The following is a 144,179-nucleotide window of genomic DNA, read 5'->3' as shown; positions in this document are numbered from 1 at the left end:
TGCTGTTCCTCAATGTCATGTGCTTCCTCCCCTGCTCATGGCTGCATCCTGCCTGGAATTCTTAGGCATGGTCCCCTACCAAAAAGGCTCCTCTACTTGTACCGGTGGAGGAGTGAATGTGGGGCAGGCCACGCTTTGTTTATCATATACTCCCTTTACTTTCTAAGATACCATTACATGAGCCTGTATGGTTAATCAGACTCTGGCTTTGGGGGTGGGAGGAAAGAGAGGGTGCATTGCAATTGAGGTGGAAATTATTATAATACGGGATGGTGGAGGAAGGAGACTTACACTGAGGGTCTAATACGATTTTCCCAAAGTACATGTAGGAGGTTCGGTTATTCATAGGGAGCTCCTTGTGGGCACACCTGGTCACTAACATCACTCCTTATCCTGGTATCTTTCTTCTAACCATCTAACCCCTCCTCTCTGGATTCCTCTCCTGAACCTCCCAGAGAAATGTTGTTCCCTGTCCACATGGTCAGTCTTGCCCCCAGAATTATTTTGTTACCTCTAGTGTTAAACTTTCCTTAGCAGAGTGAAGTGAAAGAGGAGCTCCAGCAGTACACCAATGGAACAATCTTGCCTTTGCAAAAGTCCCCCAGAACTGTGTGCGGAGGTACTCCAAACCCCATGGAAGAGTCTAGGATGGGCAGCCCGAGTCTAGTCCCTTTTGAAGAAGCTCGACCTGCAGAAGCTGCAGACCCTTTTGCATTTTTCCCATTCTCGAATGTATTCATTTTGGTTCTCGATCTCCTGTTTTCCGATTGTGTCCCTTCAGGCTTCACAGAGTAAAAAATGGACCATAAAGGACCACTCCTTTAGCCATACAACCCCACAGCAGCTTTGAAAGCACCTTTTGTGAAAAGATGGGGTTTCATTTTTAACCAGGGGCTACGCTTACCCTCAGTTTGGGGGAAAAGGAGGGAGGAAGTCTTGGCTACATGTCTTAGGGAGAGGAAGGCAGATGGGAGACAAAACAAAGAGGTCCATTTCACTCTGTCTCCTTAAAGGACGACAGGCCCAACAGTCAGATTCTAACAGTTGTTACTACAACAATTGAACGGGACACTTTGGAACACAGAAGCTCCCTGTCCTGGGAAGTATGTGATTAATGGGATGTCATAGAAAGGATAACCTGTCTTTTAAGAGCAAACACAAAGTCTTTCTCTTTACCTGACCTTTTAAATCAGTTGTTTACTATTTAAGGATATAAATGTAAAGTCAGAATTGGACTCGGCTGACTGTTCATGAGGGAAGAATGTCAAAGGAAAGGGGGATGGGATCCGGGCATGGGTTAGACAGGTAAAACAGGCTGTCTTACATTGTTGAAAGGAGAAGATATCAGTGTGTGTGTGTGTGTGTGTGTGTGTGTGTGTGTGTGTGTCTGTGTGTGTGTTGCATAAAGCTAGATGCTGGTAGGCTGAGCTGGGCTAACAGATTCATGAAGAGGTAATTAGCTGGACAGAGGCTTCCCTAGACTCTTGGAACACAATCCACCGCATCCCCAGGTGTTATCTGCCTCTCTTCGCATTGCCCTGTGGGAGCTGGGGCTTGGGACACTGACACAAGTACTGATATTTGGATACTCCTACTGCTATAATGAGGTCCTTTGTCTATGATCCAAGAGTCTTCTGTTTTCTCCCAATATCCATGAAACTGTGGCAGGCTAACTCAGATTATAGGATGGTAAAATCTCAGACTCTTCGCAGTTCTTGACAGTCTTGGTACCAAGAGGGGATGTAGACAAAGAGGCTAATTAGCAGATCTTCGAGGGAAGTCTCTGGGAATTGGCAGTGAACATGTTGACCAAGTTTTTGATCAATGAGGCACGGTTCTCCATGTTTTTGCCAATTATAAGGAGGAATTGAAGCAAGCTGAGGACTAGGAGGTAGGTTCCAAGTTAGCTGTGTGAAGTGGGGCTTGGAGCATTGCTAATTCATCTTGGTGTAGGGAGACCCTCACCGGTTTGGCAGGCAGCTTCAGGTCTGCCCTGCTGTAACAACTAGTGCTAATATTAATCCTGGATGAGCAGGAGTTTTGGGCCTTTTTTAAAAAAAAATTATTTTAACGTTTATTCATTTTTGAGAGATGGAGACAGAGTGCGAGTGGGGGGAGGGGCAGAGAGAGTGGGAGACACAAAATCTGAAGCAGACTCCAGGCTCTGAGCTGTCAGCACAGGGCCCTACATGGGGCTCGAACTCACAGACCGTGAGATCATGACATGAGCCGAAGTCGGACACTTAACCGACTGAGCCACCCAGGTGTCCCGGGCCTTTTTCTAGAAGAATGGCAACAACTGGATCATTAGTCCCTCCTATGGTCTATCATTCCACCCTCAGATTCGTTCAGACAAGAGCAAAGGGTCTCAGCGGCTTTGCAGTGGGTCCCAGCCATTATCATGGTTCTTTGGGGGAGATATCCCTGAGACAGCTTCCATGGGAAGCCACAGAAGAAATCTAATATTTGAACTCGTAAGAGTTCCTGGGATTGGATTTACAATGCCGCTGCAGGTGATCCGCTGGAGAATGAGAAACTGACCTGAAGAATTCTACATAAACTCTTACGGTCAGTTCTCACCCCGCCAAAACTTACACTGGAGCTAGATGAAGTCTCAAGAGATGTTATTTTGATAATGGGCAGCAAATGCCCCAGATTGAGGTAGATTCCTTTAAAAAAAAAAAAGTTGCTGCCGTGTGAGCCATGCCCAAGTCAGCAAAAAGGTGCAAACCCAGTAACACCAGCCAGAATATAAAGTGGCATGGCTACTGAGTCCAGGGGTTCCTAAGGCTGAAATGGGTGGTATTAGCCATGAGGATTTTCACCCAATTTAAATTGTTGAACCAGCCAAAAGCACTGCAAGCTCATTTGGTTGAGCCATGAGCAGACACCATAATGTTTGAAAGTAAAAGTAAATATAAAGCCTTACTGGCCTGGAGAAGCTCTTTCGTCCTGTGTCCCCCTGAACCCTTCCTCTTCCCTCTACCGTTGCCTCAGCTGATGTTAGTATGGATGTTTTATGGACCTTCCAGGATCCATAATGTCCACAGGCATCTGGCATCGACCTTCAAAATTTCTGATTCTGCTCCCATCCCCTTATCCTAGTCCACGCACATAAGTAAATCAGGTTTGGTCACCGAATACAGCTGTCCTCGGAAAGGGATCATTTCCTCCTAGCTGCTTTCTGGGTAATGATCAGGACACAAGGGATGAGGTGATAGGGACTTATTTTGAAAATCTGAGGTTTCTCCATGACCATTCCTGGGCATGGTATGTCTTTCTCTCCCCTAACAGTGACTCCAGGCCAGCATGGTTGGCACGTCCTCCAGATGGCAGCCCCATCAAAATGGGGCCTAGGAGATTCAGACTTAACTCTGGTTCAGCCACCTGGATTCTCTGGCTGGACTGACACGGTCCCAGATCATAAGGATAGTTGCCATTTGGTTGAGGACACCATCATCAATCCCCTATCACAGGCCAATGTGGAGGCCGCAATGGGTCTGTGTAACTTTTGTTAAAATGTCCAAATTACTTTTTTTTTTCTGAATAAAAGGTCTGAGTATGATTAGGGAATGATTGAAGCAAAGGTGAAATGATCAACGCCGAAAGTGGATGCAGAAATTTGAGGCAATGGAGGACAGGCAGCAGTAGCACCTGGGATGGGAGCATCTCAGACCCTGAGACACATGATAGACAGAGAGAGAGAGAGAGAGAGAGAGAGATCTGAATGATCTTTGTTTTTCCAAATCACCTCTGGAGTCTTCCTCATGAAGGAAAACCTCTGGTGAGATTCTCCCAAAACCATTGCAAGGACTTTTTTCCCCCCAAGGGCTTTTGATTTGACTGACTGCCTGATTTTGTCATCATCTGCCTGATGACTCTGATTGTGATTTGACCACTAGTCACCTTACCTTTACAGGGGAGTCAATCAGAAGAGGCAGAGGATGGTCCCAGCTCCTGTACCTCCCACAAAGATAATACCTGTTAACACATCCAGATGTCTTCACCCCTATTCTTACAACCGTCAATAATAGATAATAGATATCTATTATAGATAAATGCCCCCCAACTGCCCTCAGGCAGTCCTTCTATAAAGAAAGACTAAACTCAATTATTTAAACTCGGCCAGGGAAGTTCAAGGTTTACCAGCTGGCCAAGAGGTAATGTTGGATGTTCTGTCAATGTCTCCCTTTAAATGATATAGGTCCTACTTAGCAACCCCCACAACTATAAACAACACTTTCATTTCATGGTCATGATGTACATATGCCCTCGGGACTATACTTGCTTTGTGGAACTAGGACATTAAGCTCCCTGCCTTCTGAAAACACAATGATTTGCAGCTTTGCCATGGTCATAAGAAATCTTCAAGTGGTTAGGGAAGCAACACTAGTAAATCACGAAGCCCTCACAACTAAGAGATCTCTCCCAAAAGATGCCACCCTTGGTTCTCAGGAGAGATTCCCCAAGAGATAACTGACTTGTTATTTATGCGCACCCTGTGTATACCTATCCCTATATCAGGACTCATCCGATTAGAAAAAGTGGTACAAAAAATTAGTCTCTGACTGTGGTTGAGGTGATCAGTGCTAGTGCCTCATCCCCGGGAAGCATTCAAGTGGGCCTCAACTCAGCAGGTAAGGTTGCTACAGATGAGAGAATTGCCCTAAACTTCCTCCTGGAGGACCAAGCAGAGCCGGTGCCATCACAGATACATCCTGTAGTACCTGAATTAATGTCTCAGGCCAAGTGGAAACACCAATACAGAAATATAAGGAGAAAATCCCCTGACTTTCTAAGGTAGAACCTGATGATATATGGGATTTGTTCAACTGCCTGGATCTGGAACCCTGGGAGGCATGGTTGGGGTGAATTCTACAGGTTGGTTTCAGCCTACTGGTTTGAGTCCTACTGATAGTAGACTAATTAGATGTTGTACTGTACAAATTGAACAGATTTGGTCTCAGCCTCTGTTGGTCAGATTCATTAGAGTAGCCAATGGAGTGGTAGACCCATCAGAAAAGTTTCCAGAGTATAAGAGAGTGTAGATAGATGTGCTTATCTTCTAATATAATAAAGATAAAGTTTACTTTCAGAGCAAAGAGCCGGCAGGGTAACTTTTTTTTTATTATGAAATATTTGGTTTCTCTAAGCTCAGGGCTCCTTCCCTTTATATGTACACGTGTCAGCTGGCCCTTTCTGCATCACCCTGTGGGAATTGGAGCACAAATACTCATGCTTTGGTATTTACTTTGCGAGTAAGAAAGTCCTCAGCCTTTGATCCTGGAGTCTCAGATCTTCTGCCAGGATCCATGAAATTGTAGCAGGCTAACTTCTTAACTTGTGAGTAGGGTAAAATACCACTCTTCACAGTTTTCGACATTAATCTGTCCTATTTGTTTTGTACCTAATGGATTAAAGCTTTCCATCAAGTAAATCTAGGATAATCCTGTTCCTCTCCACCCACAAAGGAAGAACTAATGAAGGACTAGGGTGATGTTTGGTGTCCTTCACAGCTTTCTCCCCACTTGTGGGTTACCCGTGCTCTTTAAACAGCCCTCTCCCAGGGGTAAAATGACCTCAATGGATTGCTCCAGGCTCTGCCTCTTGCTCTCTCTTGTGCCATCCTATCTCACCCCTGCAGCCCATTTCTTCTCTTTGTCCATGTTAGTTATAGTGGCCATTGTTGGTTGGCTCTCTAGTATCCATTGTCTATCATTCCCCCATCCTTTCAGTTGGAGCTCCTGTGGGAGCCCAATACCATTCAGACATACTTCAAAGCATCCAGGGGAAGCGAACCCTGTCCCCAGCTTCAGACGTGGAATTGAGTGGTGTAACAGCAACACATTCATTCTCTTTGCCAGGAGATCTATTCTGGCCAGTGAGATCTTAGAGGAAATCTGAGGAAGAGCTTCTCAGAAAGTTACCTTTCTCTATTAAAAGATAGCCACAGAAAGAAGCACATCCTATTTCCAGTCGGGAGGTTTGGAGCTTCTGTAGCCATTTGATCCCAGCTTGCAAATAAGGCACCATTCAGGATGGCAGAACAGAGAGACGACCATAATGTCGTGATGTTCAATCAACTGTGAATCCCACTCTCCCTTGGGAGATAATGCATTTCCTAAATGTTTAAGTCTTCTTGAGTATGCGATTCTATTACTTGTTAGCATACAGTGAACTAAGTTCTGGGCACTCTTCTAAGTACCTTGAATGAACGTGTGTAGTTAAGGCTTATAACAAACCTATGTGTTTATTATTTTCTTCACTTGGAAGACAAGGAAACCTAGATACAGACAGCGTAAATATCCTGCCCAGGTCACACAGCTACTTAAATGACAAAGCTAGGATTTGAACCCAGATCTGGCTCAGAAGCTACAGATAGAACCACTAAGCTAGCACTTCTCACTATGCTGTTACTTGCAGTCTAAAGCATTTCAACTGATACTAACTGTTCTTTGCTTCTCAAGGCTACCTCAACTGACACTTAGGCTTTGGACCCCTTTGACCTCCAAGCTCACAGCTGCAAGCCAGTTTCATCCTCCCATGTCCACCTTCAGGGCCCACTGCTTGCCCAGAAGAAGAGATTCAACATTAATATCTAACTTCATCTCTTATTTGAACACCTAGGAAGGCAGCCCAAAGTTAATACATGAGTTCTTATTTAACAGTTTTAAGCACCTTGATATGACCAACGTGTTCAAAGGGCATCTGCAGTATTGACCAAATAATGCCAATTACTGACTGGCAGTAACTGGGAGCTCTTATATTTGCCCTACTCCCTTCGAGGAAACAGACAAGCAGCTTCTCAAGCCTGTCTCAGGGATATACACACACACATATACACACACACACACACACACACACGCACACATATATCTACACACATGCACACAACACAGTTACTCACCATGTATGACATGGGGCAATTACCAGATAGCAATTACCTTTGCTCCCCTTCCTTTTGTCTTGGAAGTCCCTTCTCCTCTCCTCATTGACTGTTCTGGCTACTGGTCACATTCTTCCCAGCCTGTGATTAAGGGGAAATCTAGACTTTGCACTGGACGCTTCTGCAGCCCACTGTCCCTGCCCCACCTCTCTCCATCACTATTATCGGTAATGTTTCAGATAAATTGCCAAAATAAATTTTTTTTTAAATCACTGGAGAAATGAGGGCAAAAGTGAAAGGTGTTCTAAGGCTGGGGACAGAGGGTATCAGTGGGTGGATCTGTTTGATTAAATCAGGAGTGCTCTATTGCTTAACATTTTTACAATAGAAATGTTGAGTAACTCATTTCCACATTTTCTCCAAACCACAAGGGGTGTGCCCTTGAGGGAAATGGAGATAGGAAGAGTTCACCTTTGAGAGATTCTTAAATGTTACAAGATTTCCTTAGAGCTACATGTGGAGAACTTGGCTTTTTTCCCCTAAAAGCTTTTGTATTATAAACATCCGAAGCCTCCTTTAAAAAAGATCTTAAATGTAGCAGATGGTTCAAACTGATCTGAATTTGGAGCTCAAAAAACTAGAAAGTCTCTTTTGTAATTCACACTGGACTTTGAAGATAAAGGTCAGAGTCTTGAGAGGTCTCCTTTTCACATGGATAGTTGAAGAAGAGAATGCTAATAGAGGGTTGGGATTTTTCAATGTGCGAAGAAAGTATTTATTTTATATTTTAAAAATCCAAGTACTCTTTTCTCTAGACCAGAGAGAGAGAGAGAGAGAGAGAGAGAAATGATCATAGGTATCAGAAAAAAAGACGGAGAACAACGATGAAAGGCTGTGCATTCTATTAGACTTAGTCCCTAAGACAACTCTATGAACCTAAATGCTTAACAAGAACTGAATGCTGAATACATTATGGAATACTCACACAATGAAATACTACATAATGATGTGAGTGAGCAATTTACAATTACGTGCAATAGATCAATCTCAGGATATTGGGTTTCGGAAAGATACCAGATGCAAAATAGTACATTCTGCATGACTCATTGACAAGAAGTACAAAGCAGAGAAAGCTAATCTATGCCATTAGACATCAGGATGGTAAGTACTTTGGGGCATCATGACGGAAAGGGAGCACCAGGAGGATGTCAAACGTCAGTGAAATGTTCTGTTTTACAACCGAGGGGCTGGTTAACATGGGTGTGTTAAGTTTGTGAAAATTCAGTGTAGCTTCAAAATTGCAACAAGTCTATGAGAATATAGTTATTACCATTTCCATTTGCACATGGGGAGTCTGTGGTTCTGAGAGGCTGATGACCTGGTCAAGGTTGCACATTTCTTAAGTGCTAGAGTCAGGATTTGATCTAGGCTGCCTGCTTCCAGGGCCCAGGTACATAACCATTCTGAGGAGTTTCTGTTGCTGCATATCCTGGCAACATTTGATGTCAGTTTTTTGGATTTGGGCCACTCTAATAGGTGTATAGAGGTATCTCGTTGTTGGAATTTGTAGCTCCCTAAGGATATGTTGTACATATTTTCATGTCCTTATTTGCCAACCGTATATCTTATTTGGTGGAGGGTGTCTGTGCGGATCTTTTGCCCATTTTTTTAACTGGATTGTTCATTCTCTTATTGTTGAGTTTTAAGTGTTCTTTCTATATTTTAGATAACAGTCCCCATCAGATATATCTTTTGCAAATATTTTCTCCTGCTCTAGGCCTTTGTCTTCTCATTCTCTTGACAGTGTCTTTTGCAGAACAGAAGCTTTTAATCTTAGTGAAGTCCAGCTTATCAATTATTTATTTGATGGTTCAGGACTTTGGTCTAAAATAGTCATTGCCAAATTCAAGATCACCTAGATTTTCTCCCATGTTATCTTCTAGGTGTTTTATAGCGTTGCATTTTATATTCAAGTGTGTGCTCCACTTTCAGTTAACTTTTTCTTGGGTATAAGGTCTGTGTGTAGATACATTTGTTGCTTTGTATGTGGATGTTCAGTTTTTCCAGCGTTAATTCTGAAAAACTATCTTATCCCCATTGTATTGCCATGCCTCATTTTTCAAGAGTTGATTGGCTATATTTATGTGGGTCTATTTCTGAACTCTCTATTTTGTTTCATTTACCTTACTTTTTTTTTTCTCCAGCACTACCCTGTCTTGATTACTGTTACTTTATAGTAAGTCTAGAAGTTGGATAATTTTGTTATTATCCTTTAATATTGTATTGACTCTTCTAGGTCATTCACCTCTTTATATAAATTTCAGAATCAGTTTGTTGAGATCCACAAAATAACTTGCTGGAAATTTCATTAGGATTTCATTAAATCTACAGATGAAGTAGAGAAGAATTGACATCTTGACAATATTGAGTCTTCTTACCCATGAGTATGGAATATCTCTCCGTTTATTTAGTTTTTTTAAAATTTCTTTCATGAGAGTTTTTTAGTTTACTTCATATAGATCATGTACATATTTTGTTATATTTATACCTAAATATTTAAAAAATTGGTTCTGGGGAGCCTGGGAGGCTCAGTGAGTTGAGCATCAGACTCTTGATTTCAGTTCAGGTCATGATCCCAGGGTCTTGGGATTGAGCTCTGCATTGGGCTCCATGCTGAATGTGGAGCCTGCTTAGGATTCTCTGTCTCTCCCTCTGCCTCTCTCCCCCACTTGCATTCTCTGTCTCTAAAATTAAAAAAAAAATTTAAGAAATATATAAATATCTCCTAACAATTTTTTTTATTCTAATGTAAATGATCTTTGTGCTTTTAATTGTAAATTCCATTTGTTTGTTGTTGGTGTATAGGAAAGCAACTGACTTTTATATATTAACTTTGCATCCTGTAACCTTGCTGTAATTATTTATTAGTTCCAGGAGATTTTTATTGATCCTTTCAGATTTTCTGCATGGATAATCATATCATAAATGAAAAAAAAACAGTTTTATTTTTTCCTTTCCAATATGTATACCCTTTATTTTATCTTCTTGTCCTATTGCATTAGCCAGGACTTAAAGTGTGATATTGAAAAGAAATGGTGAGAGGGGACATCTTTACCTTATTCCTTATCTTAGTAAGAAAGTTTCTAGTTTTTACTTGTAGGTTTTTTTGTAGATTAAAAAAAAATCAACTTGAAAAAGTTCTCTTTTCCTGGTGTGTGAGAGTTTTTATCATGAATAGATGTTGGGTTTTGTCAAATGCTTTCTTTGTGTCTATTTGACAAGATAATGTGATTTTTTTTCTTCTTTAGTCCTTGATGTAATGGGTTATGTTAACTGAGTTTTGAATGTTGGATCAGCTTTGCATCCCTGGAAGAAACCCCACTTATTGCAATTGGTCATGCTGTGTAATTCTTTGCTGAATTCAGTTCGCTGATACTTTATTAAACTTTTTGTATCCATATTTAAGAGAGATGTTAGTCTTTGTTTCTCCTTTTTTGTACCATTTTAATTTGGTTTTGGTATCAGGACAATGTTGTCTTTATAAAATGAATTAGAAAATACTCTCTCCTCTTCTATTTTCTGAAAGTGATTATATAGAATGAGTGTTAATTGTTCTTTAAATGCTGGGTAGAGTTATCTAGTGAAACCATATAGACTTAGAGATTTCATTTGGGGAGGTTTCAAGATTACAAAGCCAATTTCCTTAATAGTTATGAGCTATTCAAATGGTCTATTTCATATTGACTAATTTATGGTTGTTTGAGCTTTTTGAGGAATTGGTCCATTTCATCTAAGTTGTCAAATTTATGTCTGTAGAGTTGTTCATGATATTTTCTTATTATCCCTTTGATGTCTGTAGGGTCTCTAATGATATCTCCTGTTTCATTCTTGATATTGGTAATTTATGTCTTTCTTTCTTTCTTTCTTTCTTTCTTTCTTTTCAGTGTTGCTTGAGGTATGTCAATTTTACTGATCTTTTCAAAGAACCAGCTCTTTGTTTTATTTATTTTGTCTATTGTTTTTCTGTTTTCAATTTCATTGATTTCTGCTTTTACCCTTATTATTTATTTTATTCTACTTGCTTTGGGTTTATTTTGCTCTTTCATCTCTAGGTTCTCGAGGTGGAAGCTTAGATAATTAATATAAGACTTTTCCTTTTTTCTAATGTATGGTTTTGGTGCTATATATTTCCTTCTCAGCACTGTTTGAGCCATGTACCCAAATTTTGATATGCTGTATTTCCATTTTCATTCAGTTCAATCAATGTATTTTTGTTTCTCTTGCGACTTCTTCTTTGACTTGTGTCTTACCTAAGTGTGTTGTTTGGTTTTCAAGTGTTTGGAAATTTTCTTGTCATCTTTATTGATTTCTAGTTTGACTCCATTGTTTTTGGAGAGACACTTTGTGTGATTTCAGTTTAGATTTGTCTTATAGCCTAGGATACAGTCTATCTTGGCATATGTTTCACAAGTACTTGTCAAAAATGTGTTCTACTCTTGTTGAGCGGAGTGTCGTATCAATGTCTCTTAGATCTTATTGGCTGATGCTCTTGTTGAGTTCTTCTGTATCCTTACTAATTTTCTGTCTAGTTGTTCTATTAATTGTTAAGAAGGGGGTCTTGGGACACCTGGGTGGCTCAGTCGGTTGAGCATCCGACTTTGGCTTAGGTCATGATCTCATGGTTCATGAATTCGAGCCCCACATTGGGCTCTGTGCTGACAGCTTAGAGCCTGGAGCCTGCTTCGGATTCTGTGTCTCCTTCTCTCTCTCTACCCCTCCCCCACTCACATTCTGTCTCTCTCTCTCTCTCTCTCTCTCAAAAATAAACATTAAAAAAAAAAGAAAGGAACCTTGAAATTTCCATCTGTAACTGTAAACCTGTCTATTTCTCCTTGCAGTTCTATCAATTTTTTTCTTACATATTCTGGAGCACTGACATTGGTACATATGTTTGTTTTAATACACAGACTGTGAGGAAAGACTTAGCTAAAACAAGGACATGAACTTTGTCCCATAGAGTGACAGGCTGACATGACTATGCCAGGCACCTGAGAAGGACTAGCATTTAAGGTACAAAGGGCAAGTTCTTACTTCACTGGACAAACCATCACTTACCAGATGCCTCTCGATATTGCTATTTTCTGACTGAAATCTCTGAAATGAATCTCAGGATAGAAGTCTCCAAATTCTCCAATGCCACTTATGATTATCTTAAAATGGAGTCAACCCCACGGTTCTTAATAAGGGCTCTTAAAAATGAGTTTTTAAATGTGAACTGATTTATTTAACTCAACTAGGCATTATGATTTCCATTTTTCAAATAAGGATACTGATGCCCAGAACATTTAATAATTTGCCAGTGGTCACCCCACCAAGGTGACTGGGTCCAGTCCAGGAGCCTGTTTCCTCTTCACTCCAAAGCAGTCCCTGCCGTTTGGTTCCCTGCTGTTCAGGAGACTGTATTTGCAAAGTCTGGGTGACTACTTTGTGCTAGGCTCCGAGGAGGATAGAGGAAAACAAGACAGGGGTTTTTGCTCTCAAGCACCTCACGATCTTAAAGCCTCAAGTGCTACCATTTAAACAGTAGTTTAATTCTTCAACGTTTATTTATTTTTGGGACAGAGAGAGACAGAGCATGAACGGGGGAGGGGCAGAGAGAGAGGGAGACACAGAATCGGAAGCAGGCTCCAGGCTCCGAGCCATCAGCCCAGAGCCCGACGCCGGGCTCGAACTCACGGACCGCGAGATCGTGACCTGGCTGAAGTCGGACGCTTAACCGACTGCGCCACCCAGGCGCCAACAGTAGTTTAATTCTTAACTGCTCACGTTTCTTGTTGTCTTCACCTATTCACCCTCAGCAGAGGAGGTAAAGCTGTGAAGAGATGGATTGTCTTTCCACGGTGTTGATGAATGACTTGGTGGAGTATAACGTGAGAAAACAGTCTGTACTCCACATTGCTTTAACAAGAAATGACATGTTTCTTTAAATAGCCGATCCTTCTCGGTCACTTAAGGTATCATTTGATTTAACAAGTTTAACGTGCTACAGGTTTTGGGGGGAAACATACATTCGGTTTTAACCTTTAATCCGATGGCCGAGTTGAAGGAAGCTCAGTCCTGACAAGACTGTGTCCTGTGGCACAGGCTATGGGGAACTGATTGGGTCGCTGTTGGCCTTAACTTTCGCGACAGGTGTTTTGCTTGGCACACGACCTCCCTGGAAAACGTCTGGTCCAACAGGCCCTCACATAACCATTCCCCTCAAAGCAAATCCTGTCCCTGCCCTTTTACGCCTCGGTTCTCGCAGCCCACAGTTTATTTAAATCTTTCATTTCCTTTGAGGGTCAGAGCCAGAGCCACAGCTGCCGCGAAGCCCTCCTATCCCAATCCAGCCTGTGGGGGTTTCCTCCCCCGTAGTACAGAATGGAACTTCCTGTACCCTCACTCAAAAACATAGGAAGAGCACAGCATAACGGTTAAGACTTCAGGCTGTTGCTTAGGCTTCTGGATTCAAGTTCATCACTTACTGGGTAAGTTATCTCAGCCTCAGTTTCTTCATCTGAAAATGGAGATAGACCCCACAGGTTAAATTAACTCCTAGGAAAGTGCTTGAGCAACCAAACGCCCGCCAAAAGCTGAATAGACAAACAGAATGTCATAGATACATACAAAGGAATATTATTCAGCCCTTCAAAAGAACAAAATTCTGTCACATGCTGCAATGTGGATGAACCTTGAGACATTATGCTAAATGAAAGAAACCAGACACAAAAGGACAAATACTGTGTGATTCCACTTAAACGAGGTAACTAGAATAGTCCAATACATGGAGACAGAAAGTAGAATAGTAGCTACCAGGAGCTGGAGGAAGGAGAGAAAGGGGGTTATTTTTTGTGGGGTACAGAGTTTCAGTTTGGGATGAGGAGAAAGTTCTGGAGATGGATAGTGGTGATGACTGCATAGCAATGTGAATATACTTAATGCCACTGAACTGTGCACTTAAAAATGACTAAAATGGCAAGTTTTAACAAAAAAAGTGCCTGATGGCACAAAGGCATTCTGGATTCTATTTTCCTGGCCATGGAAAATATTTATAATAATCTTCCAAAACCATTATATTTCAGCACCACTATGTGTAAGTTATGAATCTTGGAGCAATCATTACCCACAAGTTGAGAAATGTCACCCTAGTCCAACTTCAGGAGACATTTACCTATGTTGCTAAGCATTTATCTGAAAATTTTCATAAACAGTGGGGAAATACACACACACACACCCACACACACAGATTCCAATAGCATTTATAGTGCATAATCACAATTAAGAAAAAAGTTCTGGGGCACCTGGGTGGCTCAGTCGTTTAAGCATCCGACTCCTGATGTCAGCTCAGGTCTTGATGTCCAGTTTGTGCACTCAAACCCCATGTTGGGCTCCATGACGGGTGTGGAGACTACTTAAAAAAAGACGAAGAAAAAGAAAAAATGAAGAAAGAAAAAAAGAAAAAAATTTCAGGAAAAAAAGGACTGGAAGGATATTCACCAAAATGACAGAAGCTATATTCATTTTCTCTTCACATTTAATATATATCTGTAGTTTTCAAATTGTAAGAAAGTGAGGAATTTTTAGAAGTGCAGAAGTTACTTTTACAATCAATCTCTTTCCCCTCACCCAGGCCTCCCCCTGCCTCTCTCTGCAGGAGGTCCTTCTCCTTTCCAAGCAGAATACCTCCCTGTGGGCCAGAGCCTGGGTAGAAATCTTTGTGGGATTGGCGATGGCCATCTATGACTTAAATGATGGCCTTGAAGTCCATGGTGGGCAATGAGTTCCTCAGGACAAAGGTGCGATATCAATTCAAGAGATCCTAAACTATATTTTAATTTGATAATAGAAACAATAAAAGCCTAAAAGTTTCATAAACACAGGTTTATCCTTTTCAAAGCAAATGTTAAATTACTAAGACATCTTAGATTTTATTCTCTTCTATTATATGTAACTAGCCCTGGGAAGACTGTCGATTCAATTCAGCGCATACTCATCACTTACTATAGATGAGGCAGTTTGAAGGAATGCAAAGCTGAACTTCAAACCACTGGAAGAGAAAATGTAAGTACACAAATAATAATATCACAGTTTGGAATATGGTCAACTCAGCAAAGGCAGTCAAATTCTGTAGGATGTCCATAATAATATTTTATACATTTAATACTTTGGAGTCATGATAAAGATTATAAATATAACTATTTGGGTTTTCTAAGTAGCCAATCAAATCTTTAACCATTAAAGAAATTCACTGGAACAAGTAAGGTTTTCAGTGAGTAACATTTCCATTTGATTTAATTTTCAGAGTTAAGCATCTCAGTCTGTAATGATTATTCTGAGCTGCTATAGAAGTGTAACTCATTCTTTGATTGTCTAACATTTTCTTCTCAGTAGATGTGCTCAGATAAATTATTTGCCTTTGCTTCTATATTCCAAAACCTTTTTCTATGTGAAACTTACTCTGTTAAGATAAGATTAAATCTCCATTTCACAATTTAAGGAAAGTCTGATGCCCTCCCAAATGTGTCTGTCAAGCCCTTGGGTAAGACAGTGTGGGCATGCTACTGATGCGACCGCTTACCACTGTCACCTTGGATGGGTCACTTACTTCATTTTTCTGAGCCTTTATTTAACAATAGGCCTTGAGTGGTTGTGATAGTGTATGTCATCTACTACTCACTGTTGGTTTGCCAGAGACTAGAAGAGGTGGTCTGCAAAAAAAAAAAAAAAAAAAAAAAGACACTGAAAGTTAGTCATTTCTGTTCTTATAAGTTCTTGGAGCCTCCGTTCCACCAAGCATGACACCAGGTTCTTATCTTGTCTCTCTTGCATTCTTGCTCCTCCCAGCTCTCCCTTTCACTCCACCCCTTCCCTTCAGGGTTCCCTGAAGATTTCCAAACTTTACTATTATGAAGAACAATTCCATTTCTTGAACCCTTTTCACAAACTCAGTTTTTGGTTTACTTTTGCAAAGCCTTACCAATTAAGATACTCAATTCACAATGCAAATATAGGATCAGGTATTCATCAAACGTTACAGGAGAAAATAGCAACTTGTATTTTGCATGGATGAAGGTGTCAGCTGGACATTGTCAAAGGTATGTGATATTCACTTTTTGTAGATAATCCATGTTCATACAAAGGTAGCTGCAAAATAATTTGTAAGCAATTTATTCTGGGTGTATGCTAAGTTTTTCTAAAGATGTTTTGCATTTTAAAATAATTTTTAGGGAAGAACTTATTAGTAAAATACTGATTTGTGAAGTATATGTTGGCATATTATATTTTTTACAAGATCTTCCTCAGATGTTTATGAAAAAAGAATGTGTGGAATGACTTTAACTTTCCCTCTTACAGCTCATCATACTTTTTTTTTTAAGATTTATTTATTTATTTTGAGAGAGAGAGAGTGGGAGCATTAACGGGGGAGGGGCAGAGAGAGGCAGAGAGAATCCCCAGCAGGCTCCGTGCTATCAGCTCACATGGGACTTGATCTCATGAACTGTGAGGTCATGACCTGAGCCAAAATCAAGAGGCAGATGCTTAACCAACTGAGCCACTTAGGCACCTCATCACCACGATTATTTGAAAGTACAGTCCATGTACAGAGCAAGAATTTGATCTCAGGTGTTTACACAATCTACATTTCCTCATTTGATGATCTGGGGTTATTTATTCTAGTCCCACAGTTTCGATTATATCTTCCACCTGAATCATGCACAAGTAGGTATTTCTGATTTATCCCCTAAGGGCAGCATCTGCTGGCTTCCTGCTGAACATCTTCCCTTGGTGTACATGCATCTCCAAACCAAACCATCCAGAGCAGAAGTCATCTTTTGACCCCAGACACCCCCACCTAGCATTCCTATTCTACTCTGCCTCCTGTGGCCATCACCTTGAGTAAGTACCATCCTCTCAGTCAATCAAACTTGAAATCTGTGTAATCTCCAGGTTTCTCTAAAATTTCTTGTCAACTTGTTGATTCCATCTCCAAAATGCCTTTTGAATTTTTTCCCTTCTTTCTACTCTTAACCACTATAGCAACTACCCTCACGCAGGCCTCATGCATAGATCTCCTTTCACCTTTGGTCCTCTCCTACACATGGTGCCTAGGAAAGTGTTTCCATAGATTCCACATTATGGTTGTTCTCTTTGCAATCCTCATATGACTTCCTATCCCATATAGAATGAAGTTCAAACCTTGTATTCAAAGCCCTTTAAATCTTGACCTCAGCCATGTTTTCAGACTCATCTTCAATTTATTCAAAAATATTAAGTCCACTATGTGCAAGGTGCTCTGCTGGGCCCTAATGGTGAGCAACACCAGACATAATTGCTGGCCTCACTGGGCTTCTTCGGGAATATGTTCCCCTGCATCTCTGAATTCAGTAGCCCCAAATCACTCATCGCTAGCCAGGTATGCTTTAGGCTTTCCTCTCTATAGGCTTGTCCTCCACCTGGAATGTCTTTTCCTTCCCCATAGTCACCTGTTGAATTCTTCAAGGACCTAAATCTTGCTTCTTCCAAAATGCTTCCCGGATTTCCTCTTCTGTTTATTCATTATGGTACAGAGTAAAAACTACAAACCTTGTAGCCAAAAAACAGTAGGTTCAAGGCCTGTTTCTGCTACTTATTGACCATGTAGACTGGAGCAGATGACATAGTTCTGCAAAGCCTGTTTCTGCATCTGTAAAATGGAGGCAACAGTATCTATCTCACATGGTTGTTCTATAGATTAAGTAATACAGATAAAGTAATATAATGGCAGAAAAGATGGTCTCAGTCTATCTTTTATGTTATACATGTGTAGAAATGAATGGTTATCCTATCCCCGTAGAGGTGTTAATAATAAACAGTCCAGATAGATCACAGTTTTTCACCATGGCAGTATCACTTTACCTGTTTTTTGAGTTGAATATTGTTATCATATATTTAATCCTTACTCTGACCCAGTCATTGTATGGAATCTCATTTAATTATCGCCAATCCTATGAAGTATGCATTATCCCCTGTGTTTGATATTGCTTATTAGCAAAACAGCATCTATTTCCACCCTCTTCTGTGCTTTCCCTGGCATTAAAGGGCCTGGAGGTTAGGAACTACATTTCTGGATGCAATTTAAATTCTGCCAATAAGATACACTCAAGATAATTTGGAAACGGTAGAGAAGGTTGAGGGAATTCACCCAAAAGAGAGGCAGATACGATGGCTTGGGCAAATGTGAGTTTTTGCAGATCTGGTCAGACTCTCTGTTCTACCAGTAGTGCCCAGCCTTGGAGGCTATTTTTTCCAATAGCTCCACATAAAGAAAATTTGGAGAAGCACTCTACTTGGCTCATTTTGTGTGTCTTAACTAACTACTTTGTTTATCCCATAACCGACCACTGTGGCCAAGGAAACAAAGCTCCCTAAGAATATGCAGCTCCATTTGGATCAAGTGGCCATAGAAGATAGAGGTACAGTTCCTCTAAATAAGTGGAGTAACACAGATACTGCCACTGAAGAATCATCTTGGCCTGAGTTTCTGAAAAAGCAGTCTTGCAAGCAGGTTGTTTGTTTAAGAAGGGATCCTAAGTAGTAGGAGTGAGAGTCTGGAGGAATAAGACAGGGAAGGGAAAAAAAATAACCCTAAAATTCCATGACGCATTATTGATTTGGCAATCACTGTGGGTAACTGGTACTCAATTCTGCCAGCATGTATTATTACTTTGATTTGTTAACTTGGCTGAAGGAAGAAACCTAGAGATTCTTACTTCACAGGTTGGGGGACCAATGTGAAGGCACTGTCAGCTACTAACTATATGTGTCCCAACAATACTCTCATAAATGAGAGAAATAACCGCAGGGTGGGTCCAACAGATCTACTGAACCCATAGTGAGACATATTTGAGCTAGGACTCCATTTATCACTTGGCCTCCCTATGACCCCATTTTAAGCAGAGAATAACAAAGGTACTTCAGGTCTCTTGATTCAGTATGAACACATAGCCCTGGTCCCTATATTCAACAGTTCTTAAAAAGTCTGACAATTCCTTTTTGCCAGTGCATATTTACCCGATGAACAGTCTTATATCCCTCTGGGAAAGGATCATGGTAGTGTTTATCATATATACTTGCAGTAGCATTGCATTGTCTTTCCTCAAAGGGATCTACCTCTCCCTCAATGAATGGGCTTTGGGTCTGGGAAGTGACATACTTAGAAACTGGGTAAAGGGCTCTTTTTCTCTAAAGTAAGAGCTGGTGAAGATTTCTGTTCTCCAGCTCTCGATTTTTCTGTTTTATTATACAAGTCAAGTAACATTCCGGTTGGCTCTCCATCTGGCTCACCCCTAGGAACACCATGGTTTGTTGGCTAATTCCTGAGGGTCAAAGCATACTGAGTACTACTTACTATAGCCTTGCTGCCCATTAGGACGTATGCCCCCTTTATTCTAACAGGTAAACACTGCCATTGGTGTCTGCCATTCCAGAATCCTACCATTTCCTCGATAGTAGGAATCTCAGTTTCATGGCAACATCTTCTGTCAACCCCAGCCTATACAAGACAGCTGCCACAGAGCTTCTCAAATTAACTGGTATCCCTTAGCAATGCGTTCCTCACCGCGTTAGTGAGAGAAGGGTCCTCTGGTTCCTCCTGGGGAACGCTGTCAAGTATCGGTTTCTCTGATCACAGATAATAACCTCATTCTAATATTCTTATATCCCCCAATCTTCAGACCCCTTCCTCAGCACTATGCCAAGTCAGTTTCAGCACCTCCATCTCATTTATCCTAGGCTATCAGAGTGTGCAAGCTTCAAAGAGCCTTCTCAGCAGCATGTTGAACACATTACTGGTGTCCTTGACAGAACACCGAGCTCCAAGTCATGGAGAAGTACTCCCAATGTCAATAAACTATACTCCACCCAGCTTTCTATTCCTGCCTCCCACCACCATCCTCAATCCAGTATGCTCAAGATCCCTGCACATGTGTCCCCCAGATTCCTAAAATATTCCTATTAAGTAGGTCCTGCAATTTTGGGGCTCATAAGCCCTTCTTCTTAGCACAAGAACGGTATTTCTGCTCAGGGGGCTATGAAGTCTTACTGTAGTAGTCAGCCTGAGGAAGAAAAGTATTATCTAGAGAAAAACCTGCCTCAGGTGTGATCTTTCAAATGTCTCCAGACCGGGAGAAGTTGCTCTCTTCTACAAAGGTCAAGAGCTAGTGAATAGAGAGCTGGCCTCAGTTGCCACTATGGAAAAAGGTAGTCCACTTCATTTATTGTAGATCTGTGAGAAGCTAGCTCTCCTCCAATGGACTGACATTGGCAGGGATGGTCTATATACCTTCTGGCCAGGTTTGTGCCATGTGGGAAGTTCATAAAAGGATATAAAATCCTGGGGCACATGGCTGGCTCAGTTGGTGAAGTGTGTGACTCGATCTTGGAGTAGTTGTGAGTTCCAGCCCACAACTACTGTGGGTGTAGAGATTACTTTAAAAAATAAAATCTTAGGGGAAAAAGAGAATATAAAATTCTAACATAAGAACAAAGGAAATATTTATATTCAAGTTTATTAAATACTCCCCCCAAAAAAGAGGATACCAAACTTATAGGACTAAGTACACCTTGAAGCAGAGTTCATACTGGTCACATTTTATTCAGAACATGTAGCCTGAAGACAGGACACAATACAGGGAGATAAGGAGAAGGCCTTGAGTAAGCAGAGGAGCTTAGATGCATTGTTTTAGATTTTGGCTAAGGAAAAAAGAAAACTTAGATGGATCTTTAGTGCTTTTCATTGAAATGATAGTCACAGTTGCCTTGCCTCCACTGTAGCACTGAAAAAGTCCTCCAACCTGTGGTAATTCCCAACCATGTGCAGATGCTGTGATTGGTCTGTGTATGTGAACAGGTGAGCGGCTATGAAAAAAATTTAGTGAATTTAGAATTCTGTGTGTGTGATGATTTTTTTGAAATCTTCTTATTTAAAACCTAGCTTAGGGAAGAAAACCATCATTTGTATTTTAATTGAAAATATTCAGGACTGAGGAATTTGCGGAATTTGCCCCAAAATATTCTTTTCAATTATTTAGTTGTTAAACTGCAAGCAGTTTAAGCAAAGCTATTTGGATTTACTGTTTTGAAAACAGTTAGGCCCTCTACAGAAAGAATCCAGTAATTGTGACACCATCTTAAGCATTTTCCTGATGAGAGGGAATCAGATCCCTAAGGCTTGACCCTGGGCGAGAACTTACCCAGGTAGTTAAACTCTTTGCTTGGAATAGGGATGGGGTGAAATAACCCTTACCTTAAGAAATTTGGAACAGGGGCGCCTGGGTGGCTCAGTCGGTTAAGCGTCAGACTTCGGCTCAGGTCACGATCTCGATCTCGCAGTCCGTGAGTTTGAGCCCCGCGTCGGGCTCTGTGCTGACAACTCAGAGCCTGGAGCCTGCTTCCGGTTCTGTGTCTCCCTCTCTCTCTGCCCCACCTCCGTTCATGCTCTGTCTCTCTCTGTCTCAAAAATAAATAAACGTTAAAAAAAAAAAAAATTAAAAAAAAAAAAAGAAATTTGAAACAAAGAGGGGACTGACACAGTATCTGGAACAAAGGTGGGCCTAAGATTCAAAGGAAAGACGTAAGTGTAATTACAGGGTAATATATAGTACAAAGTAAATATTGTTTTCTATTTTTGTGAAAGCAGTTTAATAGGCGACCAATCATGGATCTAATCACTGGCATCTGCAAAGGGTGAGGAGTTCAAAGATAATCAGCATTTGCCTTATAATCTTGCGTATTTTTGTAATATGTTTTATATGCATTTTTCATGGTTCACAAATGTGAGGCCAGACACCTGCTTTCTTGACCTGCTTTGAAAACATAAGCAGAACTATAGTTGTATTAGTTGCATTATTAACTTAGCTCCACACACCATTTTGTTCCCAACTTATCTAGTATCTGATCTTATCAGGCCCCAAATTGCCTCATTGTCCAGAAGAATGCATACTTCCAGATTGTTTGAGGCCCTCCTTCTAAGGTTTCAAGAAGACCTCTCTTGTGGATAAGCTGTCCTTAAGCACAACAAAGCAAAGCAGCTTTGGCAATGATCCCCTGTCTTCTTGTTGGGCTGCCTTTCTGATAATAAAGCTTCCTTTGGCTTCAAAACCAGTGTCTCAGCCATTGGCTTACTGCACATTGAGTGCCTGGACAAGTTTAAATTAGGCAACATACTCACAACGTTTTTCTCAGCTAAAAGGTAAGTCCTTCCAACAGGAGGCCGAAGTACTAATTATTCAATAAATAACACAATGTCAATTACTATATCTTACAAAACAGTCAATGACTAAATGTTTTCCATAATTCAGAATACCATAACAATGTTCTAGTTTTGTTTTTAAAGTTGATCCCGTCTCTAAGAATTTTAACAGATTCTCTATGTTGAAATTAGTTTGTTTTATGTATTAGAAAGTGTGCCTTAACTTTGGAGCAGACAGATCCTGGTACTCTTATTAGGCATGTAAATTCAACCTCTATAAGATCATCTTACTCTGGAGGATGATCATGACTATTCAGTGAGTTGAATTTTGATTATCAAGCACTTATTAAATGCCTATTATGTACTAATATTATCATGCTGGCCACTGGGGCTAGAATGAAGCAAATATTTTATAAGGCAATTCATGTTCCACAGTACAGGGATTTAGGACCCTTGTACCTCATGTGGCCTAAAGAATTTTGGAACTTAGAGGAAATGAAAAAGATCATCTTGATCAATATCTTCACTTCTCAGATGACTACACAAGGCCAAGGGAGGTTAAATGAATAAAACAAAATCCCAAACCAGTTAGCTGTAGAGTCAGAATTACAAACTAGGTCTCCTTGTTCTTGGCCCTCTGTTTGTCCTGCTATACCTGACAGAGGATGTCCTCTCCCTGGGGATAAAAGATGGATGCTTTTCCAGAAATAAAGGCAGAGCTTGAAAATAGCATTTCCTCCATACTTTCTGCACTATTCTTTTCTTTTTTTTTTAAGTTTATTTATTTATTTTGAGAGAGAGAAGGAGAGAGAGAGAGAGAGAGAGAGAGAGAGAGAAAGTGGCAGAGCACACAAGTGAGGGAAGAGCAGAGAGAATCTTAAGCAGGCTCTGCACAGCCAGCACAGAACCCAACACGGGCTCAAAACCCACAAACTGAGATCATGACCTGAGCCGAGATCAAGAGTCAGATGCTTAACTGACTGAGCAACCCATGCACCCCTTATTTATTTTACATTTAAAAATAAAAAAGGGGCACCTGGCTGGCTCAGTCAGAGGAGCATGTGAAACTTTTTTAAATAAATAAATAAAAGCTGTGGAGTTTTAAAATTCATCAAAATACAGCCAGTCTAACATTAAAAAAAATTTTTTTTAATGTTCATTCATCCTTGAGAGAGAAAGAGAGCACAAGTGGGGGAGGGGCAGAGAGAGAGGGAGACACAGAACCCGAAGCAGGCTCCAGGCTCCGAGCTGTCAACACAGAGCCCGATGTGGGGCTCGAACTCACAAACCGTGAGATCATGACCTGAGCTTAAGTCAGATGCCCAACCAACTGAGCCACCCAGGCACCCCCAGACAGTCTAACATTTTATCTATTTCTTTTGTCCCTGACCACTGATATATGTATCAACATAAATGCAATTGTATGTATTAATTTTTTCACTAAAAAATCATAAGCATCTTTTCTAAGTTATTATAGTCTCATAAACATACTTTACACAATTAAGTTTATTGGTGGTTTTCATTATAAAAGATGCTACTTGATCACTCTAGGAAATTCACAAGTCAGAAAAGTAAAAAATTGGAAGAAAAGAAAAAAGCACCTATAGTTTCACTGTGTATAAATTCACCCCCTATGTGTATTTTGGAACCATCATTATAATATTTAATGACTGAATAATTTTTAATATTTTTTTCCAACATCTACAATCAATTTTATTCTAATATAATCTAAACACATACCATTTAGGAAATACCAAGAAAAATTTATGTACAAGAGTTGACGCTATTTCATTTGGATAAAGCTGACAAATTCTTGCTATGAGTATAGTCCAGGAAACATCTCCGAGGAAACCTAAAATGTTGGAATAGATGCTGTGGCTCTCAGATGCTGATAGCTCTCAGAGACAAGTTGTCAATGTTTGGTACTAGATGTAAAATTTCATTGGTTACCCTGCAACTGTTAAGGCTTCTTATGCATCCTATATCTAAATTCTTAAGCAGATTGTCGTCTCATAGATCCAAGTCTTCTGGAATAGCCTGCAGTGCTAAACCTGCAAACCAAATACAAATCTCTATTCCATCAAAACACAGTTTGATGCTTCTTCAACAGCCTTTTGTATGTACTCAACTTGTGAGATCCCAATGTAACAATTTTTCCTCCAACATTTTCAATTACAGATTGTGGAAGATTCTTGCTTTCACTGATTCCTCGGATCCACCCTTTTACCAGATTATTTAATTTTCACAAATTAAAATCCTGCGCTGCAGTTCCTTTTCCTCTTCAAAAACCCCAAAGGGCTTCACAGTCTCAATTAATTTCTGAGTAAGTTGGCAGTCAGTCTCTTTGGGGGCTGCTAAGAGGTGATGTCATGGCGCCTCTGTGGCCCCTGTGTTTGCTGTGATTCCTGAGGTTTTACCTGGAAGCAGCACGCGGTCCAGCGGCCGCAGCGCCGAGTCACTTCTCCGCCCCACCCCGCCCCTCACCTCGCCCCGCCCCGCACCACCTCCCACCGCACCGCCCGCCGCCGCCGCCGCCCAACTCAGGATCCCCCAGCTCCCAGGAGAGAGGGAGGTAGGGACGCCACAGGTCTGGGTCCAACCTCACTCCCGCACGGCCCCCGCCGCTTTAAGTGCTTCTCCTTCCTCCCCCTTGTCCTAACACGGCAACGCGAGTAATGTTTTATCTTGACAGAAATATTTTTTATTATATTTAGGTGATTGCGTTCAGAATCCTGGAGGGAAGTAGGGGCTGAATGGGTTGTTGAGTTGGTTTGTTATGTTGTGTAGTGCTGTTGTACAATATTTCTCCTTGAAAGCATATGGCAGAATTCTATTTCTCCACCCTCTTGAAGTCAACCATAGCTTTAACCAATGGGACAGGAGTGGAAATGACTTGTGTTTATTGCAAGTGGAAGCCTTTAAAAGTCAGTGCACGGTTGGCTATGCCTCTTCCCTCCTGCCGCAGTGACATGCAAAGTACCAGGTGGTGGAAGTTACATCAGCCTGAGTCTTTGTGTAAGGAGAACAGTGCCCACAGCAGGACAAAAAAAAAAAAAAAAAAAACAAAAAAAAAAACAAAAAAAACAAAAAAAACCCACAAACAACAACAACAACAACAAAAACAAAAAAACAGGACCTCAGCAAGAAATTATATTTGTTATTTTGAGACAGTGAGATCTTATTACTGCAGTCTATCCAGTTTAATGTTTTGCTTTAATCTCAGAAGCATTCTATCCATCTCACATTGAAAAGACTGCTGGTTTGTCGTGTGATTGGACTTTGACATCTGCAACTCCCCTGATCACCTCATGTGATTGTACCTTCCCTCTGTTCCTGTTCCATATATATCTTTCCCAAAGACAAGATAATCTCAGATAGAAGAGGACCACTTTTTAATTGTGATAAAAATAGTTGCACTCTGGCCTAAAACCTGAAAACAAAGCAAATTTGGTTTTTATAAAGAGAATTGTGCTGCTTTGAGAAAAGAATCTGTCTCTAAGAGTCCAGATGGTTGTCATAATTCTTTGACTAAAGAACTTGAAGACTAGGAGCACCTGGGTCACTCAGTTGGCTGGGCAACCAACTCTTGATTTTGGCTCAGGTCATGATCTTAGGGTTTGTGGAATCAAGCCCCACCTCTGGGCTCGCACTGACAGCTCAGAGCCTGTGTAGGATTCTCTCTCTCTCTCTTTCTGCCCCTCCTCTGCTTGCTCTCTCTCAAAATAAATAAATAAACTTTTTTTAAAAAAAGAACTTAAAGACTAGAATGCCTAGCACAATCTGATAGATGTTCAATATATACTTATTTGGAAAGACAGTCAAGTGAAAGAGAAAGAAGGAAGAGTATGTGGAGTTTTAAAATTCATAAAGTGGGGGCGCCTAGGTGGCGCAGTCGGTTAAGCGTCCGACTTCAGCCAGGTCACGATCTCGCGGTTCGTGAGTTTGAGCCCCGCGTCGGGCTCTGGGCTGATGGCTCAGAGCCTGGAGCCTGTTTCCGATTCTGTGTCTCCCTCTCTCTCTGCCCCTCCCCCGTTCATGCTCTGTCGCTCTCTGTCCCAAAAATAAATAAACGTTGAAAAAAATTAAAAAAAAAAATAAATAAAATAAATAAAATAAAATTCATAAAGTGTATTGACTATATATATATATATATATAATCAGAATAGTTTAATTTGCAGAAAGAAAGTGTATCTATCTTAACCAGGAGGCTCCTTACAACATCCATCTGATAGAGACATTTCCAACACCGTTGGGCCTATGAGATCATAAGGTCCAAGTAGCCTGAAGCTAATGCGGAGCCTTTTCTTGATCTGGATGCCACTCAGGACTGGATGCCTCATGTGCTACTACTAAAAGAGTCAGAAAACCATGCTTAAATATGGTATGTCCAAAAAGGTCTTGTCCTTGTGGTGGGACATTCCAGGTACAACTTGTCTATAACATTTTGAGGTGATATCTTAACATTGGACCCACAGACACTCACTGGTGTGCCAGAGCCCTGAACTCTCAGAATTTAGCTCCATCTTTAGCACCCATGTTTTTCATTAAAGCATCTATCTGTGATGCTTTATTTTTCTAATGCTTTCTTTTTCCCACTCACCAGGCACAATTAGCACAATGTAACCAATGTAATGGACCGATGTGATAATGTGTGAGATATTAAGATTGAAATTTTACTGATAGCGAATGAATAAAAGCATTTTCTAGGTCAGTATCTGCATAGTAGAGCCAGACTGCAAATGACATCATTACCTAATTAAGGCTTGCAAAATTCCACTGTTATTCTCCGAGACTTACTTGGGTTTTGCCACCAACTAGATGGACAGTGAGTGGGAAACTGAAGCCATTGGTAGGTTTTTATGCAGGGGGAATCTGGTTCCCTTGGAGCAAGGGGAGGTGATGTTGCTGCTGGCAGTGAAAACTCAGAGGCTGTGGGGATTTGAAGTTCTCAGCCCCATCTCTTCTGCTTAAAAGTCTTAGGTTCCTACTCCTTTCCTATTAGTGTCTTAACTGAGCATAAGAGCCTTAATGGTATTGTGCATTTAACGGACACTGAAACTCTGCAACTTTTACAGTTAGGTTCTGTGTTTAATTCTCAGCTGCATCTGCCCCGTGCCTATAGGATCCAAGGGATTACTTTAAAAATGTGATGCTTTCTGATTATCCACCCATGCCCTGCATTGGGCTTTAAATGCCTTAAATTTTACCCTTTTTTTCTATATATGCTCTCCAGGGTTGTAAGACATGGCCATCCCAATCCACACAATCTTTGTACCTACCATTGCCACTAAATGCCATTCCCACTTGGTCTTCTAGTGCCTCGCTTTTAACCTTTCCATCCCATGCTATGAGTGATCTGTGTCCCCATTTCTCCCTAGCAGGAGGGTTATTTATGTGTTCCATTTCCTGGAGCCATCCCACTCCCCTTTAATTGCTTGATCAGTCAGGGGCCTGGCAGGAAAGAGATGGAACCCTCAAAAAGATGACTAAAGAAAATTTAATGACATTACTACTTACAATGTGTGACAAGATATAGGGAAACTATACAGGCTGGAGGACTTCTACAGGACTGGCAACAGCAGGAAGCCTACGGTCTCTAAACTGGGGAAAGCAAGAAGAGGGAGGGATGGCTGAAACCAGTGAGAATGCAGTAGTAGCAGGGAGCGAGGGAGCTGTGGCCTCAGGTGTAGGAATGCATAACCTGTCACTTCACAAACAGGCAGTCAAGGGAATCGACCCATCACACTTTCGCTGCCCTCTCATTTTCTGGTCTCCGGCCCGTCCCAGTTGGAAATCTGGTTAATGCTGTTGATAAAAGTCAGGGGCACAGAGCAGAGTGTGAAAAGATGGTGAATAGATATGAAAGAGCAAATAAAGACTCTGCCCTCAGTCAACCCTCTTCCCTTTTCCCCATCAGCATCCACCATTAGTCTTTTTTTTTCTCCCCTAGGTGAAAAATTCATTTCCCCCAAACAGGGTGCATACCCAGAGTCCCATCAGCTAGTATAGCATTCCTGGGTGTTAACAATGCAGTCATATTCTCACCCGAAACCTAAGACATTGGCCACCACCAGCCATCGGTGCTCTTCATATAAAACTGTAGATCTTTTAGGGCACTTGGGTGGCTCAGTCGGTTGAGTGTCTGACTTTGGCTTGGGTCACGATCTCAAGGTTGGTGAGTTTGAGCCCTGCGCGTTGGGCTCTGTGCTGACAGTTCGGAGTCTGAAGCCTGCTTCAGATTCGGTCTTCATCTCTCTCTGCCCCCTCCCTGCTTACATTCTGTCTCTCTCAAAAATAAATAAACATTAAAAAAATTCGGGGCGCCTGGGTGGCGCAGTCGGTTGAGCGTCCGACTTCAGCCAGGTCACGATCTCGCGGTCTGTGAGTTCGAGCCCCGCATCAGGCTCTGGGCTGATGGCTTGGAACCTGGAGCCTGTTTCCGATTCTGTGTCTCCCTCTCTCTCTGCCCCTCCCCCGTTCATGCTCTGCCTCTCTCTGTCCCAAAAATAAATAAACTTTGAAAAAAAAAATTAAAAAAAAAAATTAAAAAATTTATTTTTTTTGTAAATTTTTAAAAATGTTTTTATTTACTTCTGAGACAGAAAGAGACAGAGCATGAGAGGGGGAGGGGCAGAGAGGGAGGGAGACACAGAATCCCAAGCAGGCTCCAGGCTCTGAGCCGTCAGCACAGAGCCCGACGCAGGGCTCGAACTCACAAACCGTGAGATCATGACCTGAGCCGAAGTTGGACACTCAACCGAGCCACCCGGGCGCCCCCAAAATTAAAATATTTAATAAAAAAACCCTGTAGATCTTTTAAAAAGAAGAGAAATAATCAATTAGCATAGAACATTGTTGCTACCATCTAACATGGACAATATCCAGCACAGTATGGTCCTCTGGCCCCTTAACATCTATGTGACTCATAACATGTGTGCTCTAAGAGGCAGTTGGAGCTCCTTGGAGGAAAATGGTTCTCAGGTAAGAGACAATTTGATACCAGGGTAGCAAGGGCAGAAGGACAAATCAAGAGCTTCTGAGCTGTTTTCATCATCAGGATCCAATTATCAGTCTTGATCAGCATGCTTTGATCACCATTTTTAGAGGAAAGCAGGATCCAGGTTCAGAGAAGGGACTTAGTAGAAAAGTAGTGAGGTGGTGGTAAGAACTTCAACCTGTTAGGCCGGTGTTCAGGACTGGGTACTACTTCTATCTGGTAACAGTACAGAAGGTGAAGGAGATGAGCCTCTTCCAGCCAATGGTTAGATAGACAGAAAGCAGCCCAATGCTCATGTAGCACACTGTCAATCCACAAATACTGAGCGTTACCATGTGTCAAGTATTGTCTTGAAAACTGGAGGTATGATGTTTGAAAAAAAGAAAAAAAAAATCCCTGTCTTTACGGAGCTTGGGTAGAAGCGAGGAAGGCAGAGGTCAGATACATTAATTCAAATGGTTAATTAGTTAGGGGCACCTGGGTGGCTCGGTAGGCTAAGCATCCAACTCTTGATCTCTGCTCAGGTCATGATCTTATGGTTAGCGAGATAGAGCCCCAGGTGGGGCTCTGTGCTGACAGTGTGGAGCCTGCTTGGGATTCTCTCTCCCTTGCTCTCTGCCCCTGCCCCACTCGCATGCATGCTCTCTCTCAAAATAAATAAATAAAAAGGGGCGCCTGGGTGGCTCAGTTGGTCAGGCATCCGAATTCGGCTCAGGTCATGATCTCATGGTTCCCGAGTTCAAGCCCTGTGTCAGGCTCTGTGCTAACAGTTCAGAGCCTGGAGCCTGTATCAGATTCTGTGTCTCCCTCTCTGTCTCTGCCCCTCCCCAGCTCACGCTCTTCTCTCTCTCTCAAAAATAAACATTAAAAAAATAAATAAATAAACTTAAAAAAAGAAAAACCAAACGGTTAATTAATTAATACAGTGAAATGTGCCATGGAGAACTCTTTGGCAATATCAGAGCACATACCAGGGCCCTACCTAATCTGGAGAGTCGGGGAAGACTTCTCAGGGAAACAAATGTATCTCACGATCATTAGTGAGCAGGTGTGAGGGCAGCAGACCACTTCCAGATACCACACCTGTGAAAGGGCACCTAATCACTAGCCCACCAGCCTTGACTCTGCCGAGTTCTAGGCCCACACAGGATAGAGCTAGATGGAAAACTGGCCCCAGAAGAGTCCAGAAGAGACATAGCTGTGAGTGGTCACATGTAGTGGCTCAAATTCCATTTCCTCCGTGAGTCTAATATTTCTCTTTGTGTGGGTGTATATGACAGAGAGAGAGAGAGAGAGAGGGACAGAGAGAGGGAGAGAGAACACTTTCATGTCTTTGTCTCCATTGCTATTTCCTTGTTTGCTCCATTGTTGGGTCTTTAAACCTGGAAACCGACCCCAGCAACCATTAAAAGTGACTCTCAGATACTTGAGGTAAATGCTAAACTTTCTCACATTATTCCTGCCTTTCTTTCTCTCTGTGGTTCCTGCGTCTGCTCAGATTTTACTCTTTCTGTGTTGTGGCTAAGAACTCTGAAGTCCTATAAACCTGGGTCCCAATGCTGGCTTTGCCAGTCACCAGCTGTGAGACCTGGGACAAGTTCCTTAGTGTCCCTTAACTTCAATTTCCCCAGTTAGACTCGGAGGCTAGTAACAGTACCTCCCTCACAGAGCTCGTGTGAGAATATAACGGGATATGCCACTGTAGGTGGAAGCTCTAGTTGTTAATTCAGTTTTTCCTTTTTCACCACTTGGACCTGACAGCAAAGTCTCGACACCGAACTTTGACACTCATCCTCCACTGGGACGCCGACTGCAGTTACTCTCAGGTGCTTCTCATGCTGGGCCACTTCCCATGAACCCCTCATCCGGCCTCGTGCTCTAGGATGCCATGACAGGTTTAGCCATGAAGTCAATGGCCCCGCAGGGGTATCAGGCAGCTCCTCCTCATCTCGCTTCTCAACTTCAACCTCTCTCATTCCTTAAACTGTTCCTAATGAGGAAACAAGTTTCTGTGGATTTTTCCCATATTTATGGAACAATTTTCCGTAAATTCTTAATTTTAAAGTCACACAAATATAATGATACACATTTCGCTATATGAAAAAAACTCCCAACAACTGAAATGGCATGAAGTTGCTTTGTACTAATGCTGTTTTCTATGTGTCTGTGAGCCTGGATGGGGATGAAATGGTTCCCCAGCCCAGGACTAGATGATCTCTTGAGGTTCTTTTAGAGATATGAACAGGAAACTAATGACGAAATAATGAGTTCTAGTCTTACATGATGTGCAAGGTGTATGCCCGGGCTTTGTTGATAGGTTCAAGATGTTGTTGGCCGGTATTTCAAGAAAAAAAGAGTGTTGTGGTCTATAATTCTCTATTTACATTTTTTAAAAAGAGTTATTTATTTATACTAGTTTCTTACTTGATCTCTGGATGCAACAATAAGGCTCCTGACTGGGCAAATATATTTTTAACTGCAACACTAAATGTATTTAAAAAAATACATTTTTAATGTTTATTTATTTTTGAGAGAGAGACAGAGAGAGAGTGGGGAGGGGCAGAGAGAAAGGGGGACACAGAATCCAAAGCAGGCCCCAGGCTCTGTGCTGGGGCTCTGTTCTGTCTGCACAGAGCCTGATGCGGGGCTTGAACTCAGGAACTCCAAGATCATGACTCGAGGCGAAGTCAGACATTTAACTGACTGAGCCACCCAGGTGCCCCAACACTGAATGCATTTTATCCTAACATTTTTCTAAACTCTTTTTTCTTTTAAACAATTTAGATTTACAGATGTTTCAAAGATACTACACTGTGCACTATTTGGGCACCTGGGTGGCTCAGTCGGTTGAGTATCCAAATCTTGACTTTGGCTTAGGTTATGATCTCATGGTTCCCAGGATCAAGCCCATGCTGGGCTCTGCACTGATGGAGTGGAGCCTGCCTGGGATTCTCTCTCTGCCTTTCTCTCTGCCTCTCCCTCCTCACGTCTGTGCACATGCTTTTTTTCTCTCTCTCAAAATAAACATTAAAAAAAAGATAGTACAAAGATAAGTTAGAAAGATAGCACAGAGATGGGTTACAAAGATAGTTTAGAGAATTAATTCTTATATGTACATTTCTTGGAGATCCTGAGGGTTTGGTTCTGGATCTACCAAAATAAAGTGAATATCACAGTAAAGCAAGTCAAATGAATGTTTTGGTTTCCCAGTGCATGTAAAAGCTATGTTTATACTGTACTGCAGTCTATTAAGTGTATAATAGCATTACATCTAAAAAAAAAAGAATGTATATACCTTGATTAAAAAATATAGCTAAAAAATGCTAACCAATCATCAGAGCTACCAGTGAGTTGTAATCTTCTTGCTGGTGGAGGGTCTTGCCTCGATGTTGATGGCTGCTGACTGATCAGGGCAGTGGTTGCTGAATGGTAGGTGGCAGTGGTAATCTCTTAAAATACAACAGTGGGGCAACTGGGTGGCTCAGTCAGTTAAGCATCAAAGTCTTGAGATTGAGCCCCACCTTGAGCATTGGGCTTCGTGCTGGGAGTGGAGCCTGCTTAAGATTCTGTCTCCCCATCTCCTTCTGCCCCTCCCCCACTCATTAGCACGCACACATAATCCCCCCCCTCAAAAAAAGAGACAACAATGAAGTTTATTGCACCAGTCAACTCCTCCTTTCACAATTTCTCTGTAGCATGCAGTGCTGTTTGATAACACTTTACTGAAAGTAGAACTTCTTTCAAAATTTGAATCAATCATCTCAAACCTTGCCTTTGCTTAATCAGCTAAGTTGATATAACATTCTAAATCCTTTGTTATCGTTTAAACTTCAAAAAGGTCTTCACAGCATCTTTGCCAGGAGTAGGTGCCATCACAGGAAACTACTGTTTGCTCATCCATAAGAAACAACTCCTCATCCGTGAAAGTTTTATCATGAGATTGCAGCCGTTCAGTCACACATTCAGGCTTCACTTCTAGTTCTCTTGCTATTCCCACCACACCTGCAGTTACTTCCTCCACTGCAGTCCTGAGCCCCTCCAAGTCATCCACGAGGATGGGAATCAGCTTCTTCCAAACTCCTGCACATGTTGATATCATGACCTCTTCCCATGAATATGAGTGTTCTTAATTGCATCTAGAATGGTGAATCCTTCCCAGAGGGTTTTCAATGAACTTTGCCCAGATCCATTAGAGGAATCACTATCTATGATTCCTCTATCTATAAGCTATAGCCTTATGAAATGTATTTCTTACATAGTAAGACTTGAAAGTCAAAGTTACTCCTTGAACCATAGGCTGCAGAATGGATGTTGTGTTAGCAGACATTAGTGACATTAATCTTGTTGTGCATTTCCATCAGACCTCTTGGGTGACAGATTCATTGTCAATGTGCAGCAATATTTAACAAAGAATATTTTTTGTGAGAAGTGGTTCTTAACAGTGGGTTTAAAATATTCAGTAAACCGTGTTGTAAACAGATGTATGTCATTCAGGCTTTATTGTTCCATCTACAGAGCACAGGAAGACCAAATTTAGCAAAATTCTTGAGGCCCTAGGACTTTCAGAATGGTAAGTGAGCAATGGCTTCAACTTAAAGTTAGCAGCTGCGTCAGACCCTGACAAGAGAGTCAGCCTATCTTTTGAAGCTTTGAGGCCAGGCGTTGACATCTCCTCTCTGGTGATGAAAGTCCTACATGGCAGCTTCTTCCAATAGACAGCTGTTTCATGTACATTGAAAATATGTTGTGTAGTGTAGCCACCTTTATGCATTCTCTTAGCTGGATCTTCTGGATAACTTGCTTTAGCTTCTATATCAGCACTTGCTGCTTCACCTTGCACTTCTATGTTATGGAAATGGCTTCTTTCCTTAAGCCTCATGACACAACCTCTACTAGCTTCAAATTCTTCTTCTGCACCTTCCTCACCTCTCTCAGACTTCATTGAATTGAGGAGTTAGGGCCTTGCTCTAGATTAGGCTTTGGCTTAAGCGAATATTGTGGCTGGTTTGCTCTTCCATCCAGACCACTAAAACTGTCTCCAAATCAGTAATAAGGCTGTTTTGTTTTCTTATATTCGTGTGTTCGCTGGAGTAGCACTTTCAGTTTCCTTCAAGAACTTTTCTTTTGCATTCAAACTTTGGCTACCAGTTTGGTGCAAGAGGCCTAGCTTTTGGCCTGTCTCAGCTTTTGACGTGCCTTCCTCACTAAGCTTAGTCATCGTTAGCTTTTGATTTAAAGTGAGAGATGTGTAACTCTTTCCTTCACTTGAACACTTGGAGGCCACTGTAGGGTTATTAATTGGCCTAATTTCAATATTGTTGTGTCTTAGGGAATAGGGAGGCCTGAGGAGGGGAAGAAAGATGGGGAAATGGTCCATCGGTGGAGCAGTGAGAACACACACAAAATTTATCACTTAAATCTGCTATCTTATATGGGTGCGGTTTGTGGCAGCCTGGAACAATTACAATAGTAACAGATCATTGCTTTGTTCTTCAGAGATCATTGATCACAGATCACCATAACAAATGGAATAATAATGAAAAGTTTGAAATATTGTAAGAATTACCAAAATGTGACAAAGAGACATGAAGTGAACAAATGCAGTTTGAAAAATGGTGCCAGCAGGTTTGTTTAAAACAGGGTTGCCACGAGCCTTCAATTTGTAAAAACAAAAACAAAAGCAAAAACGCAAGATCTGTGAAGTATAAGAAAGTTAGATATACCTAGATAGTTTTCATGCAGCTTCTTTTAATGTTATTATTATTTTTTTTAACAATTTTAAGGAGATTGTGCTTTCAACGTTTATTTATTTTTGGGACAGAGAGAGACAGAGCATGAACGGGGGAGGGGCAGAGAGAGAGGGAGACACAGAATCGGAAACAGGCTCCAGGCTCTGAGCCATCAGCCCAGAGCCTGACGCGGGGCTCGAACTCACGGACCGTGAGATCGTGACCTGGCTGAGGACCGTGAGATCGTGACCTGGCTGAAGTCGGACGCTTAACCGACTGCACCACCCAGGCGCCCCGCTTCTTTTAATGTTATTACATTGCATGTAAGTAGGTACCTTTATCAAACCTAAGGAATCAACATTGGTACAGCACTATTAACTAAACTTCAGACTTCATTGAACTTTCACCAGTCTTTCACTTACTTTTTTTTTCTGCTCCAGGGTTCAGTAGGTTACCACATTGCATTTGATTTCCATATCTCTCTTGTCTCCTCCAAACTGGGACAGTTTCTCAGTCTTTCCTTGTTTTTCACGAACTTGACACATTTGAGGAGCACTAGCCAGATATTTTGTAGAACGTCCCTCAATTTGGGTTTGTCTGATGTATTGTAATGACCAGATTGGAGTTTATGGGTGTTTTAGAATGTCACAGAGATGAAATGCCTTTCTCATTTCATCATATGAGGGATATATGATATCAACATGTGCTAATCAACTTATTACAGTGCTGTAAACCTTGACCACTTGGTTAAGATGGTATGTGTCTGTCAGTTTTCTCTACTGTAATATTACTGGGTTCCCCCCTCCCCCTTTTAATAGTCTGTCCATTAGAAGTCACTTACTAAATCCAGTTAACACTCAAGAACCGGGAAAATAAATGACTCCTCCTAGAGGTAGGATTATCAAAACATTTGTGAACATACATTAAAAACACCAAAACATTTCATAAATGTTTTGGGGGAGATGCTTTGAGGCTATGCAACTATTCGGTTCCTCTTTAAAGTTTCACCCACTAATTTTAGCATTCATCCCAAATCTTGTTCACAATAATTATTGCCGTGGTGCTCAACTGGTAACTTTTCTATTGCCCTCGTTCCTTCTATATTTATTATTCAGAACTTTGGAATTTTTCTGTAAGGAAGGATTTTGCTTCTCCCCCATTTATTTGTTTCATCATTTGTTTATATCAATTAAGGACTAATAGATACTTATTCTATTCTTGGGTCATAATCAAATACTATTGTCATTACTTTTTGTTGTTCAAATTGGTCCGAGTTTGGCCAATGAAAACTCCTTATTATTTCTGTACCATCCATCTATCTACATGGGTTCATACTGATATCTTTGACTCATTCAACTCCACAGGGTTCTTTCTAGCCTTCCTGTCTTTACTTGTTTGTAATTTACTCTCCCTGACAGCAAGACATATGACTTCCATCATCTGTAATTTATTTACGTATTTGTTCAACCCTGGTATCCTTGTAAAGCAGTTATCAGAATTGCTAACCTGTCCTCTCGTGTGAAACATGGTTGCTAAGTAGACTACAGTGTTTTCTGTCCATTCTTTTTGTCTTTAGTCTTATAGTTTCCAATAAAAATTACTTGGGTCAACTCTTCCTCCCCACTCCCATGCAGTTATGTCATACTTTCTCATATAGTTAGATTCATTTGTTGTGGTTGGTCTTCATTCTATCTTGGGATTCCCCAACAATCCTGAGTTAGCTTTTCAAATTGCATGTAGTAAAAGAGTAAAAAAGTTTACTCTTTGTGGTATATAGTTCAGTGGGTTTTACCAAACACAGAGGGTCATGTATTCACCACCACAGTACCACATAGAATAGTCTTGTCATCATAAAATTCCCTTGTGCTGCTCCTTGTACCGAACTCCTTTCCCCTGCCCTAACACCCTATGATAGTGTTTTCAAAAATAAGCATTTTTAAGTGATAAAGAATGTTAGGAAGCAACTTGTCCTAAACTTTTCCATTTTATAATTTTTGGTATTTAAAAAAGTTATGAAAGTACTGTATACACATTTCTGTTTACAGGTAGAGAAAGCCACAATATAAAAAACAATCCTCCTTCAGTAGTTAGCATGTGTGAAGATGCAAGAGCTTGTCTATTGGTATGTTTTTGGCACAGTCTTGGACCTTTAAATCTGAAGTCTTTCATGGTAGTAATAGTTCCAAGCCCCAATCTCAGAAGTAACCAGTGTGAAGCCCTTTATTTCCCATATGAGAAAGTTGAGAACCAGAAATTAAGGTCATGCAGTTATTTATGACAACACATGAGGTGGAACTCACACTCAAGGCTCCCAGTCCATTGTTCTTTCCACATCCTGGTGTTTTTTCAAGGCATGAGCTCGGATCAACCTGCCACCCAAATGCAGATGAATGTGAATCGGATAACTTGAAAACACCCATGAGGTAGTAAGTAGGCGGCTTTGACGTCAGTTGCTGCTGCTGTAGACAAAGGGACACTTGTGTGTGTGTCTAAATCCAGATGATTTTTATTTTCTAAGTTATGCCATGGAGGACTATAAAAAAATCTTTCCACTCTGGCCACAGCAGGTATGTGATAGGGATTTGTAGAGAAGCTCATAGACAGAAGGCATCAGCAAAGATTCTCTTATGGAAGTCCCTGTTTTGCAAAGATTTAAGCAGTAGCAATTAGAAGCACAGATTCTAGAACAATAAAAGAATCATTGATAAAATCTGTGCCCTTGAAACTGGACGTGGAGAAACTGAAGAGAATGAGAAACTCTGGAATATGTATAACTGTGAAAACGGAAGCACACCCCTCCCCCACCCACCCCACCAAAGGACCAATGTGGCACTCTGGAGCGAAAGGAGTCAAGGAGTGAATGAGCAGAACCAACCTGACCAAAAACATAGAGCTGCTTGCCACAGGACTGGCACAGGACGTCAGTCACCCTAGTGCTACCTGGCTGAAGGCTCCACCAGCATCTAGAGCACGGGAGCTGTGCAACACTAAAATTATACTGTGATTATAATACATGTACTTGAAATATGGCACAGCTATCTCAACTTACATTATTTCCATTGTGTAATTTAGTTGCCTTGAACTAATCCTTCTATTGCTTGAGTAAAGAGAACTCCTTAAAAAAAAAAGAGAGAACTCCTTTATTCTGTTAAAGATAGATGTCTTTAAGATAGAGTTCCACTGGGTGGAACTCACTAACGTGTGCTTACAGCCCTGATTGTTGCCCAGCGTCGGCAGACCAGGACAACATCCCCAGGAGAGGATGGTGCCCAAACAGGCCCCAGTTCCATGGAGATATGCCACTTCTTACATATATGAAACAAAAGCTCCACGCAGCAAAATCCAGAAATCCTTCCAAGTGTAGAAATATATACATTTTTTAGGATTACAAACTTACTATTTTATGTGTGAAATTAACTGTACATCTCACAGGGCATTCTTAAATATTCTAAAGGTTATCTGAGTGAATGGCAAGATAAATTATTTCCCTTGAATGTTTTTAAGTACCCTAGGTCTTCATAAAATAAATTATGTCCCATTCATATTTTTAGATATTCCACGTCTTTCTCAGGACACGACAGCTTTAACACTGGAACAAATTCCAAGGACATTTAAGTGGATGCAACTTCTCTTTCAACCTGAATTTACCTTTAGATATCTCCTTTAAAAAAATAGCTTGTTTGTTTATTCATCATTTAATTGGAGTTACAATTTAAGGCACAGATCTAAAATGTTCAGTTTGATGAGTTTTGGCATTTGTAAATATCCATGAAACCACCACCCCAAACAAAATATGGAACATTTTCATCATCAGAAATTTCCCTTATGCTATCTTCCAGTCAGTTTTACCCCACTTCTAAATCCAACCACTTTCTGACTTCCATCATAAATTTATTTTGCCTGTTCTTACATTTCATATTCATTCAATCAAGTAGTGTGTTGTGTGTGTGTGTGTGTGTGTGTGTGTGTATTCTTTCATTCAGTGTTTTTGAGATTCATCCATGTTGCTGTACTTACCAGAAGTTCTTCCTTTTTACTGCTGAATGGTGTCCCATCATGTGGCTATGCCATAATCTGTTTACACATTCTGTTGTTGACACTGGAGTTTTCCAGTTTAAGGCTGTTATGGGAAAGGCTGCTATAGATATTCTTGAATTAGTCTTTCTTTTTTCCTTTTTCTTTTTTAAGAGTTTATTTTTTAAAGTTTATTTATTTTGAGAGAGAGAGAAAGAGAGAGGAAGTGTGTGTGTGTGTGTGTGTGTGTGTGAGAGAGAGAGAGAGAGAGAGACAGAGAGAGTGTGGGGGAGGGGCACAGAGAGAGGGAGAGAGAATCCCAAGCAGGCTCTGAGCTGTCAGCAGAGAGACCGATGTGGGGCTCAAACTCATGAACTGTGAGATCGTGACCTGAGTTGAAGTCAGAAGCTTAGCCAACTGAGCCACCCAGGAGCCCCTATATTTTTCTTTTTTTAAAAGTCTTATTTTGAAATAATTTCAAAATTATTCAAATAATTTCATAATTTCAAAAATTATTTTTGCAGCTACCAAAGTTACAAAAATTAAAATGGCACAAAATCACACATATACCCTTTATCCAGATTTATTGATTGTAAATATCTAACTTTTGTTTTATCATTTGTGTGTGTGCTATTTTGTGTGTGTGTGTGTGTGTGTGTGTGTGGTGTGTGTGTGTGTGTGTTCTGGAATCATGTGAAGGCCCTTTACCCCAAAATGATGGCCCTTTACTCCTACAAAGTTCAGAATTATGGATATTCTCTAATATAATCACAGTACAGATCTTCCTTGACTTATAATGGGGTTACATTCTGATAAGCCCATCAGAAGTTGAAAATATTGTAGGGGCATCTGGGTGGCTCAGTCGGTTAAGCGTCTGACTTCACCTCAGGTCATGATCTCATGGTTCGTGAGTTGGAGCCCCACGTCGGGGTCTGTGCTGACAGCTCAGAGCCTGGAGCCTGCTTCGGATTCTGTGTCTCCCTCTCTCTCTGCCCCTCTCCCACTCCTGCTAGCTCTCTCTTTCATAAATAAATAAATCAAAAAAATTAAAAAAACAAAAAAGAAGTTGAAAATATTGTAAATTGAAAATGCATTTAATACCCCATGACCTACTGAACACTATAGCTTAGCCTAGCCTACCTTGATCATGCTTAGAACACTCACATTAGCCCACAGCTGAGCAACATCATCTCACACACAAAGCCTATTTTATAATAAAGTGTTGAAAATCTTACGTAATTTATCGAGTACTGTACTGAAAGTGAAAACCAAAATGGTTGTATGGTTACAGAATGGTTGTCAGTGTATCTGTCGTTGCCCTTGTGATCGCATGGCTGATGAAACCTTGGTGGCCACTGCCCAGCCTCCCAAGAGAGGATTGTACCGCATATCACTAGCCTAGGAGAAGATCAAAATTCAAAACTCAAAGAACAGTTTCTACTGAATGTGTACTGCTTTTACATCATAAAGTTGAAGAATTGTAAGTCAAACCATCATAACTCAGGGACCATTTACATAGTTAGCAATTTCAGTGAATTTTACATTGATATAATACTCTAAGCCATCAATCATATTCCAATTTTATCAGTTACTGACCCAATTATTGACCCAATAACATCTTTAAGGAAATCCTCTGCTGTCCCTCATCCCACAAACAACAAAATCCAGTTTAGGGTTAGCTACTGCTTTAATTGTCACCTCTTTTTAGCCTCCTTTAATCTGGAATGTTTTTAAAGCCTTTCTTTTTATGACACTGACATTTTTCACAACAACAGTACCCCTCTCTTGTTTAAAAAATGTTCTTCATTTTGGGTTGTTCTGATGTATCTTCCTGGTTAGACTCACATTATGCATTCTAGACCAAAATACTGCATAGGGGATGTTGTATCTTCAGAATAGCACATTTAGAGGCATAAGATATCCATCTGTCCCACCCTGGTGTTGTTGATTTGAATTGCTTAGTCAAGATGTTGTCCAATTTATTCACTAAAATCACCATTTTTTACTGTTGTAATTAATAGATGGTCTATGGGAAGATAATTTAGGATTATGAAAATCTCCTGTTCCTTATCAAAATTTCCTCCTGGATTTAGCGTCCATTGGTGGTTTTTGCCTGATTCAATCTTTACTATGATTATTGCAAAATGGTAATCTTTCAACTTGTGTACTCCTCCACATTTACCAGTTTGTCCTCAGCATTGAACTATAATTAAGAGCTCTCTCCTCTGCTTCCTTATTTATTTATTATAGATATGAACTCATTAATTTCTGTTTCTCCATTGGCTTATAATTCGTTACTGTGCTTATTTTGGTGCCCCAATTATCCCAGATTTGGCCAAGAGGAGTCTCTTCTAGAGGGCTCTTGTGTTTTTGTGACATGCTTCATCTTTTTTTTTAACCACTTCTTATTTTCTGGCATAAGTAGCGCTTTCAGACTTGTACTCACTTTGTTCCATGCCTAGAATTAGCTATGTCTTTGAGGGGCCCTCGTTCATTTTAGTGAAGAATGATATTAAAGACCAAGATCTTTAATAGGTACTAGGCATGATCATTGCTACCAGCATCTTTGCTTCTTGGTCCTTTCAGTGGACAGAATTAAGAAATACACAAATGTATACACATATATACGAATGTACACCTGCAAAAACATACACATACATGTTGCGACCAGCGCAACAAACACGGAGCTCAGGGTCCTGAGGGTAGGGGAATGTAAGAAAGAAAAGAAGAGAAGCCAGTTTGGGAACAGGAGGGTCCCCTGGGCTGATGGCCCAAGTGACGGCTTTATTGTTGCTGTACACAATCTTTTATATCAAGACTCTTATGGATCAGGTCATTCTAAGAATAAACAGGTTTCACATGATCGCTGCCAGCCAAAACATTTAGTTCTGTGTACCTTGAACTTTCTAAACGGGTCACAACAAGACCTTGTTGATAGATTGCTAGCCAAACACAGTTCCCCTGTTTGTTTCTCTTTCACCCGGGGTAGAAAAAGGGGGTAATATTACTGCCAACACCCACAGACCACAGGCTTCAGGAATTAGCTTTCTCAGCCTTGACAAGGCTTTCGTATGCCTTTGCAAGTGGGGGAATGGGAGGGGGAACCACCGGATTGGCTGAGTCAACAGGGAGCCGTTGCTCGACCCGGTCTCAGCCTGGCACCGGGGTCCGGCCTCCCACACATACATACTTATACACACACACCATATACATATTTTAGAAGTCATAAATTCATGCCTGGATCTCCAATTCCAATCCATCCCCTCAGCATCCTTTTCTCATTTTCTTCCATTCCTTATTTGTATGCTCCCTCTCTCCACAAGATATCTAGCTCCCAACAACATCTGTATGTTGCTCAGTCCTGTAATACACTCTAACGTAACTTAGAATCACTTTGCTGACACTACTATAATAAACGAATCTCTAAAATGAGTCCAAGATTCACTTGTAATTCTTTTCTACTCCCCACCTTGCCCAAGACTAAGGGTGTACAGTCAAACATTTATCTGTAAGTTACTTGGCTTCTTTCCATCTTTCCTTCCTTGGTTCTTTTCTTCCTTAATCTTTTTCCTTCCAGTATGGTTCTGGTATTCGTTTGAAATACGGTTAGGTTCGTGTCTTTTCTTTTGCTTAGAGTTTTTTATTTTCCTCCCATTCTTAGCGTTTGAATTTAATTTTTGAATGTGTAGGACATAAATATGCTTTCAAGATCCAAAATTTTGCAAAAAGATATTCTCAGAAAAGTGATACTCCCTTCACATCCCTTCCCATCCTCTTTCTTCCCACCCTTTGTATGCCACCAATTTCATTGTTATCTGGTTTGCTGGTTAGCGTTTCTTTTTGTAAAGATAAGCAAATATATGTATATATCCCATTTTCTCTTCTTTTGTATGTAAAAGGTAGGACCTGTTTAAGCTCTTATGCTTTATTTTTTTTTAAGCTTATTTATTTATTTTGGGGTGGGAGGGGCAGAGAGAGGGAGAGAGAGAGAGAATTCCAAGCCGACTCCGCACTGTCCACATGGAGCCCAATGTGGGGCTCAAACCCATGAGCCATGCAATCATAACCCAAAACAAAACCAAGGGCTGCAATCATAACCCAATACAAAACCAAGGGCTGGATGCTTAACTGACTGAGCCACCTAGGCTCCTCTCTTATGCTTTTTTAAAATCTTAAGGGTACCTCCTGAAATAACTTCCTTGCAGTTTTTAGAGATCTGCTCTGTTATTTTTTACAGCTGCATAGAATTCATTGTGTGTCTGTGCCAAAGATTTTTCAATCCATATCCTATATTTAAGTCTTTGATTAGTTTCCATTATTTCATAACATCAAATCATGCTTCAAGAAGAAGTAATCCTGTGCCTATATGTTTTTTTGTTTTGTTTTGTTTTGTTTTGTTTAAATTTCTGGAGTGTACCTACTTCCTTGTGTATCTAAATTCCTAGAAGTAAGATTGCTGGGTTGAGGCATATATGCATGTATGGTTTTATATTTGTTTCCATATTGCCAAATTCCCCATACTTTTTTCATTCTCACAGTGATGTATGAGGGTGTCTGTTTTCCCCATGGTCTTCTCACAGAGTAACATTGTCAAGCTTTTCAATTTTTGCCGATGTTACAGGTAAGAAATGTATATCAGTAGAGTTTATTTTTCATTTCTCTTATGAGTGAAGTTGAACATCTTTCAATATATCTAAAGGCCATTTTTTTATATCTCTTTTTGTGAATTGTCTTTTTTGTCATTTGTCCATTTTTCTTTGTTTTTCCCCCAAGTTTTATAAATTCTTTATAAATTCGGGAGATTAGCCCATTATCTGCAAAACAGTTTGCAAATATGTTCTTCTAGTTTGTCATTTATCTTTTGACATTGCTTACACTGTTTTTTGACATATCAAAGCTTAAAAATTTTCATTACTTATATTTTTTATTTTTTTTCTTTTACTGCATCAGGATTTGTTAGTCATAGTTAGAACACCTTTTCTGATACATAGGTTATAGAAGAATTCACCCACCTTTTCCTATAGATTCCCCATACACGTGTAGCAGGATAATTTCTTAAGATATCAGTTTTGTTTTCTCTCATCAGTTTTCCCATTCCCTTCTCCTACTCAGGGAGCAAGTTCTATGCATCATTACCTCAGCTGGGCTCTGTACGAGGGCTGCATGACTTTTGATCATCAAAGCTTAAAGGGAGCCTGGGGTTTGAGGAGAATGAAAAGGTCCTGCCAGAGAATGCAGGAGACAGGGGTTCTTTAACTGTGTAGAGTACCAGCTCCAGCTGGAGGCTAGGTCAGAACACCTAGCCTCATCCAAGATCTCCTGACTTGAAGGGAAATGTGCAGGCTGAGACAATGACACTCCAGTCACAGTGAGTGCAGAGGACTGATAGATGGAGGGGCCTCTACAAAGCCTTTGTGAAGTGTTAGACTCCAGAACTTTGACACCCTCCATCCCAAAAGGAAAAAAGACTAAGTTTATCTATTTGTTTTATATTTCAATTTCATTTTAAATATATAACAGTTTCAAAATAGTTCTGGGATAAATGGAGATCCACATGCAAATGAGACAAATGAAATGAGAATGAAATTAGACAAATACTTCACATCATATGCAAAAATTAACTGTAGGGGTGCCTGGGTGGCTCATTCAGTTAAGCGTCTGCCTTTGGCTCAGGTCATGATCTCAAGGTTTGTGACTTTGAGCCCCTCATCAGGCTCTGTGCTGACAGCTCAGAGCCTAGAGCCTGCTTCGGATTCGGTGTCTCCCTCTCTCTATGCTCCACACTCCTGCTCGTGTTCTGTCTGTCTCTCAAAAATAAACAAAGGGGTGACTGGGTGGCTCAGTCGGTTGACTTCTGGCTTTGGCTCATGTCATGATGTTGTGGTTCATGGGTTCGAGCCCTGCATCAGACTCTGTGCTGACAGCTCAGAGCCTGGATCCCATTTTGGATTCTGTGTCTCCCTCTCTCTCTGTCCCTCCCTCGCACTTAGTCTGTCTCTCTCTCTTAAAAATAAACATTAAAACAATTTTTTTAATTAAAAAAATTAAAAAAACATTAACTCCAAATGGATCAAAGATCCAAATGTAAGAGCTAAAACTATAAAACACTTAGGAAGAAACACAGGGAATACATTTTCATAACCTTAGATTTGGCAGTGGATCCTTTGATATGTCATTAAAAGTACAAGCAACAAAGGAAAAAATAGATAAATTTGACTTGAACAAAATTAAAAAGTTTTGTGCATTAAGGGACATTATCAAGAAAGTGAAAAGACAGCCTAAAGAATGGAAAAAACTATATGCAAATCATGTATCTGATAAGGATCTAATGACCAGAATACATAAAGAACTTTACTTGACTTGAAAAGACATTTCTCCAGAGAAGGTGCGCAAATGACCAGCAAGCACATGAAAAGATACTCAGCATCGTAGGTCATTAGGGAGATGCAAATCATTACCACAATTCACATTCACTAAGATTGCTATAATAAAAACAAACAAACAAATAATAGGTGTTGATGAGAACAGGGAGAAGTTGAAACCCTCATTCACTGTTGGTGGGAATATAAAATAATTCAGTTGATGTGAAAAGGAGTTTGGTGGCTCCTCAAAAAATTTAACATAGATAGGACATCTAGCTGGCTCAGTCAGTAGACTCTTGATCTCAGGGTTGTGAGTTCAAGACTCACGTTACATGAAAGGCTTATGTAAAAAAAAAAAATTGTCATAGAATTACCATATGTCCAAGTAATTATATTTCTAGGTATATATCCCAAAGAATTGAAAACAGGTGTTCAAGCAAATACTTCAACATATCTGTTCATAGCAGCACTATTAACAATATCCAAATGTCCATTAGCTGATGAGTGGGTAAATAAAAAAAGTGGCTGGGGCGCCTGGGTGGCGCAGTCGGTTAAGCGTCCGACTTCAGCCAGGTCACGATCTCGCGGTCCGTGAGTTCGAGCCCCGCGTCGGGCTCTGGGCTGATGGCTCGGGAGCCTGGGGCCTGTTTCCGATTCTGTGTCTCCCACTCTCTCTGCCCCTCCCCCTCTCTCTCTGCCCCTCCCCCTCTCTCTCTGCCCCTCCCCCATTCATGCTCTGTCTCTCTCTGTCCCAAAAATAAATAAAAAACAAAACAAAACAAACAAAAAAAAAAGTTGAAAAAAAAAGTGGCTGATTCATAACATAGACTATTATTCAGCCATAAAAAGATTGAAGTACTAATAAATGCTACAATGTGGATAAACCTTGAAAACATTATGCTATGTAAAATAATCCAGACACAAAATGTCACACAATGGATGATTTCGTTTATTTGAAATATCTGGAATAGATAAATCCATAGAGATGGAGAGCAGATTGGTAGTTGCTGGGGCTGGGATCAAGGGAGAGTGGGGAGCAACTGCTTACTAGGTATGGGGTTTTCTTTTGGAACGATGAAAATATTTTAGATCTAGGCAGAGGTGGTAGTTGCATAATCTTGTGAGTGTTCTAAATGCCGCTGAATTGTTGACTTTAAAAGACTTAATTTTAGGGGTGCTTGGGTGGCTCAGTTGGTTAAGTATCCGCCTTTGGCTCAGGTCATGATGTTCAAGCCCGGTGTTGGGATCTATGCTGACAGCTCAGAGCCTGGAGCCTGTTTTTGGATTCTGTGTCTCCCTCTTTCTCTGGCCCTTCCCTGCTTGAGCTCTCTCTCTCTTGTTCTCTCTCTTTCTCAAAAATAAACATTAAAAAAGTTTTTTAAAAGATTAAAATATTTAATTTTGTTATGTGAACTTCACCTCATTAGAAATTTTCTTAAATGTAATATATGATGTATTTACATGGTTAAAAACTTAAAGATACCAATTTATTCAGTGTAAATATTTCTTTCTGCATCTTACCCCCACTCAGTTACCTTTCCTACAGTCAATATTATCAACCTCATGAATATCCTTCTAAAGATATTATATTTGCCCATCAGCAAATAAGTATATGTTATTTCCTTTCTACTCTTTTTATGAATGGTAACATTTAACATACTATTCTGCTCCTGGCTCTTTCTTCTGCTTAATGTTATATTTTGAGATCATTTCATATTAGTACATATAATCAATATTCCATCACATTCATCTAACCTGTCCTCCACTTGTGGGACTTAAAGAATGTTCCTAATTCTTTGCTTTTACAAAGGTACCTTATATCTATGATATTTCACTGCCTGAGAGTACATTTAAAGAGTCAATTCCCTGAAGTAATTTACTGAGTCATAGGATGTGTGCATTTCTAACTATTTTTAAGCTATTGATCAATTGTTCTACAATTTGTACTAATTTACATACCTCCCAGAAATGTTAATAAAAAATTACATAATGTGTTATCAAACTTTGGATCTTTGCCATTTTGATAGGTGAGAGTAGTATCTAAGTGAGGCTTTATTTTCTCTATGTGTGAGAAAAACATCTTTTCCTATTAATTTTAATATTTTATTATATGAACTATATTTCTCATATTATTTACCCATTTTTAAAATTCAGATTATGGCCTTTTTCTTACAGATTTGAAGGTACTTTTAGGAAAATAACCAGTGGTCTATGAAATGAAGTACAATTTTTTTTTTTCCTACAGTTTTCTTTCTGCTCTGTTTGCAGTGGTTTTTGTCATGAAAAAAACTTTTTTAAAGTAGGCTTCATGCCAAGCATGGAGCCCAATGTGGGGCTGAACTCATGACCCTGAGATCAAGAGATGGACACTTAACCAACTGAGACACTCAGGTACCTCAAGAAATTATTTTTAAGAGGCCAAATTTATTAATTTTTTTCTTTGATAGCTTCTGGATTTTAATATTTGTGAAGGTCTTCCCCATACCAAGATTATAAGATAATTATTTCATGAAGAATTCTTTCCTCTCTTTTTTTCTCATAGTTTTGTGGTTTCTTTAATTGTTTTTTCTTTTTGTTCATTCTTTGAGCAATTTGGAAATTATTCTGTTTGGAGAATGAAGTATGTATGGATCATAGTCATTTTTCAGATGATTCGGGATTAGACAAAAAATAAGACTTGGTTTCTTCCCTTGTGATGATTCCTTCCATTTAAATAAATAAGCATTATAGAAGCTGTGACAGAAATCTGAACAGAGTGCTTTGGGGACACCAAGGGAAGGAAAACAGAGTCCAGAAAAGGCTTCATAAAGAAATAGATATCCAATACTTACTGACAATCTCAATCACCATTCCTATACCCTTCTGGAAACTCTTCCATCGTGACTTCTGTGATCCTCATGACTCCAGATTCCCATATTGCCTCTTTAATTATTCTCACTGTCCTGGATTGTTTTCTTTCCTCCATTGATCAAATATATGTGTTCTACAGGATTATATTTCACTTCCCAACTGCCCATTCTTCTTTCTAATTCTTTTTCAGTTCCAAATATTCTCTTTTTTGTATATGAAGACCTCTAAGTCCATATACATTTTTTTCTGAGTGTATAACTAAAACTGTTTATTATATCTGGGATTTTATATTTATGAGTATTTGATTAGTATGTGTTCCCCTACTAGACTGTTCTGCATGAAGACTGTTTTGTTTTTATCACCACTGGTCCCAGTTCCTGGCATATAGTAAGTCGTTAATAAATATTTTCATATAAATAAATGTTTAGTACTGATCTTTTTTCCTAAAAACTAGTTCTTAATTTTTTGATTACTTGCTGAGCATTTCCACCAGGTATTCCTTTTAGCTCCTCGAAATCAATTTGCTCAGTTTAACAAACACTTACTGAGATTCTGGCTAACACTGTATAGGACCTGAGGATATATTTACTCTAAATAACAGAAAACACAATAGTAAGTGCATATGGTTTTAATCCGTATGACTTAGGGCAGCACTCTGCCGTAAGTTAAGTCCTATTTTTAACTTTTTGTTGAAACTCCACACTGTTTTCCACAGTGGCTGCACCAGTTTGCATTCCTACAAACAATGCAACTTACCAACAAGTGATTCTTTTTTAAGCAAAGATGAAAATGATGAATTTTTCCTGGTGACTTGAGGTGTTTACCATGTTAGAGAAATGAATGCTAGTTTCTCTTTAAAAACATGCAACTAGGGGCGCCTGGGTGGCGCAGTCGGTTGGGCGTCCGACTTCAGCCAGGTCACGATCTCGCGGTCCGTGAGTTCGAGCCCCGCGTTGGGCTCTGGGCTGATGGCTCAGAGCCTGGAGCTGTTTCCGATTCTGTGTCTCCCTCTCTCTCTGCCCCTCCCCCGTTCATGCTCTGTCTCTCTCTGTCCCAAAAATAAATAAACGTTGAAAAAAAAAATTAAAAAAAAAAAACATGCAACTATTCATTAATAGAATTACATATGAGACAGAGGTAGCACAAAGGGAATGATTAACTTGGCAGGAGGTGGGGAGTTGGGAAATGTGGTCAGAAAAGACAGTTTGCAGGAGGAGACCATCAAAGCTTTATTTTAAAGGATGAACTGAGTGGGGAGTGAGGATATTAGGGGAGAAAGGGGTTGGTATTTCAGGTAGAAGGAATAGAATATTCTAGGGAAGACCACAGAGGGGGAATATCAGTGTGTATTTATCTCCTAGGGCAGAGGTGGAATATGTCTTTTCCAGGAGAGGAGTGCCAGGGTAGGAATTCAGAGAGGTAGGCAGGGCTTATGTCATAACTAGCTTTGTGTAAGGTGCTTCAAGGCGGATTTGGAATTTACCTTGGTGATTAGGAACTAGCGAGGAATCAGTCATCTGCATTATCTTCCCTGGCAAGAATGTTCCACTTCTGTGCTCCTGACTTCAGGTAACTAATGTCATCCTCTCAGGCACTCAACCAGGAAATCTCAAAGTAAATTGAAAACTTTCCTTTCCATTAAATAACAATCTCACCAACCCCATCCAATTTGAACCCACAAAGTGTTTTCCTTCCTGTTTGCTCTGTGCTGCCTGACTCAGGTACTTACAACCTTTCACCTAGATTATTTCAAGAGTGTTCAGACTGGATTCTCTGCTTGGTATTTCTTCCTGCAATCCATCCTACACGCTGCCACTGGCATGGTCTTTTTAAATAAAAGCTGAGATCATAACTCTTCCCCCAAACCTGGACTCCTCCCTCTTACATGCAGAATAAAATTCTACCTGGTTGAATGGGTGTTTTAGATCTTTCACCTTGACCTCCATTAAACATTTCAAGCTTTTTTCTTATTTCACACCCTTTCATGAACCTCCACTCAACACCAGACTTAATCATCTTGCTTTGTGCCTTCTTGTCTTTGTATCTTTGCTTCTGTTATATCTTCTCCTTTTTAAAAAAGTTTATTTATTTTGAGAGAGAGAGACGTAAGAGGGGCAGACAGAGAAGGAGAGAGAGAGAATCCCAAGCAGGCACTGTGCCATCAACGCAAGAGCCTGAGGCAAGGCTCAAACTTACAAACTGTGAAGTCATGACCTGAGCTGAAACCAAGAGTCGGACGCTTAATCCACTGAGCCACCCAGGCAGTTCTTCTCTTAAAGCCCCTTCCTTCCATCTGTTTTTCAAGGCTTGGCCCCAATCACATCAGCTGCATGACAAATTACCCCCAAACTTAGTGGCATAAAACAATGGTAAACATTTATTGTCTCTCACAGTTTTTATGGGTTATTTTGGAGAATCTTGGTGGAGCGTTCTGGCTCTGGATCGTTCATAAGGCTGCATTCACCCGTGCAGGTGGAAGATTCTGCTTCCAAGGCTGGTAAGCAGGTACTGGCTCTTGGTGGGAATCCATAATTCTTCTCTAGAGTTGTTTGAGTGTGCTTCGTAGTTTCCCTGAGAGCAAGCAATCCAAGAGACCAAGGTGGAAGCCACATTGCCTTTTATGATCTGGTCTCAGGAGTCACATGCTGTCACCTTCACATTCTTTCTGTCACAAAGACTAATCCTGATGTGAGGGAGATTACACAAGGGCATGAATACTGGAAAGCAAGGATCATTGGGGAGGATAATGGAGTATGGCTAACATAACAACTCTTCAAGAGGCTTTCCAGATTCTCTAACTCCCTGTGCCCTTTTCTCTGTCCGCTATCCTGTGCATACCAAATTGCCTGATTGTTAACGGAGATGTAAAAATCAGAGCTCTTGGATAGCTTCCAATAAAATCACATTTTTCTTAATTATTAACTATTATAAAGTGTGGACCTGAAAAATTGCTTTGGTTAATTATCAGAGGGCATGTACTGAGGAAATTTGTTCTCTAAAATCTTAAGTTGTCAGAAACTCTGTTGTTTCAAACTCATATTAGTGAGAGAGAGGGAGATGTAAACCATCGAAGTAAGTCACTTTGACTTGGAGAAGCTGCCTCTGAGTTTCAGAAAAGGGGTTTTTGGACACAACATTCTACATTGCTCTTAAATTTAAGTTACTAAGGGAATAGAACCCAGAGTAGACTTCTCAACTCAGGTCTGATTATTAACTCTTTATATACAGATCTGATTTGCTGAGTCTATTAAATACTGTTTCATTTAGATTTTATCTAAACTCCCTTCTTCTAATAGTATAATGACCCCCATTTCTTCCTTTTTTTTTGGAGACACACCCGTAATTCCTCTGCTGTGTGGCATCCTCTCTGTAGCAAGTTAATAAACTTAACTTTGTTGGGTTACAGGTTTGTCCTTTGTGGTTTTACCTGATGGGCTTTATGAACAGCTAAAATTATTTGAACACACATGAACTGATTTCATTTTTTTAGAATCGCTTATGCTTTTTGAACAAGGGTACCTTTTAGAATATCTTGCCCAATGAGTCATTTTTATCTTTCCTCTGATCTGTAGTCTATTTCCTAAATATATCTTTCCTCTAAACTTGCATGCCCTTCCTTCATTGCTACAAACTTCAAGATAATATGTGACTTTCTCTTATGGTTCCTAACACTTTTATGTTACTATGCAATTTATTGGTGAATTAGTAATATTCCCTCTTGTCCTCTTGCATGGCTCTTTCTCTGTCCTTTAGGATTCAGCTACAAAATCATTTTCTGTCAAGCCCTAATTGAAAGTCCTTGTCAAAACTAAACATTTTCTTTTTTCATGCTGTCATAGTGCTTTGTCCATACCTTTAATGTGACACTTACATATTTATAATTTTTTTCAGGGGCACCTGGTGTCTCAGTCGGTTAAGCATCCAACATCAGCTCAGGTCATGATCTCACCGTTTGTGGGTTTGAACCCCACGTCAGGCTCTGTGCTGACAGCTGAGGGTCTAGAGCCTGCTTCCGATTCTGTCTCCAATGCTGTCTGCCCTCTCCTGTTCACACTCTGTCTCTCTCTCTCTCAAAAATAAATAAAACATTAAAAAAGATTTAAAAAAATATTTTTTTTTTCATATTTTTTCCTCCTCTACCAGCCTTTGGAGAACAGGGATTGTGATCTGTTTATCTTTGTAACCTCTGTGCGTACCAAATTGCCTAATTGTTGAATGAGGTAATGAAAATGTCTACATGCCAAATGGAGAATTTAGTAGAAAGCTCCACCTTCGAAAAATGTAAACAGTTAAGCCCCCACCCCCTTTGTGATTCTTGTAATCTGTATTAGGTTATCTCCCAGTTTATACTGGGAAAACACCTAGGAAAAGTTTTGTGGGCTGCTTTAATATGGGCTACTTTAACACGTAGGCTACTTCAATATGTTTTTATTATGCAAGGTTTTATGCATTTATTTTCTGACTCCAGCTTCTTTAACCGAAGACAAGGATTCACTAAGTTACTGTACATATGCCAGTCTAAATGCTAGGGATAATGATTTCTGCAGCATAGTGCCAGCCAGAAGAATGCTGTAATCTGTAATGCCCTTCTGATTCTGGGAGTAAGGCCAACACTCCCACAACGCACGATTGTTATTTCTGAATGTCCCTTTGCAAAGAACAGTGTTTCTCAAGCTTTTTGTTTGATCAGACCCACATTAAAGAAATACACTTTATCACTGCTTGGGACACATGGATACAAGACTGGAATAAAAATTTCTCAAAACAACTCGTTTACATGTGATGCACTATGAGATTTTTCTGTCGTCTATCCTTACCGATCTCTCTCTCCAACACACATAGACACACAGATGGTCTCAATCTACCAAACTGATTCCACAGTCCCCTAGAGATTATAACCCTTGGCTTAGAAAAACTGGCTTGCAAAAAGGTTCTCGATTTGTAGTCATTCTTCCCACATTTTCCTATATCTCTTCGGAGTTTCCGAATTTTCGTCTGAATAATTACGGTGCCTTCGGTTTTGTGTAAATGTTCTGTGATGAGGCCATTCCCCTTCTTCCTGCGCTCCTTTAAGAGGGTGGTAACGGCCCTTCACCGTGCAGGGGGGGAAAAGGGGAGGTGGAGTGGCAGGTCCCACCAGGTCCGGTGCAGGGCAGGCTCGCTTTTCCAGTTCTTGGGAAGGGTCGGTGTGCGCGGAGGTGGGAGTAGAGGTGAGGCAAGGGAAGCAACCAGGCCGGGGAGAAGTAACGAGCACCAGACCAAAGACCCACAGCATCTCAGCGCCGGCAATCCCGGCGACCCTGCGGGGGTCCGCGCGTGCGCAGAAAGCATCCCAGGACTGTTCCGGCCTCCGTGGCGCCCGCGCGCGCTCCCGCCGAGCTGAAGTCGGTGGTGGGCTCCAGCGCGCGGGCGACGCGGCGGCGCGCGCTAGGGGGCGGTCCTGCGCGGCCGGCACCACCCTCCATCCGCGCGCCCCTCTCCTCCCAGTCTGCCCCGCGCTTCCTGCACTAGGGTGTCCGCTGCCGCCGCCGTCGCTGCCGCCGCGTCCCCGTTCCCGTCTCGCTTGCACTGGCGGTGCTATGGCGGCCTTCAGCAAGTACTTGACGGCGCGAAACTCCACGCTGGCCGGGGCCGCGCTCCTGTTGCTCTGCCTGCTTCACAAGAGGCGCCGCGCCCTCGGCCTGCACGGGTAAGAAGGCCCCTGGCCGCGCCGCCTTCCCGGGCCCGAGCGGGCGCGCCCCGCGCGCTCTCCCTTCTCTCCTGGCGCCGGGTGGCGGGTCCCTTTGCCCGGCGGGGTCAAGCGTAGAGGCCGGCCACGGCTACTGCCAGGTTCCAATGTCAGGGTGTCTGGATTTCCCTGCGGCGCCGTTGTCCCCAGTGTTCCCTGCGCCCCGCACTCTGCCCCCGGGATGTGACTCCCCACACCCTCTAGCAAACCTGTGCCTCTGCCCCGGGGCCTCGTTTCCAGTGCTCTCTGTGCCTTTTCACTGCCTCCAGGAGTGTGAATCTTTCTCCAGCGCCCGCTGGCATTCTTGTGCCCTGGCCGCGAGGCTGTTGCCCCCAGCCCACCTGCTGTGCCAACTTTCTGGGTATGTTCTAGTTTTGTCATCTCATTTCCTGAGAGACCGTGGGTTTGCCTTGTGGACGTGTATGTATGATTTGAGACTGAGAATTGTACTCGCCAGGCTGGAGGCTGTTGTCTCAGTCACTTGGCTGGGGTTTGACACGATTCCCTAGTAGTTGCTGTTGAAAGTCGTGATGATGGTTCCTGCCAACTATCCTGGGTCCATTTGGCAAGATTGCTTTTGTAAAGTGGTTTCCCCATGGAGGTGGGTCAGTGAACTCCCTAGCATTTCATCCGGAAAGGCTCAAGTGGTTCCGTAGTATTTGGAAAGCAAGTTTCCCTCCCCTGGCTCTTGAGGTGGAAGGTCAAAGTGTGATTTAGCTGGGGGATCAAGATCCTTTTTGATTATGTTCCGCTGCTTTCTCCTCGAGAGAATCTTAAGGTTTAGCTTTAACTTTGGGCGATTGTAAGATAAGAGGAAGGAAAAGAGTATTGAGTTACTGTTGTGGGGTTACAGACATAATTTTTTATTAGCTGGGAGACACTTGGCTTCAGCAAATGAATGAGGAAAGGTTACTTCCCAAGCTTTCTTGCCATTCATTGGATATTCCATGTTAAATCTTGGCATACCGCTCTCATGTATTTTATTTCATTCATCTCCCTGGGCAGGTACTGTTTCCTCTTGTTTTTGTTTTGCTTAAAATGTCTGACTAGTAGTAGACTTAGGACTAAATCACTAAGAAGTGACCTTCCTTTCATGAAGTGTTTACTAACGTTCTCCTAGAAGTCTTCCCTATCTTACTAAGGTTTGAAGTGATGGTCTTTCTTTTCCTTTCTAAATTTGATTAACAAAGTTGAAAATGATCTGCATCTTTGTCCAGACAATACAGCCCCAATTTACTTTTCTTCTATTCAATTTGCTTTTAAAATGATTTATTCTGGAAAATATAAACAGTTTTTTTTCTATTGGATTGTATGCTTTCTGAGCTCCCAGTTGGAAATGGAAGTTGTTATCTGGAATATGTCAAAATGTTAAATGCTATAAAATAGCGTTGAATTTTATTAGAGAAATGTTTCAGTGCATAGAACAGGTATTTTAGTGTCAGGTAGGGGATTTGAGGACAGCTCTAACAGATCTGGCTTACTTTGTTTTATCAGAGTATTACATGTGTAATGTGTTTGTCTGTAATATAGAAAAGTACCCATAAGTGGAGAGCTTCAAGATTTTTACAGATAGAACTCACTCATGTAATCAGCCTTCAGATCTGTACCCAGATAAGAATATTATCAGCATCTCAGCATCTCTTCATGTCCTTTACAGTTACAGTTTAGGTGGCTCCTGATTTATAAGACCATAGATCATTGAGTAAGGAAAGTTTTATTTTATTTTATGTTATGTTATTTTATTTTACATTTACTTATTTTTTGAGAGAGAGAGAGAGAGAGAGAGACAGAGGGAGACACAGAATCAGAAACAGGCTCCAGGCTCTGAGCTGTCAGCACAGAGCCTGAAGCGGGGCTTGAGCCCACGTGCAGTGAGATCATGACCTGAGCCGAAGTCGGACAATTAACAGACTGAGACACCCAGGGGCCCCGAGTAAGGAAAGTTTTAAATATAATCTCCTGGGAAATAGTAGCAAAACAATACAATAGAAATGGTTTTACTGAATTTTAGGTGTTTTTATCATTTACATTTTATTGTAAAATGCGTTAAAACTATCTTTTTTGAGAAACTTAGTAAACTTTTTGGGGGATTAAATTATGCAACAGTTAATTTACTGAACAGAAGATTGTTAACCTTGTGTATTGGCATGAGTAAGGAAAATCTTTATTTTCCACATTAAATATTTTGTGGGAGGAGAATGCAAATTAAGAGCCGATAAGCATGATGTTTAAATTACTGAGATAAAGTAAGTGAATTACTTTAAAACCATTAAGAATGGCATTGAGTCTATTTTTGTAGATGTTATATTTCCAGAAACTTTTGGAGATCTTTCAGATGCTATCTTTGGCTGCACAGTTTGAAGATTAGAAGATTAGAAAATTCTGCCTTTATATTTTACTGGCTTTTCGGGCATCGTTTGTAACAGGGCTAATTAATTTTCCTATCTGGTGCTTAATTAAGGAACCTGTGGCTGCTTGACCTTTTTTCATCTGTGCTTTTATTTTTTTTTTATTTAAAAAAAAATTTTTTTTTTAAAATTTATTTATTTTTGAGACAGAGAGAGACAGAGCATGAGCAGAGGAGGGTCAGAGAGAGAGGGAGACACAGAATCCGAAACAGGTTCCAGGCTCCGAGCTGTCAGCCCAGAGCCCGATGCGGGGCTCGAACTCAGGGACCACGAGGTCATGACCTGAGCGGAAGTCGGACGCCCAACCGACTGAGCCACCCAGGCGCCCCTCATCTGTGCTTTTAATAATAAGTTTGTCTTAGAAGATATCCCTTAGAATCAAATAGGTAATAGAGCTAGAAAAGCCACTTTAAAAGTTATAATGTCACATTATTCCAAGCATTAGGAGAACAAGTAATTTAACTTCCTGAGTTATTTTTTAGTTTTGTTAATGCAGTTTTTTCAAAGTAGGCAGAATAACTACCTATATATACACTTCACTGAAGAAGTACCATCAACATTCTGCCATTCATGTTTCATCTATAGCCCCTTGCCTCCCACTCCTTATTTTTACAGATTTTTAGGTAAATATATATATTGAACAGTATAAATCTTGCTTATACATTTTTTACGTAAATGCAGTACAGCAGTGTAACATACCCCTATCATAAATGAGAACATTTTCGTCTTCCTAGAAAGTTGCCTTGTGTTCATTCCTCACTACAGTATACTTTTTTCACCTTAATTTTGCTTAGTCATACATTTTATTTTATTTATTATTTATGGGGAATAGTGGAATCTTTATTTATGGATAAAGGAGAACGCATAATCAGTTGAAAGGAAGTTAATGGGTTTCAGAATGTTGTGGGATGGAGAGTGTGTGTGTGTGTGTGTGTGTGTGTGTGTGTGTGTATGTATTACACACACATTAAAAAAATGTATGACAGGGATGCCTGGGTGGCTCAGTCAGTTAAGCATCTGACTCTTGATTTTGATGCAGGTCATGATCCCATGGTTTGTGAGTTCAAGTCCGGTGTCAGACTCTGTGCTGACAGTGTAGAGCCTGCTTGGGATTCTGTCTCTCCCTTTCTCTCTGCCCCTCCCCTGCTTGCACTCTCTCTTTCTCTCTCAAACTAAATAAATAAACTTCAAAAAATATATGACATCTTAGAAAGGATACATTTTTGTTAGGGAGAAGAAATTTAAATGCAAGTTAGTTAAAAATGTAAGGTGGTTACAGAATGCATTGTACAGACAGATATGCCTTAGAAGTTCTGAGAAAGGGGAGATTAATGTGTTTGAGAAAAGTTAGGGAAGGTTTTATGAAGAATATGAGCTAAGCCCAGAAAGGGGGTAGGAATGGATAACTGCAGATAAATTGAACGTTAATAGCAGCCTTTATCAGATTTTTGTTGCATTTTGTGATATGAAGATGCTTTGTAGTTCCTTTTTAATCCAGCTTCCACTGCCACCAGAACTCTTTTTAAGAAACACAAATATGATCATGTTATTCCTTCATTAAAGTCTTTTGGCTCTTCTAAAATACAAAATTCTTTTTTAAAATTAAAAAAAATTTTTTTGATGTTTATTTTGAGAGAGAGAGAGAGAAAGAGAAAGAGAGAGAGAAAGAAAACGAGTGGGTGAGAGGCAGAGGGAGAGAGAGAATCCCAAGCAGGCTCCATGTGGTCAGTGCAGAGCCAGACTTGGGGCTCGAACCCACGAACTGTGAGATCATGGCCTGAGCTGAAGTTGGACGCTTAACCAACTGAGCCACCTAGGTGCCCCTCTAAAATGCAAAGTTCTTATCATGAGAAAATCGTGTTCATGATCTGGTTCTTTCGTGCTGCTTCTTATCCTCATCCAGCCAAATGGAATAGCAGTTCTGAGTAGGAGAGTTTGCTCAGCCTTTGCAGTTTGATTGCAATAACTGTCATCCCCACTACTTCTCCCCTACCCTTTGGTGTTTATTTTCTTTCAAAACTCAGTCCAGTTAACACTTTCTCTTAGGTGTTTTCTGTCTTTTCCTGATTTCCAAATTGATGTTGTCCTTTGCTCTAATGATACTCTAAGCATTTCTCGACTTTAGTAGTTAGCACTCTGCCCTCTGTATTGTAGTAGTTTGTTTTCTTGGCTTCTGCCTGCATCATATTGAGTCTCTTGAGGGCATGTACTGTGTCATTCTTAAATTCCTAGTTTGCATATGTTACAGGATAGACAATTAAGTGTTTTATGGGGTACACAAATTACATAGGGTAATTGAGGAATTTTTAAGTGTAATTGTCTGATAGACAGTTGGAGATGTAGGAGCAGTAAAAACATGAGTAGAAATTACATGAGTGGGAAATTATAAGCCAATTTTAGAGGGCAGACAAAGACACCAGTCTGCACTGCTGTAGTATTTTATGATCTTAAAACAAACAAACAAACAAACAAACAAACAAAAAACACGAAAAACAAAAACAGAACAAAGCAGTTTCTTTCCCTTCCCATGAATGCTTGTCAAGTTCAGATTTCTCTTCCTGAATTTCAGAGCCCTCCCTCACCTGGTCTCACCTTACCTGGCCAATCTTATCTGCCATTGCCTGCCAATGAGTACTCCGTGTTCCAAATAGGCAATTTTGCACTGTTCTCTGAACAGGCCATACTCATTCTAGGTTTTGAAGCTTTATTCATATTAACCATCCTTGGAATATCTCTAGATTTTCTGTTTTTCAGCTCTTATCCTTTAAGGTTTAGGTTAGAGTCACCCTTTTCGTGAAGTATCATTCAACAACTCTGGATGATCTAAATAATGATTCTTTTAACTTTCTGAAGCATGAATTTAGCATACCTTTTCCTTTGGATCAAACCATTTTATTGAGGGGCTTCTGCAAAAGGTCATTAGGCTGGGAGCACAGTGAGATCTGACATCTGCAAGCCTGGCTGGGAATCTCTCCAGCTTCACATGTGCAAAAGGTGAGGCATTTTTAATTGCTTGACTGGGTGTGAACTAGTTGTCAGCTATCAGGGTATAGCTAAGTAAACCAGCTTATAGAGTGATCCTTTATCCTTTTCAGAGCCCGGTCTATATAGATGGTGGGAACACTGTTTCCTCCCCCAAATATTTTTCAGGAGTTTCAGGGAGATTGTGTTTTTCTTAATTACACCTTATTTCACTTTTTTGTCTCTGCTCTGTTTTATTTTATTATTTTTTTAATTTTAAAATATATATTTTCATTTTTTTAAATTTATTTTTTTTAAAGGTCTTATTTGTAATTAATCTCTATGCCCAATGAGGGGCTCAAACCCATGACTCTGAGATCAAGAGTTGCATGCTCTTCCAACTGAACCAGCCAGGCACCTCTAATATGTATATGTGTATACACACATATACGTATACATATACACATATATATATTTTAACTCTAAGTATAGTTGACGTACAGTGTTACATTAGTTACTGTTTTACAACATAGTGATTTTACAAGTTTATTAGTTATGCTTTGCATCACAGGATAATTTTTACCTAGCTACTGTCACAGTACAATGCTGTTACAATACCATTGACTATATTCCCTGTGCTGTACCTTTTATCCCTGTGACTTATTCATCCCGTAACTGGAAGCCTGTACTTTCCACTCCCCTTCACCCATTTTACCCATCCCCCGCACTCCACCCCTATCCCTCTGGCTACCATCAGATCTCTCTGTGTATGAGTCTGTTTCTGCTTTTTGTTTATTTGTGTGGTTTTTTGGGGGATCCCACATATAAGTAAAATCATATAGTTTTTGTCTTTCCCTGATTTATTTCACTTAGCATACTGTTGTCTGAGTGCATCCATTTTGTCTCAAATGGTAAAATCTCCTTTTTTATGGCTGAGTAATACTCGGGTGTGTGTGTGTGTGTGTGTGTGTGTGTGTGTGTGTGTGTGTGTTTACCACAACTTTATCCATTCATCTATCAGTGGGTGCTTAGGTTGTGTTCATATCTGGCTGTTGTAAATAATGCTGCAATAAACATAGGGGTGCATGTATCCTTTTTTTTTTTAATGTTTATTTTTGAGAGAGAGCGCAAGTAGGGGAGAGGCAGAGAGAGAGGGAGACAGAATCTGAAGCAGGCTCCAAGCTCTGAACTGGACGTGGGGCTTGAACCCACAAACCACAAGATCATGACCTGAGCTGAGTTGGACGCTTACCCAACTGAGCCACCCCGGCGTCCTGCATGTATATTTTTGAGTTAGTGTTTTTGTTTTCATTGGGTAAATACTCAGTAGTGGAATTAATGGATCATATGGTATTTCTATTTCTAATATTTTGAGGAACCTCCATACTGTTTTCCACAGTGGTTATACCAATTTACATTCTACCAACAATTCATGAGGGTTCCCTTTTCTCCACATCCTTGACAACACTTGTTATTTTTTGTTGTTTTGATTTTAGCCATAGTGACAGGTATAAGGTGGTATTTCATTGTGGTTTGTTGGTTTTTGTTTGTTTTAAATGTTTATCCATCTATTTTGAGAGAGAAAGAAGGAACCCCAAGCAGGCTCCACACCCCCAGCACAGACCCAGATGTGGACCGGAACACATAAATTGTGAGACCACGACCTGAGCCAAAATCAAGAGTTGGACACTCAACTGACTGAGCCACCCAGGCGCCCCTCTTTGTGGTTTTGATTTGCATTTGCCTGATTAGTGATGTTGATCATCTTTTCATGTGTCTGTTGGCCATTTGTATGTCTTCTTTGGAAAAATGTCTATTCAGATCCTCTGCCCATTTTTAATTGGATTATTTGTTTTTTGCCTTTTTTTTTTTTATTTTTTATTTTTTTTGGTTGTTGAGTTGTAGTTTTTTTTTTTATATATATATATTTTGGATATTATCAGATATATCATTTGCAAGTATCTTCTCCCATTCAGCAGGCTGCCTTTTTGTTTTGTTGATAGTTTCCTTCACTTTGCAAAAGCTGTTTTAGATCCCATTTACATGGTCTCTCTTTTTTATTTTTTCATCTTGTCTCTTGAACCTGTCTTTTTAGTATCTGCCTGGATTCCTGTAAAGCATCAGCCACAAAGCAGGTAATTGTGGTAGAGTTTTATTGAAAATTTGGGAGTGGTGGCAGGAATTATATCTCAGCATAGCGAACAGCTTAAAATGGAGACATTCTTTTATTTATAAATTCCTTTGATATTTCCACTGTTTTAAGTTTGTTGACTATTTTTCCCTGAGCCTCAGCCATGTGGCCTGTTGCTAGATCTTCTCTGTACCTTTTGGATATTCTCATATCTCTAGCTTCTACTCCCTGTACTCCCTCCCCACTAACTTTACAGCTTTCCTGCATACTTCAAATTCAGCTTTCTTTCCTTCCTGAGATCTGTTCCTTTCAAATCAAGCTCTAGAAGGGGCTGGCTTCCCTTTGCTCAGTTTGACAGGCCCACTAAATGTTTTGCAAAGTTCAAGTATGAGTCAGGTGAGGGGCTGGAGCTGCATAAGACTCTTGGGATGAACTATGAATGGAGTTTTTAGGCCCCATTTAGAACCTCCGAATAAAAAGATGGTGGTTAAGCGAAAGACCTGAAGGAATTTGCCAAGAAAAGCATCTGTGTACTGAAACCAACTAATGCAGGTCAAGTCCAGAAGCAGTGTTCTCAGAACAGTAGAGCTGTCTGGGGTCTATTGGGCAGGGACTGAGTACAAACTCTTTAATTAATTACACTTCTCAGTTTCTGGCACATTAGCATCACTGGCCAGGCATTCGTTTTCAAGGCTTTTTGTACTTGCTGTTGCCTTGCCTGATATGCTCTTCCCCAGGTACCACACTGCTAACTCCCTCCCCTTTTTCAGTCTTTCTTCAGATAACTTCTCAGGGAGACCTTCCAATGCCATTCAGTTTACAAAAGCATTCTCGATACACACACTGTCCACTTTCCTAGCTTTTCCTTATCAGTCAAATGTGATATTTATTTTACATATTTATCTTGTTTATTATATGTCTCTGCCTTTAGGATGTAAGCTCCATGAGGGCAGCAATTTTTGTCTGTTTTGTTTATTGATACAACCTCAGTGGCTAGAACTATGTCTGGCATATAGTAGGCTTTCAGATAAAAATTGTTTAATGACTCTGTTTCTGAGATGCTCATTTCTTAGGGCTGTGGTTACTTTTATCTTAAATAACAAATTTTTCTTGCTATGAATGTTGTCTTTTTAAGTATATTATGAGCCATTTAGGAGCTGACCCCTTTTATATGCATTGGTAAAACAAGTCTTAGAAATTTATAAAAATGGTATTATTGTTTTATAATCTGTTTTTCACAGTTACAATACAGTGGAACAATACAGTGGAAACATTAAAGACAATTAAAAAAATTAAATTGTCCATAATGTCGTCACTATAACATACATATTGTTTTTATTACCTCTTATTTCTCATTTATATGCATATAGTTTTACATAATTATAATGTATGTGTTTTGCTGTTTTCATTTAACATGTAGACATCTTCCCTATGTTTCATCATTAACTTCATAACTATAATTTTAAAGAAGTACATACATACTCTTTCCTGTGACTGTATCATAATTTATTTTGGGCATCTAGTTTGCTTCTGTAATTTTTCTAGATAATACTAAATATATTTGCAGGTAAACATTTCTGTCTCTGCAGAATTATTTCCTTGGAATAAATTGCCAGAAATGCGATTATACAATTAAAGCTTATGAACTTTTCTTAGTTCATGCCACTATTGGGTTCTCAAAAACTGTCGAGCCTTCCTAAAAATTTCCTCAAAGGTGCCCCTGAAAATCTCCTCAAGAAGCCTTTTTGAATTGATAGAATCATTTACTCTCAGAGTTTGGAAGGTATTTAAGTTACTAGGCCTCTGTATTTTTTCCGTTGCTGCTTTCTGAATATGATACTCATTCCTCCACCTCTTAAAGAAGAAGTCTAAAACTCAGTATTATTTTAAGTGTGGTCTGACTGACACAGAGTGGAATGGCTTGTTATCTCCTTAGTGATCCTAAGCTTTGTTAAAATCAGGGGAATTACATTTATTTTTGTGACAGTCGTCAATACTCTTCACTCATATTTAGCTTTACACAGTTGTTTTCCCTCCATTTGCCTTCCTTAACCTGTTGTTGTATTTGATTTTTTTTTTTTTTTAATTAAAACTGGGTGCAGGTATTTATGCTTATCTTTGGACATACCACTTACTCTAAATTTTTTCTTTTTGATCCTGCTCATTTAATTAATATTCCTTCTGTATATTTTCTCAACAAATTTAAGTTATTGGATAGGACCAAGTATAGAACAGTGGATTTATACCTCTGTAACCTTTCTTTAATTGATACTCTTTGGGTGTTGGATTGGTTCTCATCTTCAACTTACCGAGCACTTTTCACACCTTTCCTTCCAGTAATGACCTGGCACTCTGACAGTAGGGCAAGGAATCTAATCCATACTGGGCCAGTTAAAGTCCTTTAAGTTGTTACTACTGGAGGGTCTTTCTTTTCTGGTCATGGAGCTGTGAAAATGAGACCTTAATGCTGTATGTGGCATTGGTTTCTTTTGCGTGGAAAAGGTGGAGAACTCCTGATTTGGGCCATCGTCAAATGCTTTGTAGCATAGTAAACAAAGGTTACAGAATTTTCATGATCCCTTCAGAGAAGGGAATGAATTTGGTTCCACATGACTTTTTGGTGAACTTGTGCTTGTTCTTAGAATTTACCATTTCTGATAACTGATACCATGTTGTCCATTTGGATAAATTGTAATTCCACCCGCCCCCCCCCCCCCCATCATTGTCACTCTCATCCATGACCTGAAGAATATCATTACCTTCTAATCTATTACAATAAAATACAAGCTGGAATTATGAAGAAGAAAGATAGGCTCTTTACAGTTTTCTTTGCAATTATATATGCCAAATTGAATTTTATAAAAATGGGTACTGTATTTCTCCATTGTTATTTCTTTTGCAATGATTTGCATGGAATGTTAGAGTTGTTTAAAAATGGCATTTCTAGTCATTTCTACAAAAAATTTCACATCAGGCCCTTGCTTAAGAACATTGCTCTCATTATGACAGTCTTTTTATGAAGAAATCACTTTTGTTTTAGGCATTTCTGTCAATGATCCAGCCTTGCATAAATGCAAGGATAAAATTCTTTTACTAAGTGATGGTTGTGCTCTTCAGTGGGAACTAATGTACATAGTAAGAACATTTGAAGTCTTCTTAAGTACAACCATAGTGAGTGTGTTTAAAAATGGTTTATTTTTTGGGGCGCCTGGGTGGCGCAGTCGGTTAAGCGTCCGACTTCAGCCAGGTCACGATCTCGCGGTCCGTGAGTTCGAGCCCCGCGTCGGGCTCTGGGCTGATGGCTCGGAGCCCGGAGCCTGTTTCCGATTCTGTGTCTCCCTCTCTCTCTGCCCCTCCCCCGTTCGTGCTCTGTCTCTCTCTGTCCCAAAAATAAATAAACGTTGAAAAAAAAAATGGTTTCTTTTTATTTGTTATATAAAATGTTTATTTTTGAGAGAGAGAGAGCATGCAAGTGGGGTATAGGCAGAGAGAGGGAGACACGGAATCTGAAGCAGGCTCTAGGCTCTGGCTGAGCTGTCAGGACAGAGCCCGACACGGGGCTTGAACTCATGAATCATGAGATCATGACCTGAGCCAAAAGTCTGAGGCTTAACCAACTGAGCCACCCAGGGGCCCTTAAGTGTTTTTTTTGTTTGTTTAGAAACATGCATTAGTAATCCTTTTGCTAGATTAACAGCTTTGAATGAATGCAATTAAATTAGTATAAAATTGAAAATAAAGCTCATCAAAGCATATTCAGCTAATTTGGTATCTGTTGTTACCCTGGGAGACTTCACATTTGAGTCTGACTTTAAGAGATTTTAGTGTTTTGCTAATGGGCGTGGGGGGGGGGGTGGAGGGTAGGGGTAGAATGTCTTCTGTGTGGGGAAAACAGCATGAGCAAGGGCATGGAGTTAATGGAGTTATGATTTGAGAACAGACTGTGAAGACATGAAGCTGGAGGTATGACTATTAACTATTTATTGAGCACTTACCATATTTTCAGCATTGTTCTAAGTATTTTACATTTATTCCTTACAAATGGTCTTTTGGGATAGTTGTTTTACTATCTTCGTTTTACCAGTGATGAGTCAGGTAAAAATGGTACCTGATTATGAGAGTGTTTCAGTTTGAATTAGCCATGTGGAAGGTAAAAGACAGAATAAAGCATTTTTATCAAATCCTTCAGGTGGGCTTAGATTCAAAAGAATAGTCAGTCAGTAGTCACTCAGGAGTTAAAAAAAAAGTCTGAGGTTCAATGCAAAATTAATTGTTAAAATTTTATGGCAAATGTTGATACTAAAATACTGGAATCATCCACGAAATAGTCTAAGATTTCTTATGTCTTTTTATTGTATATTACCCTACAGATAAAGAAAACTGCATAAAAACACATACATAACTTAATGACTTTTTTTTTTTTAATTTTTTTTTTTTTTCAACGTTTATTTATTTTTGGGACAGAGAGAGACAGAGCTTGAACGGGGGAGGGGCAGAGAGAGAGGGAGACACAGAATCGGAAACAGGCTCCAGGCTCTGAGCCATCAGCCCAGAGCCCGACGCGGGGCTCGAACTCCCGGACCGCGAGATCGTGACCTGGCTGAAGTCGGACGCTTAACCGACTGCGCCACCCAGGCGCCCCACTTAATGACTTTTTGCTTTTAAGATAAACACCCTTGTAACTACACACAGGTCTAGAAATAAATCTTTGCCAGCCACTCCAGAAAGCTTCCATGTGCCCCTTCCAATCACAGCCCATTCCTCTCCCTTGCTATATAATTGCTATCCTGACTTCTATACTAATTGCATCTGTACGTCTCTTTTTTAATTTTATTGTCCAAAGGTGCATTCCTAAGCATTGTTGTGTGTTTTCTTGTCTCTTTTAATCTACATGTCCTGCTTGCTTTTTGTCTTGTCCCTTTCTTACAGTTTGTAGATTGCACTGATTGCATACATTTTTCTTCATTCTCTGTATTTCCTGTAAATTAGTAGTTGGATCTAAAAGCTTCATCAAAGTTTAGATTTTGTTTATTTTTTATTTTTTTTGGACAAGAATACTTCTAGGTGTTGAGAGATACTCTCCATCAAGATGTATGTAGTGTCTGGTTGTTTCTTTTTGTGATTTTTAGCAGCCATCGTTGCCTGATGCCTTGATCAGCGCATTTATTATGGCTTGTAATATGGTGATATTTGAAATGTCATTCTTTATTTGTAAGGTGGAATGCTTCCATAATAAGAAACTTTTCTTTACTATTTGGTTACCCAGTGGTACAATTCAATTAGGAAAGGTAGGATAGATACATGCTTCTTAATTTACCAGTTTTCAAAATAATCCGTCAGTTCCCTTGTTCTCTGAAGGTGACCAATGAGTTGTTCTTAAGTGTCATTATGAACCTATTGATTTACCACAAGTAAATATTTAATGCTATTTTATAGATGCTTTGGTAGAACTCTATTTTATGAATGTAGTGGATCCTATAAATGAAATATAAAATGTTTATCAGTTATCAACTCTTTCCACTATGTATTACTTCTATATAAATTTTAAGAGCAGCATGTTGGGATTTTGATGAAGATTGCTTCTAATCTGGATCAGTGTATGATTGCCTTTTTTTTTTTTTTTGATTAGTCTTGCCATAAGTTTGTAAAATGTGTGAAGTTTAAAAAAAAAATCCAGCTTTCAGTTTTGCTTTACCTCTATTTAGTGTCTGTTTCTTACTTCATTGTTGTTTTCCTTTCTGTATTCTTTTATTCTTTACACTTTCTTCAGTTAATTTTATTTTTCTAATGTTCTGAGAGATACGAATTTCCAGACTTTGTTTTCCCTAGAGTGTGCAGTTAAGGTTATAAAGTCTTCTCTAAGCACTTTCGTTGCAGCACACAGGTTTTTTGATGTATAAACTTTACCATTTTGTAAATGTATTTGATATGTCTATTACACATTTCAAAAATATTTTTATTTTGTTGACCCATGACTTTTCCCAAGCGTATCTCTTTATATATGTCAGTTATCTATTGTTGCATAAAAAACCACCCCACAACTTAATGGCTTTTTGCCACAATTCTGTGGGTGGCTCGTTTTGTCTGGGTTTGCTTGTGACGCTGCATTCAACTAGAGGATTGGCTGCACAAGAAGATTCAAGATGGCTTTACTTCTTTCTGGCTGATGGTGCTGGCTGGTGGCTTGGGTAGTAGGTGCCTTGGTTCTCATCTAAGTAACTTTTTATTATCCAGTAGGCTTGACCAGTTTCCTCATGTGGTCTCAGGTCAATATTCCAAGAGGCAAAAGTAAAAGAAAGGTTTTTGCCACATTCTTTTGGTTAGAGCAAGTCATAAGCTCGGCCCAGATTCAAGGATGAGAAGACAGATTCCTCCTTTTTAGGAGGAACACAAAGAATATGTCTCATATTTAATTTACCAGAATTTCAGGACATTTGGAAATTTTTCTTCTATTTTTTCTTTGTGTTATTGATTAACAGCACAATTGCCTTGTAGTTAGTATTTCTTTTTTCATTATTTTATTTTTATTCCTTCTAGTAGATTGGAAATTATTCTTTATTTTAATTTTTTCTTTTACTGGTAACCCTAGAAATTTTAACATATATTAAAATTTTCAAGGTTAAACATTAATAATACTTTATCATCCTTGTAAGCAGTAAAATGACTTTAGAGCAGTGGCTCCTCTTAGTTTCCTCCTGATTTATATGCGTTTGGTGTGGTGTTGTTTTTCTTTTTTTTAAAGTACTAAAAGACATTATTATTGTTTTATGTAATTTTCATTTAGAGTTATATTTACTACTCTTTAGTCTTCATTCATTTTTGCAATCTGCATCTTCCAACTAGAATCATTCTCCCCGCCACCAGCAATATGATCTTTAGTACAAATCTACTGATAATGAACTTTATGCATTTTGTCAGAAAGTATCTTTATTTGCTTTCATTCGTGGAAGTGTTTTTCCCCTGAATATTTAATTCTTTATTTATTTTGGGAGAGAGAAAGACAGCACAAGTAGGGGAGGGGCAGAGAGGGAGAATCCCAAGCAGGCTCTGCATTGTCAGCAAAGAGCCTGATGTAGGGCTTGATCCCACAAACTGTGAGATCATGACCTGAGCCTACACCAAGAGTCAAATGCTTAACCGACTGAGCCACCCAGGTGCCCCTAGAATATTTAATTCTTGATTGGCAGTGATTGTCTTTCCACTGAAGATTTGATTCCACCATCTTCTGATTTCCATTATTTTTTTTTATTTAAAAAAATTTTTTTTTTCAATGTTTATTTATTTTTGGGACAGAGAGAGACAGAGCATGAACAGGGGAGGGGCAGAGAGAGAGGGAGACACAGAATCGGAAACAGGCTCCAGGCTCTGAGCCATCAGCCCAGAGCCTGACGCGGGGCTCGAACTCACGGACCGCGAGATCGTGACCTGGCTGAAGTCGGACACTTAACCGACTGCGCCACCCAGGCGCCCCTGATTTCCATTATTAATATTGAGAAGTCAGCTATCAGTTTATAACTGTTGCCCCTTTGATGGTAATGGGTCTTTTTCTCCTCTAGCTCTAACTTTTAGGGATTTATCTTTATCTTTGACTTTTCTGGAGCTCAATATGATTTGGTTAGGTGTGGATGTTTTTATCTACCCTGCTTAGGATTCCCAGGGCCTTTTTGACTTTGTGGATTGGTTCATCTTCCATTTTGGAATATTCTCAGCCATATACCTTGTTCTCTTTCTTTATTCTTCCCGGACACCAACTAAGATAGTCTTGTTATAACCATAGTCTCTTACTTTTTTTTTTTTTTCTTTTAAAACACTTCATAAATTTGTGTTTCATCCTAGTGTGGGGACCATGCTGATCTTCCTTCTCAGTATTATTCCAATTTTAGTACATGTGCTGCTCACGTGAGCACTCTCTTGTTTTCCTTTTTTTTTTTTGTTTACTTTTTATTACACTCTGGATAGTAAATTCTGATTTAGCCTCGAGATTATTAACTAGTCTCTTCAGCTGTGTGAAATCTGCTAAAACTATTAAATATTTAATTTCATTTGTTTCTGTGTTATTTTTTTAAATGTCATTTGGTTCTCTTAGGTTTGTGTTGCTTTTTATAATTTACTTGGTTTGGTAGATATCTTTGTTTTATTTTGTGTATTTCTTTTTTTTTTTTTTTAAATGTTTTTATTTATTTTTGAGACAGAGAGACAGAGCATGAGCAGGGGAGGGGCAGAGAGAGAGGGAGACACAGAACCTGAAGTAGGCTCCAGGCTCTGAGCTGTCAGCACAGAGCCCGACGCGGGGCTTGAACCACAAACTGTGAGATCATGACCTGAGCCGAAGTCGGACACTTAACCAACTGAGCCATCCAGGTGCCCCTTTGTGTATTTCTTTATATACAGTCTGGGGGAGGCTGGGTGGCTCAGTCGGTTAAGCAGCCAACTTCAGCTCAGGTCATGATCTCACAGTTCGTGGATTTGAGCCCCATGTCAGGCTCTGTGCTGACAGTTCAGAGTCTGGAGCCTGTTTCAGATTCTCTGTCTCCCTCTCTCTTTGCCCCTCTCCAGCTCTCACTCTGTCTCTGTCTCTCTCAAAAATAAAATAAAAAACGTTAAAAAAAAATTTTTAAAGACAGTCTGCATTGTCTTTTAGGATGTGTTTGGCAGTTCCAACGTCTGAAATCTTTTTGGGTCTCCTGTTTTCTTTAATTTCTTCTGGCTCCTGTTTATGGAGTCCGTTTGCTGTGTTCTTGGTTACTTTGATTATGGTCTGGACATTTTATTTCAAATTACTTACAGGGTTGTGCGTAGGTGGCTCAGTTGGTTAAACAATCCAGCTCTTGACTTTGGCTTAGGTCATGATCTCACAGTTTGTGGGTTCAAGCCCTGTGTTGGGCTCTGTGCTGACAGTTTGGAACCTGCTTGGGATTCTCTCTCTCTGCCTCTCCCCCTACTCATGTGCTCTGTCTCTCTCACTCTCTCAAAATAAATAAATAAATAAACTTAAAAAAAACCTAAAATTACTTGTAGGAATAGTTTTGAGGCTTATAGTAAACATACTTTTCTTTCAGGAGGAAAGTTTGCTTTTTACAGTACCTGGAGGCATTATCATTCAGGTATCATTCAGGTTCAACTTAAACCAAATTCCTTAAGAGCACAGTCTAAAAATTTTTTTTTTTTAATGTTTATTTATTATTGAGACACAGGGAGAGACAGAGCATGAGCAGGGGAGGGGCTGAGAGAGAGGGAGGCACAGAATCTGAAGCAGGTTCCAGGCTCTGAGCTGTCAGCACAAAGCCCCATGCGGAGCCTGAACTCAAACCGTGAGATCATGACCTGAGCCGAAGTCGGATGCTCAAGCACCGACTGAGACTGAGTCTCAGTCTGAGCCACCCAGTCTAAGCCACCCAGTCTAGACTGACTGAGCCACCCAGGCGCCCCCAGTCTAAAATTTTTAGTACAGCATTTTAATAAACGCAAAACTGACATTTCAGAGTCCATATTTTTGTTTCCCAGAGGAGTCATATCATTATGTGTCCACATTACTGTCATGTTAACAATGCCTTTCAAATCAGTAACTCTACTCTTGAACTTCAAATGTAAAGTTTTTAAAAATTGTCTTCTGGACAATTCCATATAGTTATCTTACGGGGACTTGAAATCGAACATGTTTACAGTGAGTCCACTTATTTCCCTAACTGCTTTTTTTTTTTTTTTTTTTTAATGTTTATTTTTTTTTTAATTTTTTTTTTTTTCAACGTTTATTTATTTTTGGGACAGAGAGAGACAGAGCATGAACGGGGGAGGGGCAGAGAGAGAGGGAGACACAGAATCGGAAACAGGCTCCAGGCTCTGAGCCATCAGCCCAGAGCCTGACGCGGGGCTCGAACTCACGGGCCGCGAGATCGTGACCTGGCTGAAGTCGGACGCTTAACCGACTGCGCCACCCAGGCGCCCATTTAATGTTTATTTTTGACAGAGAGAGAGAGAAGTGGGGGTGGAGACAGACTCGGGCATGAGCGTAGGAGGAGCAGAGAGAGAGAGGGAGATACAGAAACCGAAGCAGGTTCCAGGCTCTAAGCTGTCAACACACAGCCTGACGCAAGGCATGAACTCAGGAACTGAGAGATCATGACCTCAGCTGAGGTTGGAATGCTTGACCGACTGAGCCACCCAGGCGCCCCTCTGAATGCTTTTTCTACCGTTATTTTTTTTTATGGCTAACAGAATCACTGTCCTCCAGTCACTCACGGTGTAATTGTTTGTGAAACCTGAGGAAAATGATCTTTGCCTTTCATGGCATCAGTTTGGAACTGATGGTTTCTACTATCTCCTCTATCTTTACACAGTTTTTAAAGTCTATGTTCTTCTCCACTTTTTTCCATATTCATTCGAACCTTGAACAATGTAGGGATTAGGAGTACTGAACTCCCATGCATTTGACAATCTGTGTATAATTTTGGACTTCCCCCAAATTTAACTACTAATAGCCTATTATTAACTGACCAGAAGAAGCCTTACTGATAACATATTGATGAACACATATTTAGTATATTATATGCATTATGTACTGTATTCTTATAGTGAAGTAAGCTAGAGAAAAGAAACTATTACTCAGAAAATCATAAGAGAAAAATGCATTTACAGTCTCATACTGTAAAAAATCTGTGTGTAAGTGGTCCCGTACAGTTCAAACCTGTATTGTTAAGGGTTGGCTGTAGTCCCAGCTCTGATCTGTTCCCTCACTCTGTCATTTCTAGCAGTTTCCCTATCTTTCTTTCCATTCTGATAGCCACCGCCTATGTTCAGGTCTTCACCTTCGGGCCCTAATTAACCTCATTTGGGTGTATGCCATGTATGCGCACGCACACACACACACATGCGCACACACACACACACACACACACAATTTGATGTGGCTATGGAAATGAATTGAAAGAGCTTAGAGATGATAAGGAAACTATTTAGAAAGTAGGTAGGAAGAGTATAGTACTTCATGTGAGAAATTTTGATGGCCTGAATTGAAGTCCTGGAAGTACAGATGAAATGAAGAGCATAAGAGAGCGATTGGATATGAAGAGTATGAGAAAGGGAGAATACTTAAGAATAATTCCCAAGTTTGTGGTTTGGGTAGATGAAGGTACATTCACTGAGTTAGGGCCCAGGTTCAGTATGAGAAGATGAAAGACTAGATTTGGGGTAGAAAAGTAAGTTTAGAAGTATTCATTAAATATTATTTAATTTTTAGAATTTTATTTTGGAATATACTAATAAATTGATTATTCCATCAACACTAATGAAGCAGTGATTTAAAACCAATTCATTGTTTACAAAAGAAAAATAATATAAAATAATCTTGGACATTAACTGGAATAAATAATTCTTTATACTCTTTTACCCCCAGCACTGGTAATGAATTGTAGCAATATTATTTCACCTATCACTTTAAATGAATGTTGATTCCATTTTTATTGACCTTAAAATTTTTGCCTGTATTTAAATGGTAAATTTGTAGAAGAACTGTAAGAAAAAAAGTAGTATATGCTTAATTTCATGCTTATACATATTTAAGGAAGCACCAGTTTCATTTAAGGCCAATGGTGGGATCTGTAAGAATTTGTTTTTTTTCCTTCAAAAGAGGTTCATACATTATCCCAAGTCTGAGAAATACTGGCCTGGAAGAATGAACTAGGTGAGAAAAGCTTTAGGGACAAAATTACTGTTCTGGTTAAATAAATTCTGATTGAGGTTTTCAGAATTGTTTTCTTCCTTTTTTAGTTTGAAAGCTCTTATCTAAAAACTTCTTTGTTTTAATTCTTGACAATTTCTTTTTCCTAGTCTTTAGTTGTCTCTTCCCATCTTTAGGGAACTTCCTGCCTGTTAATTTTATATGTTTTGCCAGCAGTATTAAGGAACAATTAACTCCATCTCCCCCTCCCTCACCTCTCCAAAAATAAAGAACAAACAAAATGCACTATTCTCTTATGTTCTTAGGAAAGAGTCTTTCCTAGGTATCTGTTAGTATTTTTTAAAAAAAAAATTTTTTTTTTTTAACGTTTATTTATTTTTGGGACAGAGAGAGACAGAGCATGAACGGGGGAGGGGCAGAGAGAGAGGGAGACACAGAATCGGAAACAGGCTCCAGGCTCTGAGCCATCAGCCCAGAGCCTGACGCGGGGCTCGAACTCATGGACCGCGAGATCGTGACCTGGCTGAAGTTGGACGCTTAACCGACTGCGCCACCCAGGCGCCCCTGTTAGTATTTTTTTTTATGGCTTTATTGAAACATTATTGATAGACAGTAAACTGCCGATATTTAAAGTATACAACTTGATGAGTTTTGGCATGTAACACCTCTGAAATAATTATTGTAATCAAGGTAACGAACATTTCCATCATCCCAAAGTTCCTTGTGACCCTTTGTAGTCAGTCTCCTCCTTGCCCTTAGCTTGAAGCAACCACTAATCTGCCTTCTGTAACTACAGATTGGTTTTAGTTGCTCTAGAATTTCCTAAGTGGAATCATACGTTATATACTTTTTTGTCTAACTACTTTCTGTCAGCATATTGCTGTTGAGATTCATCCATGTTGTGTGTATCAATAGTTTGTTTTTTAAATTGTTGAGTACATTTTATGGATATACCACTTGCTTGTTGATGGACATTTGGATTGTTTCCAGTTTTTGACCATTAAAAATAAAGCTGCTGTGAACATTTATGTAGAGTATATGTATGGATGTATGCTTTCATTTCTCTTGAGCAAATAGGAATGGCTAGGTTGTATGGTAGGTGTATGTTTAACGTTTTTTTTTTGAGACAGCATGAGTGGGGGGGGGGGGGGGCAGAGAGAGAGGGAGACACAGAATCTGAAGCAGGCTCCAGGCTCTGAGCTGTCAGCACAGAGCCCAATGCGGGCCTCGAACTCACAGAACGTGAGATCATGACCTGAGCCAAAGTCGGACCCTCAACCAGCTGAGCCACCCAGGCGCCCCTGTTTAACTTTTTAAGAAACTGTTTTCCAAAGTGATTGTATCATTTTATATTCCCATCAACAGTGTATAGGAAGATTCCAGTTGTTCCACATCCTTGATAATTCTTGGTATGATCAGTCTTTTTAATCTGAGCCATTCTAGTGGATGAGTGTAGTGGTGTCTCACTGTGATTTAATTTGCATTTCTCTAAGAACTAAGGGAACGTTTGAGCATTATTCATGTGTTTATTTTCCATCCATACATTTTCCTTGGCACAGTGTCTGTTTAAATCTTTAAAGGAATTGTCTTCTTATTTGACTTAAGATTATTATGTATTCTGAATATGCCTTTTTCTGGGATATATGTTTTGTTTTGTTTTGTTTTTAAGTTTATTTATTCTGAGAGAGAGCACATGAGGTGGGGAGGAGCAGAGAGAGAATCCCAAGCAGGCTCTGCACTAGTAGCCTGAGATCACCACATGAGCCGAAATCAAGAGTTGCATGGTTAACTGAGCCATCCAGGTGCTTCTGGAAATATGCTTTATAAATATTTTCTTTATCTTTTGAAGAACAAACATTTAAAATTTTGATGAAATCCAAGTTATTGATTTTTTTTTTTTTCTGGTACAGCTTGTATTTTGTGTGTCCTATTTAAGAAGTCTTTGTTTTAACTCAGGGTTACTAAGGTTTTTTTCCTGTTTTCTTCTAGAAGTTTCATAGTTTTAGCTCTTACATTTAGGTCTGTGTTCCACTTCCAATTCTTTTTTGTATATGGTGTGCAATAAGTGGTAGGATTAATTTATTTTACATATGGCTGTCCAGTTGATCTGGTACATTTGTTAAAAAGATTGTTCTTGGGGGGCGCCTGGGTGGTGCAGTCGGTTAAGCGTCCGACTTCAGCCAGGTTACGATCTCGCGGTCCGTGAGTTCGAGCCCCGCGTCGGGCTCTGGGCTGATGGCTCGGAGCCTGGAGCCTGTTTCCGATTCTGTGTCTCCCTCTCTCTCTGCCCCTCCCCCGTTCATGCTCTGTCTCTCTCTGTCCCAAAAATTAAAAAATAAATGTTGAAAAAAAATTAAAAAAAAAGATTGTTCTTGGGGCACCTGGGTGGCTCAGTTGGTTAAGCATCTGACTTTGGCTCAGGTCATGATCTGGTGGTTTGTGAGTTTGAGTCCTGTGTTGGGCTCTGTGCTGACAGTTCAGAACTTGGAGCCTTTGTCTCCCTCTTTGTCCCTCCCCTACTTGTGCTCTATCTCTCTTTCTTTTTCTCTCAAAAATAAATAAACATTAAAAAATTTACATAAAAAAAGATTATTCTTTCCCCATTCAATTATCTTAGCACCTTTGTCTTAAATCAATTGGCCATAGGTGGAGCTGGATGCTGCACTTGATCCCGCAACCCTGGGATCATGACCTGAGCCAAAATGAAGAGTCAGATGCCAAGGGTGCCTGGGTGGCTCCATCATTTGAGCATCTGACTCTTGATTTTGGCTTAGGTTATGATCCCAGGGTCAAGGGATTGAGCCCCTGTGTCTGGCTCCACGCTGAGCATGGAGCCTGGTTAAGATTCTCTCTCTCTCTCTCTCTCTCTCTCTCTCTCTCTCTCTCTCTCTCTCTGCCTCTGCCCCTCTGCCACTTGCACTTACCCTCTGTCTCTAAAATTAAAAAAAAAAAAAAACTTTTCTGATGAGATTGGTGGCAGTATTAACAAATATAATTTTTAAAATATTGCATAATAAAATATATTACATTTGGAAGGTCTGCTACACAACTCAGTGAATCAGTATTTTCCAAAACTCAAATGCATATTACAAAATTTTGCATGGATAAAATATCCACTAAAAGTAATGCACTATAGACCAATGGATTTTATTGTATAGGGTACAAAGAGGTTCATTGATTTCATACTGCACTGTAACATTATAGTTATGAAAATTATGAAGTACTCCCATTTGACAACTATCTGTATCACAATAGAAAGAATGACTCTGATATGAGAACCCAGTTTTCTTCTATTAAGTCAGACATGAATAAGATTTTCCGAAATATAAGACAGTGCCACTTTCCTAACTAACTTTTTTGTTTGGGAAAATATAGCTATTTTTATAAAAAATTTATGTAACATTATCCTTAAATGAATTTTGTTGTACTCTGAAATGTAACAAGACAACTATTGACTAATGACTGTTGTAGTTATTACAGATACCTTGCCATTAGTGTAAAAATCAGCAATATATTTTGAACACGTTGACCTTTATTTTAATGCATTTAGCTGGTTAGTTGATCTTTTTGGTAGCCAAAGAATACACAAGAGTAGAAGACATGACTGTCGTAGAGCCTTTTTTAGTTTCATAAGATAAAAATGAAGAAAAGGTAAATACTGAATATTTGTTAGAATTGAATCTGCCTACTGGTAAGTAGATCATGTTTTGGAAGTAAATTAACTTCTCTCCAGGCTGTAGCATGACATTTCAAGTGAAAACATGTAACTCAATAATTAGGATTCTGGCATACTAATTCTAATAAATTCTAATTTATCATAAAATTTATCATAAAATTCTAATTTATCCCAAATGATCTACATATATTTATGTAGCTAGTGTCTTCAATATTGAGAACTTTCATGGAAACATTAAATAATTCTTTTTTTAAAAGTTTATTTATTTGGAGACAGAGAGTGCGAGTGGGGGAGGGGCAGAGAAAGGGGGAGAATCTCAAGCAGGCTCCGTGCTGTCAGTGCCTGACGCCAGGCTAGAACTCACAAAACTGAGATCGTGACCTGAGTCAAAATCAAGAGTGGGATGCTCAACTGACTGAGCCACCCAGACACCCCTTAAAGAATTGTTTTAAAAAGTGGAATTTAGAAAGCCTGTAAAAGAGAGCTCATAATTAATTGCACCTGCCTGAACATACATATAAAGGCATTTTCTAAAACAGTTTTACAATCTCATAAAAAATTTAAAACAGAAAAGCAATCCTGTAATACAATTGAAAATAGAAAAAATAATAAACCCAAGCACTCTTAGAATAAGAGCATTTACTAAACTGTAGTTAAGTTTGGCTTGCTAGCCTTGTTCAGTGATCTGGTATCTTATAACTGAAAGTGTTCATTTTAGATTGTTGGAGCCCCACTAAGTGTTGAACATAGAGGATTGAACAATATATGCCCCCTGTAGACACGGAGGTATGCTCCCACATTCCCCTCAAATAAGGGCTTACTGTCCAGCTATAAGGAGTTGGATAACCAAGTGACCCCTTCTACCTGCATCTTAGAGTCTGCCTTTGTTACAGAGTCACCTTCCCCAAGTGATTGACCTTTCTGGACCAGCATGCATTTGTAGACTGAACAAGGAAAAGGTAAAAAGACCTGGTCTTTTCAACCTTTCACAGAGCACTCTTATGGACAGTACTTGCTACAGGGTTTCCTGCCTGGTTGGTTGAAATTTTATTGGGCCTGCATCACAGTTTGAGTTTTGTCCAGACTTGCTTTCCTTGCTTTCCTTTCATAGGTATTGATCCCCAGTAAACATTTTGTACCCCAAACAGCACCTCATGTCTACTTTGGAGCGACCAACCTGCAGTAGCTCCTGATCTAATGGAACTGATTTATAGGGAGGAATTATCCATCAATTGAGATTTAAAATGTGATCAGTGTTGTACAGAATTATAGGGTTCTATGATAATGTGTTACAAAAAGAACCTAAGCCTGATTATTATGTTGTTTAGGGAGGTAACCTAAATTAGTGGTCAGACCTAGATGTAATTACCAGATTAATTGCTTTTGAGTAGCATGAACCATGCCACTTAGGTACCAAGTCAGTTTTCTATTTGTAATATGGAATGGCACATGGTCCTTCCTCCTTTAGGCCACTAACCTGGGATTGCTCACATGGCTGGGAGAAGATTCCTAGCAGCAAGAGAGCCCAGTGCACAAATAGTTTGCAAGCCCTCGCTTGTGTTAATGTGCTAATATCCCATTGGTGGAAGCAGTTTGATTCAAAGATGGAGAAATAGACTCTGCCTCTCCATGGGAAAATGAGTGTGTGTGTATTAAAAATTAATAATCCAATGCTTGATATAGTAGTAGTTAACATATTGAGCATTTTCTCTAAATAATACTTAGTAAGGGGCAGCTGGAGTATTATATTTAATATGTTCTATCTTTGTGTGATATGAAAGAGAAGGAACTCACTTGGAGAATTTGGTATATTCTTCTGATGTCTTAAAATAATTTTTATGATGAGAACAGTTTGCAAATAAAGCTCTTTCTCTTTTCTTTTTTCCTCTGCAGTAAGAAAAATGGAAAACCACCATTACAGAACAATGAGGTAAAATTTTAAATAACCTACTCTTTGGGATTTCATGTATTTCATTTATTTTGTTACATAAATTTGAATTAGGATAAAATAATATGCTATTAGAATTAGAAGGGAACTTATTATTCAATCCACTGTTTATTATAGGAATTCTTTTTGAAATAGGATTCCTTGATAGGTGACTTCCAGTATTTACTTGAATCTGTTCATATGATGAGGAGTAGTAACACCTAGGAGGCAGCCATTACTGTATTAGTTCCAGCCCATAATGAGATTAATCTTCCCCTCTACCCTCTTAGTGATTGATTCTATTTTGTCTTCTGTAGCCATACAGGACAAGCCTGCTCTGTTTTCTCTAATAGACTTTCATATTGTTTGAAGATAGTTTATCTATCTGTCATGGTTTCCAATCTTTTTCAATTCCATATACATTCTTCTGGACCTACACTGATTAGTTTCTCTAGACATTATTCTTAGTCTAGAACACTTGACTAGCATGGAATATATCAGCACTATTACCTCTCTTAATATGAAAGCCATATTGCTGAAATTCAGCCTAGAATTACATTTATGTCTTTGCTCCTAACTGCTGTTTACATTGAATTGAGTTTTTGGTAGATTGTAACCTTCATTTATCCTTTAAAAAAATTATTTTAATGTTTGTTTATTTTTGAGAGAGAGACAGAGTGCGAGCGGGGGAGGAGCAGAGAGAGAGAAGGAAACACAGTCTGAAACAGGTTTCAGGTTTTGAGCTGTCAGCACAGAGCCCAATGCAGGGCTCAAACTCATGAACTGCAAGATCATGACCTGAGCCCAAGTTGGACACTTAACTGACTGAGCCACCCAGGCGTCCTTCCTTCAGTTACTTTCTGTTGAACAACTCTGTTGGCAGATTCCCTACGTCTGTATTCATCAGTTGAATTTCTTCTTTAATAACAGCTTTATTGAGATGTAATTTATAGACTACAAGATTTATCCATTCAAGGATACAGTTCAGTATATTCGCAGAGTTGTGTGGACTAATTTTAGGAAATTGTCATCTCCCCAAAAAGAAATTCCATACCCATTAACAATCACTCCTCATTAACCTCTTCTTTTAGACCCCAGTAATCACTAATCTATTTTCTATTTCTGTGATTTGCCTATTTCAGAAATTTTATGTAAAAAGAATCATATAATATGTGGTATGTTATGACTGCTTCTTTTATTTAGCATGACATTTTCAAGGTTCATTTGTGTTGTTGCATGTATCAGTATTTCATTCCTTTTTATTGCCAAATAATATTCTGTTGCATAGATTTACCACATTTTATTTATCCATTTATCAGTTGAGGGAAATTTAGGTTGTTTTCATTTTTAGGTTATAAGGAATAATGCTGCTATGAACATTCATGTGCAAATTTTTGTGTGAACCTGTGTTTTCATTTCTTTTGAGTAAATACCTAGGAGTGGAATTGCTGGATCATATGGTAACTTAGTTGATTTATTTTAAATAAATATTTATTTCTATACATGGCAGCTTATTGGATATGTGCTATTAGTCTATACTATAGTATGTCTGTACTGTTAGTGTAATTTTGAATGTAATTCTTACATCCAATAAGTCCGGTAGAAGGCATTCTCCATAATTAAAATTTTAGTTACTTATTTATTTATTTTAATATTTATTTATTTTTGAGAGAGAGAGAGACAGAGACAGAGCATGAGCGGGGGAGGGGCAGAGAGAGAGGGAGACACAGAATCTGAAGCAGGCTCTAGGCACTGAGCTGTCAGCAAAGAGCCTGACGTGGGACTCAAACTCACAAACTGTGAGATCATGACCTGAGCCAAAGTCAGATACTTCACTGACTGAGCCACCCAGGCGCCCTAAAATTTTTTTTTCATGCTTGTTTATTTTTGAGAGAGATACAGAGAGCTCAAGTGGGGGAGGGGCAGAGAGACAGGGAGACACAGAATCCAAAGCAGGCCCCAGGCTCTGAGCTGTCAGCACAGAGCCTGATGTGGGGCTCAAACCCATGACCCATGAGATCATGACCTGGACCACCCAGGTGCCCCATTTTCAGTAATTTAAATTGGCCTTCTCATTGTTCTTCAGAATTGCTGATATTATTGACTATGTAATTAGGACCAAGGAGGTTACTCCAGCATCTCTTAATCTTTATTTGTTTGCTTGTTTTCGGTTATGGTTTATTTGGCTATGACCATATCCAACTATAGCAAAATCAGGTTCCTATTTCTTTATTAAGGGCCACAGTAATTTTCTAAGAACATCAATTCTTGATAAGTTTATTGATTCATTTATAAAGTCGATCTCTCAACAAATATTGATTGATCCCTTCATATATGCCTAGTTATTGGTCTTGTCTCTGGGTGTACAGCAGATATGAATATAAGTCCTTACCCTTGTGGAGCTTACATTATACATGTCAGTTAATATACTAGTAAAATGTTCTTAACAAAGAAGAAAATGGGAAGAGTTAGACATGACTTATTCCTAGTAAACTCATGCTGGCTTCTAGTAATTAGTGTCTCTTAATGTACCCAGATCTTCCATATAATGTCTATTCTCTGAATATTCCAGAGATTGATGTCAAAATTGCTGTTCTTTGGTTTCTGTGATCTTTTTCTCTGACTGTGAAGAATGGGACAAGGTTTGTTTATCTCAATGTCTGGCATATTTCTATCTTCATAATCTCATATCTAAATTATATCTGAGTAATCAAACCTTAATTATCTTAGTTATATCTACCATCTGCATCGTATCATATCAAGTTCTAGGACATCATTAAAACTTGTCAGTACAGCTAAATTCATTCACTGATTCTTTAATTTCTATTTTTGTATAACTTTTTTTTAGCATATACTTATTTGCTCATTGTATAGTGTGAGCAAGATAACTTTATGTTAGATTAAATAGTTGACAAAGGGATATAAATACAGTATGCACACTTATACCACATTTGTAAAATTTATAGGAAGTGAGCACATATACACATACATACATATATGCTGAAATGAAATCTGGTGGGATATTTGCCTGGTAGTTGATGTCTCTAAATGATAGGTATAGGCTCCTTATTTTTGCTCTTCAGACTTTTTAATTTTTCTGTAGTTAATGTGTTACTTAGGAGGGAAAGCAGTTAAAAAGGGAATGTTTTTTTCATTGAAATTTTTTTATAATGTTTGGTGGGATGGTACAATTTTCACAAGACATGAGATTTAAGAAGAAGATTTAATAGAGTTACACAGTAGTATAAAGACATAGTTGAGTTGATTTAAAAATACTTCTTTAATTTTGATGGCAGTATACATGACATAAAACTCAAAATATATAAAGGTAAACACAGTACTGTGTTTATGGGGAACCATAAATTCAAATGGGGAATTTAGCATTCCCATGCATGTTTTATACTGATGGGGTGTTTGTATGTATGTGTATCTTCATAAACGTTAGTGTAAGTAGAACTATTTTGCATATTAAAAATTCTATAAATTGAATCATGGATGTATCATTCTACTTTTTTTCAGCTTAATGTTTTTTAGTTTCAATGTTAATGTCTGTGTTGATAGCTGAAGATCTAGTTAATGTAACTGCTCTGTAGTATTTTGTTGTATAAATAGGAGCTGCTTCCTTTTTTACAGGTGTGTAGAATTTTCATTGCATAAATTTTCTATAATTTATATACTATATCATTATTGATGCATATTTAGGTTTTGATTTTATGATAATATACGGTGTGCAGATGTTTTTCATTTATGTGTTTAAGCATATGTGCAGGAGCACCAATAGGATAAATTCCTAAAAGTAAATATGCTGAGTTATTTTACATTTTACAGCCCGTGTACATTTTACATTTTGTTAGTTGCTATTATAGGTATTACATGATAGTCGTATCAATTTGCACTTTCCCAACAATATACCGGAATGCTTACACTCTTGTCAGCGCCATATGACCTTTATTTTATTTGCTGTTTCAAACATCTATTTTAGTTCATTCTAGTTCATCTCACCTTTCTAAGTTGATTGGCACATCAGTTGGAACTTCTTTTTGCCCTTTGACCTAGTTGCCTCCTGAGTGTTAGGTACATTATTTTCTGGTTGCATTTTTCTTTCATTATTTAAATGGTCTTTATCTAATGGTTTGCTTTTTCTATAATTTTAAGTTTTAAATTTGTAACATCAAAGTGTTTTTTTGTATTTTTAAAGAAATAGTGGGAAGTTCCAGGTGGGGAAAGTCAATTGTGAAATTGAAGTGAATTCATAGGATGGGCTAGTAGTGTTTATGAAACGTACTGTCTCTGTAGATGCTCTCCTTTAGATTGGTTTCAGGTATGAGTTTTATTACGTGGCAAGACTGGTAGAGCATTTTGGTACGTCTTCAGCCTTTCTGAGCCAGCCTTCTAGTCCAGGGGTTTCTTTGCAAAACATGCGGTGATGACTTTAGGAAGTATATATGCAGTTCCTTCATGGCTTGAAATGAAATGCAAATCAAGTCAGGCTTTCAGAAAGCTTATGGGTTAGGAGTGGTGACAATAGGAGCAGTAATAAAAGAGGAGGAAGAATTATATACCAAGTAGCTGTTAAGATTTTAAAGTGCTTTGGGGCGCCTGGGTGGCGCAGTCGGTTAAGCGTCCGACTTCAGCCAGGTCACGATCTCGCGGTCCGTGAGTTCGAGCCCCGCGTCGGGCTCTGGGCTGATGGCTCGGAGCCTGGAGCCTGCTTCCGATTCTGTGTCTCCCTCTCTCTCTGCCCCTCCCCCGTTCATGCTCTGTCTCTCTCTGTCCCAAAAATAAATAAACGTTGAAAAAAAAAAAAAAATTAAAAAAAAAAATCCCTTTAAAAAAAAAAAAAGATTTTAAAGTGCTTCAATGTGACTTTCTTATAACTTTTCTAAAACTGTCCTCATTGTTTTCCCTAGATCGTTTTTTGAAAGCAACTAGAAATAGGTAATCCTCTGTTTAAGTCAGAAGATGGCCGTTTAATTTATTACTACTCTGTTTATTCAAGGTATTGACTGCATGTGCAGTGAGGTATGGTAGGGAGGCAGTGACAGTGTAAGTTTTAACTTTTTTTTTTAAAGGCAGTTGATATCTATTGCCTTGTCTTTATTTTTTTCTTCCTATATTTTGTCAGTTGGGGGAAGTAAAAGGGGAGATTTCAGTTGAAATTGTAGGGTTTAGCTTGAGAAGAATAAGCTAGCTAAAGTAAATAGACTGGGGGCGCCTGAGTGGCTCAGTTGGTTAAGCATCCCACTTTGGCTCAGGTCATGATCTCACGGTTCATGAATTTGAGTCCCACGTTGGGCTTGCTGCTGTCCGTGCAGAGCCTGCTTCAGATTCTTTCTCAGTCTCCCACCCCTAACCCATTCCCGCTCGCTCTTTCTCAAAAATAAATAAAAACATTAAAAAATATATTAAAAAAAACAAATAGACTGTAAGTAGCATGTTTGGTCTATTTTACTTACTGGTGTATCCACATCATTCAGAACAGTGCCTGGGACTGAGTGAGTATTTATTGAATGAATGCATGCATGTATGAATGAAGTAGACTGGGCCTCTAATTCAGTAGAAAGAGTTTTGCAACCTTCATAAGGTTTGAAAGACCTAAGCTCTGTTCTAGCAGTAACATGGTAGGCTGATTGTTACCCATCTTAGTCTTCCTGATGTAACTGTACAAATACAGCGCCTTCAGACTTCCTTTCTTGGTTTACAGTTCTGTAATGCAGTCAGTGCCTATTAAGATTATATAAATATAAGGCACTTAGCACAGTGTCTGACATACAGATGGAAGATTATTATTATTCTCATTCAGTATACAAACTATTCATTTCAGGTTCATCAGCTTAGGTGAAACATATTTACACTAAAGTTTAACTATAGAATTTACTATACCATGGGTATTGTTTATCAAGAGCCTAGTAGTTAACAAATAAGTAACTTTGATTATGGGAAGTGGGGAAGGGTCTAGGGAGGGGATGGGATCCTTCTGGTGTGTGTTGCCTACTGCAGGAAGTTTCTCCTGTATATTCTTCCAGACAGTCCAGGGGTAATAAAGTAAATAGCCTCTACCATACCCAGTTCATCTTACATTTTCTTTATCCTTGCGAACACTTAAAAGAAGAAATGTCTGAGGATGGTAAGATTAATCACTGCTCTTAAGTTTCTTCAGTGGTTTCCCACTACACTGGCAATAAACTCTAAGTCCTTACTGTGGCCTCAGGGGTCTGTCTTTTGCAGGCCATGTCAACCTCTTCAGCTTTTCTCATTTTTATTCTCTTTGCTTTAGCATTTCTACACTCTTGCTCTTTGGTGTACGCACTAATTTTAATTCTCAACGCTGGGTTTTTGTGTTTGGTGTTCCCTGTGCTTGACTACCCTCCTGTCCCAAAGTTATCACATGGCTTCACTTTATGTCGCAGCTTAAATGTCACCTCCCCAAAGAGCTCTTGCTTTCATCCTACATGAATCTGTCTTTTTCTTCTGGTCCTGCCTGGTGTACCTGTAACAATTTATTGGTTTATTTTTATCTGTATTTCTTCTGTTAGAATGTGAGCTGTAGGAGTAAAGGTACCTTGTCTTAGAGTTTACGAGGAAGAGAGAGTGAGTTGGTAGATTGCATGTTGGAAATGCTAAATGATAAATATAGGAAACTAAAAGTTCCCGGTAATTAATACCAGGAAAATTCCTGTTCAGGATTTTAAAAACATTCTGCTGTTAATCAGGAAGTGGATAATAGTAAGTACTTGACCATTTCTTAGCTGTCTCTCTGATCTCATCTTCTGCTTCTATCCTTTGCTTCTAGTTCCAGCCAGATTGCCATTTCGTTGTTCCTCAAGCAACTAAATGAGCTTTCACCTTGGCATTTTACACTTGCTGTTTCTTCTGCTTGCAGTGTTCTCCTGGATATTCCCGTGGCCCAGAACTTCTCACTTCTTTATTCAGTTTCTGATAACATTTTATTTTCTTGAAAGCATGTTTGAAGAGCAGTGCAAGTTTGCACTCTCTGAATGCAATATCCATTTTGATAATTGTTATTACTGACTTCGATGAAATGTGGTTCTTTAATCTTATTTGTTATAAATATCTTTTTTTGTTTTAATGTAGAAAGAGGGGAAAAAAGAGCGAGCTGTGGTGGACAAGGTGTTTCTTTTAAGACTCACACGGATTCTGAAAATCATGGTCCCTAGAACATTTTGTAAAGAGGTAAGTCTTATGAAATTATATTGTTTAACTTTTGAGGTTACATGAGATCAGACCAGTAGCTTTTGTTATTCTACAGGTCAGATGTTTTCTGTGTAGGTAATGAAGACTACTACTAAATTTTAATTTTTTTTTAATCATCTCCTGTCATGTAAGTACTCTTGTTGTTTGGTGCCAGTTTTTAAATAGTTTTCTCTTGTTTATGAAATATTCATTATATTTTGTGTGACATGCTAGATAGAGTACTTCACTGCAGCTACCTTAAATGGTGTTGTTGTATTTTTTAATTAATTTGAGGGAGAAAGAGAGGGTATGTGTGCACTTGAGCTGGGGAGGGGCAGGGAGAGGGGAGGGGGGGAGAGAGAGAGAGAGAGAGAGAGAGAAAGAGAGAGAGAAAGAGAAAGAGAAAGAATGAATATCCTAAACAATCTTGGAGGAGCCTGGTACGGGGCTTAATCCCATGACTGTGAGACCATGAGCTGTGCTGAAGTTGAGTCAGATGCTTAACCAACTGAGCCACCCAAGTGCCCCTGTATTGTTTTCTTATAGCTAAATTCTGTTAATAAAAACAAGATTACATTTAGAAAGACAAACATTTTTATATCATTGAGACATTAACAAGTCACATTGATTTATGGATGGAATATGTTTGAGGGTTATGCTTTTGTGTTTGATTAAATATGTTTTTGAGATGCCCAAAATGATATATGAATTCTCCCAGTAGTTTCAGGAAGTGAGCTGGTTCTAGGAATAAATTTTTATTATCTTTTCCTTTGCCCTTTTAATCAGTATTACCTTTATCATTATTTGAGGAGTATTTTTAATGATTAAAAAATAAGATAATGCTGTGTTCTCCATCTTTAGTCACCGTCTGTACCACTAAAAATATCATTACCTTTCACTCTCTTTCCCATAATTCATCTTTTCAGTCACTGGGATTGGATCATTTTTCATTCTGAATATTCTTAACCTGGATATTGTAGTGTTCTTTAGTTAGTTTCACTTCAAAGAAGCTCCCCTTTTTATCTTCTCTGCCAAATTTATTTTCTTGAAACGTGTTTTCCATTGTTCACATTTTAAAAACCATTAGCCTTATAATCTGTGAATAGCAAGAAAAATATAGGAAGTTCCCAGTGCACTCTAATCCCCAAAGAGAATGCACATTCCTTCGTCACACTGGACTTGCTCTCTTTCTACTTCACTTTGGCATGGTGGCTTGTGGATTCCACCGTTATGCAACTGTAAAAAATAATTTAGTAGCATTTTTTCCCCCAAATAAGATAGAGATAATACATGTTCCTTGAAGAAAAATTGGAAAATGCAGGTAGATTTTTTTCTTCTTGGTACCTGTTAGCCTCTCAGAACTTCTGTTGTTATTTTGGTGTATAGTACGTATTTTAATAAAAATGAGATCACCCTGACACTTTTTAAATCTGCTCCTTTCTTTATTTTTAAATGTTTTGTAGGGTAAGTCACAACCTGACTTTGACCTGTCTTTCAGTATCATCTGCTTAGAATATTCTTTGCTATTTTGTAGTCAGGCTCTGTGCTCTTGTGCTTTCATGACCTCATGTCTATGACATCCTGCCCTCTACCCCAGCAAAAACAGATATTGATAAAAAGTAGCTTAATGCTCAGTATCTTCTTGTGAAGTTTTCTCATTCTCCAACCACCTGACTGAAGAATTCTTATTTAAAATACAAACTTCTCTGGAAAGATTTGTATATTCCCCTCTTATGAGTTAGCAGTTCAGTACTTATTTGACCTTTTAGCAAGGGTTTGCTGAGCGTAAAATGAATGTGAGACATTGGATGGGTCTCCGGGAATTAGTAAGGAAGATAAGAAGGGCCTAAATTGGCCAACCTCGCAGCTTTGTCTAGGCCTAGCCATGCTGCAGAGTCATTTTACACACTATCTTTGAGAAATATAAAAATCCACGTTTAACCCCAGTTCACCAAAGTGAAGTAAACTCCCATAGAAATCACAGGAGATTGGAAGTAGGGATAGAGAGACTATCTGATTTAGGAAATAGAGAAATGATAATACTGCATATGAATATATGGAAGTTGATCTATATCATGAGGTAAAGGACTGCCTAAATCAGTGCAGATCTTTAGTTTATGACATGTTCACAGACCCATTAACCGTGGGAATAGTAGTGATTCTAAGGACTTCTTTGTAGAAAGGTGCTTCAGGAGTGTCAGTAATCAAAGTTTGCCAGATTTTGCTAAAGTGAGCCAAGTCAGGTTGGTACTTATTTCAGGGAAAAATTAAGCCAAGAGCATAAAATGAAGGAAAAAAGAAACTATCTTTGTCTAGTGTTTCCTTTATATGTCAGTGATTAATTTAGGATCGAAATTGTGTTTAAGATCTGAATTGAAAGTTAGCATTACAGTTAAAGTGACATCTGCCCATAGTGTTTATTGAAATGAAGAGATTCTTCTGTTGCCAGTTGCATACCTAACTTTCAGATGGTGGAGAGTGTAGGAAGATGGTATCTTTGCTTTCGGGCAGATGTTGGGGTAGCAGCTTTCACTGCTCAGTTACACAGACTTTCTTTGACATTGTCTTTTCTTGTGGTTTCGTTATTCTGTGTTTATGACTCCCTGCCTCGTCTTCACGTAAAGTGCTGTATTTTGAGTACCTTCACCTTTTTAAAAGACTATTTGTTTTGTAAAATTTACATAAATAATAGTTGCAGTTGCCACTCAACTCCATATCTTTGACTTTAAATACATTATCCAACAAATGTCCCTGCTGCCACATGTCCTCTTCCCTGACTTGAGCTTCTATGTTACTGTCATTATTCTTCCAGTTTAGAAGATTTAAGTGGGGTCAGCTTTGAATGGTGTGTGTGTTGGAGGTTGGAGGGTAGGCTCTCATCTCGCAGAGAGAGTTGACTCCTCACTCAGTCTCTCATCTTTTCCCCTCGGTGATCTGTTTTCCACAGCATTGTTTAAGTAATGTCCCCTAAAGGACACTTTTTCACATTATGTTCTACTTAGAGGCTTACAGTAGCTTAATACTGGTAAATTCTGCTGGATATGCAATACCATTATTCATACGGTTTTAATCTATTTTCTGTTTCCCATTAAATCCTTCATCTTTCTTTACTCATAATCCTCATTCTCTCCTTTGTTTTCCTTGGTCTGTTTGATTTGTTCCTAATGTCATAACCCTCTTTTGCCACCCCAGGCCTTCCTGTCCTGCCACTTATCACATGAAGAGATGGAAATATACTTGTCTCCTATGCTCTGTTTTGTTATTTTTTATTTCTTATTTTATATGTAAATCTTATTTTATTTCTTATTTTATGTGTAAATAACTAAATTGAGGGCAGGGGCAGTATTAGAGATTTTTCTAACAAATTGAACCAAATTTATTCCATTAGGCAAACTTTTAGCCTTTAATATTTGTTAGTTATTTAACTGTACATTAACAGTTACTGTCCTTTTTCTTTATTACACTTGTATATTCACAGTACAGGACAATCATAATACACTGTGCCTCAGGTAATTTAAGTTCTACTGCTACCTTCTGTTATTGGCTAATTGTATGAAGGGAAGTCGTTTGACCTGCCTGGGATTCACTTTTGAAATCTGGATGATAGTTAGATTGAATGATTTATAAGGCTTTTTTCATTTGTGTTTTTAAATTCTTTTAAAATTATATTTAAAAATTACCTGTAGGTAAAATGTCAGCTACTGTATTAAAGCTAGAATAAAGATTTGAATTTAGAAATCAAAAATCTTCACCAAAGTAATGTTTCTTTTAACCTTTAAAAATGCATTAATTTAATTTACTGTGCCTGGTTTATTTTAGACAGGTTACTTGATACTTATTGCTGTTATGCTGGTGTCTCGAACATACTGTGATGTTTGGATGATTCAAAATGGGACACTCATTGAAAGGTACTTTTCTATTCACCTTCCTCCTATATGTATAAAATACTAACTTGTCTCCTATATAACATTATCTTAAGCAAGAAATAGATTCTAAATTACATATAAATATTTAACTCAGGTGATGTATTTGTTCATTTACTTAAATGAGTGTTTCCCATGTGCCAGGCACCATGCTACTCTGTGATAGGGATATATTGGTGAGCAGGAGAGACTCTGTACCAAGCCCTGCAGAGCTGACAGTTTATACAGGGCTCGGGACAAATAAACAAATTAAAAGGCAGTGTATTAAATGCTGTAATAGGGGTTTAAAAAAGTCACCAAGTTGGATATTTGAAATTAATCAGATGATTTGGAGGAAAAGATCAGAACATTTCAGGGAATCACATTGAGAATGTTTACTGGAAAGAAGAAAACAATTCTTAGACATTTTCTTCAATTTTTGAAGTTAGTGCTTTATTATGTTTTTTTCAATATAGTCTTTCTGCATATTATCACTACATTTGATCATTTTGAATTTAAAAACAGTAACAGCTGGGATATTAACATTTATCTTAATAAAGATTTTACTCCTTATGATACCAATTTGAACATCAGAGTAAAATATTTTTCTTGGAATTCTATTTCCTAGTGTGCAATATTTTATCGGAGAATTTCTTAAAGTACTTAATTAATCTAAATTAATTTGTTCATTTTGAATGACAGTACTTAAAATTTTTTAATGTTCCCAAATTTTGAAATAAGGGTTGATTTTTTTTTTTTTTTTTTCTTTCTTGATTTGCTTCTCAGGATTTATAGGATGAGAAAGAATGCTTTGTGCCCTTGTTCTGACTCATCTCTCTAGGAGAATACAGAAAGTCATTTGCAAAGGACTAAAGCCCCAACTACACGTCTTAGAACATGCGTAATTGTGTGGGCTCTTGTAGTCGACACAAGTCTCCCTGAAACCTGTGGTCAGTCCCCTGTCTTTTTCTTTTAATCAGAGTAGTACGTGAACAGCTTAAAAAGGAGTACATGAACTGGACTTAGTCATAAACACACCAGTCCTGTGCCCCATTCTTCCACTTTAACTGTCGCTCCCAGAGTCAGTTCTTTTCTTTTCTTTTGTTTTTACCATTTCATCTCTGTGTCTGCGTTTCAGTGTAACTTACGTTACTGTCCTAGATTTTTCAGTGTTAGAGAACATGCATTTATTTCCTACTTTGGAAGATGAGAATTTGCTCTTTTATACTCCTACCCGTGCTCACCCTCTCATGTTCTACCTCATTTATTGTTAAGTCAGAATTTATTGTTTACGTGATTTTGACTGTTTACCACTGAGCTACATGCTGCACTTTGGTAGTTTCTTTTATGTACAACTTTTTGTTTTTCCTGGCATTTAAAAATCACAAGTTTTTGTTTGTTTGCCTTAGTTCTTTGCCTACTTCTTACTAATTCGGCTCAGACTTCCTGACAAACTGTAAAATCTTTACAGTGTTGTAATATGGTCCTGCACACCAGGATTTGATTTTTATCTCTATTTCCACTGCACCTCATACCTCTTGTCAATTTCTTGTCTTCCTGCTCTACTCAGTATTGATTGCACTTTAGGCTCACTAAATAGCAGTCCTTTTTGAATTTGCTTGTATCATGATCTTGGGAATTTCCTTTATCTTTCTCTTTTGCATTAAATAACCTGTTTTCTGAATCCTTTGTCTCCCTCTTCCTTAGTTTACTTTCTTATTTTGGCAGGTGCAGTCTTTTTCTGAGAAAGGATACCAGGGAAGTAAATTTTTGAGGCCTTCCTTGTAGGTCTGATAGTCTTTCTTCTCCTCTTAAACTTGACTGATAATTTAGGTATTAATGCATTCCAACTTGGAATTCATTTTTTGTTAGAATTTTGAAAACATCACCTGTTTGTTGTCTTCTGTAGAGCTTGGCAGTTCTCAACCTTGGTTGCAGGATGATTTGAATCATCTGGGGAATTTTGAGAAGGAATAATATCTGGGCCCACCCCTACACATTCTGATTCAATTAGTCATTACTTTTTGAAACATCCCAGTGATTCTAATTTGCAGCCATGGTTAAACACTGCTGGTCTAGCTGCCATGTTGGGTGTGGAGGCCCATTCTTGTGCAGATTGCCCTTCCTTGGCAGTACATCTATTTTAAGTCCCTATGGAAGCATTTATTACCATTTTTTTATTGTTCACGTATTGCTGTATTTGGGAATTTTACTGAATATTGCTGTGAATTTTTTTTTTCATTGTTCTGGGCACTAGGTGGGCCTTTTTCTCCCCTCCCCTCCCCAGGTAGGCTTCATGCCCAGTGCAGAGTCTAACGGTGGGGCTTGAACTCACAACCCTGAGATCAAGACCTGAGCTGAGATCTAGTCAGATGCTTAAGTGACTGAGCCACCCAGGTGTCCCACTAGGTGGGTTCTTTTCTTTCTTTCTTTAAAATGTATTTATTTATTTTTGAAAGAGACAGAGCGAGCGGGCAAGGGGCAGAGAGAGAGGGAGAATTCCAAGCAGGTCCCAAGCGCTGTCAGCACAGAGCCTGATGCAGGGTTCGAACTCACAAACTGTGAGATCATGACCCGAGCTGAAACCAAGAGCCAGATGCTTAATTGACTGAGCCACCCACGCACCCCATAGGTGAGCTTTTTTCAATTTGAGGAACTCATTCTGCATTCTGAGATACTGTCTTGTGCTTCTGAAAAATTTTTTTCTCTCCTTTTTTTCTGGAATCCTTATTACTTGAGTGTTGGAACCCTAGACTGATCATCTGATTCTTATAATTTCTCTACTGTTTTCATCTCTTACATTTTCAAGGAAATTTCCTTTTACTGTATCATCCAGTGAATCTGTATTTGTCATAATTTTATTTCCAAGAGTTATCTTTTTGTATGGATGTTCATTTTTAGAGCAGTCATTCTTTCAAGTGTGTGACTTTCTTTCCTTTTTTCTTTCCTCCCTTCTTCCTTTCTTTCCTTCCTTTTCTCTCTCTCTCTCTCTCTCTCTCTCTCTCTCTGTCTTTTCTCTCTCACTGTCACTCTCACTCTCTCCCTGTCTCCCTGCATTGTTTCTGTTTCCTTCTTGGCCCTTTGTTCTCATCTTTGTTGTTTATGTTAGCAACTCTGTCACTCTTGCCTCTCTATTCACATTTAAAAGTAAGGGCTGAAGGAAGCCAAGTTGAGGGCTTATTGACGGTCTGGTCTTCCTGAATAGTGTTTTACAGACAGTCTGGTCATTTTTGTGTGTGTACTCTAGTGAGGAATTCACTAAAAAATTCTAAGAAGTTTGTCAAAAACATAAGTGTTTATTCATTGCTGCTAGCATATCAGCTTTGGAGGATCAATTTTATTGCTAAGTTCTGTTTATATGGGCTGTGTGCCTAAGTAATTTGAGTCTTTTGTATAACGTAGAGAAGACATTTATACCCTTTTACATGATTGTAGAATTTATAGTTTTTCCTTTGATGACTTTATTATCTAAATGCCATATCTATTAATAAAAATACAGTCTCACCAATTACAGCATTGTTAAATACTTAACAGCAAAAAATGTGCAGGTTATATACACTATGAACTTATTAGCTATCTGTGTAGAAAGTTACATATTATCTATAAATAACCTTGCACAACCTTGGTATAGTATAGGAAAAGTAGTTTATTTCGTAAACTTTTTTCCCCTTTTATTTACATTTTGTGATTTCACATTTTGTAATCTAAAATAATATTTACTCTTATACACTATGGATTTCCAACTTTAACTGAATAGACACTGATATTAGTTTTCTCACAGACTTAATGCCCTGGAGAAAATGCATTGCCAAGAGTAGGTGGTACATTATTTGGTGATGATGGACAGGAGGAAGATTATTATCTGTCATAAGCCAGGTTATAATTCTGTTAGATAGAGTAATCAATTTGTTGGGTACTCAGTTTTAAAATGTAGTTTTGAGATGTAGGAAAAAAATGAAAAACAAAACTACTTAAGGGTTTCTAAATAACATATTATTTTGATACTATTTAAACGTACAGAAGAGTTGCAAGAACAGTGCAAGGAGCTTCCTTACACTCTTAACCCATGTTCATCAATTGTGAAATGGTCATTTTAAAGTTAATTGTTAATTCTCTCCTTGATAAATATTTTTGAGCTTCTATGTATGAGATCTTTGATCTTTGGTTAAATTTAACATCTTTAAATGTGAATTCGTAATATGAAAGTTTTATTTGAAAAATAACACATTCCTCTAACTCGGTACTAATGCCACATTGTAAATTGGTTTATCTGTCTTTTCCTTTTTGCCTCTGCCACGGAGGTTTAGATTCATGTATTTCTCCTAAAAAAAAAAAAAAAAAAAACAGTCTCAAAAAGACTCATGATGGTCCGTAATGTACATTTTAATATCCCTTACATGTTTATTTGTTAGCAGTGGCTAAAAGCTTTGGAGTATGGGCACATTTTAATAGGACAGACTCCTTCTTTAAGGTAGAGAGGAGAATCCTTCATACCTTGTTGCTGCTATAGTGGAATCATAAAGATATATTTTATTTTCACCCAGGCTACAGGCAGCATTTTAAAATCACCAAATCATCATTTATAAAAGGCTTAAATGTTTTGGAAGTAATAATGATGTAAATAAACTGTAAAATTATTCTTTATTATTATTTTTCCTTTGCAGCGGAATAATAAGCAGAAATAAGGCTTTATTCAAGAAACCATTTTTTAAATTTATAGCTGCTACTCCAATGGTAAACCATTGCTGAATGATAGCATGTGCTTTACCAAGTTTTATAATCTTGTGTGTTTCACAGCTTGGGCTAAAGCTAAAGCACTTTGGTTTTATGTAAAGTTTGGTTCAAGTCATTTTAACTTAAACCTCTAAACTTTTTGTACTGTCTTAATTGCTTCTTGTTTTTAATATTCTTTAAAAAAAATTTTTTTAATGTTTATTTTTGAGAGAGAGAGAGAGAGAGACAGAGCATGAGTGGGGGAGGAGCAGAGAGAGAGGGAGACACAAAACAGGCTCCAGGCTCAGAGCTGTCAGCACGGAGCCCGACGCAGGGCTCGAACTCACGAACGGTCAGATCATGACCTGAGCTGAAGTCGGATGCTTAACTGACTAAGCCACCCAGATGCCCCTTTAATTTTCTTGTTTCTACAAACATTTTTATATGATTCTATTTTAGCTTTTTCTAGTTCAACATAAAATTAAAAAACAAATTGTTTAGCACTTCTATCAAATTTGGACTATTAATTTTTTATCAGTCTAAAGGAGCATTTCCCTAAGTATGTCCTGTCTATGTATGACAGAAGAGATGCTACACGCTATAGAACTGTCTCAAAAGAGTTTCAGTGCAACACGTCATACTGTAAGAGCTTTGAGAAGACCTTTTGTAAAGACATTTGCTAGCTTTGTTTAGCCCAGATTTTCCAAATTTATTTGACCATACAACTTTTTTGCTCTAAAAGACCAGTTAACATTACATGGCATTATTCACCTATTCCCTCATAAAAATAAAATTATTACCATATTATTTTTTTGTGGTGTGGAGCTAGGTTTTGTTTTGTTCTGTTTTTTCAGTTATTTTGAAAGAGCAGAGGAGGGGCAGAGAGAGAGAGAATCCCAAGCAGACCCTGTGCTGTCAGCATGGAACCCAACTCTGGGCTTGATTCTACAAACTGAGATCATGACCTAAGCCAAAATCAAGAGTCAGATGCTTAACCGACTGAGCCACCCAGGTCCCCGTGGAGCTAGGTTAAATCATTTAGTGCATTGTTTTTCAAAATATATTTTACTTATATTTGAATATTAATAAATGCTATTTGAGAAAAGAGTGTGTGACCAAAGAAGTTCTATCATTTTAGTAGATCACAGACATAAGGTACTCAGAGATCCTTTACTTATATGATAGTTTTCAAAAAAGTAGTGGAACCCTTACTTTGAATAAGTTCTTAATGGATATTTTTAGAACAGATAAATATGTAAAACAAATGAACTAAAAGAAGAGTTGGTTTAGTTTAAGTGTGTTAACACCTCTGAAGCCTCTGCAAAACCATCCTGAGGCTCTGAGGAACCCCACTAATCTACTTTCTGATTTATCATTTAGTCCTGGGGTCAGCAAACAAGCCTCCACAGGACAAATCCCACTGCCATCTGCTTTGGAAAATTTTATTAGGACACAGCCAGTCTCATTCTTGGCTGTTCTTGCTTCTGCATCTGCAGAATTGAGTAGTTGGAACAGAGACCTTCCTGCCCACGAAAGCTTAAAATATTTACTCTTGACCTTTTGCAGTGAGTTTGCTGATCTGTCATTAGTCTGTCTCTGCAATTAGTTCATACAAATGAGAATCATGGTATTAAAATATTTAAAAACAAAGAAATATTAGCTAATTTCATCCATAATAACCCATTCCTGACTCTATAAAGTTAATTGTTTTGCCATCTAAGCTCCTTTTGTGGCAATTTAAGCCTTTTTTTAAATTGCCATTTTTACTAAGGAAAGAACTAAGGAAATTATTCGTATTTGATTTTGCCATTTATAGAGGGATTTGCAGGCAGCCTATGTAAAATGATTAAATTTCAAAAGTTAGAAACATGTTTTTGCAAGAAAATGTTTTTCAGCACCTTTTTTTCTTATTGATTCTTTTGAGTCAATAAAAATTTCCAAGAGTAATTTTAGAGCTTTACAGGGTTTTTAGTGTGAAATATTGCTTCTTTTGCAACTAATGCATTGCATGTGGTGGTTTGCAGTGGTATCATTGGTCGTAGCAGGAAAGATTTCAAGAGATACTTATTCAACTTCATCGCTGCCATGCCTCTCGTAAGTGTAATTCTTTAAAAATCTTTACATACGGACAAATTTGTATCTTACTAAAATCGTCAAAGATTTGTTTGTACTTCTTAACTTTAAAGATTTATGGTACTAAGTTCCTATTCTGAGTTTAGTTTTGTAACTTACAGCAGAATCTTTCAATGTAAACCTTTATCCTAGATAGAAAAATAAATTGGATTGATGTGTATTTTTTTTTTTTTTTAACCTTTAGGCCAGAGTATCTCTGATGTTTAGTAGCATTGCACTTGATGGTAGTAGTGCCCCTCCCCCAGTTTTGATGACCAAGTATGTCTCTAGGACATTGCCATATGTTCCATGGAGGCTGGGGTGGGGGTAGGCGCGGTGGCAAAATCACCCTGGTTGAGAACCATTGCTTTAGGCCATTTATAGTAACTTGAACCACTGATGTAGTTTAAGTTAAATTGGATTTATTTATTTATTTGTTTGTTTAAAATGGGAATTTATTATCTATTTATTAAAAATAAAGGTCAGTGTTTGGTTTAAATCATAAGTGATTTTCTTAGCTTGGTTCTTTATTATCACTATAAAAATTTTAATATAAATATATCAGTGAAAAAAACTTGATGGTAAAATCCAGTTAATCAGAAAATATGTCAGAGATTTAATAAAGCTTGAGGAATATACATACATGGCTTTTAGACCTTTAAAAAATTGAGATAAGTAGTATAGATATCAGTAAAAGATTGAGATTCAGTAGGCGGCCAGTGTTTTCTTGAGAAAATGTTCATGTAAATGAGTTTGGAACTGTGGAAGAATTAATTTATTAATTTTAATATAATGATGGAAAAGAAATAAAGATGACTCTAGAAATACTCTGGAAATGGTATTAGTTGGTGTGAAACTTAGAGTACTTTTTCTTTAACAAATGCAAATGAAAATAGAATTTCATTGTCTAGGGTTGTCAGTGCTTGTAGTAGGAAACAAAATATAAATGCAAATGTTAGGACTCCTTTACATTGGATACAAAGGTGACAGATTAGGCTTTTTGTTTGTTTACAAAAAAAGTAGCAAGGTGCTTCTCATAATTGATGATACTAACATATTCTAAAATTGAGTGTCAAGTTAGGTTTTAATAATATATCACGATAGTATAGCCAATTGCATTTGGTTTAGCATATTGTCTTTGTATCTTTGTAAACTCTAAGTAAAACAGAACTGAAGTACATCAGTTTGGACTGTTGGTAATAAAAATCATAGGATTTAGGGACATACCCAATGAAAGAGAAATAAATTGTAATTTTATAAGTAGAACTGTAGTGAAACCAGTAATATCTGTTTGTTTCAGATCTCTCTGGTTAATAACTTCTTGAAGTTTGGGTTAAATGAGCTCAAACTGTGCTTCCGCGTAAGACTAACTAAATACCTCTATGAGGAGTATCTCCAGTAAGTGATAACCTATTTTTGTATTAAAAATGCTTAAATCGAATAGAAATGCTTATGATACTGAGATATAGAGGTTTTTCCTTTGTATTGAATATGTTTTTCAAGGGAATTGCTCTTGGACCCAGAAGCATACAGGGAAAGCCCTCAGTAATTTAGACTCTCCTACGGGCCTTTCCGTTAATTGACAAGTCATCCTTCTCTGGATGTTCTTCCTTGTTTCTAAAATCAGTTAGGACAATCTTTAGGGACTCTTCCAGCTCCGGACTTTTCTGTTTCTATGAATTTACACTATGTGCTAAAATGTGATTGTTTTAATGTCATTTTTTTACTGCTATTATAGAGCTTTCACATATTATAAAATGGGAAATCTGGACAACAGAATAGCCAATCCAGACCAGCTGCTTACACAAGATGTAGAAAAGTTTTGTAACAGTGTAGTTGATCTGTATTCAAATCTTAGTAAGGTAAGTTTCTTTATTTTCTTTTTTTAAACTATCAGAAAATTATAGGTTCATTCAATTATTTCAACACATGGATGTTTTGATAAAGTAATAGAATTAAACAATATTACAAGTAGAAAGAGCCTTTTGTTTTATAGGTGCAGACATATAGAAACCAGAAAAGGTGGTACTAGATTTGGGGTTCCATCTTAGGTCCTTGTATTCAGTGTCTTTACACTACATTGAGAAACTACTGAGTTACTCATGGTTCATTATCACAGTAGAGCTTCCTTGGTTGTTGGAAGGTGATACATGTTTTTCCCACTTGATGGTCAGTAGACATTGGTCATGCTGTCTCTATTTTAAGTTTTTAAGAACTGTTTCTTTTATGTATTTGTTGATCTATATACTGTTATAGTACATTATATATAGTGGGAACTCTGCGTGTTGACAAGTATGTGTTAAATGTTGAATAGTATTTCGGGGCGCCTGGGTGGCACAGTCGGTTAAGCGTCCGACTTCAGCCAGGTCACGATCTCGCGGTCCGGGAGTTTGAGCCCCGCGTCAGGCTCTGGGCTGATGGCTCAGAGCCTGGAGCCTGCTTCCGATTCTGTGTCTCCCTCTCTCTCTGCCCCTCCCCCGTTCATGCTCTGTCTCTCTCTGTCCCAAAAATAAATAAACGTTGGAAAAAAAAAAAAATTTAAAATGTTGAATAGTATTTTATATTTGTTGTGTTAGCTATATATCTATGCATTCCAGTTCTTTTTAATTCCTTACCTTCTAATATTTACGTTACAGCCATTTTTAGACATAGTTTTGTATATCTTCAAGTTAACAAGTGCAATAGGAGCTCAGGTGAGTTTAATCTCTTTTAAATTGCTCTAATATGGTGTTGTAAATAGCTGGAGTGTTTGTAGGAGTTTTTATATATCTCAAAGAATGTGCTTTTATGACATGTACCTAATAAAGTCTAGTTTATAAACTCATACTGTACTAGAGACTTAGAAAGTATTGTAATTTGGTGTTTTAATTTTCCTTAAGGCAGATACTTGGAAAGTTTCTGTGGCATTTATAACCGGAAGTGCTTTAACAATGACATACATGTACTTACTGTTGTAAAGTAATGGCTAAATAAGAGATTTGGAGGCAGCCATTTTAATATGAAACCTGAATGTTAAAATGTCAGAAATACCTTTAGAGTGGCTATAACTGTTTATTACATCATATATAATTTTATAAAAATGTAAATGGTTGACTATCTCATGAGCCTTATTACCCTGTCTTTCTGATACTTGTGTTGGTAAGAATGACCTTTAGATTTTCTCTGAGTATTCTCATTGAAGTATTACTTTAGGCATTTAATACATTATTGTTACATATTTATCACACAACCATGTAATAACGTGGCCATTGAATATATATATGTGCACGTGTATGTGTACACATTTTGTAGTTGAGAATATGTGATTTCTATAGTGGATTTAGCTTTTTTTCCAGAATACTGGGAAAGTAGTTTTTTATTTGAATTCTCTTATCTACCTTACTAACCTTTTGCTACCCTGTGATCCAAGTTTAATCATTCTTCTAGTTTGTTTTTACTATAAGCAAGTGAATAGGCCTAATGCCTCTCATCTGTGTGCTCCAATATTTTTATGGTACTTAGTACATTTTTATACTTAAATAATCTTTCCATGTATCCCTGTTATCCAATTCTGATTCTCAAAGATAGAAACTATGTTTTAGTTCTTTCCTTTGCCCATTCTTGCAGTAATTGTTGAACTGCATTGAATCAATCATATTTAATTAAAAAAAAAATTGAATACACATTATAGTCCACACATCTTGTGTTAGGTGGTAAGGATAAAAAGATGAATAAGACACAGTTCCTGCTGAAGAAGGTTTACAATCTAATAAAAGAATAGATATTCAGATTATTATAAGGTCGAGTGCTAAGTTCAGTAACAGAAGTTTGAATAAAATCTTTAGTGTCCGGAAGAATTGGAGGTGATATTTGAGCTGCTCTGAGGAGGATAAGTAGGCATCCATTAGATATGTCAGGTTTGCCAGGCATAAGAACAACTTCATTGAATGGCGTGTTCAGGAAGTTGTTTTTTCAGCATGGCGGAACATACGATATAGGTGGGAGTGAGGGAGTACCTGTGATGAACTTGGAGAGGTGAGCTTAAAGCTTCTCCCTTGGGTTGGTCAGTGGGTGATGTGGTGACTCACCAAGTTACAAGCTGTGGCAGCTGCAGGCAAGATGTAGAGGGAAGGGCAATTAGAGCTGGCTTGGGGGACTTTGCTTGAGGCCCTACAGAGTAGTGAGGTGTTAAGTGTATGGTACTTACTTGGAGATACTGTCTTGGATTCTTAAGAGTGATGGGGGTAGAGATAAAAATTTGGGAGAAGAGGTCTAAGGAAGAAACCTCAGGGAATATTAACATTCTAGGAGAAGGCAAAAAAAAGAGGTCTGAGACTTTCTGTGGAATCTTAAGGGAATATCAGGAAGAGTTTCATCAGAAGAGTTTTAGATGCTATAGGAAGAGTGTAGACTGCAATTAGGAATTTTTGGGTGAACAAATTCAGGAGAGCGTACAGTGTTGGAGGAAGAGTTGATGAGTAGTTAAAAGGATGAAATGCCCAGTGTGTCCTTTCTCAAAAAAGAGTTAAGGGGAAAAAATTAACCAAAAGAGCAGTTTTTCTCAAAGCCACTGGAGCTAATTATAGAAATTGTACATGTTGCATCTGGTGAATGTATTATGATATCCTTAAACTTTGTATATTCTCTCTTCCAATAATAATAGGGCCCAGCAAGTATGATGGCCTACTTGATTGTTTCCGGGCTATTCCTAACTCGACTTAGAAGACCTGTTGGTAAGATGACAATAACTGAGCAAAAGTATGAGGGAGAGTATAGATATGTCAATTCCCGGCTCATCACCAACAGGTAAGGAGCAATGTATTAAAGGAATTTAGCTGTGGGGCACCTGGGTGACCCAGTCAGTTAAGCGTCCGACTTTGGCTCAGGTCATGATCTCATGGTTCGCGAGTTCGAGTCCCACATCAGGCTCTGTGCTGTCAGCACAGAGGCTGCTTTAGATCTCTGTCCCCCTCTCTTTCTGCCCTTCCTCTGCTCCCACTCCCTCTCTCAAAAATAAACAAACATTAAAAAATAATAATCATTAAAAAATGAAGGAATTTAGCGGTATTAAAAATGTGTTTTTATGAATATTGATGTCATGTAAGTTAATTCCAAAAAGTATGGTAGACAGTGTTACTAAAATTGTGTTTGTGAATTTCCCTCTTTTGAAAATATACATTATGAAAGATAATCAGTTTTATACAAGAGTAATCTTCCACATTTCTAATTGTTTTTCTTAACTGTGTAGTATCCTTGGTTCACCTCTTCATATCTTTTATTGACTAATTTTCTGTTCATTTCACTTTAAACATGCTCAAAATATAATTCAAATTCTGATTTACTTACAATACTTCTTCAAGGAAAATTCTATCTCAGCTTATCCACAAATACTTTTGAGACTGTTTGGAATTCTTAGTAATTCAGTCTTCCTGCATCTGTCTCTATTTTCCTATTTTCCAGATAGTTTCCAAAATAGGAAGAAAAAGTATTAGGCTTTGGAGCCAGCCTGACTAGTTTCAAAATCTGCCTCCTCCATTTACCAGTTATATATTATACAACTTTCGGCAAGTTAGTTATAGCTTCACTTTTCTTGTTTATGATAGATATATAGGGCTGTTGTGAGGATTAAATATGAAATATATACAAAGCTTCCAGCACAGGTTTTGATATGTAGTTTGTACTCAGTAAATTTTCTCATGTATTAATGTATGTATATATTAATCTGTCAACCTTACCTCATTTTGAGAATCCTGATCTTTATTTAGTACCCCATAAGCATTTACAGACTTATTCACAATGCTTTTTTTAGGGGCACCTGGGTGGCTCAGTTGGTTAAACGTCTGACTCTTGACTTCAGTTCAGGTTATGATCTCACGGTTCGTGGGCTTGAGCCCTGGTCAGGCTCTGCGCTGACAGTGTGGAGCCTGCTTGGGATTCTCTCTTTGTCCCTCTCTTTCTCTGCCCCTCCTCTGCTTTCTCTCTCTCTCTCTCTCTCTCTCTCTCTCAAAATAAATAAATAAACTTAAAAAATATTTTAAAAATATTACTCTTTTAATAATTCCCTCTTCCTTTATTTCCTTGCATTGCTAAAATGGTACCAATGTTAAATAGAATTTTGTGCCGTAGGGAGGCTGAGGAATAGATGATTGGTTGAGTAGAGAGGTGATTTACCAAGTGAATGGAAGATGGTATCAGCTAGAATGCTTTCTTTTACAAGAAACAGAAAACCCTGATTCAGGTGGCTGTAACAATAAGGACATTTACTACTTGACATAAGAACTCATAAGATGCCTGTTCCAGGCACAGCATGATCAGGGCTCTGGCTTCTTTTATGTTCTCTTGGCTCAGCCCTCCTTTATACGTTCCTCTTTTCCTCAGCCTAAGTTTTCTTGTGATTACAAGATGGCGAAGCAGTTCCAGATGTCACCAGCACTCCTCCCCTGTAAAAAGTCCAGAAATCAGTCCATCTCTTCACGAGAGCAGGAAAACTTTCCCGGAAGTCCCATGGCTGACTTTGTTTCACCTCTCATTGACCAGAATTATCCCTTACCCATGTCTGAAGCAGTCACAGTAAAGTGATTGCCTGAGACCAAATGGAACTCATTCCTTGTAGATAGATAACTAAGAAAATTAGAGTTCTCTTAGGAAGAGGATGTGGAAGAGAATTAATGGTAGATGCCCAGCCATAGTATTCTAGGATGTTTTTGCCCTTTCAGGTTTTAGATTGGGGCTAAAATGACTCAGTGGAATGTTCACTTTATCTTCTTCCATGGGCTTAAATGTGCAGAGGAGGTAGAAGGAAGCGAGAAACTAATTATAGGTATAGAATTGTTTTTAAACTGGAACTCTGATACCCTGGGGCTCGATATGATTGTGTCAAGGAAATGGTGAAACACAGGTCAAACGTGATTCATTTTTATACGAAGTTAATTTTACTTGAAGGGGCTGAGGCAAGAGCTACCTTGTTTTTATAATGGGAAAAATGCAGGTACATTTTGGAGTAGAATATGCAATTCACATAAATTTTTAAGGGAAAAAGAGACTTTAAGGAAATATTGGGTGTTTATTGAAGGCTTTTCAACTCTGCCCTCTAGACTCCTATGTAAATCTTTACTTTTCTCTGCTGTAAGAGCTACTTTTCGGGGAATGTTTACATCATACTGATGTATGGGAAGACTAGACTTGAGGGTCAGGTATGGTTTACAATCTTATCTGCTTATGGGAAGACTAGACTTGAGGGTCAGGTACGGTTTACAATCTACATCTGACTTGCTAGCTGTATGATAACAGATTTTCTTAACTGCACTGAACCTTTCTTCATCCGTAAGAATGCCCTTTTTCTTCTAGTCAAGATTCTTGTGGCCCTTATGGACCCATTCAGTCCAGCTCAAGAAAAGGAGAGTTGTTGTGAGGAAATGGTGGGGTTCCCAGAATAAGAATGACTGTTCAGCTGGGCCTCCTGGAAGCTGGCACTGTGAAATCATTTGGAGTTGGTTTGCTTTTCAGTCTTTCAAAGGCTACATGTCATGGCATCGCTCAGTAGCTTCTTCTACCTGTTATTTATCCTCTCCCTCCTGTGTGTAGGGTCTGTACTCCATTTGTCATCTATAATGGCTGTCCCAGCCCTGCTTTCCTATATATCATAGCAGCTTCCTTCTTATTTTTTATTAAAGAAATTAATTAAATTTCTGAGGACTCACCCGGCACATCTTTTCCAACCAGGCTACAGGTGGCATATGCAACATATGGCTGCAGTTCAGTCTGTGATCCGGTTAGGTGTGTGTTCCTGTGCTGTCTGGTCAGCTGAGCTTGGAGCAGGATCTCCAGCACAGAACTGTGGCAAGACACACCCATTAAGCCTATAGTCTTAAGTGTCCACTGAAGTTTTTTTTTAATGTTTATTTATATTTGAGAGACAGAGACAGAGCATGAGTGGGGAAGGGCTAGAGAGAGGGAGCTACAGAATCTGAAGCAGGCTCCAGGCTCTGAGCCATCAGCATAGAGCCCAACGCGGGTCTCGAACCCACAAACCGTGAGGAGATCATGACCTGAGCCGAAGTCATATGCTTAACCTGCTGAGCCACCCAGGCACCCCCTAAATGTCCATATCAATAAAATATTCAGTCATCAAATACTCTATTTCAGTTGTTTTTCAGGCATAGATAATTTTAAAATTAATCACTAAATTATTTTCTTTAATAGTGAAGAAATTGCCTTTTACAATGGAAATAAGAGAGAAAAGCAGACAATCCACTCAGTCTTCCGAAAACTGGTAAGATAACATGCTTGAGGCTCGTGTATTTATGGAAAGATTATTTTTGGCCCGTGATTATCTGTATCTATAGGTATATATCTTTAATCTATAGGTATATATCTTTAATCCTTAAGCTATTCATTTTTAAACAGCTATGAAGTATTTTTATGCTGTATTTTCATAAAAAATATAAGAATAAAAACTATCCTATTAGTGTATTAAGCCTCCCGTTACAAACATTATTTATTTATTAAAATAATTGTCAGTGTATTTTTAGAGATGCACAGGCGTCTTATTTAGAGATAAATTCTTTGGTTTCTGTAGCATTCTTGAAGATATTATTATGATGATTATTATTTAGAATTGGGGTCGGCAAACTGTTTCTGTAAAAGACAAGATAGTAGATCTGTAGCTTAGGCTTCTTAGACCGTATGGTCTGTGTTGTACCTATTCAGCTCTGCCCTTCAAAAGTAACTCTACACTCTGTAAATGAGTGGGTGTGACTGTGTTCCAATAATACTTTATTTACAAAAATACGTGGCAGGCTGCATTTGTACTTTGGGCCATATGGTTGGTTGACCCTTGGTTTAGGGTTCCAAACATTGTTTCTTGTGAAAACTGTACATACATCAGTTCTTTTCTTGCCATTTGGAAAATGTGAATTCAAGGAATTTTATTCATTCATTTAAAAGATACTGAGTGCCATCTAGGTGCCCATGCTTGTTCCAGGTGCTGGTAATATTGTGGACGTGACATACAAAATCCTGCCTGTAAGGAGCTTACATTTAAGTGGAAGTTTGTGAAATTAAGTGTATATTTGAAGTGATTTAAAAAGGTTAAGGAAACTCCTTTTAAATTCCTTATTTCAGAAATTGGATTTTTGCCTTGCTTATATTTAACGTGACTGAACTTTGATAGTGCTTACTGATAAAATGCATTTAGGGTAATTTTCCAGGGAACTGCTGCTGTTCACCAGCTCACTCTTTACATGGCTTGCTTATTCTTATCCTTAGATTTTAGCCCCAAAGTTAACAGCTTATTGTGCCCTTGCCTTCTCTGGTTAGTCTATGTGAAATGGCCTTCCCGATTTAACGATCTGTTTCTTTAAAAGCATATATTGCAATTTATATTTATCTTATTTGTTTTCTAGTTTGTCTCTTTCATGAGGATGTAAACTCCATGAGCTCAGGGACCTTGTCTGTTTTATTCACTGTTGTATCTCCAGCATTGAGCATAGCATATAACACATGGCATTTGGTGAATAAACGTTCCAGTCATTGTACTTTCACAAGAGGTAGTAAGAGTAAGCCACCCTGACGTGCATGGAGTGAGCAAGTTAGTCACAGAATAGAAATATCAAGGAAGATGGTATTCCTGGCCAAGAGAACAACAGAAGGAAAGCCTTAAGACAGGAACATGTTTGAGGAACCAGTATTTCTGGAACTAAGAGAGGAGGAGCAGCTTAGATTAAATTTAGGATAGAGCCCAGTGCCAGATCATGCAGGGCCTTGAATAATCTGATAAAAAGGCAGAATACAAAACATTTTTAGATTTGTTATTTTAAGGTACTGCATTTAACTGAGATTAAAGCTACAGACTAGGGCTGCGCAGCATTGATTACATTAGCACTTGGTTCAGATAGAGTGTAATATGATTCTTAGAGAAAGCATAGACCAGATGTCTCCAACTAAAGCAAAGCACTGTGTGCCAATCTAAGCAGCTAGTGTTTTACCTAAATTAGCTCATCCTTCTGTTTTGTTGTTGTTGTTTTAGTTATTGATCATTTTCAGCATGTATGTATCTGACCATATTCTGAATACAATATTATGTGCAAATAATACCACATTATCATTTATATGTGATTTCCATTCTGTTTGCATAAAAATGGTTTCATAGAGTATTTGTGTGGCATCTACTCTGTGATCAGCACTGTGCTCAAGAAAATGTGCTGTACAGTGTAATCAGAGATCGTAGGCACTCTAAATATTCATGGAATAAATCTTATAATTTTTTTATTTTTAGGATAGATTCGTATTTTTATATACGTACAAAATATATATGTTTTTGTTTTTGCTTCTGCCAGGTGGAGCACCTACATAATTTCATTTTGTTTCGGTTTTCTATGGGCTTCATTGATAGCATAATTGCCAAATGTAAGTATGCTTTAAAATGGATAGTGGAATGAGATTTGTGGAAAAGTGAAGTGTTATTAATGTTTCAATCCTAACTGTTTTGTGTCAGATCTTGCCACTGTCGTCGGTTACCTGGTTGTCAGTCGTCCTTTCCTAGATTTGTCTCATCCTCGACATGTCAAGAGTACACATTCAGAACTTCTAGAGGTAAAGTATTAGTAACCGTTGTCATAATAAATGGAAAATTTCAATATAAAAACAAAAGCTGATTTTTAGTCTTAGAAACATAAGTGAAAACCAATATTTATTTCTTTTTAAGGATTACTACCAAAGTGGAAGAATGCTTTTGCGAATGTCTCAAGCTCTGGGTCGGATAGTTTTGGCTGGCCGTGAGATGACGAGATTGGCCGGGTAAGTAAGATTAGTAATGATGAACAAACAGTTGCAGAGAAGTTTTAAAACTGTGTAATACTTAATGATTGTGCCCAGTTGAGGTTAAGATAAGGAGCAACTGAAGTCCCGTTTCCTACTCCTGGAAGCTGATTTAGGACCTTTAAAGAAGATTTTTCTCTGATAGTAAACTTTTCATGTTTGCTTAAGACAGCTCTTTTGAGCCTTCAACCAGGTTAGTGGTTCTCAAGCTGTCTGCTCTACAGACCCTAGTATTCGATAAGTTGGGAAATGTTAAGTCATGGCAGTCTTTTCTTAATTTACAGAAAATTAAGTTAATGAAGAGAATTTTCGCATTTGAACTTTTTTGTCCTCCTCTGTACTTTTTTTCCCCATAGGTCTTGTTACTGGCAACCTAGCAAAGGATAAACACAGATGAAGTTGATTTTAATGGGTAAAAAGTAAAAAGTCACTTCGTGGTGTCTGTGGCTGCAGTTGTAAATATGGTCATACTGTTAGGTGAAATTGTTCTTAGACCATAAAATGGAATTAAATATTTCAGTATTTTAAGCTCTAATATAAAGGGCTTGGTATGGTGTAAAAAACACCATCATGTCAAAAGTACTTCTGAAGAAATTGGATCACATCGGATCCTTCCCAGACCTGTGATCCATCCGCATGTTTCTTCTTTCTTCTTCCTTATATTCTATGGCAGTTTAGGGCTTCATTGCAAGATAGAGAAGATTGTCTACTGCTATGAGGAGTCTGTTTCTCTTGAGAATGCGGACACTCTTCCTGCTTGTTAATAACTTTTCTCATGTCTTTATGGGTTCATGGTAGATGGGGTGCTTCTGTTCCTTTGGAAGGTTTCTGCTTGATTTTCACTCTTTTGATTCTTTGATGCAGATTGCTTTCTCTTTGACCATCATGTTATTTTTATTTCCTCAATGTCTTGGCGTTAGCTTTGATTTCTCTCTATTGCCACAGTGATTTCCAGCTAATATTAACACTTCATCTTTTCTCCCTTTTGAAGTAGGAAAGAGAGGAATCTTCCGTATTTGTCCATGTTTATAGGAAGGTAGCAGGCATTTTGGCATACTTGTAATAAATGCCTTCCTCAGACGGAGAAGCTAACTATACTTGGCATTGTAGCTCATTCTAGCAGGAACTCGGTCCATACTTCCTATGTCTAAGGAATGCACTAGTACTAGTCCTTAGTCTACTAGTCTAGTATCTACTAGAAACTTCCTTAAAATTCTAGTGGCATACAACTTTCTTGTCTCACCTGTTAAAAGAAGTAACTATGTGTTGAGGTGGGGATCCTATGAAACCTCTTCCCTTATCCTGTTCCTGTTGTCCTACTGAAACATAATAAAGCATGCATACACTATTAGCACTCATACTTTCTGATGATAAGACGACTTCTTTTAGGTTATTTCATTTAAACTAAATTATAATTTTGGAAACTTGGGCTCAGTTTGAATAAGTTTTGAACTTACACAATGTCATATGTCGTTACATCTCAAATAAATAACAAAAATAATAGAGATATGATGACCTTTGGAGTTTTCATTAGGACTTTCTTGTGTGTGGTTTTTTTTTTAGTTTTACTGCTCGGATTACAGAATTAATGCAAGTACTAAAGGATTTAAATCAAGGCAAATATGAACGCACCATGGTCTCACAACAGGAAAGGGGTAAATATGAATGCACTGGGCCATATGGTTTAAATTTTGGCTGACATAATGTGGTGCTTTAATACTTATTTTCCACTTAAGGTATTGAAGAAGGAACAGAAGTCATTCCCTTGATACCTGGTGCTGGAGAGATCTTCAATGCTGATAACATTATAAAGTATGTATTGAAAAGTTCTTTAGCACCATAAACATTTGCTAACTGCATAATAGCCCTTCTCTTTTAGCTGCATTTGCTTAGTATTTAATGTAAGATTTTAATTTTTTTTATCAATTTCCTCTGTAGATTTGATCATGTTCCTTTAGCAACGCCAAATGGAGATATCTTGATTCGAGACCTTAATTTTGAAGTAAGTTTTTAAATGATTGTATAAAAGCTTAGATCAGATTCAGAATGTGAAATGGAAAACTGTTTTCTGAATATTTAAAATAACTGTAAGGCTTGTCTTAGTCTCTGAATCCGCAAAATTGTTTTAAAAAGTAAGTCTTTGAAACACTTAGAAATCTATTTTTCTTAATTGTCAGAACTTTAAAGTTTCCTGTATTACTATGAAAAAATCTTTTGCAAATGAAGTCTGTCTCAAGAAAGCGATAGAAGGTATAGTTACTTGTAATCTCTGGTGAGGAATGAATATTTAAGCATGCAATATAATTTTATTCTAAGTTAAAAAAAAAATATGGTTTGGTATTGTTTTGACCATGCAGGAGGGTCTATACCTATACAAACAAAATACAGAATTTGTTATAACTGAAAACATGGAAGAGCAGCACAGTAGCACTGCAGTAACATCTCATGCCAAGTGAATAGTGCTGCTGAGTCAGTGTGGTCTGTTAATCAAATGGGGATATAGCAGATGCCATTAAAAAGAAGAAGCAAAGATGCGTAGTTTTGTGATTTATAAGACATTCCCAGACCTGAGGAACTATAACTATTAGGTTATATGTCTGTTACGACTTTATGAATAGTTTAGATCTGAAAATCTTGTTGATTAGTAACAAATTCCTATCATGGAGGCTGTCTCCCCAGGCCTAGATATCATTTCTCTAGAACAACACTGTCCCATTGAACCGTCTGCAGTGATGGAAATGTGCCATGTTTGCTTTGTCCAATATAGTAGCCACACTTAAAATTTAATTTTAATAAGTTAGATCTTTTTTTTCTTTTTTTAATTTTTTTTTTTAACTTTTATTTTTGAGATAGAGAGAGACAGAGCATGAATGGGGGAGGGTCAGAGAGAGGGAGACACAGAATCCGAAACAGGCTCCAGGCTCTGAGCTGTCAGCACAGAGCCCGACGCGGGGCTCGAACTCACGGACCGCGAGATCATGACCTGAGCCGAAGTCGGCCGCCCAACCGACTGAGCCACCCAGGCGCCCCAATAAGTTAGATCTTAAATAGCTACACGTGACTGACCTAGTGGCTACCATATTGGACAGCACAGCTCTAGAATTCTTCTCCACATGTCCAAATGAGTGGCCTTCTATAATTTGTTTTATGTGGAGCGTCTTTTCAACTACTTTCACTTTAGAAATGTCTGATAGTTGGGGCCCCTGGGTGGCTCAGTTGGTTAAGTGTCTGACTGCAGCTCAGGTCATGATCTCATGGTTCGTGAGTTCAAGCCCTGCGTTGGGCTCTGAGCTGTCAGCTCAGAGCCTGGAACCTGCTTCAGATTCTGTGTCTCCCTCTCTCTGCCCCTCCCCGCCCTTCACTTTCTCTCTCTCTCCCTCTCAAAAATAAATAAACATTAAAATAATAATAAAAAAGAAATGTCTGATAGTTGATAAAATAAGTATCATTACTGGATTTGTTTTGCAATTGTTATAATCTTCAGCAAGTCTTCGATTTTGTTCCTCTTAGTAATGTATATTTTTTAAGTACATCCCCACTTTCTTTTTAAGGAACTATAAAAATGAAAAATGTTAGCTATGCAAAGTACTTTGAACTTATTTGACAATGAGTATTATATATTACCATATTTATTTTCAAGCCAGGAAACACAAGAATACATAGGGAAAGTGTAAATATAATTGGTAAATAATGAATGACTCCCAAGTATCCCAGAAGTGTCTCATTTAATTCTTGGTGTGCCAGTCATTGTGGTGTGCTCCCTTGGCATAGTAGGTAGCCACCTACCTGGCTTGATTTCAGGGATAAAGGAGAGCTCAGAACCCCATTTTTGTTACACCAGGGTGAAGGAGGGCCATGGGATTTCTCCAGTGAAGAATCCTCTTGGCCCTTTCTCCTGCTTTCCCTCACTTTGTCTTGATGCAGAAATAGATTACACCAACAATACAGATGTATACTTGATTAAGCATAGTGAGAATGGATTTGGGATCTTTACGTACAGATACACGGAATAGAAAAGATCCCGATTATTGTCTGAGGTATTACCTACTTTGTCACATGGGTATCATGCTAAAGGTGTCACTCTCCTTTTAGTCCTGAAGCCCTTCTTTTTAAAGTCCCTATGTTTGGATTTAATAAACTTCTGGCTAGTCCCTATAGCTTCACTTTTATAGTCTCAGAAAGACCATTACTTTTTGCTCGTATTTTGGTTTCACTTGGAAAGTCTTTTGAGTCCCTAGTTATGCCCCTGCTTGTTTTACTTTGTGACCATGTTTCGTAGGACCTGTGATCTCTCCTGTTGATTCTTATTTTGTTTTCTCTTCCAATGGAAACTGTTTCTTTGACTTGTGCTCTTTGGGCCTAGTGTAATATATTCCTCTTCTGTCTCTCTCTGAGTTAGGTGTTTTAAGTTAGACTTGGCTTTTTCTCCTTTATTTCTGTCATTTTCCTTAATGTAGCCTTCCTTTATTTAACAAACATCCTTTACTTCTTTGTAACCTTTAGTTATTTTCTACCCATTTGGCTTACTTGAAAATAAGGATTCCTTTCTCCTGAAAAGAGGCATAATAAAACAGACTTGGCCACCAAAAAATAAATGTTTAATGCTTTATGATTATTTTGTCTTTTGGGTCACCTAATGACAAGATAATATATACCTCCTTAGGGTAGGGGATTTTATCCCTCATTCCTTTATAAACTCCCCCACCACAGATGTATGTATCCATTCAGATATAGACTGAAGAGACCCTCAGAGATTAAAGACTTGTGGATTATAATGTAGGCATTAAAATAGTACTTTGTAAGTTACTCAGATTTTTACTTTTTTAGTAAGGCACATTTATAATGTTTGAAGAAGCCTGTGACTCTTCATAAGCAGCATACTTTTGTATATTCTCTTTTTTACTTAAATCATATTTATGTGTATAACTGTTTTTGATGAAGTCTTATATCTGGGGGAATATTTTATTGGTAAAAATACAGTGGTACAGAGCACTTGTTGACCCCTTAAACCGATCCTGGAACCTCAGTAATTATAGTGTTATTAAGAACTTCGTAACTATAAAAGGCCATAAGTGAAAGTTACCCTTGTGTTTTAGTCTTCATTTAAGCTGGGGTGGGGGGACATTTTTATAAATCTTTACCATGGAAAAATTATCGCTGGCTTATCATGACTGAGTCATAATCGGAAGTTTGCCCACCATTACCAAAAGCCATGGGGGTAAAGTTATGGCTGAATCCAAGACATTTGAGCATAAGAGAGTGCTTACAGATGTCTGTAAGTCTAATTATTATTTTTACATGTCATTATAAATTTGGTTTTTGGATTTCCTGGCATATTGCACCAAATAGAGTGGAGAAGTATTGGATATCAGTGAAAACCACAATGAACAGTTAGGAACAGAAGAAGGTCTATATGATTGATATGACTCAAAGCGTAGTAGTGGGGAACCATTTAATTAACAGCCCTGAACTTTAGGAGCTCCTAAGGAATCACCATTATAGTAAAGTAAAATTATTATATATAATCAGAAATATTCACTATATTCAGTTTCACAGGAAAAGGTAATAGGTAATTCCTTAGGAAGTCCATCAAAAAGATTCTTTAAAAATAACTTCTCGGAAAATGGGATAGTTCATTTTTCTGGAAAAATCATTCAGTATAGTTCATTCTCTAACACTGAAGTACATAAGATGTGGTGTTTTATTGTAGATCAGTTATGTGGTAGGCTAGTCATTCTCAACCATTTTTAGAAAGAAGCTCATTCTTTTGTTACTGTGGTAAAATATACATAACGTACAATTTATCCCTTTCTACCATTAAATTTTTTTATTGTGGCAAAATGCACATAACGTAAAATTGACTCTTTTAACCATTTTTTTGTAAACAGTTCAGTGCCATTAAATTCATTTACAGTGTTGTGCAGCCATCACCACTGACCATCTCCACAAATTTTTATCGTAACCAACAGAAACTCTGGACCCATTAAACAATAATTCCTGATTTCCCACTCTCCCCAACCCCTGGTAACTACTATTCTACTTTACAGATATGACTATTCTAGGGACCTCATATAAGTGGAATCATACAGCAGTTGTCCTTTTGTGTCTAGCTTATTTCTTGAAGTTTCATCCATGTTGTAGCACGTGTCAGAATGTCCTTCCTTTTCAAGGCTGAATCCTATTCCATTGTACGTATAGTCTACATTTTGTTTATCCCTTCATCCTTCTGGGTTGCTGCCACCTTTGGCTGTTGTGGCTAATGCTGATGGCTCTGTGTTTCATCAGAGTAAAAGGCAGTCCTTTCCGTGGCTCCCAGTGCCCTGTAGGATTTGCCTGCACTGCTTTCCACCAACCTCTTACTTCTCTCAGCTCTTTTCCTACTTACTCCTTCCTCCCTCTCAGTTTTCTCAACCTCTTTTCTGTTTTTTGACAAGGATACGTACATTCCTGCTTCAGTGCCTTTGAACCAGCTTTTTGTGGGTAGGGTTAGGCTATAGCACTCTTCCTCTAGATAAACTCCTAATTTACTCCTTTTAAAGTTGCCCAGTTGTCATTTCCAATGAGTCCTGGTCTGGCCACCTTAAAAACGTAACCTCCCCTAACCGCTTCCAAATTTCCTTACCTTGGTATATATTTTTTTCCATAGCACTTATTTTCTAAGGTACTATTTAGTTTACTCGTTTATTGTGTGTATTCTTTATTTTATGTCTCTCCCACTAGAATGTAAACTGGTACGGGCAGGTTTTGTTTGTTTTGTTTTTTATTCATTAGTATAGCTCCATTACCTAAAGCAGAACCTGACACTGAGCATTCTATAAGTATTCATTCAATTAAGTAATAAGAACATAAGGCCTCAACAGTTAAAAAAATTTGTCAAAGGCAGGTTCCACAGCTAGAGTAACTCATACCTTTGTTGTCTCCTTTCCTGCTGTGATACATTGCTCTGTAATGTTGTGAGCTGAAATTCTAACCCAGGTTTCTGATTCTTCACAGGGTTGATTAACACTTATATGAGACCATAAGCTCAGAACTTAACCACTCTTGATTACGTTTTTTTCATTTAACTTTACATCATTGCAGAGCGATTTGGTGGCACTTGTAAATATTAATAATGCGTATACACTTCTAAGAATCTGATCTGTATAGAAACATTTCTCACCAATGCAGAAATTCACTCACTGATTCCAGTTCATTGCAGTATTATCTAAAAGAGCAAAGCAAAATACAAAAGACCTAACAAAAAGGAGGTAGTTAAATAAATCAGGGTGCATTCTTAGAATGGAATACACTGTAGGTATTTAAAAATAGAATGGGAGGAATCTGAGTATACTGACTTAGAATATTTGTGATATATTATTAAATAATAATATATAGAACATACATAGTATGATTGCTTTTTTTAATTTTTTTTATTTTTATTATTTTGTTTTTTTTTGCGTTTATTATTACTGTTTTATTTTTGAATATTACTAACATTTTATAAGTTACAAAGGAGCAGATGAGACTGTCAGGGGATGTATTTTGCTTCCCCAAATCATGCCATTCCATTAAAGTCATTTGTCAATTTTATGAGATTTAATCCAGGATCTAGCATTCACTGAAGCTACCTCTGTCTTAAACTGTCAAGAATTCATTTTTCACAGCATCAGAGTGCTATGTGAATTTAATAAAACAACAAAATTAAAACAGCCTAACACATAGAAATTGTCAGTACACACAACACTATTATTCCCTCTGTCACCCTTTGTGCCTATCATCGCTTACGGTACAGTTTATAATATTGACTTCTGAGAATTGTATTCTTGAATGACCATCTTCTCATCCTGTTTTAATTGTTTCGCTCATGGTGTTAAAAATAAGCCTCAGTGTTGAGATTTAATGTAGTTTGTGATTCTGATTTCTTTAAAAAAAAAAAAAAAAGAAGCTTATCAAGGGTAAGTCTATGTGACATAAAAATAGCCTGGCTTTCCTGGTGACTGTTGTGGAGTCATTAATGAGGGTAATTGTCTCCTGCTTTTTAACTATTGTTAATTTTTGAAAGTTCCTTTAGCAAGAGCTTGCTAGAAGTTGTATATTTTTTTTTTTTTTATGAAATTTATTGACAAATTGGTTTCCATACAACACCCAGTGCTCATCCCAAAAGGTGCCCTCCTCAATACCCATCACCCACCCTCTCCTCCCTCCCACCCCCCATCAACCCTCAGTTTGTTCTCAGTTTTTAAGTCTCTTATGCTTTGGCTCTCTCCCATTCTAACCTCTTTTTTTTTTTTTTTCCTTCCCCTCCCCCATGGGTTCCTGTGAAGTTTCTCAGGATCCACATAAGAGTGAAACCATATGGTATCTGTCTTTCTCTGTATGGCTTATTTCACTTAGCATCACACTCTCCAGATCCATCCACGTTGCTACGAAAGGCCATATTTCATTTTTTCTCATTGCCACGTAATATTCCATTGTGTATATAAACCACAATTTCTTTATCCATTCATCAGTTGATGGACATTTAGGCTCTTTCCATAATTTGGCTATTGTTGAGAGTGCTGCTATGAACATTGGGGTACACGTGGCCCTATGCATCAGTGCTCCTGTATCCCTTGGATAAATTCCTAGCAGTGCTATTGCTGGGTCATAGGGTAGGTCTATTTTTAATTTTCTGAGGAACCTCCACACTGCTTTCCAGAGCGGCTGCACCAATTTGCATTCCCACCAACAGTGCAAGAGGGTTCCCGTTTCTCCACATCCTCTCCAGCATCTATAGTCTCCGGATTTGTTCATTTTGGCCACTCTGACTGGCGTGAGGTGATACCTGAGTGTGGTTTTGATTTGTATTTCCCTGATAAGGAGCGACGCTGAACATCTTTTCATGTGCCTGTTGGCCATCCGGATGTCTTCTTTAGAGAAGTGTCTATTCATGTTTTCTGCCCATTTCTTCACTGGGTTATTTGTTTTTCGGGTGTGGAGTTTGGTGAGCTCTTTATAGATTTTGGATACTAGCCCTTTGTCCGATATGTCATTTGCGAATATCTTTTCCCATTCCGTTGGTTGCCTTTTAGTTTTGTTGGTTGTTTCCTTGGCTGTGCAGAAGCTTTTTATCTTCATAAGGTCCCAGTAATTCACTTTTGCTTTTAATTCCCTTGCCTTTGGGGATGTGTCGAGTAAGAGATTGCTACGGCTGAGGTCAGAGAGGTCTTTTCCTGCTTTCTCCTCTAAGGTTTTGATGGTTTCCTGTCTCACATTTAGGTCCTTTATCCATTTTGAGTTTATTTTTGTGAATGGTGTGAGAAAGTGGTCTAGTTTCAACCTTCTGCATGTTGCTGTCCAGTTCTCCCAGCACCATTTGTTAAAGAGGCTGTCTTTTTTCCATTGGATGTTCTTTCCTGCTTTGTCAAAGATGAGTTGGCCATATGTTTGTGGGTCTAGTTCTGGGGTTTCTATTCTATTCCATTGGTCTATGTGTCTGTTTTGGTGCCAATACCATGCTGTCTTGATGATGACAGCTTTGTAGTAGAGGCTAAAGTCTGGGATTGTGATGCCTCCTGCTTTGGTCTTCTTCTTCAAAATTCCTTTGGCTATTCGGGGCCTTTTGTGGTTCCATATGAATTTTAGGATTGCTTGTTCTAGTTTCGAGAAGAATGCTGGTGCAATTTTGATTGGGATTGCATTGAATGTGTAGATAGCTTTGGGTAGTATTGACATTTTGACAATATTTATTTTTCCAATCCATGAGCAGGGAATGTCTTTCCATTTCTTTAAATCTTCTTCAATTTCCTTCATAAGCTTTCTATAATTTTCAGCATACAGATCCTTTACATCTTTGGTTAGATTTATTCCTAGGTATTTTATGCTTCTTGGTGCAATTGTGAATGGGATCAGTTTCTTTATTTGTCTTTCTGTTGCTTCATTGTTAGTGTATAAGAATGCAACTGATTTCTGTACATTGATTTTGTATCCTGCAACTTTGCTGAATTCCTGTATCAGTTCGAGCAGACTTTTGGTGGAGTCTATCGGATTTTCCATGTATAATATCATGTCATCTGCAAAAAGCGAAAGCTTGACTTCATCTTTGCCAATTTTGATGCCTTTGATTTCCTTTTGTTGTCTGATTGCTGATGCTAGAAGTTCCAGCACTATGTTAAACAGCAGCGGTGAGAGTGGGCATCCTTGTCGTGTTCCTGATCTCAGGGAAAAAGCTCTCAGTTTTTCCCCGTTGAGGATGATGTTAGCTGTGGGCTTTTCATAAATGGCTTTTATGATCTTTAAGTATGTTCCTTCTATCCCGACTTTCTCAAGGGTTTTTATTAAGAAAGGGTGCTGGATTTTGTCGAAGGCCTTTTCTGCATCGATTGACAGGATCATATGGTTCTTCTCTTTTTTTTTGTTAATGTGATGTATCACGTTGATTGATTTGCGAATGTTGAACCAGCCCTGCATCCCAGGAATGAATCCCACTTGATCATGGTGAATAATTCTTTTTATATGCCGTTGAATTCGTTTGCTAGTACCTTATTGAGAATTTTTGCATCCATATTCATCAGGGATATTGGCCTGTAGTTCTCTTTTTTTACTGGGTCTCTGTCTGGTTTAGGAATCAAAGTAATACTGGCTTCATAGAATGAGTCTGGAAGTTTTCCTTCCCTTTCTATTTCTTGGAATAGCTTGAGAAGGATAGGTATTATCTCTGCTTTAAACGTCTGGTAGAACTCCCCTGGGAAGCCATCTGGTCCTGGACTCTTATTTGTTGGGAGATTTTTGATAACCGATTCAATTTCTTCGCTGGTTATGGGTCTGTTCAAGCTTTCTATTTCCTCCTGATTGAGTTTTGGAAGAGTGTGGTTGTTCAGGAATTTGTCCATTTCTTCCAGGTTGTCCAGTTTGTTGGCATATAATTTTTCATAGTATTCCCTGATAATTGTTTGTATCTCTGAGGGATTGGTTGTAATAATTCCATTTTCATTCATGATTTTATCTATTTGGGTCATCTCCCTTTTCTTTTTGAGAAGCCTGGCTAGAGGTTTGTCAATTTTGTTTATTTTTTCAAAAAACCAACTCTTGGTTTCGTTGATCTGCTCTACAGTTTTTTTAGTTTCTATATTGTTTATTTCTGCCCTGATCTTTATTATTTCTCTTCTTCTGCTGGGCTTAGGCTGCCTTTGCTGTTCTGCTTCTAGTTCCTTTAGGTGTGCTGTTAGATTTTGTATTTGGGATTTTTCTTGTTTCTTGAGATAGGCCTGGATTGCAATGTATTTTCCTCTCAGGACTGCCTTTGCTGCGTCTCAAAGCGTTTGGATTGTTGTATTTTCATTTTCATTTGTTTCCATATATTTTTTAATTTCTTCTCTAATTGCCTGGTTGACCCACTCATTCGTTAGTAGGGTGTTCTTTAACCTCCATGCTTTTGGAGGTTTTCCAGACTTTTTTCTGTGGTTGATTTCAAGCTTCATAGCATTGTGGTCTGAAAGTAAGCATGGTATAATTTCAATTCTTGTAAACTTATGAAGGGCTGTTTTGTGACCCAGTATATGATCTATCTTGGAGAATGTTCCATGTGCACTCGAGAAGAAAGTATATTCTGTTGCTTTGGGATGCAGAGTTCTAAATATATCTGTCAAGTCCATCTGATCCAATGTCTCATTCAGGGCCCTTGTTTCTTTATTGACCGTGTGTCTAGATGATCTATCCATTTCTGTAAGTGGTGTATTAAAGTCCCCTGCAATTACCACATTCTTATCAATAAGGTTGCTTATGTTTATGAGTAATTGTTTTATATATTTGGGGGCTCCGGTATTCGGTGCATAGACATTTATAATTGTTAGCTCTTCCTGATGGATAGACCCTGTAACTATTATATAATGTCCTTCTTCATCTCTTGTTACAGCCTTTAATTTAAAGTCTAGTTTGTCTGATATAAGTATGGCTACTCCAGCTTTCTTTTGGCTTCCAGTCGCATGATAAATAGTTCTCCATCCCCTCACTCTCAATCTAAAGGTGTCCTCAGGTCTAAAATGAGTCTCTTGTAGACAGCAAATAGATGGGTCTTGTTTTTTTATCCATTCTGATACCCTATGTCTTTTGGTTGGCGCATTTAATTTACATTCAGTGTGATTATAGAAAGATACGGGTTTAGAGTCATTGTGATGTCTGTATGTTTTATGCTTGTAGTGATGTCTCTGGGACTTTGTCTCACAGGGTCCCCCTTAGGATCTCTTGTAGGGCTGGTTTAGTGGTGACAAATTCCTTCAGTTTTTGTTTGTTTGGGAAGACCTTTATCTCTCCTTCTATTCTAAATGACAGACTTGCTGGATAAAGGATTCTCGGCTGCATATTTTTTCTGTCTAGCACCCTGAAAATCTCGTGCCAATTCTTTCTGGCCTGCCAAGTTTCAAAAGAGAGATCAGTCACGAGTCTTATAGGTCTCCCTTTATATGTGAGGGCACGTTTACCCCTTGCTGCTTTCAGAATTTTCTCTTTATCCTTGTATTTTGCCAGTTTCACTATGATATGTCGTGCAGAAGATCGATTCAAGTTACGTCTGAAGGGAGTTCTCTGTGCCTCTTGGATTTCAATGCCTTTTTCCTTCCCCAGTTCAGGGAAGTTCTCAGCTATGATTTCTTCAAGTACCCCTTCAGCACCTTTCCCTCTCTCTTCCTCCTCCGGGATACCAATTATGCGTATATTATTTCTTTTTAGTGTATCACTTAATTCTCTAATTTTCCCCTCATACTCCTGGATTTTTTTATCTCTCTTTTTCTCAGCTTCCTCTTTTTCCATAACTTTATCTTCTAGTTCACCTATTCTCTCCTCTGCCTCTTCAAGCCGAGCTGTGGTGGTTTCCATTTTGTTATGCATTTCGTTTAAAGCGTTTTTCAGCTTCTCATGACTGTTCCTTAGTCCCTTGATCTCTGTAGCAAGAGATTCTCTGCTGTCCTGTATACTGTTTTCAAGCCCAGCGATTAATTTTATGACTATTATTCTAAATTCACCTTCTGTTATATTATTTAAATCCTTTTTGATCAGCTCATTAGCTGTTGTTATTTCCTGGAGATTCTTCTGAGGGGAGTTCTTCCGCTTGGTCATTTTGGATAGTCCCTGGAGTGGTGCGGACCTGCAGGGCACTTCCCCTGTGCTGTAGTGTGTAACTGGAGTTGGTGGGCGGGGCCGCAGTCAGACCTGATGTCTGTCCCCAGCCCACCGCTGGGGCCACGGTCAGACTGGTGTGTGCCTTCTCTTCCCCTCTCCTAGGGGCGGGATTCACTGTGGGGTGGTGTGGCTCGTCTGGGCTACTTGCACCCTGCCAGGCTTGTGATGCTGGGGATCTGGCGTATTAGCTGGGGTGGGTAGGCAAGGTGCTCGGGGGTAGGAGGGGCAGGCTTAGATCGCTTCTCCTTAGGTGATCCACTTCAGGAGGGGCCCTGTGGCAGCGGGAGGGAGTCAGATCCGCTGCCGGAGGTTTGGCTCCGCCGAAGTGCAGAGTTGGGTGTTTGCGCGGAGCGAGCAAGTTCCCCGGCAGGAACAGGTTCTCTTTGGGATTTCGGCTGGGGGATGGGCGGGGGAGATGGCGCTGGCGAGCGCCTTTGTTCCCCACCAAACTGAGCTCTGTTGTCAGGGGGCTCAGCAGCTCTCCCTCCCTTTGTCCTCCAGCCTTCCCGCTTTCCGAGCAGAGCTGTTAACTTATGACCTCCCAGACGCTAAGTCGCGCTTGTTGTGGGAACACAGTCCGTCAGGCCCCTCCGCTTTTGCAAGCCAGACTCGGTGGCTGTGCTTGGCCGGCGAGCCGCCCCTCCGCCCCGGCTCCCTCCCGCCAGTCCGTGGAGCGCGCACCGCCTCGCCGCCCTTCCTACCCTCTTCCGTGGGCCTCTCGTCTGCGTTTGGCTCCGGCGACTCCGTTCTGCTAATCCTCTGGCGGTTTTCTGGGTTATTTAGGCAGATGTAGATGGAATCTAAGTGATCAGCAGGACGTGCGGTGAGCCCAGCGTCCTCCTAAGCCGCCATCTTGCCGCCGACCTCTGCTTTTTTTTAAAAACATATACACACATATTGTTTTCAAGAATTCTCAAAATTTATAAGCTGCAGTCATTGACTTTTAAATGAAAAAAGTGAGTAAATATTGACAGTAAACAAAAATGAGAGGTCAACCAAACCCTCCGCTGCTTCTACCTATTATCACATTTATAGACAAACTAGAAAGCTTATCCTTAGCAAAGAACAAATTGACTCAAAAGAAATGTTCACTGAGTATATATTCCCTATTAATTCATGGACTGATTTTCAGGTTCGATCTGGGGCCAATGTTTTAATTTGTGGTCCAAATGGCTGTGGGAAGAGCTCACTTTTCCGTGTTCTTGGCGAAGTAAGTACAAATTGGCCTCAAGATATTGTAGTCTTGTTTTGCTATACAATCTACTACATGGTGAAATTTATAATTGCTCCTCTCCCCCTTCCTTTTCCCTTTATAGTTATGGCCTCTTTTTGGAGGACGTCTAACTAAACCTGAGAGAGGAAAGTTATTCTATGTTCCTCAGGTAAGACCTTGTTTATTCTGTAATCTTTGATTTAAAGATCTTTTCATTTATTTTTAAAGAATTCACTTATAATGATTTTTCTCTGCCACTATCAGAGACCTTATATGACCCTTGGAACACTTCGAGACCAAGTGATATATCCGGATGGAAGAGAAGATCAGAAAAGGAAGGGGATATCTGACCTAGTAAGGAAATGCTTATGGACTAGACCTACTGGAATTCCTCCATATCAGATTCTTTATCTTAATCAGTTAAGCATTTTAACTGCCAGGTAGTTTATCCTAGCCTGAAAAGCCTTCTAAAACCTTGTCATTAATGATAACTTTCCAAGTTGAGGTAAGATGTTAACTACTTTGCTTAAATATGGTTTGGTGAATTTAACCTTGTCTTTAAACTATTACTTTTTTTTTTTCATTGCCCTTGTCTTTTAATTATATGCAATAGTGTTATTCTCTTTAAGCTACCACATATGTCAAAGTTAGCATAGATAGGAAGTAAAGGATTTAGGGCTATCTTTGTGCCACATTCTTTTGTGAAATGTGCCCCTTTAAGTAATATTGGCAGTAGAATTACAGCAATTCTAGTTTAAAAAATAAAGCAAGCTAGAGAATGTTGGTTTACATTAAATGTGATTTAATCTTTAATCATTTTGCTGAAAGGTACTAAAGGAATACTTAGATAATGTCCAGTTGGGTCATATCCTTGAACGTGAAGGAGGCTGGGACAGTGTTCAGGATTGGATGGATGTCCTCAGTGGTGGAGAGAAACAAAGAATGGCGGTAAGTTATTCTTGGACTACATTGCATGACAGGGCAACTGATTGCTTAGGGTCACTCTTACAGTCCAATATTTTGATTAATCAAGGTGCACAGTTTTATCTTAATCTTTTATTTAGCAAGTATTGTTGAATGGATTAGTTTAAATGATAATAGAAATGCTTGAAAATATATAACTTGCATGTACATTTAGAAGTCTGAAAAATCCATAAAGTTTCTAATTATATTACTATTAAATCATTGGGGATTAATTAAAGTTGGGGAAACTTTCCATCACATTGATCCTGGGTTATATGGTAGTCTGAGATGTCTTATATCTTTTTCCTGTTGACCTCTCACTGAAGCCGTTCTTTCTGAAATATCAGAAGGTAGTAGAAATCATCCACTCTAACTTTGTTCCCACTTTATTCTGTTCCTGCCCTTCCCTCTACCATTATATGTGTCCTGGTTTCAGGGCTCAGTATCTGCTACCCAAAATTATTTAGATTTCTTACATTTTCCTAATATGAAGAAGGGTTTGCAAGGAACTGTTTTAATTTTGTGATTGTCTAAACTTATTCCTGATCAAACTTGACTACAGGACACTGCATATTAAGAGTGATACCTTGAGTACTCTGTTAAGAGGGATAACTTTTAAAGAGTCATTTTCTAACCCTGCATACCATAGTTTGCGCAGATCCAGAGGAATTTTTTTTCCAGTGTGTTAACCTTGTGGAAATTAGAACTGTGGCTAAGGAAAAACAGTAAAAGAAATGGCTTATTGCTGAATTGCTTACTCATTATCTTTAGATTCTATTCTCCCTTTTCTGTTGCCTCCTATTCCCTGATACTGCGTATTATTTTTCCCAAAACATACCCATTCTATATGAACTTAATAGTGATTTGTCTGGCTAGTGCTATAGCATAAGATTAATTGATAGAGTGAAGAATGAGTCATAAACAAAAGAAAAGAGATGTCAGCCACACTCAAAATGGAAATTGGGTGGTAGGAGTGAGAATTTGAAGTGATTGGGGTTTCTGGAATCAATTTAGTAGATGACTATAGAAATAACTGCAAGTCAGTAGAGCAAATTTAAATTCTTGTTACCATGACTTCAAAGAAGATGGAGGGATAAGTCAAGATTCACAAATGGACACAGTATAAATCCAGAGAAAGAAAAATAAATGTGCTGAACTAAGAACTCTATGTGTAGGGTACAGAAGGGATAGTTCTTCTTTGAAGATAAGAAGTTCAAGGTCTGGAGGAGTAAGAGAATATGTTAGGGAGAGGACAAGGGCCAAAGAAGGAGCCCTGTAAAACCAGATGAGCCACTCTGGAGCGCCTGGGTGGCTCAGTCGGCTAAGCGTCGCACTTCGCCTCAGGTCATGATCTCACAGTCTGTGAGTTCGAGCCCTGCGTCGGGCTCTGTGCTGACAGTTCAGAACCTGGAGCCTGTTTCAGATTCTGTGTCTCCCTCTCTCTCTGACCCTCCCCCATTCATGCTCTGTCTCTCTGTCTCTCTGTCTCAAAAATAAATAAATATTAGAAAAAAAAATTAAAAAATAAAATAAAACCAGATGAGCCACTCTAGAGTTGGTTGGGAAATGGAGGAGCTTACTCATGACAGGGCTGCACGACCAAGCCATTGGCAGGTGTGTTCTGTGTAGACCAGTGTTTGCAGAACTGACTGTGAAATTTAAAACCGAGCATATTGCTTTGCTACCTTCAAAAGGTTTGTGGGGAGAGAGAGAAGGCTAATGCAACAGATGTTGATGTTGGTGAAGTTGGGCGAAGAGTTTTTGTGTGGTCACTTTACTGTTCCTACAGTTCTGGGTAGGCTTGAAAATTCTCAAAGTAAACAATTGAGGGAAGAGAGGACATAATTTTTATAAGTTATAAAAATTATAATTTTTTAGGAGTAATAAGCTTGAAATGTCTAACCACCCCAAACAGTGAATCTGTAAGAGTGATTGTTGGTATAAACAGATGAACCAAAAGAACTTTTGGGTAAGGAAAGTCACATTTAAATTTGAGGGAATGGAATAATACCTTTGAATAAAGGGAGGTCTGGTGAACACATTTCTAAAAGTTCCTTGAAAAATGTCAGTATAAATGTAGGGAAATGAGATTATTATTCCATGATCTTAGTGAAAAAAACCTTAATTATGGTATAATTTTCACAGAGTTCACTATTAGCTGGGAATCTACTCTGTGCAGGCACTGAGATAGGTGCCTGCCCTTGATAATTCAGTGAGGAGATACAGATATTCTCAGCTATCTCACACACAAGGCAGTCTTCAGTTACAGCTGTAAGGAAGGTGCACTGGGATAACACGAGGGAAGGATTGGTTTTGCATGGCAAACTCTATCTAACTCTCCTGACAACCCTGTCAGTTAAGGTACAGACAAGGGAAAGCCTTGCAGGCTACTGAGTGGCAGAACGGAGATTCAAGCGCAGGTGGGTCTGACACCAGAATTCTTGATCTTTTTTTTTTTTAAGTTTATTCATTTATTTTTGAGAGAGAGAGTGGGAGAGGGGCAGAGAAAGAATCCCAAGCAGGCTCCACACTGTCCTCGTGGAGCCCAATATGGGGCTGAAACCTATGAACTGTGAGATCATGACCTGAGCTGAAGTCAGATGCTTAACTGACTGAGCCTCCCAGGCGCCCCCAGAATTCTTGCTCTTGACCAATATGTGATACAGCCTCCAGTGTCCAGGTGGACTGTCTGTCCAGTTCCCTTCTCTCACTGTCTGTCACAGTCTCAAGTAACATCTTCCTTACCTGCCCTGCACTTGTTTGGGCCCAGCCATTACCAGCCAGGGTTGCTCTACCCAGTATCGTAAGTTGCAATATCTTACTTCTCTGATTGATAGTTATCTTTCCTACTCCTCTATTCTTGTTCTTCCTGTTTAGTAAAGTTTTTTTTTTAATTATGAAAAAGTATGTATGATAGAAAAGTTGGAATATTTTTAGAAGTATAAAGAAGGGCCAAAACCCCCCTTACCAGAGATACCATTGTCATAAAATTTTTAGTGTTTTTTAAATCCATTTTTGCAATTCTTTTTCTTTTACCTAATTGGCAACTGTCTCCTTGCTTCAGACACCCTGATATTTTGAATATTGACCCCTCCCTTTTCTTATGATTGATAAGTCTCCTTCTGACTCTGCCTCCTTTCTGTCCAGTACAAACTTAATAATCCAGGTCCTGGCACATAGAACGTACTCAGGTAATATTTCTTAAAGGAATGAACAAATGATCCCTTCCCTTTAACTTCCTTTCCCACTTTCTGTTTCCTCTTATTACCTCAGCCTCAGCCCAAGAGCAGTTGTTTGCGTTGGCGTTTGTGTACATAGGCTCCTGAGCACAGCTGAAAGATCAGAGTGACGGGGGTTGGTACCGCCACGCTTTCATGGCTTCCAGTCTTCCAGGGGCTCACAGCATGGTCGGGCGATCATTTACTTACTTTTGCCCCTCTCTCTTATTTTCCATGAGTATCATTTATAAACTACCAATCTCAGGCTTTCTACCCCATTGCCTACTCCATGTCTCTCTGCAGAACAGCTCAACTTCTCCTCAGAGGAGAAAGAGAAGCTGTTATGTCAGTGAGATGACAGCTCATTTTTATTGAGTGCTTAATAGATGATAGCGGTAGGCTAAGCCCTCTCCATTCAATTCTCACAAGTCCCCTGGGGCAGGAACTGCGGAGCACCCCGTGTTTGAAGGAAGGTGAGCTATAGCACAGTGAAGTGTGCTGCCACACAAGGCTGGGGGTGAAGGTGACCACTGAGGCGTAGGCGGTGGCATGTCCAGCTCAGGTGGCAGGGGTCATGGACTTATTCACGTCACGATCTCGTACTGTGGGATCAAGTACTGATGGCGGAGTGGGAGAGAGACATGTGAGAAAATCACTACACGATGTGCTGGGTGTGGTGAGGTAGGTATGCAGAGACTTCCATGGGGACACAGAGGAGGGGCATTTGTGGAATGCCTTTAGATAACCAATCCTCTTCATTGAGCTTGCACTAGGCTGCCCTGACCTCCCTCATTCTGTCTGGAGGCTATGTCATCCTTCCTCTTGAGAAAAGCTCAGTGTCTCCATGTTTTTGGACCCTCTCTCCTCTGACTTTATCATATTCTTTCCTTCGGTTATGCACATGTGCAGACACACACCCTGTATTCAATCTCTTCTGGTCCTTCTCTTTCAGAAAGACATTCCAGGTCTCCCTGATCTAAAAGGCAAACTCAGCCTTAACCTCTGTCGTCTGTACCTTTCATTCTCTGCACAGCTGAACTTCTTCATAGTCTATACTTAATGCTTCCCCTTCCTCACCTCATCAACTAGATACAAACCCCAAGAGAGCTGCTTATGTTCTGGCCATTAATTTATCAAATATTTAAATGTTTCCTTCATGCAAATATCGAGTGTACAGTAGTGATTAAAATAATCTCTGCTTATGCAAATATATTAGCCTAGAGGAGTAGACAAAGAAGACAACACACAGTTCAAAACCTATGAAGCACTGCAGAGATGTTAAGGAGTGACCCGCTTAGATTGTGGGACAGGCGTCAGGGTAGGTTTGAGGAGGTGGTCTAAACAGAAATTTCAAAGATGCGAGAAGCAGAGTGCGGTGCGGTGTTTGACACATAAGAAAAATGACATGTGCTAAGCCTCTCTGGCCTTAGACACCTTGTGTCCTGGTCATACCTTGGCCAGAATGTGGAGGTTAGAAAGTAAGTAGGAATCCGATTATGCAGGGTCTGTGGGCCATGCTAAGGAGTTTGGGTTTTGTTCTTAGTGAAGTGAGAAGTTGTTGAAGGGGTTTAAGCAGAAGAGTGAAATTCTTGGATTTACATTTCTGAAGAATCCTTCTAGTTACAGGGAAAATGGATTGGAGAGGAGTGAAAGAGGAACTAGGCCATTTGTGGTCCTCTAGGCAGGAGAGGATTGTATTCTGGGCTGAGGGCATGATTTTGGAGATGCAGCAAAGTGAGTGGACTACAAAAGACTGAAGGACTTACTCGAATGGACTAAAAAAAATGAGGGGTAGGAATGTGGAAGGAAGGAGAAGAAGGGAAAGATCAAGGAGGACTCATGGCCTTCTAGGTTGAGCAGCTGTTTGATAGTGTGATTTGCTGAAATGTTTAAGATGGGGGTGGAGTACATGAATGGATTTTAAGGGGAAAATCAGATAACTAAGTAGAAATATCAAAGAGAGATATTTATATATCAGTCTCGTAATTAGAAGAGAAGGATGGGCAAGAGATACATATTGAGAGTTTACAAATGTAAATAATACTTGAGATAATGAGATTCAATGAGGTCACTCAGACAATGTAGGAAAAAGAGGAGAGGACTTAGGAATTGGCCCTGAGGAACCCCAACACTTAGTGGTCCAGCAGAAAAGAAAATGCTGGAAAAGAAACTGAGGAAGCAGCCTAAGAAGTGAGAAGAAACGTTAAGACTATGGTTTCACTGTTACTTTCTCAAGAAGGAGGAAGTGGTCATCTGAGTTGCATGTAGCAGAGAAGATAAATTGGGTAAGGATGGAAAAGTGTCCATTGGTCTTGCAACATGGCGATCGTTGTTGGGGGCTGATGACCAGTTGGAATATCTGTTAGACAAAGGATCAGGGTAAATAATTCCCAGAAAATAAAATACGTATGGAAAATAAATGAGCAAATGTTCAGCATTTTTGCCAATCAAAGAAATGGAAGCTGTAATGATCTTGATGTTAATTTTTACTTACAAAATTTGCAGAGCCTTTAAAAAATGAGCACACCCAGTACTGACCTCAGGGATATAAAACGGGGGCACTCAAAAATAATTGATGGAAATAGTAATTGGCGGCTTAATATCAATTGCCATGACTAAGGTAACAGAATATTTAGAAGTAAACACATATTTGCACTTGAGCCATCTAGAGTCTGAATTCCAAGATTTGGTTACAATATATACCCCCTAATCTTGTTTAGAGAACTTTCTCTGATAGTTTAAAACTCAACTTCATTTCACATCACAGCTTAAATGTTTTGATGAACTCTTAACAGTATTTCCCATGTGTTACATTTTCCCCTTTGTTTGGGAAGACAGTAAAAACAGGTTTTTTGATATTGTTTCTGTTTTGGGAAAACATTTTTTGAGTTAAAATAATTTTTGTACTTCTTTTACAAGACTAAGTGTAAATCTAGTTGAGCTTACTAGTTTTTGCATGTTGTGATTACACAAAATATTTCTTTCTGTGCTTCAGATGGCAAGGTTATTTTATCATAAACCCCAGTTTGCCATTTTGGACGAATGCACAAGTGCTGTGAGTGTGGATGTGGAAGGCTACATTTACAGTCATTGTCGAAAGGTAAGCACTTGAGGTTCTCAGTTTTAGGGTTTGTGTCATTCTTCTCTGTGTACTCTGTGTCCAGCGAAATATCTGTCCAAAGAGAAGATTTCAAGTTATTAAGTAACGAAATTACTATCAAAGAAGGATGTATCCCCTGTAATAAAGATTTCAAATGATAATTAGTAGATATGAATAAAAGAAAAAGAATTGTAAATGATTTCTGTATATAATTCTTTAGCCGTATCTTAGATTTGAAACAAATAGTATATTTAAACTTACTTCCAACTTTCTTACCAAAGTTTCTTTTGGTAGCCTTTTCTTTTTTTTTTTTTTTTTTTTTTTGTTTTGTTTTTAACGTTTATTTATTTTTGAGACAGAGAGAGACAGAGCATGAACGGGGGAGGGGCAGAGAGAGAGGGAGACACAGAATCGGAAACAGGCTCCAGGCTCTGAGCTGTCAGCACAGAGCCCGACGCGGGGCTCGAACTCACGGACCGTGAGATCATGACCTGAGCCGAAGTCGGACGCCCAACCGACCAAGCCACCCAGGCGCCCCTTTTGGTAGCCTTTTCTTTAAGTAACTATTGAGTGGTTACTAGCAGTATATCCTAACCATTCGCAGCATTGTGTAAGTAAACGAAGTACAGGAGTCTTTTAACAACTTGTAGCTGTTCTTTGGGGGTTTATAGTACATATAAAAGGTCATATCGCATATTTACAGTGTGAATTCCTACCCATCAGTGTTGGTACTAGCAGCAGCAGCAGCAGCATCTCCCGGGAACTTGTTAGGATGCAGACTCTCTGGCCCTACCAAGTCAGAGTCCACATTTTAACAAAATTCTCAAATGCACATTAAGGTTTGAGAAGCATTGGCATGATGACAAAGGAATGCATGTGCTACATTCATCTTTGTAGGAAGATTTTCATTACTGATTTTATTTCTGTAATGGTTTGTTTTCTATTCTTGAATCCGTTTCAGTCATTTATAATTTCTCTATGTATTTGTTCATATAAACTTTCAGATTTATAGGTATTGGAGGTATTTATAGGTATAGTCCATTTGATCAATGATTTAGAGGCTGGTAGTTTCGACCATGCGACTTCCCCTTACATCTAGTTGTAGGCTGTAAGTCCCCACATAAGATGTGATTCTCCTATAAAGCATAGATTCCATTTAAAAGAAAAAAATTCTTATGGGACTCCCAGTTGATAATTTAACTTATACTACTATAACAGCAATTGAATACGTATAAGTATGAAATCAAGTATGAGCCCCTTGAACTTGGAGCTGATTTACAGCCACAAAACTAGTAAATTCATAAATTAAGTACACACAAAACAGAGTTTCAATTTGGTAACATTAAAGAGACCTCTAAATACTGTTTTGCTGAAACCAAACCACTGGTTTAGGATTTAATTATGGAAAGATACAGTCTGAGGTCCAGATCTTATATTTTGAATTTTGTTTATGTATCTTCAGCAATTCTAACAAAAAGAATGCTTTCATTAAGTTGAGATCTGATCCAATTATTGTGGAATCATAAGAATAAATAATTTCTGAAGTGAGCTCTCAAAGATTAAATAAATGTTGTACCACTGAAATGTATTTTATTAGTAACTTATTTTGTCATGCAGTTTCTGACCAATTTGAGAACCTTTCCACGTGACATCCAAAGTCACGGCACATTAAAAGTTTTAAGTGCTGTCACTTTAAGTAATCACTTGGTACCAGCAGAAGTATAAATCCAGACTTGGGCACTTAAATCTCATGTCGAAATGATCTGGAATGTACTTAGGCTAATTTTTAAAAAATTATCAAAATGAAAATAAAATTAGAACTCATGATGGAATTTTCTGGATATTCTGGCATTTATCTCTGTCAGCTTTGAGAGATCCATTTTAGGAAACCATGATCTAGAGCAGAGTTTCTCAGTCACCACTCTTCTGACATTTTGGGCTGGATAATCCTTAGTTGTGGGGGGCTCTCCTTTGCGTTATAGGATATTTGGCAGCATCTCTGACCTCCATTCATTAGATGCCAGTAGCTCTCTCAGTTGTGACAGTCAAGAATGTCTCCACGACATTGCCAAGTGTCCTCTAAGGGATAAAAATCCTCCCGTCCCCAGTTGAGAACTACTGATCCAAAGCATCTGTAGTTATATTGGTTAGTGTTTTGTTTTTAATCTTTATTACAGTCTAAATCTTTATATACATTTTAAAAACCAATAAGCTTTTTGGGGCGCCTGGGTGGCTCAGTTGGTTAAGCATCTGACTCTTGATTTTAGCTCAGGTCATGATCCCAGGGTCGTGGGATTGAGCCTCCCCCCGCCCCACTCCCGTGTTGGTCTCCGAGCTGGATGTGGAGCCTGCTTAAGATATTCTCTCTCTCTTGCTCTCGTTCTCTCTCTCTCTCTCCCTCACTCCCTCTCTCCTTCCCTCCCTCTCTCCCTCCCCTTCTACCTCTCCCCCACTCATGCTCACGCTTGCTCTGTTCTCTTGCTCCTTCTCTCTCAAAAAAAATTAAAAACAAAATAAAAAAATGAAAACCAATAACCTTTTAAAACCACAAGATTTTTCATTATTTTGCAGCAAGCTCAACTGGGTAGCCAAACCTTGCCTGAACTAACAAAAGATATTTAAACTCTTAGACGTCTCAATGTCAGTGTTCTTACATCCTGCCACAGAAACATTCATGGTGTTTAATTACAGAATTCTTTCCCAGAACCCTCCAGTGATGATACTACTACTTTTCCAAAATCTGAATTCCAAGACCTATTCCAAAACAGAGGTTCCAATAAAGGATTATGATCCTGTATTTGAAAAACAGATGTACTGTAGACAACACTATATTATATAGATTTAATTTTCCTGATTTTGACCTTTTGCCATTTTTACTGTTCTTGTACCCTTTTCATATATTTTTCGCAGTAAAATAGGAAATGTGTTGGGATGTATATTTTCTGCTCCATACAAAATAGTATACTTAATGCTAGTACCTGTTGTTTTTTTATTTTTAAAGACTTTATTGATATTTGTTTGTTTTTGTTATGTGGTCAATGGTCAGTACTTTGCGTTACCTTGAACATCGGCGTCCATTGTAATTTTTTCTCTTTCACATTGATTTTTAACTATAGCTTCTGAACACAGTCATTTTAATAGCTTAAAAATATATACTACTTTAATTTGTGATTCTGTGTTATTGATGTAAACCTAAATCATTTTCTTTCTATTAGGTCGGCATCACCCTCTTTACTGTGTCACATAGAAAGTCTCTTTGGAAACACCATGAGGTTTGTATTTCTTAACATTGAATGGTATAGGGGAATTTTATCTTATTTAAATATGTGCATTCAGGTGGTTATATGCTTTTAGATTTCTTGGTGTATGTTCCCTTTTAAATACATACCTTGAAGTACAAAAGGTGATTCTATTTCAGGTATATAAAATAAAATCGGTTTTTCTTAAATATTATTGTAGTTGTCAGTTTTGAAAGTTCTAATACATATAAACAAGCCTTCGTTGTATTTGAGAGATACTAGAAAACCACTTGTGGTTCTCTGTTTTTATAAATGACTGTTGCATAATAACTGACTAAAATTTACACACCCTTATCACAGCTATTGCTAAGTAAAGTTTTTCTCACTACCCAGTATTGGCAGGAGGGGAAAGAGTCTCGAGGATTAGATGGCAGAAGGTTTAGGGACATTTTTAGTGAGATCATGGCTACAAAGGGGAAACTGAATAATGTCGGCTATGTTTACCATTGCACTGTAACAAAATAGAATCATTAAGTAGTCGCTATAATTTACACAGAGATTGCGTGAGGTTTGCACTGGTACAATACCCTATTTATTCTGGTGCTTAAGCAGAGCCATTCTCGGTGTGGCAGTTCTTTTCAGCTCTTGATGTAAGGTGATCACACCCCAAACTAAACCCTGTTGATTCATTTTCCCTCCCTCCCTACTTTCTTTTTCTCTTTTTCCTTCTTTTTTTCCTAAATGATACGTTTTAGGTAGAAGAACGGGTTTGAGAAAAATTAGAACAATGGTATAGGGTATCTTGTGCCTTAAAATACATACCTCATGGAGCAGCGTTTTCACCAAGTACTGGGCTACATAAATGTCCTTGAGGGATACAGAGTACTGTCTTTACCCCCAAGAACCTTATGGTTTATGTGATTGTGTACAAATGATCAAATGAAGAGCATGGGATTTAAAGTCAGAAAACCTGGGTTTAAGCACCACTGTTTCTGGCATCAGTTGCTTCCGTCATTAATAAAGTTTCTTATCCTTGCCTTCCTGTCTCCTAGATTACCATGAGGATCAGAGAGACAGCCTCTATGAAAGTGTTTTGTGAAAAATAATGGAATTCTGTATAGCTGCTTGACTTTTAAAGATTCTTTTTATGATCTTATGACATAATTTGACCATTTTTTCATGAATGAAGTGAGAAAGTGAATAACAAAGCAGTTTAAAAAATGTCCAGGCCTTTGTGTTTTCTCAGGGGTTCGTAAACATTACAGCCAGAGGGCTGTGAGAGGACTTGGGCTTGATTTCCCCTCTTTTTCTGGTGGTGCACACAAGCAAAACATCAAGAAGTGATTATGTGAAGGAGGGGTGACACGTTACGATGTCAGAGGCCACAATAGCTAAGAAATAACAACATAGAAGACGGAAAAACAAGTCCTTTCTGTAAATAAAAAGCCACTAAATAAAACAGAAGCCTTTGTAACTGCCGTCCTAAGTGTCTTCAGTGGATAGGGTATATAGGAACTCTGTATAGCTCTTTTCCTCCTCTGCTAAGACCAAGAACTAACAAAAGCCTTAAGTTAGAGGTCCCACACTGATCCAGGAAACCAGATAAAGGAAGTATTCAAGACTGCCCTGTTGATCAGTGTGTTTTTACACAACCAAGATCAGATCCTTGTTTTTGTGGAGTTACAGAAGCATTCTGATTTGTAGGAGGCTTATACATTTGGTTCCTTCAAGATAATAAGGAATTCTGGTATTTTAGTTCTCATAAAGGAAAGTACTATATCCACTCCAAGCAGAATTATATTGTTGCTATTTTTAAAAAAGATAAGACGTCTTCATTTAGTCTTATTACCTTTCTGTGTATAAAACTTTTGACGGTTTTAGTAAAGCTTAAAGTAATTCCCAATCGTACTCTTGCATAATAACCTCTACATAAATTGCTGACAAAAAGGAAATTCTCTTAGTCATTGATTTTTCTCCCCTGCTTCTTTCCTACAGTACTACCTGCATATGGATGGGAGAGGCAATTATGAATTCAAACAGATAACAGAAGATACAGTTGAGTTTGGCTCTTAGAATCCAGAGAGCTGTACTGCTTCAATGAATTCATTACAGAACACACTTAGAAATATACAGTACATTGTAAAATAAAGTTGAGCTTGTTTGTTTTTAAACAAAGCAACAAATTAGCTATGAAATGATTGAGAACAAGTTGTTACAATTAATATTATATAGGAGATTGCTAATTGTGTATATGTTGGTTTAATTATTAATATGTACTAAGAATGTCCTTATTCTTGTGGTTAAAAACCTGCCTAAATTAAATTGGGCTTAAATCAGTGTAACCTGATTCATCCTGGGATGTAAACCATTTGAAGTCAGCTAATTTGACTTTGATGGCTCTATCTTTTCCTTCAGTGAAGAACCCTATTAAAAACTGGGGTCATCATTTATCCTGTTCTAACAAGATAGTTTTGAGTTTCATTTTCTTGTGCTCCATGATAGTGGGAAACAAATCAGTGTATTATCAAAATGTACAACATCAATGCATAATAGCATTTATTACACGGTGGCAGATTTCTTTAGCTGCCACCACTACACTCATTCCTTGTATATGTGTCTTGGGGTACATTTGACTCCAGGAAAGCCATTTGAATTTTCTTTGGCTAAATCATAAATGTGCCCCTCTCAATCTGCAGTATTGAGTTGTTTTGAGGGTTCTTTGTGGTGATACAACAAAAATTTATGTGCAGTCTTGCTTACAAGGGGTGGTTACTATGTTTCACACCTGATCTTCCCAATGTTTGGGATATTAAAACACAAAGTCCTTATATATCAAGCTCAAGGTCTTTAAGAGTGTTAGATTTTTAAAAAGAATCGGATGGATTTGTGTATGGTAGAAACCCATTCATTAGAAGTATGGTGGTTACACGGCATTAAACTCCGGATGAGCCATAGGAATGCACTACAGGAAGTAATGCACTGAGTATGCAATGTTATCACTGTCTTTGACCGTGATTTTATGTTGGAGAAATATGTTATAAATGATTATGCACATGGGTGAATTATGTTTCTTAGGCACTGGTTTATCTCTGTGAATCTTGAATAGCTTTTTTATATTTGGGTTATTATGTTGAACTATCCTAAGAGAAATTGATTTCAGCTCACCAAACCACATTAACGACTTGTATTATTTGCACAGGGAAAACTGAAACTGAATATTATCAATAAGCTAGATATGAAATCAGTTTTATCAAACTAGGGTTTAGAAAGGGGCGTTTTATATTCTTATTTCTGTATAACCGATTTTGGTTTTTTGCAGAATTAACTATGAGAATCACCGGCTACCAAAGTAAAACTTGATGTACTGATTCCATAATACATAACGTTCAGTTTTTACCACTCTCTTTGGCAAACTTGTATACTTACTTATTTTCTGTTCAGTAAAAAGAATCAGATATCCTGTACAACCTTTGCTTGTTCTTTTTATTCTCCTATCTAAAAACTGGGTAGTTCGTACATAGTTCATATAATCTTGACTTGAAAAACACAAAAATAAATTGACATTCAGAAATCTCTTTTAGCACCCAATGTCTCTTTTAAAAAGTTTTGTTAAATTTGATTTTAACAGAATGAATTTCTCTTTTAGAAAAACCACCATAACACCTTCAGTGTATCAGGGCACCTGGCTGGCTCAGTTAGTAGAGCATGTGACTCTTGATCCTCGGGGTCGTGAGTTTGAACCCCACGTTGGATGTAGAGATTACTTAAAAAAAAAAAAAAAGTTAAACTACAAACTTTAGTGTACCTCAAAAATGCTGCCACATAACCAGGAGACCTTAAAAGATACCAGTCCTGGGAAAGATTTTAAGTTACGGAGGAAATTTTAGATTTTCAGATTTCAAGATTACCCTAAACCTACTAATAGCTGCCTCCTAATCCCTTCTGTAATGGATGTTTACCATCAAAAAACCATTGTTTTTTTTTTTTAAATTTTGTCTTCCTTTTAAAATTTAACAAACATTTTAAAGCGCCTCACCATTTGAGGCATGGAGGAATATCCTTCTCCTGGAGAATCACCATTACATTAACGTAATGATGGTTCTGAGAAGATCTACAATAAAGAAACCAAACATTCCTAAAACATGATTGAACAGGGAACATCTTTTTCATCATAGTTCCTCGTAACATCGACTATAGGCTGCACTGGGAAATAGCAGTTTAATCTGAAAAATAAGCCAAAGGATAAGTTTTATCCAGGAGCAACATACTATTGCGTACCAAGCGTATCACTCTGTTCTAACACCAAGCTTCTAGTTTTCATACAACAGAAAATAGGGATGTAAACAACTAAGGTTGTTTGCTATGCATTAATGGAATAAACATGTATCTAGGGTTTGCCTCTGCAGGGCAGGAAAAACGTTACCTTCCCCTTCTTTGGGTTTTTGGCCGGGCCTGAGAATTAAGTTGACACAAGACGGACGAACAGGAAAGAAACATTTATTTAATACAAGTTTTCGGTGGTACAGAAGCCCTCATAAGGAGATGACCCAAAGACGTGGCATAACCTAAAGGCTTTGATACTGGGTTGAACAAAGAAGGGCAGCTGTGGAAAAGCAGATAAGTTATGTGAGGAAGCCAAGAAAAAAGGTTTTGTATAGAATTCTCTCAGTCTCAACATCCTGCCCTTGAATGAGGATGGTACTTTCCTTCTGGTTGAGGGAGGACATCTTCAGAATGGGGAGGACAAATATTAGCTTGTTTTCAGAAAGAAAAAGGGCAGAGTCAAAGTGCCCTTCTTGTACCTGTTTTTTTTTTCTGTGTCTTTAGATCGGAACTGTCGTTATGCCGAAGTAAGCATGTCTTGGAGCGGCATATTTTGCCACCCTTCACCTTTTTCCTCCTCTCCTAATGATTAGCATTTGACTTAAAACTGTAGTGATACTATAGGTTGTATCATTTCCTTATGTAATTTTCACACTTTTAAAATTGGTGTTTAAAAGTGTAGTTTGCCTAAGGGTGGAGTGAATTGTCTTCTGTCAGATGGACTTGAGCATTGTTAGTTGTAGGAAACTTTACATTTTTACCTACACCAGTCATTTTTCCTTTGCAAGTCATTGAAATCTTCTGACCTATAAACATGCATGTCACTTGGAAAAAATCTACCAAAAATTACTGAAAAACAGTCCCCTCCTCACCCCTAGAGGCAACCATTTTTAATTGTTTTGTGGTAATTCTTATTTTTAAAATAATATGCTCTACAACTACTTCTAGATTTGTCAATTTTAAAACACTTCCTATTGCCCACTTTGTCACTGGCCCTGAACTCAGGACTGACCTCCTGAACTCAAACTCCTAGAAGCTTCTGCCTCAGTCATACTTTTTGAAAACTAACTTAAATGCTGGAACAGAAAAAAGAAAAATCTGAAGAAGACACTTTAGCAGATGAATCAAAAAATGCTTCAGCCTCATTATAATGGTAAAATCCCCTGAATGTTCATCCCAAACCCTACTAACAGGAGCCTGTCTTCTCTTGTTCAGGGGGTCACTGCTTTGGAAATTACACCCTGTGATCTCATTGTTTGTGCACATGAGGACCTTGTGAGGCAACTCCCATCTGGTGCAGTCTGTCTATAGGTCACCAAGAAGCGGACCAACTTTGGTCCCGTAACAGATTTGGTGACCCAGATGACACTCTCGTCCTTCTGAGGTTCTATATTTCAGTTCCCTGGTTTCCCACGGGCAGAGCAGTGGGTACTGCCCAGGCTATTGGGGCCAAGTGAGGATTCCTTGGGGGGACTCTCCCTTGTTGGTGCCTGTGTTACCCTACAGCATAGAGACGAGGCTGGACCCAAAAGTCAAAGCCACCTGCAAGGTTTTAACAGGTGTTACAGGTCTAGCTGAAGGGAGGTACCTTATAAAGAGGGAGGCTACGCTTACATAAAGTTCCCGCTCCAATCCAATCCGCTAATAAGAGAAAAAAAAGCCACCTCATCCTGATTGGTTGGAAGGGCCATGTCCCTACTGGTCGATATTGGCAGGCAATTCAGGTTGGCACTTTTGGGAGCGAGAGTCTTCTGTGTTAAGCCAGACTTGTATATGGGGACATGTCGTGGTCACAGTCTCCTTCTGCTCTGTAACAGAAGCAGTTTAACAATAACAGCCCCAGGTGCATAAGGTTTTTCACTTGGAGCCTGTTCCATAGTCCCTAACTGTCTCAACCTGTGTTGCTGGAGCAGCCTCACTGCCCCATTGGGAGACCCAGCAGCTACACTGAGCCTTCTGTTCAGAAGATCCTTCCACGGAGGTAAGTGGTGCTGATCCCACAGCACAGCTAGAAGAGTTACTCTTCGAGTTGTCTCACAAAATGTGGGTAATCGGCAAAAAAAAAAAAAAAAAACAACTTGTTAGTCAAGCCTACTTTGTTCAAGTCAAGCTGGGGGATTGAATGCTCCTTTAAATCCAGCCTAATCATCCCTGGGTTGGAGGATTGCAGCAGCCGGCTGTTTAGAGACTCGGAAGCACCGGCCCAGCAAAGCGGGAACAATCTATTGAGGGCTCATTTAGGGCCTGGATACCTGGTTGGTCTATTTGTCTCAGATACCTGACATTGTTGTGTTGTTTAAAAACCCATCAGTCTTCCCAGAGAGGCTGTGAGATTGTGTAAAAATGCATACAAATTGGGACCCTGAGGCCCAAGGTAGTCAAGTGGTCCTTAATACCCGTTTCTTCCTTTTTTTTAATATATTTTTTTAATTAAAAAAATTTTTTTAAATTAATGTTTATTTTTGAGAGAGAGACACACAGAGAGTGTGAGTGGAGGAGGGGTTAGAGAGAGAGACAGAATCTGAAGCAGGCTCTAGGCTCTGAGGTGTCAGCACAGAGTCCGACGCGGGGCTTGAACCGACAAACTGTGAGATCGTGACCTGAGCTGAGGTCAGACACTTAACCGACTGAGCCACCCAGGCACCCCTAAATGTTTATTTTTGAGAGAGAGACAGAGTGCGGCGAGCAGGGGAGGGACAAAGAGAGGGAGACAGAATCCTAAGCAGGCTTCAGGCTCCAAGCTGTCAGTCCAGAGCCCGTCTTGTGGCTTGAACTCAAGGACCATGAGACCGTGACCTGAGCTGAAGTTGGCCGCTTAACCGACCGAACCACCCAGGTGCCCCTTAATACCTATTGCATATCTCACAGTGCTCCAGATAATCTGCAGAAAACTTCAAAAATTGGCCATAGGTCCCAACACTAACTCCACTCAGTGGACAGAGACAGCTTTTAGGGTATTCAATAACTGATATGTGACAGAGGGTGAAGAAGAAGACAAGAAAATGAAGACAGACTGCCGTTGTGGCAGTGGCTCCAGTCTGCATGAGGTAACTCAGGGGAAGAAAGGAAGGCCCCATGGGTGAGTGTCCCTAGTCCCAATCGTGGGACCAAGATACCAAAGACAAGATAGGGTTACAGTCAGTGTGCCTATTGTAAGCACGAGGAGCGCTGGGAATGGGATTGCCCATACTGCCCCGGGGAAGGAGAGGGGATGGGCAAAACCAAATCATTCCAGGTGCCCCTCATAGAAAATCAGATCCTCATCTCCCACGAGGAGCACCTGTGGCCCTAGTAGAAGAGCCAGTTGGCTTTTTCCTTGATACTGGGGCTGCCTTCTCTCTGCGGATCACCCAGGACGATAGCCTTTCCAGTAAAAATATAAAAAGAGTCTCGGGAAAAAGAGACCAAAAGATTTCTGGAGCTTTTGACCTATGAAACAGGGCCCAAATTACTAAAGCACCCCTGTTCAAACCTGGCCCGCGGCTTCCATAGACTTACTTGTCATCAAGGATAAGTACAAATCTTAATAAGGTTTTTGTGTCTAAGTGTGCTATGTTTGACCTCCGGATGGCTGTTAAAAGTAACTTGTAAAAGAACTCCATTTGATTTAAAGGCAAGTGCTTGTAAGAATTGAGCATTGTTGGGGTGCCTGGGTGGCTCAGTCGTTTAAGTGACCTGCTCTCTATTTTGGTTCAGGTCATGATCTCACGGTTTGTGAGATCGAGCCTTGTGTTGGGCTCTGTGCTGGCAGCGAGGAGCCTGCTTGGGATTCTCTCCCTCTCGCCTGATTGTTCTTCTCTCTCAAAAATAAACAAATAAACTTAAAAAAATTGGGCACTCTAGAACTCCAAAATATAAACTAATGCAAATGCTTTTCAAGTTCACATGATCTGTGATAATCTCTTGTAAATTAAAATCCAAGTTTGTTGAGCATCAGCATATCTTTTGGAGTTATCAACATCAAACTTATTACAGTAATCAACTTTTATTCTACCTGAATTTATGGTGCATCTGTAGCACTTGGTCAATAAAAATGGCTTCAAGTGATGGTTGATTTTTGTCTGCGAAATCGTTAAGAACAAGTAGGTTGAATAGATAAAAAGGCCTGTAGGTAAACTTGTGAGTGGCTTCCAAAATCTGTGGTAACCAAAACTTTAAATCTTTGCTCGATTAGATGATAAACTGGGTTGAACTCACTGGATATATAAGTTGGATAAAATATGGAAACGTTGATCACTAAAAATAAGCTTATTCACTTTTGTCCTATTACAGAGAAACTAACAATAACTTGGGTCTGTTAGTAATCATATTTTATGCTTTATGAAAAATGGTATTGTGAAAAGTAATGTTTTTAGGAATGATGAAATATATCCAGAAATTTGCTGACCTAAATGGTTCTGGTGTAACAGCTCACAATTTCTTTACTACTTAGTTTTTACTAGAAATTAGAGTCTCTAAGCATTTAGAATTCTAATAATTGTAACTAAGACTACTGGAAATAATATGGGAAATAACTCTGTATGCCAGGAAAGTAAGATATGTGTTTTTGGTAAGAAAGGTATGAGGAATGGAAATACATCTTTGTTGAGGAGAAAGAAAGTAACTTGTCCTAAAATGACACTGGTTGTATAGGAGAGGGAAAATTCAGAATAAAATCTGAAGTTAAAAAGAAAATTGTAGAAAGCCTGCGAAAAAGAAATCTCTGGAAAGGAGTTTTATGTGTGATCAGGACTGAGATGGGAATGAATGAGTTTTATTTATTTATTTATTTATGTATTTATTTATTTATTTATTTATAACTCTACCATTTAATCACTTATTTATTCAGTCACTACCATTGAAGACTCTGTGGGCCGGTTACTGAGCATTCCTGGATTTATTCAATATTTATTCATTCAATATACATTATTTTAGTGCTTACCACATGCTCTTTACTATTCCAGACTCCTTACTGTATTCTCTCCCTAGGACTATAATCTTGGGAGGTTCTGAAGATGGTCAGCCATGGGAAACTGTGCATGGCCATGGAGTCCAAATTGAACTTTTTAAAAAATATAATTTATTCAAATTAGTTTCCATACAACACCCGCTGCTCATCCCAACTGCCCTCCTCAATGCCCATCACCCACTTTCCCCTCTCCCCCACCCCCACCAACCCTCAGTTTGTTCTCAGCATCCAAGAGTCTCTTAAGGTTTGCCTCCCTCCCTCTCTATAACTTTTTTTCCCCCTTCTCTTCCCCCACGGTCTTCTGTTAAGTTTCTCAAGATCGACATATGAGTGAAAACATAGGGTATCTGTCTTTCTCTGACTGACTTATTTCACTTAGCATAATACCCTCCAGTTCCATCCACATTGCTGCAAATGGCCAGATTTCATTCTTTCTCATTGCCAAGTAGTATTCCATTGTGTATATAAATCATATCTTTTTTATCCATTAGTCAGTTGATGGACGTTTAGGCTCTTTCCAAACTTTGGCTATTATTGAGAGTGCTGCTATAAACATTGGGGTACACGTACCCCTATGCATCAGCACTCCTGTATCCCTTGGGTAAATTCCTAGCAGTGCTATCTCTGGGTCATAGGGTAGTTCTATTTTTAATTTTTTGAGGAACCTCCACACTGTTTTCCGGAGTGGCTGCACCAGTTTGCATTCCCACCAACAGTGCAAGAGGGTTCCCGTTTCTCCACATCCTCACCAGCATCTATAGTTTCCTGATTTGTTCATTTTAGTCACTCGGACTGGCGTGAGGTGGTATCTCAGTATGGTTTTGATTTGTATTTCCCTGATGATGAGTGACGTTGAGCATCTTTTCATGTGTCTGTTAGCCATCTGGATGTCTTCTTTGGAAAAGTATGTATTCATGTCTTCTGCCCATTTCTTCACTGGATTATTTGTTTTTCAGATGTGGAGTTTGGTGAGCTCTTTATAGATTTTGGATACTAGCCCTTTGTCCGATATGTCATTTGCAAATATCTTTTCCCATGAAATGAGTGAGTTTTAAAAGTACACTGGTATAGGGGCACCTGGCCTAGCTCAGTCAGAGGAGAGTGTGACTCTTGATCTTGACTTGGGGTCATGGGTTTGAGCCCCACATTGGGCGTAGAGATTACTAAAAAAATAGAATAAACTTAAAAATATATACTGGCATAGGTTGGAATTTGATTTACTCTTGATAAAAAATTGTAAACAAAGTTTTTTCTTGGGGCGCCTGGGTGGCTCAGTTGGTTGAGCATCTGACTCTTGATTTCAGGTCAGGTCATGATCATGGGATTGAGGCCTGCATTGGACTCTGCACTGAGCGTGGAACTTGCTTAAGATTCTCTCTTTCCCTTTGCCCCTCTCCCTTCTCGTGTTCTCTCTCTGTCTCTCTCAAATCAATCAATCAATAAATAAGTAAAGATTTTTCTTTATCTACCCAGGAAAAACAGTTTCTATGCTTTGTTTTTATCAGGTCTTTGATTATTTAAGAAAACAGAATCCTCTTAATAACCTCCTGTTGAATCTCTTATTACCAACTTGAGCAAAAGTTTCATAATGATCTGTGATCCCACTTAGACATGGGCTTTAAAACCTTCCAATATTTTTTTTCACAAACTTCCCCAAATTCAAAATCTAAATGAAGTCTTTGACTAATTAGGCTTGTTTATTTGGTTTGGGAAGCATTATCAACTAAGCGATGATAAACCTTCTTATCTTGTATGGGTAAGGTTAACTTGTATGGGTAAATGCTATGGCTGTTCTAGAAATTAAATGAAATCCCTCAAGTTCTAGTAGGTCCTGGTATAATGTCATCACTTGTAATTCTGATTATTGAGGTGTTGTATATCACAAAAATACTATAGCCAGCAAGGGATATATAAGGTATTGAAAGGAAAGGCCCAAATTTTGAAGGAAGCTGTAAAATACTTGGGGTTTATGATGTCTGAGGGACAGTGAGGTCTTCCTCAAGAAAGGAAAATAGTATTATGTCAGCTGGCCCACCAAGGACCCACAGTTGTGTGGGTTTTTGGGAATGGCTGGTTTTGCTGCATCTGGATTCCTAATTTTGCCAATTGCAAAACCCCTTTAGGATAATCTTTAAAAAAAATTTTTTTAATGTTTATTTTTGACAGAGAGAGAGACAGAGCATGAGCAGGGGAGGGGCAGAGAGAGAGGGAGACACAGAATCCAAAGCAGGCTCCAGGCTCTGAGCTGTCAGCACAGAGCCTGACGTGGGGCTTGAACCCACAGACCGTGGGATCATGACCTGAGCCAAAGTTGGACACTCAACCGACTGAGCCACCCAGACGCCCCCCTTTAGGATAATCTTAAAAAGACTTGAGACAGACCTGTTTGAGTGGGATTCAAGCATATGATCAGGTTTGCTCTAGTCACAAAGGTCTCAAAAGTGAACTTGTGTTCAATGCAGAAGAAGTACAGGTATTTGTTTCCATTTTAGATGGGGGGGGGGGAGGGCAGACAGTCCTCACTGTGAAGATAATATATATTTTTTAGTGTTTTTTTATTTATTTGGGGGGGGGTGGAGAGAGAGAGTGATCATGAGCAGGGGAGGGGCAGAGAGAGAGAGAGAGAGAGAGAGAGAGAGAGAGAGAATCCCAAGCAGGCTCTGTGCTGTCAGCACAGAGTCTGATGTGGGGCTCGATCTCACAAAC

General features: G+C 38.9%; 1 protein-coding gene, 1 non-coding gene and 1 pseudogene across 5 annotated transcripts; 1 reads left to right on the top strand and 2 right to left on the bottom strand.

Moving 5' to 3' along the window:
- Window positions 1–23,857: 23,857 nt before the first annotated feature.
- LOC125171715 (poly(A) polymerase alpha-like) lies at window positions 23,858–53,384 on the bottom strand (annotated as a pseudogene).
- ABCD3 (ATP binding cassette subfamily D member 3) lies at window positions 53,292–135,666 on the top strand. 4 transcript variants are annotated; one of them, XM_047870650.1, is made up of 24 exons: window positions 53,698–53,798; window positions 77,584–77,649; window positions 78,584–78,620; window positions 85,713–85,811; window positions 89,631–89,719; window positions 96,451–96,520; window positions 97,839–97,936; window positions 98,277–98,400; window positions 99,175–99,231; window positions 101,181–101,323; window positions 104,720–104,789; window positions 106,855–106,924; window positions 107,013–107,110; window positions 107,223–107,314; window positions 108,899–108,990; window positions 109,072–109,147; window positions 109,274–109,337; window positions 121,602–121,679; window positions 121,786–121,851; window positions 121,947–122,036; window positions 122,511–122,630; window positions 128,859–128,963; window positions 132,179–132,235; window positions 134,198–135,666. In XM_047870650.1, exons 4-24 carry the CDS (start codon window positions 85,785–85,787, stop codon window positions 134,273–134,275), a joined length of 1,764 nt encoding a protein of 587 aa, XP_047726606.1. In that variant the 5' UTR covers window positions 53,698–53,798; window positions 77,584–77,649; window positions 78,584–78,620; window positions 85,713–85,784; the 3' UTR covers window positions 134,276–135,666. The 4 variants fall into 4 exon arrangements, with proteins under 4 accessions (XP_047726605.1, XP_047726606.1, XP_047726607.1 ...); XM_047870649.1 differs by lacking the exon at window positions 77,584–77,649 and having other exon boundaries at window positions 53,292–53,798; XM_047870651.1 differs by lacking the exons at window positions 53,698–53,798; window positions 77,584–77,649; window positions 89,631–89,719.
- On the bottom strand, window positions 69,134–69,244 carry LOC125174221 (U6 spliceosomal RNA). Its single transcript, XR_007155343.1, has one exon. It is a non-coding gene; the product is annotated as a U6 spliceosomal RNA (small nuclear RNA).
- Window positions 135,667–144,179: the final 8,513 nt, after the last annotated feature.

The sequence above is a fragment of the Prionailurus viverrinus genome, chromosome C1 (genome assembly GCF_022837055.1).
Source record: "Prionailurus viverrinus isolate Anna chromosome C1, UM_Priviv_1.0, whole genome shotgun sequence".
Taxonomy (NCBI): Eukaryota; Metazoa; Chordata; class Mammalia; order Carnivora; family Felidae; genus Prionailurus; species Prionailurus viverrinus.
Note: the sequence above shows the minus strand (reverse complement) of the source record. Positions and strands in the feature narration are given on the sequence as shown.

Excerpts from the sequence above, each read along its gene's own strand:
- ABCD3 (XM_047870649.1), top strand. The coding sequence starts at position 53,689 with ATGGCGGCCTTCAGCAAGTACTTGACGGCGCGAAACTCCACGCTGGCC. Across the intron at positions 109,338-121,601 it reads TTCGAGACCTTAATTTTGAA|GTTCGATCTGGGGCCAATGT; the intron begins GTAAGTTTTTAA and ends ACTGATTTTCAG. Across the intron at positions 132,236-134,197 it reads CTCTTTGGAAACACCATGAG|TACTACCTGCATATGGATGG; the intron begins GTTTGTATTTCT and ends TCTTTCCTACAG.